Raw genomic sequence first — 144,179 nt, forward strand, 5'->3', positions numbered from 1 at the left:
TAGAGGCTCACTAGGAACAGTGTGTTGTCTATGTATCCACACATGTATTTGAGTTTCCAATCAATACAATTCTAGCATGGATAATAAATGATTATCAGTAAAAAGGAAATATAATAATAGCCAATTTATTATTGCCTCTAGGGCATATTTCCAACACGTAAGCCGGCCGACCAAAAAGCCTATGGTAAGGGCTTTTGATCTTGACCACCACATACATGATAGACTCGCTCCTGTAATTAGGCTCGGTGCCAAAAGCCACATTGAGTTTAATCCGCCCAACAGGATATGCTGACTTACCCGGGACAATGTCGTGGAAGACCGTAGAGGACGACATCAAGTCGCTTTCAGAGAAATTCATTCTTCGGAAAGTGTCGTAGTATACGATGTTGAGGTTCCTGCCTCCATCCATGAGAACTTTGGAGAGGGTATTGCCCCCTACCTGTGGTGCCACGACCAATGCTAAGTCGCCAGGGTTGTCAACCTGGGGCGGGTGACCCTCCCTGCTCCAGATAATAGGCTGATCGGACCAATTGAGATACCTGGGGAGCATCGGATCAGTGACGTTGAAGGTTCTGTGTTTGACCTTTTTGTCCCTTTTGCAAGTACTGGTGGTAAACACATGGTACTGTGCACTTTTCAACTGCTTGGGGTTGTTTTGGAAACCGCCATTGTCACTTTGCTGTTGTGAGCCGCCCTGGTGAAGTGGCTGCTAAAAACCGCCCTACGCATTATATTGCTGGCTGTTCTGGACCGAATACTGTCCATCATTGGAATGTGACCCGCCCTGAGGACCAGGGTTGGGGAAACCGCCAAACGGACTCCTGTGTGAGCCGCCCGATCCGAATTGGTCCGGGTGTCCACCACTACCTCCTCCTTGGTTGCCCTTGAGCGCATCGGCATGGAACTCCTGTATCACATAGCAGTCTTCCCAAGAATGGGTGGGTGGACCTTCCGCCGTGGTATGTTGCGGGAAGGGGCCCTTGAGCATCTCGTGATAGTTGCGTGGCTTCTTTCCGCTGAAACCCCTTTTCTTCGGACGCTCGTTCCGTGTCGCCGTGTTGCTATTGGCAACAAACTCAGTCGCCCCTTCCTGCTGCCTTTTCTTCCCATGGCCCCAGGTATTGTAGTTATTTCGCCCGTGAGATTGTGAGTGGCCTTTGGATAACTCCCCTCTCCTCGCACTACTGTTTTTTTCGTCGTTCTCCCCGGGATCTTTGGTGTCATCAGACTCAGCGTACCTAGTAAGGGTGTCCATTAGTTCTCCAATATCCCGCACTTTGCGCTTGAGTCACCTGAGCTTCAACACTAGAGGCTGGTAGTGACAGTTTTTCTCCAAGATCAGCACGCCCTGAACTGCCAAAATACCATCTGATGAGTGGATTACCTCTGCAACCCGCCGCATCCAATGATGGCCCGACTTGTCTGGGCGCTGGATGCAATGCCGTAAATCGACAATAGTCCTTGGGCGCTTGCAAGTCCCTCGGAAGTTTTTGATAAAACACTCCTTTAACTCGGCCCAGGCGTTGATGGAGTTGGGCAGCAGGTTCTTCAGCCAAGTGTGTGCCGTCCCTTCAAGCATCATTGTAAAGTACTTGGCACATACCGTCTCGTTAACATCAAGCATATCCATCGCAAGCTCGTAAGTTTCAATCCACGCCCCTCGCTTGAGGTCCGGCGTGTAATTGGGAACCTTGCGCGGACCTTTAAAATCTTTTGGCATACGCTCGTTGCGGAGGGCGGGTGACAGATAGGGTATCCCTATGTTCCTGCCACCCGACTCACCCTTCGCGGTGGAAGGTGGCACATAAGCACCTTGATCTGCCCCGGCCGCCATCTCCGTCAGGCGGGCGGCTCGTGCTACATCCACGAGGTCCCGAGCCTAGGTGTCGGACATCCCAGGGAGGTTGATTTGCGGAGGTCGTCGCCGTTCACTTCTGGACACTGCGGGCGGGTCATCATGAAGACTCTTGGTATGACTTCCTTGAGGCGTGGAGTGTAGCCGCTCGCGGCTATATGAATACTGCGCTTGTTGGACCACCGCCATTTTCAACATCTCGATGGCGTTCCTTGCCTCTACCTCAGCCACAGAGTTTCCCTGGATGGGAAGAGACTCTAGGTTGCGGGTAGCCGCTAGTATGTTGTAAATGGGGTTAGAAAAGTGACCCCACGACATTTGAAAGACTGGCGGGTAAGCCGGTGCCAGCTGAGGCGCCTGTGCGTTGGGCGGCGGCTGAGCCGGGTCGACGCGCTAGGTAACTTGCCATGGCTGGTTAGCCTCCATCCCAGGTGTATGTGGGTTGTCCAAGAGTATAGTTGGATTCAGATCGGCCGGCAGACGATTGTGATGCCTCCTCGGGTGAATCACATCGGAAGCACGCTGTTGTCGTTCAAGCCGCCATCCCTGAACACTTAGCCGCTCTGTCTCCACAAAAATCTGGGCCCGTTGGTTCACCATCCTGGCAGCCTCACCTTCAATCTCGTGTTGGATCTTGGCCATGTCCTCCCTCACCTTTGCTAACTCGGCGTTGACCTCTTCCTGGTTCTCCGCCGTCAGGGTAATTGTCGTGAGTTTAGCCATATCTGCTACCAAATCCACCATGGCTTGAGATGGAGTCTTTCCTGATCGGCTAGCCTCGTCGTTGCCAGCTGCGGTCAGCTGAGCCGCCCGTGTTCATGCCATGTAGATGGCATTCTAATGATGGGGCCCTTCAACGTCCTCGGAGATTGCCGCCTCAGGCAATCCGCCAAGCCTCCCTTCATGGAGAGGGTAGATCGAATCCATGTTGCCTATGGACAACTCGTCGTCCGAGTTGACAGGGGTGTTCTCCTGGGTCACCGGTTCATTCGGCATGTTGATCAACTGCATAGAACCAACGAAGGCATGGTTTGTCATGACCTGACGTTTGGTAGGATGGGCTTACCGGGCCGGCTCGACGATGTCGGTGAAGGTGTTCGGCTCAGATACGGAAGCCCCAAACTTTCCAATGAAGAAATGAATCTTGCTGAAGGGGACGCTGTATCTAGAATCGATTGAATCGGCGGCAGGCCCCCACTGAGAGTTGTCGATCTAGTACTTTCCCAAGTGGCTCTTAGTCATGAGGCCGATTGCAAAACTCCCAAACCCTGGAAGGGCTCCCTTTGCGAACTCAACTCCACCATGCGCTAGGCCCACACTAGGCGCCAACTGTCGTGGTTTTGTCACGGAAGATGTCCTCGTGAAAAGACTTAGTGATGGAACCATCGCACCAAGGTGGCGACCCAAAGGGGTTGAGCAGAAGCAAGAGTTGGATTTACCCACGTTCGGCCCCTCCGATGGAGGTAAAAACCTACGTCCTGCTTTGTGTATATTGATGGTGGGATTGATTACAAGGAGGGCGTAACTCCCCCGACCTAGCTCTTGATGGATTGTAACTTGACCCTATCTACCCTAGGGACTCGCCTTTATATACAGGTCGAAGCCCTAGGTTTTACAAGAGTCCAGGCGACATCATAAATCCTGGCCTGCCATATCTCTAAACCGTCGTGTCTCTCAAGCAAGGAAACGACCAAGGCGACTCATCTTCTCCATGAGTACTAAACCGCCATCTAGGCTCATGGGCCCGGCCCGCTCTCCGTTGAGGATCTCCTCGCGCCTTCTGGATCCTGGGCCAAGTCCTATCTTGATCATGAATGTTGAATCGCCATGAACCTGACCCGGCCCAATAGGGCGGGTCATACTGCGGGTAATATCCCCAACACTTTGGGTCGCCACAGAAGTGTAGAGTGGCGTAGAACTGAAAAATTATGTCAGTGTTCCAATCGCCGATGTCATTGCAGAAAGGCAGTAATCCAGCTTCGTGAAGAGCGTTGAGGACTGGAGCAAAGCAAGATATTTCCTCCATATCAAAGTGAGGAATATGGGTATGCTGAAATGTCTTGTTTCTCCCATGGAGCACTGAAGCATAATAGTTAACTTGATTTCTTGTCCAAAACTTCAGGTGCCTGATGCGAAGCTTATCATATGGATTTTTGCCAGTGAAGTACATGCGTTCTTCATAGAATGACTCTTTCTAAAACTTTGGCCTTTTTGAAAAGGGCTGATTCTGCTGCGGTTGAAGATTGTACTGTTGTTCTTGAGGAGTAGGCACTATCATTGTTGTTTCTGTGTTTACCACAATGATAGCGGTTTCAGTGTCGGGCGCAGTAGCATTTTCTACAGTTGGAGCATTTTCCTTAGTTTGATGATTTTCCTCAGCTTGAGGAATTTGCGTGTTGGAGGAGGTAGTTGTAGTATTCGTCGCTAGATTGTCTTCTGCTGATGAAGCTGATTCTTGAGAAGATTCCTCACAAATGCTTTTCCCATCAGAACCTGTGAGGATTTCAGTTGCAGCAGGAGTCTGAGGAATTTGAGTTGACCTTGGTGAATGAGGTTGAGTTTCTTCCCAGAAATCATCATGAATTATTAGACTGTTGCACTCAGTTTCATCATCACCCACTTGTTCTTAAGTGGTCTTTGGAGGAGTGGTGGACTGAGGAATATCATGTATCCGTATTTCCTCATCCATTATTTCATCATCTTTAGCATCATCCATTTATTCAATATCTTCAGGAATGGTCTAGTCGACTCCAAAGGGAATGATCAAGTATGATGGTGCTACATTTAGAGGAGTAGCATCCACCGGGGATGATGAAAGACTCTGACTGAGTAACCTAAGACAAGACCCTCGCGAGGAGGAAAAGCATCGAGACCCGTAGGGGGCCCTCCTCAGGACCCCTCAGGAGCGGCGGATATTCCGAGGCGAGGCTCGGCCTCGGGAGTCAATGATGACACAGAGGAAGGACGGGCGAGCAATAGACAGCAGGGTGGTGCAGTTTCCCCTTTAGTGTAAAGGGGGTAAGGACATACCAGGGTTCCCAAAGCATCTTCCAAAGGATACCCTTCTCGTGTAACAAAGCCGTCGCCGCCCGCGAGTAGGACGGGCGTCATCCCTGGACCCGACCCTGCTGCGCTGACAATCACTTTGTAGGCGAAGATCACCTTTGGGTAGGGGGAGCATGTTCCCCTGTTCCCCTTCAAAATGGGCCATTGTGGGATGCCTTCCCGCTGAAACGATAAGGGAAGAGGACCAGGGCTTCCACTATACACTGCTGAAATTCAGAAATTTAACGTCTGCCATGGCGAACGGCAAAGGCCTTTGTCGTCCGTCAGCAGACGGCAAACTGGAAGACAAACAAAAATCCAGTGAAGGGCCTCTTTGACGTCTGCATTGGGACAGCTGACGGCAAAGGATCTTTGCCGTGAGGGGGCACACGGCAAATAATATGGGACGACACATCTACGGGCACCTCCGTCAAGTGCTAATGGCAGCCTGTTGGGCCTAGATCCTTTGTCGTGTGCCATGGACCCTTTGTCGTCTGCCATCATTATGGACTGAAGGCAAAGGTGCCACCAAAGCCCCTCTAGTTTGCCCCTTTGTCGCTCCCCTTGGACCCTTTGCCGTCTGCCATCCTTGTGGGAAGACGGCAAAGGCTGCACCCAGTTTCCTTTGACAACCCAGTTTAGGCCCTTTGCCGTCTGCTATAACTACTTTGTCGTGGGTGAGCAGACGGCAAAGAGTCCAAACTGCCACTGTTTATTTTATTTTTAATAATATCCATCAATTTTTACACAAATCAAGAATATATATATATATATTTGACAGTTTCATCCATAATATATAATATATATTTGACAGTTTCATCCATAATCCATAATACATAATATATTTCACACAAGTTGCCCCATACTCATAACTATATTAAAATAAGTTTCATCCATAATACATAGATATTATGCTAGTTTTATCCGTACCAAACCATATATTACACTAGTTTCATCCATACATACCAAGTTTCATATCCATTTACTACGATAGTTTCAATCCAAGCTTCCGTGAAGCCATTTTAGAAGAAACCATATTGAAGCACTCCATCAATATAATCCAAGCTTCCGTGAAGTGAATGTAATCTGCAAAATGGGAAATAAGTAAGTTAGAATAAGAAGACTAGATGAAGAGGAGAAGAAATAAGTAAGTTTCATATCCATTTAGCTCCAAAAATACATACTTAGCTAATTTAGCTCCAAGAAGAGGAGAAATGAAAAGAAGGAGGAATAAGAAGAAGAGAAAAATAAGAGAAGGAGAAGGATAAGAAAAAGGAGAAGAAGAAGAAGGAGAAGAACTTCCTCCTTCTTCTCCTTCTTCTTCTCCTCCTTCTTCTTCTCCTTCTTCTTCTCCTTCTCCTTCTCTTCTTCTTCTCTTCTTCTTCTTCTTCTTCTTTTCATTTCTCATCTTCTCCTCTTCTTGGACCTAAATTAGCTAAGTATGTCTTTTTGGAGCTAAATGGGCTAATTATGTCATTTTAGAGGAAAACAAGCTAAGTATATAATATTCAGGAGCTAACCAAGGTTCTTATGCCATTTTGAGCTTATTATATCATTTTCGAGCTAAATTAGTCATTTTAATGAGCTAACAAAGGTTCTTATGATGATTTTTCCTAACTAAGCTAATTATGCATTTTGGAGAATAATTAGACAAGTATATCTTTGTTGGGGAAAATAAGCTACGTAGAAGAAGAGAGAGATGAAGCAAGAGGAGAATCAGAAGGAGAAGAAAAAGAAGAAGGAGGAGGAGGAGGACGAGAAGGAGGAGGAGGAGGAGGAGGAGAAGAAAAAAGAAGAAGAAGAGAAGAAGAAGGAGAAGAAGGTGGAGAGAAGAAGAAGGAGAAGAAGAAGGAGAAGGAATAGGTCAACTTGGAGCTACGTAAGCCTTATTATGTCATTTAGGAGAGAACTTAGCTAAGTATAGGTCATTTTTTATTAAATAGGCCATTTTGGAGCTAACTAATCTAATTATGTCATTTAGATGGTAGCCAAGCTAAGTATAGGTCATTTTGGAGCTAACTTGCGTAAAATGAGTCATTTTGGAGCTAACTATGCTTATTAAGCCATTTTGGAGCTAGCTAAGCTAATTATAGGCCATTTAATAGCTAAGTTAGGGGAATAGGTCATCTTGGAGCTACGTATGCCTTATTATGTCATTTAGGAGAGAACTTCTTTATTAAATAGGCCATTTTGGAGCTAACTAAGCTAATTAAGTCATTTAGGTGGTAGCCAAGCTAATTATAGGTCATTTTTGACCTAACTTGGAATTTTTTTGTCATTTTGGTGCTAACTACGCTTATTAAGCCATTTTGGAGCTAGCTAAGCTAGTATAGCCCATTTAATAACGAAGTTAGGGGGAATAAGTCATCTTGGAGCTACGTAAGCCTTATTATGTCATTTAGGAGAGAACTTAGCTAAGTATAGGTAATTTTTTATTAAATAGGCCATTTAGAAGCTAACTGAGCTAATTATGTTATTTAGGTGTTAGCCAAGCTAACTATAGGTCATTTTGGAGCTAACTTGGGGAAAATATGTCATTTTCGAGCTAACTAAGCTTATTAAGCCATTTTGGAGCTAGCTAAGCTAATTATAGGCCATTTAATAGCTTATTTAGGGGAATAGGTCATCTTGGAGCTATGTAAGCCTTATTTTGTCATTTAGGAGAGAACTTAGCTAAGTATAGGTCTTTTTTATTAAATAGGCCATTTTGGAGCAAACTAAGCTAATTATAGGTCATTTTGGAGCTAACTTGGGTAAAATTTGTCATTTTGGAGCTAACTATGCTTATTAAGACATTTTGGAGCTAGCTAAGCTAATTATAGGCTATTTAATAGCTAAGTTAGGGGGAATATGTCATCTTGGAGCTACGTAAGCCTTATTATGTCATTTAGGAGAGAACTTAGCTAAGTATAGGTCATTTTTTCTTAAATATGCCATTTTGGAGCTAACTAAGCTAATTATGTCATTTAGGTGGTAGCCAAGCTAAGTATAGGTCATTTTGGAGCTTATTTGGGTAAAATATGTTATTTTGGAGCTAACTATGCTTATTAATCCATTTTGGAGCTAGCTAAGGTAATTACTGGCCATTTAATAGCTAAGTTAGGGGGAATAGGTCATCTTGGAGCTATGTTAGCCTTATTATGTCATTTAGGAGAGAACTTAGCTAAGTATATGTTATTTTTTTATCAAATAGGCCATTTTGGAGCTAACTACGCTAATTATGTCATTTAGGTGCAAGCCTAGCTAACTATAGGTCATTTCGGAGCTAACTTGGGTAAAATAGGTCATTTTGAAGCAAATATGCTTATGAAGCCTTTTTGGAGCTAGCTAAGCTAATTATAGGCCATTTAATATCTAAGTTAGGGGAATAGGTCATCTTGGAGCTACGTAAGCCTTATTATGTCATTTAGGATAGAACTTAGCTAAGTATAGGTCATTTTTTATTAAATAGGCCATTTTGGAGCTAACTAAGCTAATTATGTCATTTAGGTGGAAGCGAAGCTAACTATATGTCGTTTTGGAGCTAACTTGGGTTAAATATGTTATTTTGGAGCTAACTATGCCTATTAAGCCATATTGGACCATTATGCGGTTGTTCAACAAAACACTAGAAATAACGTACCATTATCGTCATCATGGCGGTGAAGCATGGTGGCTCTAGTTTGTTTCGCGTGGAGAAGGCTCCATTGTAGAAGGGTCGTGCGATGCATTTCGGGAGATATTGTGCACCAAGCATCGTTTTCAATGTGTTGTTAGCATGATGACACTCTTGAGGTCATTGCATTGAAATGAAACTCACCGTCCCCGCCATGTTAATGACTCGCATCGCCGGAGGGACATGGCCGGTCTTCTCGGACATAGACTGTACATTTGGTTTCGACAAGTCAAACTTTTTAGTTATTAATGAAACGAAAATTAAAATGCAATATTTGAAATAATATGAAGAAGAAACTTACCACGAAGCGCTCGTACATGGCCTTGTTAGACGCATCATTCCGTGCCCTCTCCGCCTCCACCAATGCAGCCGCCTTCTCCTCCAGCTCCTTCATCTCCTTATCCTTCTCCGCCAAAAGCTATTGCATTGCCTCTCTCTCTTTCAGAATAGCAGCCTGCACATTGTTAGCATTGTAATCATATTGGTTCGCACGCACAACATAATGCGGAAAGATAGTCGAGTCCACTAAACTAACCTCGAGCGTGAGCTTGACTGGCCGTGGACGAGGTGTTACCGCAGGAGAGGAGCTTGTTTGGCGTGCCTTTATCTTCCGGAGAGTGCTAGAACAACGTATAAGGCCGTCTCCAATGGAAATCGAGCCATGGGGCCTCCCGTTCCCAGCTATCATCACCAACTCTGGATCAATAGGCCCCTCGCTCGGGTTAAAGTCCTCCCCTTTCCTCTCCTTCCCGTGATCTCTGTACTTCACGAGCTTGTGGTGGGAGGAGATGTTGGTGAAGTTTTCTGGATGATCGAGGTCAGACTGAGAGAATGCCTTGTTCTTTTTGTACGAGGAAGTATGGGCCATCGCAGATAGGTCGTACATCTGTGGCACCTCCGTTTTATTGTGACGTGCCTAAAAGAGAGAGAGGAAAAATGTATTAGTAAAGGGCTCAAGATATCATTAAGAATGAATTGCATGAGGTATGAAGCAAACCACATACCTAGTTCTCGCCAAATTGGATTAAGTTGACGCTCCCTTGATGGTGTGGCACACCAACCATTTTGCCACGCCTCTCCTTGGCGTTCTTGTGGCTGGCCTCCCACATTTCGCAGCACCACTGATCCACAAAGGCCTCCCAACAATCCATCTTATCCACACACCATCTCGGGGGCACCTAAGTTAATAAAGTGAAATTTGAGCGCAACGCGTAACAATCAAATCAAGGAAACTAACTACAAGGCCTTAATAATATGTAATTACCTTCATGTAATGCTCCCTCTCCATCTTAGAGTCGTGGCACTTCGTCTTGTCCTTCCCAATATGCCGCAAGGCATAGTAGTCTCGAACAGCCTGCACCCGAGCCTCGTGCCGAAAGTTTTGAAGTAGGCGGCGACAATCGGTTTCGATAACCTTTGTCGCGTCCTCCTCATATCCCTCCTCAGACCTGTAGTGGGTATGCAAAAGAGACAACACTGATTAGTACAATAACTAGCTATGGTTGATTTATAATTGTGTAAAGGAGAAATTACCCAGAACTGTCGGATCACCATGTTGGCCCTCGTGTGGCACAAAACACCGTCGATCTCTGATACGGCAACAAAAGTCCTTCCCCGGCAACGCCGGGAATTCTTCTTTCTACTTCTCTTGTTTGCGTCGGTTTTTCCCTTGAAGAGGAAAGGGTGATGCAGCACAGGAGCAGTAAGTATTTCCCTCAGTTCGAGAACCAAGGTATCGATCCAGTAGGAGGGTCTTGTCAAGTCCAGAGTACCTGCGCAAACACAAACGAGCTTGCACCCAACGCTTCAAAGGGGTTGTTAATCCCTCCAAGATTGTTTGCAAAGTGAGATCTGAAGGCGGAAAGTGCAACGAAGTAAAAACTGTAAGGCTGAAAATATGGTGTGGAGTAGACCCTGGGGGCCATAGTGTTCACTAGAGGCTTCTCTCAAAATAGCAAATATCATGGTGGGTGAACAAATTACTGTCAAGCAATTGATAGAACCGCGCAAAGTCATGACAATATCTAAGGCAACGATCATACATATAGGCATCACGTCCGAGACAAGTAGCCGATACTTTCTGCATCTACTACTATTACTCCACACATCGATCGCTATCCAGCATGCATCCAGCGTATTGAGTTCATGACAAACCGAGTAACGCCTTAAGCAAGATGACATGATCTAGAGGGATAATCTCAAACTAATGATGAAAACCCCATCTTTTTACCCTTGATGGCAACAACAGGATCCGTGCCTCGCTACCCCTTCTGTCACTGGGTGAGGTCACCGCACGGTATGAACCCAAAACCAAGCACTTCTCCCATTGCAAGAATCATAGATCTAGTTGGCCAAACAAAACCCAGAACTCGAAGAGAATTACAAGGATATGAAATCATGCATAAGAGAGATCAGAAGAAACTCAAATAAGATTCATACATAATCTAATCATAAATCTACAATTCATCGGATCTCGACAAACACACCGCAAAAGAAGATTACATCGGATAGATCTCCATGAAGATCATGGAGAACTTTGTATTGAAGATCCAAGAGAGAGAAGATGCCATCTAGTTACTAGCTACGGACCCGTAGGTCTATGGTGAACTACTCACGCATCATCGGAGAGATCGTGGTGTCGATGAAGAAGCCCTCCGTATCCGAATCCCCCCTTTGGCAAGGCACCAGAACATGCCCCATATGGGATCTTGCAGAGACAGAAGCTTGCGGCGGTGGAAAAGTACTTTCGATGATCTCCTGATTTTTTGTGGAATTTTTGGGGATATATAGGCGCAAAACCTAGGGAAAAGGACGTCCAGGGGGCCCACAAGATTGTGGGCCGCGGCCTCCCCCCTGGCCGCGGGGTGGGGGCTTGTGGGGCCCCTGGGCCCTCCTGCCTTGGCTCTCAAGTCTCCTGATCTTCTTCCTTTACGGAAAAAATCTTTTCGGGAATTTATTCCATTTGGACTCCGTTTCAAAATCTCCTAGAAAAGGGGTAAAAAACATGGAAAAAACAGGAACTGGCACGTGGCACTGAGTTAATAAGTTAGTCCCAAAAAATATATAAAAGGCATGCATAACATGCAAAGTTTGACAAGATAATAGCATGAAACCATCAAAAATTATAAAGACGTTGGAGACGTATCAAGCATCCCCAAGCTTAACTCCTGCTCGTCCTCGAGTAGGGAAGTGATAAAGAATGAATTTTTGATGTGGAAAGCTACCTAGCACAGTTGTCCTTTGCAACTTCTTTCACGTGACATGAATGTTCACATCTGTAAGATTCAAAACAATAGTTTTCTATTGACATGAAAACAATAATACTTCAAGCAAACTAGCATGGTAATCATGAACTTTCAAAATAACAAGGCCAAGGAAAGTTATCCCTACAAAATCATATAGTCTGGCTATGCTCCATCATCCTCACACAACTAATGTAAATCATGCACAACCCCGGTATTGGCCAAGTAATTGTTTTCACACTCTTACTTTCTCAAACTTTTTATAACTATCACAGAATACATGAGCGTGAGCCATGGATATAGCACTATAGGTGGAATAGATTGTGGTGGTGGTTGTTAGAAAAAAAAGGAGGAGATGGTCACATTGAATCGGCGTATCAAAGGGCTATGGAGATGCCCATTGATAGATATCAATGTGAATGAGTAGGGATTGCCATACAAGAGATGCACTAGAGCTATAAGTATGTGAAAGCTCAAAAGGAGAACTAGTGGGTGTGCATCCAACTTGCTTGCTCACGAAGAACTAGGGCAATTTGAGGAAGCCCATCATTGGAATATACAAGCCAAGTTATATAATGAAGATTCCCACTAGCATATGGTAGTGAAAAAGATAGTAGCATTGTCCCTTCTCTCTTTTTCTTTCTTTTCTTTTTTTCATTTGGGTTCTTAGGCCTTTTGTCCCCCCTTTTTTAATTATTTTTGGGCTCTTTGGCCTCTTTTTTTAATTATTTTTGGGCTCTTTGGCCTCTTTTTTTTATTTCCTCACATGGGACAATGCTCTAATAATGATGATCATCACACTTTTATTTACTCACAGCTTCGAAACTCAAAATGATGATGAATCTATAGGAAATGCCTCCGGCCACGTACCGGGATGTGAAACGATCTAGCATGGCGTATGAAGTTGAAACATCTCGCTAGCTATCTTACGATCATGCAATGGCAATATGAGAGTGACGGCACAAGTCATGAGACGGAACAGTGGGAGTTGCATGGCAATATATCTCGGAATGGCTATGAAAATGCCATAGTAGGTTGGTATGCTAGCTGTTTTGAGGAAGGCATATGGTGGGTTTGTGTACCGGTGAGAATTGCGCGGCACTAGAGAGGCTAGCAATGGTGGAAGCTGAAAGTGCATCTATACCATGGACTCACATTAGTCATGAAGAACTCACATACTTGTTGCGGAAGTTTTTATTAGTAATCAATACAAAGTGCTAAACGCATACTCCTAGAGAAAGGGTTGGTAGGTGTTAACCATCGCGCGATCCCGACCTCAACACAAAGGATGAAAATCAATAGATCAATTATGCTCCGACTTCCTAACATAGCGGTTCACCATACGTGCATGCTACGGGAATCACTAACTTTAACACAAGTATTTCTAGATTCACAACACCCTACTAACATAGCTCTTAATATTGCCAAATCCACGTCTCCAAACTAATTGAGAGGAATCAAGACTTCTCTTTCTACTCAATGCACATGAATATGGAGGTTTTTGCATCCTCTTTGGGTACCTATCACCTTTGGGACTACTTTCATAGCATAAGTCAACTACCAAGTCACGCACCGCCGTGCTCTAAAAGATATAAGTGAAGCCCATAGAGCAAAAGTATCTAGCTCAAAAGATATAAGTGAAGCACTATGATCATTCTAGCAAAATCACGATGAGTGCATCTCTCTCTCCCTCAAAAAGGTGTGCAGCAAGGATGATTGTGACACAACAAAAAGTAAAGACTCCTATGATACAAGACGCTCCAAGCAAAACACATATCATGTGGTGAATACAAATATAGCTCCAAGTAAAGTTACCGATGGATTGAAGACGAAAGAGGGGATGCCTTCCTGGGGCATCCCCAAGCTTAGGCTTTTTGGTGTCCGTGAATTTGGATTGGGATGCCTTGGGAATCCCCAAGCTTGAGCTCTTTCCACTCCTTATCTATTTTTCCATGAGAACATCACCCAAAACTTGAAAACTTCACAACACAAAACTTAAACAGAAACTCGTGATAACATTAGCACAAGAAAACAAACTACCACTTCTTTTGGTACTGTAGCAAACTTGAATTCTATCTATATTGCTGTTGGGATACTGTATTCTCACTTTTCCATGGCTATTACCCCCCGATACTAACCATAATTCCATCAAAACAAGCAACAAACTCAACAAAATAGAATCTGTCAAAAACAGACCAATCTGTAGCAATCTGTAAACTTCGTATACTTCTGGTAGCTCAAAAAGTCTGAAAAATTACGACTGCCTGCACAAAAGGCATATCAATCAGCAGCAAAAAGAATCAACTCAAAAGATCTTTCTGAATAAAAATGAAAAATCATCACGTGAGCCAAAATTTTCTGTCTTTTTCCAGCAGGATCAAACAACCATTACCAAGACTAGTCATAAAGGTTTTGCTTAGCTCAAACACAAAAAGAAGCACCAAAAACACAATCACTACAGAATTATGATGGTGTGGACGCAACAAAACAGAAAGAAAAAGATAAATTCATTGGGTTGCCTCCCAACAAGCGCTATTGTTTAACGCCCTTAGCTAGGCATAAAAGCTATAGAATCACGCATCGTCGTCTTTGGTGCTCAAACCATAAGTGACCCTCATCATGGATTCATAAGGCAATCTTATTTTCTTTCTAGGAAAGTGTTCCATGCCCTTCCTTAAAGGAAATTGAAATCTAATATTCCCTTCCTTCATATCGATGATAGCACCGATAGTCCTTAGGAAAGGTCTACCAAGAATAATAGGGCATGTAGGATTGCAATCAATGTCAAGCACAATGAAATCCACGGGTACATAGTTCCTATTTGTAATAATAGGAACATCATTGATCCTTCCCATGGGTTTCTTGACAGTAGAATCAGCAAGATGAAGACTAAGAGAACACTCTTCAATCTCATTAAAACCCAGAGCATCACATAGAGACTTTGGAATCGTAGAAACACTAGCACCCAAATCACACAAAGCATTGCATGCATAGTTTTTGATTTTGATTTTGATGGTAGGTTCCCACTCATCATGAAGCTTTCTAGGGATAGAGACTTCCAATTCAAGTTTCTCTTGAAGAGATTTTATCATAGATTCGATGATATGATCGGTAAAGGCCTTGTTTTGGCTATAAGCGTTTGGAGAGTTTAACATGGATTCCATCAAAGAAATGCATTCAATCAAGTAGCAATTATCATAATTGAATTCCTTGAAATCCACGGTAGTAATTTCATTACTACTCAAAGTTTTAACATCTTCTACTCCACTTTCAATGATTTTAGCATCAAGATAGATGGACTACGAATCATTGGGGCACTTTTCAACCAAAGTGGATTCATATCCAGCCCCATAATCATTAGGTTTGACAAAAGAAAACAAAGATTCAATGGGAGTCACACTAAGCACTTTAAGATCTTCGTGATTCTCATCACGAGTTTCAGGTTTAGCAGCCATTTTATTGACTCAAGTAGCCTGCTTATCAGAAATCAGGCCGACCAACTTTTCAAGATGAGCAAACTGAGAATTTAGCAGAAGGGATTCTTTGGCCATATCATCAACTTCTCTACTCATAAAAGCCAGAAAAGAATTTTGCTCCTTCAGCTCTCTACGGAAGTAACTATTGTATTCAAACTGTGTAGACATGAAGCCTTTAACACTAGTTTCAATCTCTTCTAACTTCGCATAGTAATCATCAAAATCCCTTGGTTCGGTCATTCGGGTTTTAGCAGGCAGGCAAGCGGGCAAAGAGAAAGCCAGAAAAAGGGTGAACGAAAAGGGGAAACGGAAAAGCCAAACGAAAAAGGCAAATTGGTGAAGTGGGGGAGAGGAAAACGAGAGGCAACTGGTAAACAAAGTAAATGCAAGAGATGAGTTTGCGACACCTACTTGGATGAGTTCTTGACTTGATCTTCCTCCCCAGCAACGGCGCCAGAAATCCTTCTGCTACGGCAACAAAAGTCCTTCCCCGGCAACGCGAGGAATTCTTCTTGCTACTTCTCTTGTTTGCGTCGGTTTTTCCCTTCAAGAGGAAAGGGTGATGCAGCATAGGAGCAGTAATTATTTCCCTCAGTTTGAGAACCAAGGTATCGATCCAGTATGTGGGTCTTGTCAAGTCCATAGTACCTGCGCAAACACAAACGAGCTTGCACCCAACGCTTCAAAGGGGTTCTCAATCCCTCCAAGATTGTTTGCAAAGTTAGATCTGAAGGCGGAAAGTGCAACGAAGTAAAAAGTGTAAGGATGAAATATGGTGTGGAGTAGACCGTGGTGTCCATAGTGTTCACTAGAGGGTTCTCTCAAAATAGCAAATATCACGGTGGGTGAAGAAAGTACCGTCGAGCAATTGATAGAATCGCGCAAAGTCATAACGATATCTAAGGCAATGATCATACATATAGGCATCACGTCTGAGATAAGTAGACCGATACTTTGTGCATCTACTACTATAACTCCATACATCGACCGCTATCCAGCATGCATCTAGTGTATTGAGTTCATGACGAACAGAGTAACGCCTTAAGCAAGATGACATGATGTAGAGGGATAATCTCAAACTAATGATGAAAACCCCATCTTTTTACCCTTGATGGCAACAACACGATGCGTGCCTCGCTACCCCTTCTGACACTGGGTGAGGTCACCGCACGGTATGAACCCAAAACCAAGCACTTCTTCCGTTGCAAGAATCATAGATCTAGTTGGCCAAACAAAACCCACAACTCGAAAAGAATTACAAGGATATGAAATCATGCATAAAATAGATCAGGAGAAACTCAAATCAGATTCATAGGTAATCTGATCATAAATCCACAATTCATCGGATCTCAACAAACACAACAAGAAAGAAGATTACATCGGATAGATCTCCATGAAGATCATGGAGAACTTTGTATTGAAGATCCAAGAGAGAGAAGAAGCCATCTAGTTACTAGCTACGGACCCGTAGGTCTATGGTGAACTACTCACGCATCATCGGAGAGGTCATGCTGTTGATGAAGATGCCCTCCGTATCCGAATCCCCTCCGGCAGGGCACCAGAACGTGCCCCAGATGGGATCTTGCGGAGACAGAAGCTTGCGGCGGCGGAAAAGTACTTTCGATGATCTCCTAATTTTTTGTGGAATTTTTAGGAATATATAGGCGGAGAACCTAGGGCAAAGGACGTCCAGGGGGCCCACAAGCCGGTGGGTCGACCTCCCCCCTGTTCGCAGGGTGGGGGCTTGTGGGGACCCTGGGGCCCCCCTGCCTTGGCTCTCAAGTCTCGTGATCTTCTTCCATTACGGAAAAATCTTTTCGGGGATTTTATTCCGTTTGGACTCCGTTTCAAAATCTCCTCTTAAAGGGGTCAAAAACATGGAAAAAACAAGAACTGGCACTTGGCACTGAGTTAAAAAGTTAGTCCCAAAAATATATAAAAGGCATGCAAAACATCCAAAGTTTGACAAGATAATATCATGAAACCATCAAAAATTATAGGTACGTTGGAGACGTATCAATCTCCACCTCCGACAGGGCCGGGGCACCCAAGTAGTGTTCCCAGGTCATTTCTACCTCTCGCTCCCGACCGGGCAATGTGACAAACCCTCGGATGTTTTGACGACAAAAAAAACCAAGGACGTTGTTGGGCTTCTGGACACAGTTGGCAACAATCCAACCCCGGCAGTATGACAAATTAAAGCCAAAACATTAGATATTTGAGAAAAGGTGAAGGTAAAAGGTTAAATAAGAGTAAATTAACTTATTTGTCCCCATTTGGCTTAATCGACCACCTTTACTCACTGGTCGCCGACACGAGCGAGAGCCCCGAACTACCACGCTAGTAGACGGTGGCCCCCTCACCCAACTCCACGTTGCTATCAGCATGGCCACTTGGCTCAGGCTCACCCAGATCAGCCCAGGTATCCCATTGGGTCTCTGGGAACGTACCCTCATCCCTGCTTTGCTCCGGAGTCGCCTGGAACGAATCCTCTGGGGCACGAGTCTCGTGGGTCGAAGGCTCGTCGACCTAAGGCTCATTGACCTGAGGCTCGTGAACCAGAGACTGTGTAGCCTCCACCTTAGACGAATCCACCCTAGAATTCCTTTGCTCAGGTGAATCGGCTTGGGGTGGCGGCGAGGAAGGCGTGGCAGCCACCGCCCTAGCTCTCCCGCGGCCACGGGTACCTTTAGTACAACATAAATACCAACATGAGTAATAAAATGTATATAAATACCAACATGAGTACAACATAAATACCAACATGAGTAATACCTTTAGTACCTCTCGGCTTCGTGGGGGGTCGACCTCCGCTCACGAGGGCCGTGTGAGTTGAAGAAGCGGCCACTCCATGCAGAGTAGAGAGAAACACGCTCCGAAGAGGCGTGGCAGGAATGGATGTACCCATCCCACCACCCGCCGACGAAGAAGGAGCCCCGGAGTGCTTTCGACCCTTTCCCACCATCTTTCAACACCTGTCATGACAAAGATTAAATGAAATTAGTACAACATATATATGAACATGAGTAATAAAATGTATATAATTTAAGTGTATCATCATCATAAATACCAACATGACTAATAAAAAATGAATACCTAACATGAACTCAAAATTTATATATAGTAATAGTTGAATACCTGACATGAACTAATAATAATCGTGCTCGTCTATATATGCTTCGGTGTCAATAAATGCATCATGATCATAGTACAACATATATATGAACATGAGTAATAAAATGTATATAATTTAAGTGTATCATCATCATAAATACCAACATGACTAATAAAAAATGAATACCTAACATGAACTCAAAATTTATATATAGTAATAGTTGAATACCTGACATGAACTAATAATAATCGTGCTCGTCTATATATGCTTCGGTGTCAATAAATGCATCATGATCATACCTATCATCAATAAATGCATCATCATCATCACTATTAGGAAGAACATGTGGAAGGCCACCATTATGTAATCGGTCAAGAAGTGACAGGTCATCCGCAGTAGTAACCTCTTCTTCTTCCGACTCTTCCTGTTCGGGCTCACGGGTTAAGACGGATTCACTGTCGCTGTCTACTTCAATGTTCTGGGGTGAAGTAGAGCGGTACTTGAAACGTTTCTTGGACATACGTGTTTCTTGGAAGAATTCTCCTTCATATGTGTATGGGTTAATGTGAGGTTCGTAATCCTCTTCATTGAGGGTAGGTGGTCTAAAATGTGGTGGCACTTCATAAACGATATCTTAACCTTTCATATTTGGATCAGTTTGTAGGCCCATGGTAGATATAAAACTTGTGTCGCTTGTCGAGCCGTAATATATACACCGGGAACATGTAAGTGGGTGTTTTGGTTGATTTTGACTAGTCCTATATGTTCATCAGTCCTTCTAGTCTCCCTCGACTCAAACCAATAACATTTGAAGACTACGACGGTCGGTGGGTTTTCACCATAAAATAGAAGTTCATAAATTGCTTCAACTCTTTCGTAATACTCGATGCCTCCTTCGTCGATAGCAGAGACATAACAATTTTTAGTCTTTAGGTCAGGCATAGATAGCTCTTTGCCAAAGGTACGAAAGTGATACCCGTTGGTGTTGTATTTGTCAAATGGATGGACCTTATAGTCGAAACCATTACCAACTTGTCTCAACTCGGCATCCATAGACTCTGCATCAGCTTACATGTTTAATACGAAAGAATGTATGCATTAGCCACAAATTAGACCAAGAAATGAAATGGCCCATTAATGGTAATTAATTACCCTTTGTTTGAACGAAGAGATGAAACCGGGATAGTCGCCTCCATGCTTAGCGAGAAGCTCATACTCTTCGACGGAATACTTTTCGATGACCGCTCCATCCGAGAATTCGGCGACCTATCGGCTATAGAAAATATCCGAGAATCACAATATTTCAAATGAATTAGAAGTTGCGGAACAATAATTTACCGAAAACTTACGCGATGTACGGCCGCACTTCTGTTAGGTTGGTGAAGATATACAATGAAATGGCCCGGCATTCTTCCACATCCAACGATTTCCCTTTCGGAGAACCGGATGGTGCGAGCTTCCCTTTGAATAGGTTGAGGTTGGACCGACCTTTTTTAGGATCGCCGTCATTGTACCGAGGCTTCGGGTTATGCAAATGATAATTTTTGGCTTCGTAGTTTGCTGTCACGAAGTTTGCCGCCTCCTTAGTAATGAATGCCTCTGTCATCGATGCTTCAATTCTACGTTTATTTTTACATTTATCTCGAAGCATCTTCTGCATCCTCTCAGTTGAGTAGCACCACCTATTTTGAAAGGGCCCCCCCCCCCAATCTTGCCTAGGTTGGGAAATGCAAAATCAAATGCTGCATTGGATTAAATAAGCCCGGTGGAAAGATCTTTTCTAATTTGCAGATCAACTCCGCCGCCAACTCTTCCATTAAATCTTGCACGCCAGGCGATAGTTCTTTCACAGAAAGAGAACGAAAGAAATAGCTCATCTCTGCGAGTACTAGACATTCATCCTCTGGGATAAAGCCACGCAACATCACCAGCATTACCCGCTCAATTCATATGTGCCAATCATGACTGTTGAGACCAAATATTTTCAATTTCGAAAGACTCGTTCCCCTCTTTAGATTCACAGCATATCCATCGGGGAACATCAACCGCATTTTCACCCACAACAGCATTTCCCTCATAGCTGGCGTTTCAAGATTGAACCATGCCTTTGGCTTCGCTCTATTTGGCTTTCCTTTCCGTTTTTGCAAGTTTTGTAAAGGTCTATCACATAGATCCTCCAGGTCCATTCTAGCCTTAGTATTATTTTTTCACTTCCCCTCTATGCTGAACAATGTGCCAAAAATGGCCTCCGCGATATTCTTTTCAGTGTGCATCACGTCGATGTTGTGTGGGCAAAGGAGGTCTTTGAAGTAAGGCAAATCCCATAAGCATGACTTGTGAGTCGAGGCGTGTTCTGTATTATACCCTTTGAAGTACCCTGGACGCAAAGGATTAGGCTCGAGAGCGTTTAACTAATCAAGGGTCTGTTGGCCAGTCAACGCAGCTGGTGAAGTGTTTTTGACAACTCTACTTTTGATGAAATTCTTCTTGTCTTTTCTGAACTTATGGTCAAGATCCAGGAACAGTCTATGCATGTCAAAGCAAGATAACTTGTGACCAGCCTGCAGCCAACGAAACTGAAGAGCTGCCTTGCATGTGGTGCACGGGAACCTTCCATGCACACACCAACCAGCGAATAGAACAAACGCGGGATAATCACGTGTCGAGTACATGTACCACACATGCATTTTGAAATTTGGTTTGGTAGCGGCGTCGTAGGTCTTGATCCCATTATCTGAGGCTTCTTGCAACTCATCCATAAGCGGATGCATGTACACATTCATATTCTTCCGTGGATAGTTCGGCCCTGGAATTATCAACGTCAGGAAAATGTTCTTTCTTTTCATAATCTCTTCGGGTGGGAGATTGAGTGGAATGACAAATACAGGCCAACAACTGTATTGCGCTACCGTCATACCATACACATTGAACCCATCCATGCTGATGGCAACTCTAGGATGCCCTGGATCTTCCAATTTATCCTTATGTAATGCATCGAAGTGCTTCCACGGAAAACCATCTGAAGTGCGTACCAACATCCTGTTCCCATCCGCATCTACTTCGTTTCTTTTGCCTAATTTATGCCATGTCATCTGTCTAACCGTCTCTTCGACCATGAAAAGACGTTGAAGTCTTGGTATGATTAGCTAATACCGAAGAACACTAATGGGGATTTTGGTCTGATTCATATCACCTATACTGTTGTCTACCAAAATATACCTGGAAGAATAGCAAATGGGGCAATAGTTCAAGGCCGCATACTCAAGCCTAAATAAGGCACATCCATTCTCAAATGCATGTATCTTCTCATAGGGCATCTTAAGTACACGGAGGATTTTCTCTGACTGGTACAGGTTTGCAGGCAGTACATGGCCTTTGGGTAGAAAGCATCCAAATATCGTCATCATCGCGTCGTAGCATTCTATGCCTAACTTGAATTGAGCCTTTGGAGCCATTACTTGCGCGATGGCATCCAGCTGACAAAGGTCAGTCTGCTCGTGGAGAGGACGTTTTGAAGACTCGAACATTTCATAGAAGGCCTTTGCAGATTGCTCCATCTCATCGTCCGAATCCCGAGCATCATCAAAGTCTTGCACCATGTCTTTGATCCCGATACCATGCTTGTCGGTGCAACGACGAATCACCTCAGCTCTGGCACGTTGGTCAGACTCACCATGAAAAGTCCACATCGTATAATTAGGCATAAAACCCAACTTCTGCAGGTGTTTACCCATTTCAAACATTGTCTGCTTTTTCCAGTTGTCGCCGTTGGGACAGGGGCACCATGTTTTTTGCTGGCCATTTGCAAATGCGGCTCTAACAAACCCCCTGGTTTTTGTTAACCATTCATGGGTCATGTCTTTCTGACTAGGGTGACCAGTGTACATCCAAGCACGATCACTCATCTTGCCTAGCTACCTATAGGCACACAAGAATTAAATATATAATTCATCACCTATATTCATCCGCTAATCAAGTTTGTCAGTTTTATTACATCCATGCAACCTACAGGATAATAGGTAACGATCGGTCCTAATCCCACACGAGTATGTGTAGATGTGGTTCGTTTTCCCATGCTCTTCTCGAGATCGGACGCAGAATTTCGGTAGCACCTCCCCGCTGTTCCCCTGATACACATCTCGGCAATAAGCAGAGAGGATATGTACCCAGAGAACAATAGGGAGGCACTAACGAAATTCTGCATTGGATCCGGAGCACAGCATACGTGAAAACGAACGCAATCTACACATACTCAGGCTGTCCATGGATAACATTGGACAATTCAAAAGGATGGCGGTTATAAATATGCAAAGACATGCATATTCCTATATGTCGCCCTTTCGAACAGGAGACGCATACTGGTCACGCATACTCATGATTGAAGAAACCTATAGCTAGATGGTTTCATCGGCACGAAGACCGTAACAGAGCAAATTAAGGGGGTAGGAGGAGAAGTCATTTGTGCTCACCAACAAACGCAGGGGCGGAGCTCGTCCAACACACGTGGAGGTCGTCGAACAACTACACATTGAAATTCACCCGATCAGCACAAATATGATGTTTTTATAATTAACATAATCAGAAAATATGTGACCTAACTCATAATTTACAAAACTATGACCCCGTCGGCCTCTAGACGGCCAAAAAGAACCTTCTCGTTCAACAGTACGCAGAAGAGGTGTCGGGGTGGGGGCTTAGTGGCGTCGGGGGTCGGTGTCTTCGGGGGTCGCGTGTTCTTTGCGCCGGTGGTCGGGGGTCAGTGTATTCGGGGGTCAAGGGACACTGGGGTCAGGGGTCGGGGTCTTTTCGATCAAAAAGAGGCCGAAGAGGTGTCGGGGGTCGGGGGTTGCGGGTCAGTGGCGTCGGGGGTCGGGGGTCGAGGGTCAGTGGCGTCGGGGGTCAGGGGTCGGGGGTCGAGGGTCAGTGGCGTCGGGAGTCGAGGGTCAGTGGTGTCGGGCGTCTGGGGTCAGGGGTCGAGGGTCAGTGGCGTCGAGAGTCGAGGGTCAGTGGCGTCGGGCATCGGGAGTCGGGGGTTGATACGTCTCCGTCATATCTACTTTTCCGAACTCTTTTGCCCTTGTTTTGGACTCTTATTTGCATGATTTGAATGGAACTAACCCGGACTAACGCTGTTTTCTGCAGAATTGCCATGGTGTTGTTTTTGCGCAGAAATCAAAGTTCTCGGAATGACCTGAAAATTTATGGAGAATTTTTCTGGGATTTATGAAAAATACTGGCGCAAGAATCAGCGAAGGGAGTGGAGCCGTGAGCCCACAAGCCCACCAGGCGCGGGCCCCCCTGGCCACGCCTGGCAGGCTTGTGGGGCCCACAAAGCTCCACCGCCTCTCAATCCAGCTCTATATAGTCCGTTTCGTCCGGAAAAAAATCAAGGAGAAAAGTTCATTGCGTTTTACTATACGGAGGCACCACCACCTAGTGTTCTTCCTCTTGAGGGCAGGTCTGGAGTCCGTTCTGTGTTCTGGAGATGGGAGATCGTCGCCATCGTCATCATCAACCTTCCTTCATTGCCAATTCCATGATGCTCTTCACCGTTCGTGAGTAATCTCATCGTAGGCTTGCTAGACGGTGATGGGTTGGATGAGATGTATCATGTAATCGAGTTAGTTTTGATCGGGATTGCTTCCTAGTATCGAGTATGTTCTGAGATTGATGTTGCTACTACTTTGCCATGCTTAATGCTTGTCACTAGGGCCCGAGTGCCATGATTTCAGATCTGAACCTATTTTGATGTCGCCAATATATGTGTGTTTTAGATCCTATCTTGCAAGTTGTAGTCACATACTATGTGTTATGACCCGGCAACCCCGGAGTGACAATAGCCGGAACCACTCCCAGAGATGACCATAGTATGAGGAGTTCATGTATTCACGAAGTGTTAATGTGTTGGTCCGGTTCTTTATTAAAAGGAGAACCTTAATATCCCGTAGTTTCCATTAGGACCCCGCTGCCACGGGAGGGATGGACAATAGATGTCATGCAAGTTCTTTTCCCTAAGCACGTATGACTACATACAAAATACATGCCTACATTAGATTGACGAACCGGAGCTAGTTATATATCTCTCCGTGTTATAACTGTTACATGATGAATCACATCCGGCATAATCATCCATCATCGATCCAATGCCTACGAGTTTTTCCTACTGGTCATTTCTACGTTACTTTGCCGCTACTGCTGTCACTGCTGCTACTGGTTACTGTTGCTACTATTGCTATCATACTACCTTGCTACCGATACTTTGCTGCAGATACTAAATCTTTCAGGTGTGCTTGAATTGACAACTCAACTGCTAATACTTGACAATATTCTTTCGCTTCCCCTTTAGTCGAATCAATAAATTTGGGTTGAATACTCTACCCTCGAAAACTGTTGCGATCCCCTATACTTGTGGGTTATCAAGACCTTTTTCTGGCGTCATTGCCGGGGAAGCACAACTATATTCTCTGAGTCACTTGGGATTTACATTTGTTGATCACTATGAGGAATCCGATAGATCCAAGAACTAAAGTATTGCCCTCAACTACGAGGACAGGTAAGGAACTGCCATCTAGCTCTGCCCTTGATTCACCTTCAGTTATGAGTAAGTTTGCGATACCACCTCCTGCTAGCAATCTTGATATGTCGCTTGTGCTTGATGATGCTACTTCTCCTGCCCATGATGCTTAAGATGATGCTATGCTTGATACTGCTTTGCCTGATGATGCTATGCTTGATACTGCTTTGCCACTAGGTGCATTCCTTGATGCAAAAATTGCTAGAGTTGCTGGTAGATGTGTTGATACTTCTGAAACTGCTGATACTATTGAAGTAGAACCTACTATTTTGCCTACTAGAACTAGCTCGCCTAGAAATGAATTGCCCGATATGCCTGAGCGTTATGTTATGGAGGGAGAGATAGCTGAGGACTTTCTTGCATGTAAGGATAGCTACGATGTTGAGAAACTACTGCTCAAGTGGAAAGAAAAATCTCTGAACGCTAGGATGAAATACGACCTGAAGTTTGCTACTTCGCCTATCTTTGTGACCGATAAGGATTATGAATTCTCTGTCGACCCTGAGTGATCACTCTGGTCGAATCTGATCCTTTTCACGGTTATGAGTCTGAAACGGTTGTATCCCATCTGACCAAACTGCACGATATATCCACCCTATTCACGAGTGAGGAAAAGATCCGCCACTACTATATCCTCAAGCTGTTTCCTTTCTCGCTGAAGGATGATGCTAAGACTTGGTTCACTTCTCTTGCTCCTGGTTGTGTGCCCAGCCCGCAGGATATGGTCTACTACTTCTCTGAAAAATATTTCCCTGCCCATAAGAAGCAAGTTGACTTGCAAGAAATATGCAACTTTGCTCAAGCTGAAGAAGAGAGTCTCCCACAAGCTTGGGGGAGGCTCGTCCAGCAACTGAATGTTTTGCCTGATCACCCTCTTGAGAAGAATGAAATACTTGATATCTTCTATAATGGACTTACTCATGCTTCTAGAGACCATCTAGACAGTTGTGTCGGTTGTGTTTTTAGGGAACGAACTGTAGAACAAGCTGAGATTATATTGAATAACATCTTGTGCAATTAGAATGCTTGGACTATTCCCGAACCACCTCCTAAGCCAACTCCAAAGAAAAGAGGTATTCTATTCCTCAGTCCTGAAGATATGCAAGAAGCTAAGAATCTATGCGAGAGAAAGGCATTAAATCTGAAGATGTCAAAAATCTACCACCTATCGAAGAGATCCATGGTCTTGATAACACGATTCAGGTAGTAAATTCTCTGCGTAGGTTTGATGAGAGTGAGATTCCTTTTGATAAACCTGCTAGCTTATGCCTGGATGAATTTGATAACTTTGTTGCCAAACAACAAAGTTTCAATGATTATGTTAGCAGACAATTTGAACGGAATGCTCGTATGCTTAGTCATTTAAGTGCTTGTGTGGATAGAAATGTCAATGATCCTAAGCTCTTGAGTAAACATGCCTCTATGGTTACTACTTAGGTAGAACAAGTACTTAAGGCTCAGAATGACTTGCTCAATGAGTTGAATGACAATTCTGTCAGAGTCGTCACTAGAGGCGGTAGAATGACTCCAGAACCTTTGTATCCTGAGGGTCATCTTAAGAGAATTGAACAAGATTCTCAAGGAGTTTGCACTGATGCACCTAGTCATCCTAGAAACAAGAAGAAAGATGATAGGAATTTGCACGCTAGCAAGCCTATTGCTGCTACACCTGATAGTACAAACGATGCCTCTGTTTGTGATGCTGCAACACAATCTGCTGATGAACATGAGCCTAATGATAATATCAATAGTGATATTCATAAAGAGGCTCAACCTAGCAATGATAAGGATGTGCAGATTGAACCTGTTGATCTTGATAACCCACAGCCTAAGAATAGAAGATACGATAAGAGTGACTTCACTGCTAGGAAGCATGGTAAAGAAAGGGAACCATGGGTTCAGAAACCTATGCCCTTTCCTCTCAAACCATCCAAGAAAAAGGATGATTAGGATTTTGAGGGATTTGTTGAAATGATTAGACCTGTCTTTATGCAAATGCATTTGACAGATATGCTCAAAATGTCTCCGTATGCTAAGTACATGAAGGATATTGTGACTAATAAGAGGAGGATACCTGAGGTTGAGATTTCCACCATGCTCGCTAATTATACCTTCAAGGGTGGAACTCCTAAGAAACTAGGTGATCCCGGTGTGCCCACTATACCTTGCTCCATTAAAGGAAACTATGTTAGAACGGCGTTACGCGACCTTGGAGCCGGTGTTGTTGTTATGCCTCTCTCTCTTTATCGTAGACTTGAACCGGATAAGTTGACACCCACTGAAATCTCTCTGCAAATGGACGACAAATCAACTGCTTTCCCTATCGGCATTTGCGAGGATGTGCCTGTTGTGGTTGCGAACGTCACTATCTTAACACACTTTGTTATCTTGGATATTCCCGAGGACGATGCCATGGCGGTCATCCTCGGAAGACCCTTTTTAAACACTGCAAGGGCTGTTATAGATTGCAACAATGGCAATGTCACTTTCCATGTCAACGGTAACGAGCATACGGTGCACTTTCCGAAGAAACAATATTGAGTACATTGCATCAATGCTATCGAAAAAACTTCATCAATTCTTATTGGGAGCTTTGAATGCCCTATTCCTCCTGTTAAGATGAAGTATGATTTGCTTGTTGGGGAGATACACATCCCCATTGAGGTGACCTAGTGACTATTCGAAAATTCTCCGTCTTCTTTTGCGATTCGGAAAAGTTTATCAAGGAGACTTGATCAACCTCATTGACGGATTTCTTTTGATGACCATGAGATTAATGAATCGAGGAGGCACAAAACTCTGTTCCAAGCTTTCACCTTCGGTTGCTTAGAAGAAAAATGATAGATTTAGTTTAGTTTTCCCTGTTTTCTGTTTTAGCTCCGGTAGAAAAGTACCCCGAAAATAAAAGTTCTTCGAATGTCCTGAAAATCAAGTATGATTTTTTCTGGAGTTTTTGAAAAATATTGAGACGAAGAGCTAGTCTAGGGGCTGCACCAGTGGGCCACAAGACCTGGAGGCGCGGGCACCCCCCTGGTCGCGCCTACCTGGCTTGTGGGGCTCACCTGCACCCCCTCCACTCATTCTAGCTTCCATCTGCTTCTCCTACCTCTAGAAAAAATCATTTCACAACTCAAACCCGTGTTCTTGCTCCTCTTGCTGGGATTTTCGATCTCCTTGCTCAAAGCACCATTCTCCGAACTGTTTTGGGGAAATTACTCCTTGGTAAGTGACTCCTCCATTGGTCCAATTCGTTTTTGCTCTAGTGCCTTATACTTCGCGTATTTTTGCTGCCTTGGTGACCATGTTCTTGAGCTTTGCAAGCTAATTTTAGCTGGTCCTAAGTGGTTTTGATGCGTAATATGCCTTCTAGGCACTTGTTGGAGTAGTTGCTACGAGTTTCGTAGAGCCTTGTTCACTTTTCCTTAGAATCACTAAAATTTCAGAAATTTTCAGAGATAGAAAATGGAAAAGATGAGGAGGTTCTTAAATGGCTCTTCAAGCCGTGACCCCAAGGATGATGGAAGTGAGAAGAAGCCCAAGTATTTGGTCCCTCGAGTTGCAGAAGTTCGAGCGTGCGAGTGGGCAAGCGATGTGTTCTTACGCGCCGCCGGACTTTATGAGGACTTCTACTACTTGGTGGAGAACGCAGGCCTTACCGCCTTCGTTGAAGATAAGTGTCCACAATACCTCCTCCTCACTAATATCTTCGTACAAAGCTTTAAGTTCTATATGAGGAAGAATCCTCCTATGGTTAAGTTCGAACTTTATGATATCCCCCAGCGCATGTCACTCCAGGATTTTTGCAATGTCTACAAATTACCTTACGTTGGAGATATTCATGAACCTCGTCAACGGGACATGGAGGCTTTCATCGATACAATTGTTGTAGGAGAGGAGAGAGGAGTGTCTTGCGCTAGAGCTGCTAGCATTCATTTTCATGTGCGTCGGTACTTCTCATTATTTGTGGGAAAATGTTTGATTTGCCGTGGGAAAGCTGGGTCACTTAGTTCCCCAGATCTTGCGGTCTTGCGTGAAGCCCTTTATAATAACAAAACTTATAGCTTGGGCGCTATAGTAGCTCAACGGTTGAACACGTACCATTCTAAAGCCATTGTCTACGGAGGTATCTATGCTACTCGTCTTGCTAGACACTTTGAGATACCTATTAGACTCGAGGAGGAAGAAGAGATTCTTTTTCCCGAGAGATATCTAGATTACGATAGCATGGTTCGCCATGACTTTCTTGATAGAGATACAAATAGAAGGATGATTTATAACCTGGTGTTTAGTCAGGGTACTCGCGAGACTACTACTTTCCTGCTCGTTCTTTGTTCAATCTTCATGCAGGAAGGCACATTATTATGCCCGCGGACATCTACGCACATTGGGGCTTGGCCCAACCACAGGTGCCCGTGCCCGAGCCACCAGTCGTGTACTGGACGCCAGTTTATCAGTGGGAGCCAGAGGAGCTCACACATCAGTGGCATCCTCAGTCCACTCCAGAGTACCCCGGAGCTGGTTATTTCCCTCCTTGGGAGTAGACCAACTTAGGCCAAAAGCCTAAGCTTGGGGGAGTACGTGTTTCTCACCGACTTTACATTCTGGCTTATGATTTCACTTTGTTCGTCGGTGTTCACACTTTGCCACTTTATCATCCATGTTAGTTTATTTCTTTTTCTCGTTTTCTTTTCATGTGTTTGTCTAGTTTGAGAAAACCCAAAAATATTTTCTTTTCTTCTTTTTCTTGTTGGGAGCTTTCCCGTGTAAATAGTTTTCTTTTTCTTTGCGTCAAGGTAGAAGACTATGGTTACGATGTTTAGTGGCTCTCGCATGCACATCTGTTTAGCTGTTAAAGAGCCATAGTACTTTGTCTTCTCCTTTTTGTTTGCGTGCAGATTCCAGCTTTAGTCCAATGCACGAGCACGCTTATTATTGTTCACATTGTTCGGTCGTGCAACTGAAAGGCAATAATGACGATATATGATGAAGTGACTGAGCCTGGAAAAGCTGGTATGAGCTCGATCTATTTTGTTTTTGTAAATATGACTAGCTCATCGTGCCTAGTTCAGCTTTGTTGTGAGAGAAACATGTTTGCAATGACAACTTAGAGATCAGAGTTTCTGATGCCATGCTTAATTAGCTAGGAGCTTATAATGGTTTGTCTTGGATGCCCACATGAATGTTGAGATGACTATGATGTAGTATGATAGGATGGTATCCTCCTTTGAATGATTCAAGTGGCTTGACTTGACGCATGTTCATGCATGTAGTTGAAACAAAATGAACATAGACTCTATGATGTTCATATTCATGGTGATTTATGTCCTACTCATGCTTTCACTAAATGTTAGTTAATCTCATTGCATTTTGATGACTGTTGTCGCTCTCTAGTTGGTCGCTTCCCAGTCTTTTGCTAGCCTTCACTTGTACTAAGCAGAAATACTGCTTGTGCATCCACTTCCATAAACCCAAAGTTGTTCCATATGAGTCCACCATACCTACCTATATGCGGTATCTACCTGCCGTTCCAAGTAAATTTGCATGTGCCACTCTCTAAACCTTGAAGAAATAATCTGTTTTGCATGCCCGAACTGCTCATGTGGTGACAAGGGGCTATCAGTATCTTCCATGCTAGGCGTGTTATCCTCCGTATGTGTTTATTCACTATCATTCAAGATAAAGGGAACGATAATTGAAATGGCCAGTTCCATGCTCAAATCGAAAAGATAATTGTAAACAAAACTCCCCCTGGATTGATGTTGGTATGGACGGCACCCGAGGACTCGGCTAGTCGTGGAGTGTGATTGATCGGTGGTGGGGCAGTCAAAACTTTACTTTTCTGTTTGGGAACCGCCTATAGCATGTGTAGCGTGGAAGATGATGAGAACTCTTAGTCACTGCGTTGACAATGAAAGCATGCCACCCAAAATTATTATCTCTGTTTTCAAAGCTTGAGCTCTGGAACCTCTGCAAATCAATGCTTCCCTCTGCGAAGGGCCTGTCTATCTATGTTCCTGTTGAGTCATCCTCCTCTTATAAAAGCACCAATTAGAGAGCATCTCTCTCATTTTTATGCTTTGCTTTTAACTGTGTTGAGTATGACTGTGACTGGATCTTCTTTGCCACGAATTACAATGTTAAGTCAGCCCTTGGTCTTTGAAGGTGCTCTTCATTTATTTTTTGCAGTCTCAGAAAGAGCTAGCGAGATACCATCTGTTCATACTGATTCATGTTGTTTTGATTGAAGTGTTGACGTTTGAGACTTATTATTATTTGTTCGCTAGTTGATTATGCCATTGATATGAGTTTACCATGAGACCTAGATGTCATTTGCTTATGTGGTTTGCTTGTGATCTTGCTGAAATTCTGGTTATGAGTTAGACATAGTTGCAACAACAAGATCGAACAGACTTCGTAAAAGTTCTTCTTTTGTCTCTTTCAGTTTGTCAACTGAACTGCTTGAGGACAAGCAAGGCTTTAAGTTTGGGGGAGTTGATACATCTCCGTCGTATCTACTTTTCCGAACTCTTTTGCACTTGTTTTGGACTATGATTTGCATGATTTGAATGGAACTAACCCGGACTAACGCTGTTTTCAGCAGAATTGCCATGGTGTCGTTTTTGCACAGAAATAAAAGTTCTCGGAATGACCTGAAAATTTACGAAGAATTTTTCTGGGATTTATGAAAAATACTGACCCAAGAATCAGCGGAGGGAGTGGAGCCGTGAGCCCACAAGCCCACCAGGCGCGGCCCCCTGGCCGTGCCTGGCAGGCCTGTGGGGCCCACAAAGGTCCATCGCCTATGAATCCAGCTCTATATAGTCTGTTTCGTCCGGAAAAAAAATCAAGGAGAAGAGTTCATCGTGTTTTACGATACGGAGGCGCCGCCACCTCCTGTTCTTCATCTGGAGGGTATATATGGAGTCCGTTCTAGGCTCCGGAGAGGGGATATCGTCGCCATCGTCATCATCAACCTTCCTTCATTGCCAATTCCATGATGCTCTTCACCGTTCATGAGTAATCTCATCGTAGGCTTGCTGGACGGTGATGGGTTGGATGAGATCTATCATGTAATCGAGTTAGTTTTGACGGGGATTGATCCCTAGTATCCACTATGTTCTGAGATTGATGTTGCTACTACTTTGCCATGCTTAATGCTTGTCACTAGGGCCCGAGTGCCATGATTTCAGATCTGAACCTATTATGTTGTCGCCAATATATGTGTGTTTTAGATCCTATCTTGCAACTTGTAGTCACCTACTATGTGTTATAACCTGGCAACCCCGGAGTGACAATAGCCGGAACCACTCCCGGAGATGACCATAGTATGAGGAGTTCATGTATTCACCAAGTGTTAATGCGTTGGTCCGGTTCTTTATTAAAAGGAGAACCTTAATATCCCGTAGGTTCCATTAGGACCCCACTGCCATGGGAGGGATGGACAATAGATGTCATGCAAGTTCTTTTCCCTAAGCACGTATGACTACATACGGAATACATGGCTACATTAGATTGACGAATGGGAGCTAGTTACATATATCTCCGTGTTATAACTGTTACATGATGAATCACATCTGGCATAATCATCCATCACCGATCCAATGCCTATGAGTTTTTCCTACTGGTCCTTGCTATGTTACTTTGCCGCTACTGCTGTCACTCCTGCTACTGGTTACTATTGCTATTGTTGCTATCATACTACCTTGGTACTGATACTTTGCTGTAGATACTAATTCTTTCAGGTGTGGTTGAATTGACAACTCAACTGCTAATACTTGATAATATTCTTTCGCTTCCCCTTGAGTCGAATCAATAAATTTGGGTTGAATACCCTACCCTCAAAAATGTTGCGATCCCCTATACTTGTGGGTTATCAGGGGTCGGGGTCGGGGGCCGGGGGTTAGTGGTGTCGGGTGTCGGGGGTCGGGAGTCGGGTGTCAGTGGCGTCGGGGGTCGGGGGTCAGTGGTGTCTGACGTCGGGGGTCGGGAGTCGGGTGTCAGTGGTGTTGGATGGATTCTTCTTCTTCTTAATCATCTTATTATTATTATTATTATTATTATTATTATTATTATTCTTTCCCCTCCTCCTCCTCCTCTTCTTCTTCTTCTTCTTCTTCTTTCTTTTCTCTTTGTCCTCCTCTCCTCTTTCTTCTTCTTCTTCTTCTTCTTCTTCATCATCATCTTCTTTTTCTTCAAGTTTATTCTTCTCTTATTTTCTTCTAAGTATTTTTATTTTCTATCTATTTTTTCATTTCTATCTACTTTTTCTACCTAATAAACTAACTATCTAATTTAACATAAAAACAGAAAAAAGTTACTATCCAATTTAGCAGAAAAAACAGAAAATAAACTAACTATCTAAATTAATTATCTAATTTAAAAGAAAAACAGGAAATAAAGCAAAAAGAAAACTCACCTACACGGGCAGTTGTAGGCGGGGGCACTGGGTGCCGGGGCGGTGGGGGCCTGGCCAGTGTGGCGCCGGGGCCGGCAGGGGCGTCGGGCGAGGGCAAGGCGCCTGCTGCGGCAGTGGTGTGGGCAGGGCATCGGGTGGGGGCAGTGTGCGGGCTGCGGCAAGGGCGGGGGCAGGGCGCCGGCTGCGGCAGGGAGGCCGAGGGAGATGGTGCGGGCGGAGGGAGGACGACGAGGAGGGCGAGGGCGAGGGCGCGGGCGGAGGGAGGACTGCGAGGATGGCGAGGGCGGAGGGTGGACGGAGAGGGAGGCGGCGCTCGCAAAGAGACTGGTGAGTGAGACAGAGACAGATCTGTCGGAGAGAGGGGGTGAGAGAGTCAGAGAGAGATCTGTCGGAGAGAGGGGGACGTGGGGTGTGGGAGACGGCCGTTAGGGCGCCCTCTTATTGTTGTCGTGTCACGCCCAAGATGCGACCCTATCCTCAATTTGGCACGAAGGCCTCGTCAGGGATAGAAGCGCATCTCGTCGTGTCACAAGAATGGATATCGTTACAAGTACATGTACTGAAAAGATGAGATATATATAGAATTGGCTTACACTCCCCACAAGCTACATCAGAGTCACATCAGTACATTACATAACATCAAGAGTAAGAGCAGGGTCCGACTACGGACGAAAACAAACGAGAAAAATAAGAACGACGTCCATCCTTGCTATCCGAGGCTGCCGGCCTGGAACCCATCCTAGATCGATGAAGAAGAAGAAGAAGAAGCAACTCCAAATGCACAATCAACGTTCTTGCGTCAAGTAACCTTTACCTGTACCTGCAACTAGTGTTGTAGTAATCTGTGACCCACATGGGACTCAGAAATCTCATTTCCAAAGGTATCAAGACTAGCAAAGCTTAATGGGTGAGGCATGGTTAAGTGGTGAGGTTGCAACAGTGCCAAACCTCGAGTTTCCCCGCGGTGGCCCCGTAGGCAGACCGTTTGGGACCAATACCATCAGCACTGCCCCCCTGTTTATGTAAAATTACTCCTCGGCTAGCGCTAACTCCCTATGCATTTCAATTTAACATAATTATTATGTTGGGAAAATGTAGAACCAATGTTGGGCCTTGCCAGACCAGCTTTAATCTAAAACGAATTATCAAGGGGGTCCCCATAACAACCCCGATCGTGTTAGGAGAGCTAGATTATGGAACATAACACCGGTAGCCGAAACTAAGGGGGCAAAGGTGGAACAAAACACCAGGCTAGAAAGGCCGAGCATTCCACCTTTTACCAAGTATATAGGTGCATTAAATTAAATAGCATTTAATATGGTGATATGACAAGGAACCCATGCTTTCACATGGAAGCAACTACACCTGCAACTAGCAACGCTATGAACATGGATAAGCAAGCGGTAACATAGCCAATCAGTGGTTTGCTAGGTCGAACAGGTTGAAGGCTATCATGACATTGTTGAGAGGCTGGTATATAACATGTGGTAGGCAACGAGACATAATTGATAGAAGCGGTAATACTAGCATGGCAATGATAGTAATGGTATCTGGGGAAATGATCATCTTGCCTGAGATCCCGCTTGGAAGAAGAATGCCTCCGTGAAGCAGAGGAACCGACGTAGTCGAACGGGTCCTCACAATCCGGCACGTTGCGGAACTCTATCGAGACGGGGGAAACCGGAAACGCAAATCAACACACGGAATTCACCACATGATGCAGAACACATATGATGCATGAGCAGTTGAATACATGCAAGTCACGGCATGACAATCCACGCAATCAAACACTACAGATTAAGTGAAGTTCAATATGCAAAGAGTTGCATATTGACGATACTCCACGTCTATTTGTTTAGTTCTATCCCGACTAGATACACGGCAATATTAAATGTGATTAAACATGGCAAGAGGTGAAGCATAATTAAACTACTTATCTAGGCATTTTAAATGAGGTCGGAAATGACATATAGCACCTCCGAGACGACCTCACTTGTTAATTTACAATTCTGTCCAGATCTGATCTAAGGCATCTAATTAGTTGTTAAACAGCAAAACAATTAGGTTCAGGTGATTCTACGCATCAAGGCAAGCAATCTACACATGGAGATCACCTCCAACGGAGCTACGGTTCAAAAGATGCAAGCACCGGAAGATATGATGGCATGAATGCAATATGTGTGCAACGACGGTCACGAGCACTTCTAAACATACAAACAGCAAGAGAAAATGAAACTACACGAGATTCTAAGAAAGTTTCATGTAGGGCACGATCAAAACGGAGCTACGGTTCAAAAACTACGAGCAAAACAAGATATCACTACAATCTGCCAAAATCAGCCACATAGCATTTTCTACGCCCCACAACTACGAGTTACAGAATCCCAATAGGCTCAAGAAAGGCATGACACGAAAGAGGGCAAGACGCACTACTACAAACGACTAACAAGAACTAGCATGGCAGCAAGGAACACTAGGGAAAGAAGTCACAAAAAGTCATCGCACACACTATTTCAGACTTAGTGAAAATAGCACTTCATGAAAGTGCAGTTTTCGATCTGAAGCAATATTGATAGCAGCATAACCAATAGCTATAGGAGTCCAAATGGCATGAAACATCACAGCAAGCTAGAGAAACAAAAGGGCTACAACTAACTCCATTGGACCAACCTCAAAAGAGCTCCCGATCACAAGATGCAAGCAAGACAAGACAGCAACAAAATTTAACAGATTCCGGACTTAGAAATATTTCAGCTCCTCTAAAACAGCACTATTTCTAGCAACTTGAGGGCAATCAAAACACACCTAAACATGCATTTCTATTGCAACCAAAAATACCAGGGGCTAAAAAAACATCTAGGAAGAACTCCCTAGTTGACAACTAATTCAAACGAGGCACCGAATAAATCCTACGAATTAAACAAAAGGGCAACATGGCAAAATATCGCGCGAACTAACTTCCTCAAAAGCTAAAACTAATTGCACAGAGAAATCAAATGGATTTTTCTACCCCAGAAACACATAAAATATGTGGGGTTTGCAACACAAAATAAAGCCATACATAAATGCGAGAAAATAACCTATACACGGGAAAATAAACTACCGGCAATCCCTACATGCAAAAATACAAATGACCGCTCTAAAATACGTGGCAAAGGTGTCCCTAAAACATGCAAAAATACAAATGACCGCTCTAAAATCCCGTGAGGAGCCATGGCGGCACAGGAGGATGCCGCCGGAGGAGCGCCAGCCTCGGCAGCGAGGGGAACCAGAGGGGAATGGCGGCACGGGACAGATCCGGACACCGGGGCTCCATTCCCGGTGGTGCCGGCACGAGGAGGAAGCCGGGCAGGGAGATCGGCCGGCGGGGCGGCGAGCACGGGTTGCAGTCTCACGCGGCGGCGGGACCGAGATTCAGGTGGCACGGCTCGGGGACAACAGTGACCTGGCGCGGCCGGCGGGGACCTCCAGCGAGAGGAGGGGCGCCGGCGAGCGGCGCCGGAGGCCGAGCCGACGGGGCTGACCAGAGGCGCTAGCGGGAGGTACGGGAACACGGGCTCAGGGTTGCTGAGGCGAACGCGGCGGCGCGCAGATGGGCTTGGTGGGCCTCGCGTGGGCTGGCGGGCCCGCCGGCACGAGGAGGAGGTGGGAGGTGAGAGAGAGAGGTGGGAGAGGCAGTTAGGGTTGGCTGTGCGGATCCCGAGGTGGAAGGGGGCTGTCTAAAAAAATACACACGGGGACTATATATAGACAAATGGGGGGGCTAGGTTTAGCGAAATTTCGATATGGATCCAACCGTGCGGTCGGATTCTGACGATTCCGAACGAGGGAACGGGTAAGTGGCCGTGTAGGGTGGTTTACCGGAGACGAGAGGGAAAACGGGCGGCGCGGCAACAATTTTTAAATCACCGAGAGACGTCCGACGGTAGACCGAATACGGTGCCGCTACGGTCGACCGTTCGGGTACCACACTGTCTCCGATCGCGACGAAACTTGACAGGCGACCTACCTATATTAAAATACGACCGCACGTCAAATCTCAACCCGATCAGAGAAAGTTTTACACACAATTTTAAAACAGTGTTCGAACGATGCCGCACGCGCGTGCATGTGCGGTCGGGCTCAGAACGGACAACGACGGGAACCGGCAACTAACAACGGATGCAAGTTTTGAAAACTGGCGGCAACGGAGAAGCCGATGCAATGCAGATGATGTGCATGATGCGATGATGCCACGACAAATAAAAATAGACACACGACGAAAACGGAAAGAGAGGGGAATCTTCTGGAACGTCGGCATCGGGCTGTCACAACTCTCCTACACTACAAGAGGACCTCACCCCGAGATCCAAGAATGAAAGGGGGAGAGGATGAGAAAGAACAAGAGGCAAAACTTAGTCGTTTCTTTGACAAAGGAGTGAAAACAATGATCCTTGAAGGTTGCAAAGCGATGAGGAGTAAAATGAGAAACAAGCAAGAATTCACGGAAAATTTCGGCAGCACTTCGGTAGGAAAATGGGACAAAAAATTCGAAAAGGTAGGATAATTAGACAATATTCACAACAAACAAGTAAATAGAACAAGGGAGCACCATGAACTTGGTAGAACAACATAATAAACCCAAAAGAGCAACATCACAATCCCTCCGGAACAATAGAATATGAACTAGCTCATACGGCAGAAGAGAATGAAGAAAGTATGACAACTACTAACTCCAATGAACTTGGCAAGCATCCTTGCAAGAAGAATTGAACGGAGTTGTTGAAAAAACAACAACGAAAAGAACAAGACAGTAGTGGGCTTATGAAAATCATCTCAACAAATATGGGGTGACAACCAACCACTAAAAGGAACAAGGACAGATGAAAGCAAAGATATGAAAACTTCTTACACCGAGAGGATACATTGAGAACTGGGATTAATGACAAGCACCATGATAGCACAATCCATAGGAAAAGCTTTAATAATCTCATGATCAAAGGATTGGTGGATTTAATTATCTCGTTCTTGAAAGGAAAACTCTTCGAGGCTCCTACACTAACAAGAAGGCTATAATACCACCTCAAGGGATAAAGGAAGAACAAATGCACTTGGGAATGCAAGAGAACGGATACTTGAGAAAAGAATTGATATCATGAGTCCTTCGGAAGAAGAATTCATATTACTATGAACAAGAATAAGAATTATGTTATGCTTATCCTTCATCAAGTTTAATTGATGACAAGCAACGAAATTAGCATACAACTTATTCTTCTAGAAATGATTGAGGAGAGAGATAAGCATCACTTGAGGCTTGATTGAAGGAAGCATCGGTAAGAATTCACAGTTGAATGGAAAACCAAGAATCAATGGAGAAACATGAGAACGAAGAGATCATGAGCCACCTGAGAGAAAAAACTAGAACAAGGCACCGGAATAACCGAGAGACGAACGAAGAGACAACAATGGAGAAGAATTGAGGATGAAAGCTGAAAGCTGAGAACGAAGAATCTTCTAAAATGATGGCCTTCGGAGGAACGAGAAATAAAATAACTCAGAAATGCACCGGATCGCAAGAAAGGGATACTCATGTTTGGCAACAAATGAGAGGATACATGAAGCTGAGATGATGAATCTTCGAGAGAATGAACCAAGATTCGAGAGAAACACTCCTTCGGATAGCAAGCTGAGAATGAGGAGGAGAACACCATCAAGTATAGCTGAGACACTCCGGAATAATGAAGAATGGAAGGTTGAGCCAAATATGAGAATTAATTCAAATAGATCTTGAAGAAGGAATATGACTGATGAAATCATACTTACGTCATAGTTGAAAAGAATTAAGGATCTCCGGAAAAGATTAAAGAGCCAGGTAAGATCCTGGGCAAACCTGTGGGTTATGGGCCCACTCAAAGGAACCACCGTTGAAAAGATTGCTTAGAAGAGAGCACCGGTATGAATAGAACTAGATGAGGTTGAGAACCTCGAAATAATGAAAGACCTGAAAACAAGAGACTACTAGGATATCTTCAATGCTCCGGAGAGAATAGAGAGAAACGACAACAAGAAGATAGACTAATAAAAATTCCAACATAGGAAAGAATTACAAGGATGAAAAGGATATGATAACACGGACAACTGAATTAAAATCACCGGTAAGGATGACAAGATTGAACAAATATGACACGAATCTGCTGAGGATCTTCACAATGAATCGCCGGTGACGAAAGGAAGAAAAGATAGCGGAAGCATCACTAAAATGAAATGCAGTTGGATGAAATCCAATCACTGAAGAAAAAGGGCGGGAGGGCGGGGAAACACAAAGACAACATGGGACAGATGAGATGAACTCCGGATGAAATGAGAGAACGATCTTGCAAAATTAGAGAGGATAGACTACACTTGAACAGGAGCACACCGGTTGAAAAAGAATTAGCATGATGACTCCGGTTAACAAGAATTGACAAGACAACTGATTAAGCAAAAGAATTGGCATTCACATAAAATTTTGAGAACACCTCTTGGAAAAGATCTGACATCACCACTTGACATCGAAGGAACTTGAATTACCATATTTAAACAAAACAAAGGGTGAGGCTTATGAAACAAGCCAGAACAAACTCATGAGAAAAATTTCGTCCGTTATTTCGTGGACAGGATCGCACGGGCTCGATTTACAGAAGCCATCAAGTGCAAGGCAGTGCACCCGACATCCGAAGTATCCCCGGTCGTAGCAAGCTACAAGGACTCTTTAAGACACAACGTGTACCGGTGTAAGTCGACCGTGAACAAACGAATCCACTAGATGTCGAACCCCAACCGAACATCATGCATTTGTTTGAAGATTGTCCTATAAGCAACTACTAGAATTCCCACCTATGAATTCCCGAAATATCTGGTCATGCAATCTGGTACAGGGATACAAGGAGTAATATCACACAACACCTATACTAACCCGTCACTTGTATCACATCCGTCAACACACGACCAGAATCTCGGACCTTCATCTACAACAGACCCTCGTGATCACAACGATACAAAGTGTGGTGGTACTCCCGAACAATCTGCACCAGTACTGGGGACATCGGGGTTATCTCGCCACTACTAGTATTGAAGCAATTACGAACATCCTTCGTTCTGAGATACTAAGAAATCTGAATAATAACGATGTGCTCAAGAATCCCGTGGAGCTCAACTCCCGGGAAGAAAATCAAGTCAGACAGGAGGCACCAAGATAGAACTCCGTCACATCGGCATCATATAGATTCCAAAAATATCTGCGTGATCCTAAAAAATTTTTGAGTGGGAAGAGGAGTAGAGTAAATTATTACGTCAAGATTCCTCACCAGAGCATAGAAGAGGAGAAAAAAAAATCCTACTCTTCGATATATAACTAGACTCGACTCGGCCAAGTTCGATCAATCAAGGGGGCTCCTAGGTCGGTACGGCTCTGATACCAACTTGTCACGCCCAAGATGGGACCCTATCCTCAATTTGGCACGAAGGCCTCGTCAGGGATAGAAGCACATCTCGTCATGTTGCAAGAATGGATATCATTACAAGTACATGTACTGAAAAGATGAGATATATATAGAATTGGCTTACACTCGCCACAAGCTACATTAAGGGAAGTTCAATATGCAAAGAGTTGCATATTGACGATACTCCACGTCTATTTATTTAGTTCTATCCCGATTAGGTACACGGCAATATAAAATGTGATTAAACATGGCAAGAGGTGAAGCGTAATTAAACTACTTATCTAGGCATTTTAAATGAGGTCGGAAATGACATATAGCACCTCCGAGAGGACCTCACATGTTAATTTACAATTCTGTCCAGATCTGAACTAATGCATTTAATTAGTTGTTAAACAGAAAAAAAATTAGGTTCACGTGATTCTACGCGTCAAGGCAAGCAATCTACACATAGAGATCACCTCCAACGGAGCTACGGTTCAAAAGATACAAGCACCGCAAGATATGATGGCATGAATGCAATATGTGTGCAACGACGGTCACGAGAACTTCTAAACATACAAACAAAAAGTGAAAATGAAACTACACGAGATTCTAAGCAAGTTTCATGTAGGGCACGATCAAAACGGAGCTACGGTTCAAAAACTACGAGCAAAACAAGATATCACTACAATCTGCCAAAATCAGCCACATAGCATTTTCTACGCCCCACAACTACGAGTTACAAAATCCCAATAGGCTCAAGCAAGGCATGACACGAAAGAGGGAAAGACTCACTACTAAAAACAACTAACAACAACTAGCATGGCAGCAAGGAACACTAGGGAAAGAAGTCACAAAAAGGCATCGCACACACTATTTCAGACTTGGTGAAAATAGCAGTTCATGAAAGTGCAGTTTTCGATCTGAAGAAATATTGACAGCAGCAAAACCAATAGCTACAGGACTCCAAATGGCATGAAACTTCACAGCAAGCTAGAGAAACATAAGGGCTACAACTAACTCCATTGGACCAACCTCAAAAGAGCTACCGATCACAAGATGCAAGCAAGACAAGACAGCAACAAAATTTAACAGATTCCAGATTTAGAAATATTTCAGCTCCTCTAAAACAGCACTATTTCTAGCAACTTGAGGGAAATCAAAACACACCTAAACGTGCATTTCTATTGCAACGAAAAATACGAGGGGCTAAACAAAACATCTAAGAAGAACTCCCTAGTTGACAACTAATTCAAACGAGGCACGGAATAAATCCTACGAATTAAACAAAAGGGCAACATGGCAAAATATCGCGCGAACTAACTTCCCCAAAAGCTAAAACTAATTGCACAGAAAAATCCAATGGATTTTTCTACCCCGGAAACACGTAAAATATGTGGGGTTTGCAACACAAAATAAAGCCATACATAAATGCGAGAAAATAACCTATACACGGGCAAATAAACTACCGGCAATCCGTACATGCAATAATACAAACGACCGCTCTAAAATACGTGGCAAAGGTGTCCCTAAAACATGGGCATTTTATCTAAGGCACACGAGCAATCCGGACTTGCGCAAAAATTAAATACGGGCACTTTCCTATCTGGACAGCACCTAAACCTAGGCGGTAGTCATGCTAAACAACGTCAAACAATTATCCATGTTTTAAATTCGTATTCTACGCGCAAAACTACCACAAAAGCATATGCTACACGTCGCGAACCGACTTACGGTTAAATTCCTACGGGGGTTTTAAAATCTAGCATAAACCTGAAATTAAATAAAATCTGAAAACTGAAAAAAATTGCTACGGGCCTAAACAAAGGGCGTAGCATAGCAAAAGATAACTAGCGCGAGGATTAGAGGCGGCAGGGGACTCACCACGGGCTGTGGCCCAAGAGGAGGCGGTCTGGAGGAGGCTTGGGCCGGTGCTGGCGGTGGGGAGGCCGAATGAGGCCGAGACGCGAGGCTTCGGTCGTCGTACCCGGGGAGGCCCCCTCGTCCTCCCGTGAGGAGCCATGGCGGCGCAGGAGGGAGCCGCCGGAGGAGATCCAGCCTCGGCAGCGAGGGGAACCAGAGGGGAATTGCGGCACGGGACAGATCCGGCCACCGGGGCTCCATTCCCGGTGGTGCCGGCGCGAGGAGGAAGCCGGGCAGGGAGATCGGCCGGCGGGGCGGCGAGCACGGGTTGCAGTCTCAGGCGGCGGCGGGACCGAGATTCAGGCGGCGCGGCTCGGGGACAGCAGTGACCTGGCGCGGCCGGCGGGGACCTCCGGCGAGGGGAGGGGCGCAGGCGAGCGGTGCCGGAGGCCGGGCCGACGGGGCTGACCAGAGGCGCTAGCGGGAGGCACGAGAACACGGGCTCGGGGTTGCTCAGGCAAACGCGGCGGCGCGCAGATGGGCTTGGCGGGCCTCGCGTGGGCTCGCGGGCACGGCGGCGCGAGGAGGAGGTGGGAGGTGAGAGAGAGAGGTGGGAGAGGCAGTTAGGGTTGGCTGCGCGGTTCCCGAGGTGGAAGGGGGCTGTCTAAAAAAATACACACGGGGACTATATATAGACAAATGGGGGAGCTAGGTTTAGCGAAATTTCGATCCGGATCCAACCGTGCGGTCGGATTCGGATGATTCCGAACGCGGGAACGGGTAAGTGGCCGTGTAGGGTGGTTTACCGGAGACGAGAGGGAAAACGGGCGGCGCGGCAACAATTTTTAAATCCCCGACACACGTCCGACGGTAGACCGAATACGGTGCCGCTACGGTCGACCGTTCGGGTACCAGACGGTCTCCCGACGAAACTTGACAGGTGGCCTACCTATATTAAAATACGACCGCACGTCAAATATCAACCCGATCAGAGAAAGTTTTACACACACTTTTAAAACAGGGTTCGAACGATGCCGCGGGCGCGTGCATGTGCGGTCGGGCTCAAAACGGACAACGACGGGAACGGGCAACTAACAACGGATGCAGGTTTTGAAAACTGGCGGCAACGGAGAAGCCGATTCAATGCAGATGATGTGCATGATGCGATGATGACGCGACAAATAAAAATAGACACACGACGTAAACGGAAAGAGAGGGGAATCTTCTGGAACGTCGGCACCGGGCTGTCATATGTCCGCCCCCCGACGGCAAAGAGGTTTAAGGCAGACGGCAAAGAGAGCAGCCGTTATGGGGAGAGAGGGGGTGTGTGGTGGGCCACCCCGTGCTCTTTGTCGGGTGCCGTCCTGCTCTTTGCCGTCTGCTGGCGCACGGCGAAGACCAGACTAATGGCAAAGAGTGTCTTTGCCATCAGTCTGCTCTTTGACATCTGTTTTTTAGTGATTGACGACAAATAGGGTCTTTGCCATCAGCTAGCATACGACAAAGAGGAGGCTGACTGTAAATTCTCTGATTCCAGTAGTGATATATAGAGGATAGGTTACGTCATAGAGGAGAGGGATTCATTCACTCTCTAGCACCACACAAAGCCACCCAGCCTCTGGAGGCTCTTGAGCACTGTACTAGTTCATGGACCAACCTCCACAAGAGGCAATCCACCAAAGCAGGAGTAGGGTATTACGCTTCTCAGTGGCCCGAACCTGGGTAAATTGCCGTGTTCTGTGTCTTCCTCACCATTGAGTGAGTTCCTAGCCATTCTCAGTGAGTAGCGTGCTAGGTGAGGCGAGCCATTGAGGGATCTTCGTACACGCCCCTGAGTACAAATCTTTAGGGTTTTATGGAGCCCGACATCCTACACGAACCTATATAAAATCCCCTCGCACGTGGCCTTGTCGATTGATGCTCTGTGCTCACCGAGACCCCCCTGCAGAACCATAAAAGGGCCATCCAGGGTCACATAGATTTACGTGGGCCATACTCCCCCGATGTTCTTCATCTTCTTCCTCTGACATTTCTTCAGCATGCTCCCCCAATGATGGCGAGGGGTCGCGACTGGCTCGAGGCTCCATGGGCGCTGGGAGGGCAGCACCCAGACCCCGATGCGCATCGTGGCGACGGCGACGATGGTCATCTGCAGCTCACACAGAAGGAAAACTTCCACGGGCCGTGCGAGGGCGGACAAGCCATCTCGCGGCGATCGTGGCGGCGTTCCTCCCCGTAGCTTCATGCGGGGATCCATGAGGGGGAAGAGGTGCATGAGTTCATCATGGTGCCCCCCCGGCTGCACCGCGGCTTGCTACGACTCGTGGAACCTTTTGCAAGGGACATGGAAGTCAGGAGACCCCGTGGCTTGTGGCTCCTGGCAGACGGTTGTTGCAATGGAACCGTGTGGGCGGAGGTCGACCTCATCCCTGGAAGTGCCATGTTCTTGACGCGGGGGTGGAAGTTGCTCAGCCACTCCCAACAGATTGACCCCAGGCATCTCCTCCACTTCCGTTTCGACGGCTCCATACCCCTCTCCGTGAAGTTTTTTAGATCCACTAGCGCCCGCCTAGAGTGATGTGCCAGAAGCTCGAGCTGAAGCGACATCGACTTCTCGAGTGATAGCGAAAATGATAGTAGCATCTTCAGACTCAAGCTGGAGGGCGACGATTCCGAGTAACGCGGCCGCCGCAATGGAGGAATCCATAAAACGAGGCCTCGCCTCTGGGGCCATTTCCGGATCGATCGCTACATCATACTGGCAGATCTCCTCCTATCATTGGCGGCAGCGTTAGAGAAATTCGTACCCCAACTTAACCTCGTCACCACTGCCGTTGACTCAGAGCAGCTCCTTTTGTTCTTAAATAGCTCCAGATGTAATCCTAAAAGGAAATGAAAGAACAATGTCGGGTACTATTATTATGTCAAGAACGTGGCTTAAGAATCTGGCTTGTCTCCTTTTATTATGCGCCTATGCATGTTAACTTCCTTCCAAATCCCCTTCCGACTTGACGTGTAACAGGAACACTTGACGATGAGTACCTTCTTGTTGTGGGGTGCTTCTATGGATAGATTCGGAGCACCCCCTCGGTGGCACTACACTAGAAAAGACTAGCCTATCACCCTCGCCACGATCACTCGGAGTACTGGGCATGCTTCCAGTTCCCTCGGTGCGCAAAGATTCCAACCAGGGCTCCACCGCGTGCAAGTCTTCTCATACACACGATAACTTAAGTACGAGGGAAGGATTTCACTTATCTTTTCCTTCCTCTACCGATTCGCACGCCATGAAGTGGTCGGCTTGAACGCATCCGCCCGACACTCCTTCTTCCCTCGGGATTACTTGTGAACGGGGAGTGCTCTTGTAGGAGACCCCTGCTTTCCTTTGCGAAAAAGAAAGAAGGGAAAATACGATGCACCGGGGGCTCTTAGTGGTTCGGCAATGATGTTGTACGGCTATGGTCTACCGCAATAATCCGCATGATAGGCATAATGTAAGTATGTAGTTAGGTAGAAAATATTTGCGGGATATCTAGTCTTATTAACTGTGCACAGGGTCATCATGTGGCTTTGTACAAGGGATTAGATGCATTGCTACGGGACTTGCACAAAAGTGCATGCCAGGGGGCCTGACAACCGCTCCTCACGGGTAGAACTTGTGAAGATGCTCGATATTCAATGAGTTATGTAGCGGAGTGCCATCATCGGTGTCTAGGCAGACTGCACTAGGCCTGGTGACTCATACCACTCAATAAGGGCCTTCCCACCTAGGCATCCACTTGTTTGATCCCTTTGTGGAATGGATCGATCTGAGGACAAGGTAACCTTCCTCAACAATCCTGGTAGGAACCTTACACGTATGGTATCGGTGCAAGGCATGCTGGTACCTAGCAGCGTGTAGTGCGGCCTGCAGACGATCTTCCTTGAGGACCATGGCATTGTCATGTCGTAGCCGCTCTTGCTGGTCCTCATCAAAGGCCTTCACTCTCGGTGACCCGTACATGAGTTCCGTCGGGAGAATTGCCTCCGCCCTATAAACCAGGGCGAAGGGTGTCTCGCCACTGGATTGATTTGGTGTCGTTCTGACTGACCAAAGAACCACTCGGTGTTAATCAATCCAGCGCCTTCCATGCTTGTGCAGCTTGTCGAAAGTTCTTATCTTGAGTCCATGCAACACGTCAGCATTTGCCTCTCTATTCTCAAGGACGCGCACCTAGCGCACTACACCTCGGAGATCAACTCAAGGGATAAGAAATGGTAGAGCAATGCCACGGAAGGAGTAACGCCAACAAAAGCCTCGCACAAGAACGCGAAGGCAAACAGGAGGTCCAAAGAACGGGGGTCAAGATGGAGCTCATGGATCTGGTAATGTGAAAGTCCGAGGCCAAGAACCCGGCAAGATCTGGGTGGCCCCCCAATCATTGGAGTCGGCATCAACTACTAGCCGAACCTTCTTCAACCCCTCGAGATTCACCACCGTCGAACGTTCCAGCGCGGGCCAGGGCGCCGACGGGGCGGTTGGGCCCCATGAGCCTCCACATTTCCCCCCTTTCTGGGACATGACGGAGAGAACAAGGCAAAGACGGCGTGACACGCGTGGCTCGGAGGAAGAACTAGCAGTTGAATCGACACAAGGAAGAGCCGACGACGGAACGGATAGGGTGCGGAGACGGTTGGCAAACACACGTAAGGAGATGCTGCGCGAAGAGGACGGGCTTGCTGTTTTAAAGGCCTGGTCCGCAAGCGTTTAGGCCCCGCGACGCTTCGGAACACCCTCAAGCCTCGTCCAAGAAGCCAACACAGGCGCTCCTTGGGCCTGGGGGCTACTGTCGGCGTTCTGGGAATGGGGGTACCCAGACCTGACAGCTTGCGGCCCAGGGCCAACCCACATCACCGACCCAAGATCAAATGGAGTGACATCACCCCAGACGAGGCCCTTGCGAGAGGCCAATCCTCGCGAGGAGGAGCAGCATCAGGACCCATCTGGGACCTCCTCAGGACCCATCCGGAGCGGCGAATATTCCGAGGCAAGGCCAGGCCTCAGGAGTCAAGGATGACGCTAGGAAAGGACATGCGAGCAACAGATGGCAGGACGGGGCAGTTTCCCCTTTGGTGCAAAGGAGGCGGGAGCGTGCAGGAGCTCCAAAGGCATCTTCCAAAGGTTTTCGTTTTGGTGCAATGAAGCCGCCGCCGCCCACCAGTAGGGAAAACGTCATCTTCAGTCTCGTCCCTGCAGCGCGGGTAGTTACTTTCCAGGCGAAGACCACCTTTGGGCAGGGGAGCACGTTCTCCTGTTCCCCTTCAAAATTAGCCGATGTGGGATCCCTTCCTGCCGAAGCTATGAGGGAAGAGGACCCATGCCTCCGCTATAAATAGATATGGTAGAACATTAGGTACAGGGATTCATTTCGACCCAAGGGAAGCAAACCAAGACACTTGGCCTCCGGAGGCTCGAGATCACTTTATTAATTCATCCACCAACCTCCGCGAGCAGAAATCCACCAAAAGCAGGAATAGGGTTTTACGCTTCGCTGTGGCCCAAACCTGGGTAAACTGTTGTGTTCTGTGCGACCCTCACCTTCAAGAGTCCTTTGTCGTTTCCATCGAATAGCGGTAAGGTGAGGAGGAACCAGGAGAGATCGTCGTACACGCCCCTATGTTTGAACCCTTAGGGTTTTGCGGAGCCCGAAATCTGACAATACCCTGTTCATGATGTGGCAGGAAGTATTGATTGCCTCGGGCCAGAAGTGACGATGGGTCTTGTATTCTTCAAGCAAAGTGCAAACCATCTCCACAAGAGTCATGTTCTTGCACTCCACAACGCCATTCTCTTGAGGTGTATGTGGGCAGATAACTCAAGAAAAATATCAATTTCATCAATATTCTCATCAATATCAGTGTTCTTGAACTCGGTCCCATTATCTCTCCTAATGTGCTTGATGTTGACCCCAAATTTCGTCGCAGTCCTTTAGGAAATTGTTTGAAGACTTCATGCACTTTAGTTTTGTACAACATAATGTGCACCCAAGTGTAATGTGAGCAATCATCAAGAAGGACAAAGTCATACAGAGATGCAACATTGGTTAGTGTGGCATAATGAGTGGGGCCAAAGAGTTCCATGTGAACTATTCAAAGGGACGAGTTGTATTCATGATAGTCTTCGAGGGATGCTTGTATCCGGTCATATTTCCACACTCACAAGCCCCACACATATGATCCTTGATGAATTTTACACCCTCAATGCCGATGTCGTGGTTCTTCTTCACGAGTGTGTGCAGATTCCTCATGCCATCATGTCGAAGTCATTGATGCCATAGCCAGCCTTCTGAGTGGATTTGTCAGATACCATAAGCACAATGTAACGATATTTGCAGAAGATGACAACCATATCAAGATCAAAAATCATTGACACAGACATGAGTTTTAATCCGAGGGATTCGACAAGCATGACTTTGTCCATGTGTCGATCCTTTGAGATTGCATCCTTAACTAAACCCAATACCTTGCTTATGTTCCTTTATCGACGTAGGTGATATGCTTGATATGAGATGGAGCTAATGGAATGTCCATCAATATATTCTTGTCACTAGTCATGTGATTAGTGCATCCACTCTCGAGGACCCACACAATAGGTTTTGTTGATTCATCCTGTAGATGAATTAGTACAACTTACAAACTCATATACTTTAGAGTGAAGAATATGACATCAAATTCATCAGACTAAATTTCATGAAACAGTGTAGTAAGTAAAGTAACATGGGGAGGTGTGAAATGAATAATTCATTTCATCATGATTAGCTTGCATCCTTTCAAGCATTTCCTCAGGTCTCTAGCGAATTCCTCGGACATTCAAGTTCGTCTGGAGACCTGACCTGCATAAGTGGTTAGTTCATTTTCTTCACCACCCGCATCTGGAGGGGTGGAAAGGAGTTCATCATTGTACGAGCATCGTATGAAAATTTTGTCATCTAAGCTAAAGCACTTCTTGTCATAGTAGGGGGGTTAGAGTACTCTAATGCACATGTAGGGAAATTCTTCTAGGATTTATGAACATAATGATTTGAAGAACATGCACATATTCTTGACCTTTAGATTTTCCATGCAGAACAGAAGCATTATTGTAAGTGCTTCTAGTGCCCCTTATTGATTTTATTTTATTGAAGACTTATAGATTACGGGACTAATATGATTATGAGTGTACACATACTCAATAAATCACTAAGGATTTTTATATATCCAAACAATGTCGACCCCTAAATATGAATGCCGTCAAATGAAGACTTTGATACTTTCCTAAAGACTTTTAGAGTGAGGAAATTGGTGCGTCCTTGAATATATTGATGCGAGGACTATGAAGACTGAAGACTTTTTGTTTACGTAGTTTCATTTCCTTTCTTTTGAGTCATAGGAACACCATAGTGTTAAATGGGTCGAGGTAATAGTAAGGAAAAATTTCCAAGTGATCCCCATTAAAAGCCTATACATAACAAATCGTTCGAGTGAAGCCTTTGGAAATCCCTTGTAGTCCAGTCAAATTCTTCAGTAATAGAGACGATGTTCTTGTGGTCTCTTAGGAAATTGATCTAACTGAGAAGTTTGGATTTCGCCAGTGCCAATTTCCTACAAGTAAGGAACATGATAGATATGAGGACTTCCATGTTAAAAGTTACCACCATTGTGGTGCTTCATGCCAGCTGTCCCAAACATATTATCCACATAGTGGTCATATCATTGGGGACATTTATGTCTAATCATGTCGGGTGGCACCCTGGCTATAAATAGTCGCCCCTCCATAACCACTAGTTCGTTGGCTGATCTGAGAGAAAACATGACTACTATCATTTGAGAGAACCCATCCTCCAAGAACTTTGATACAAAATAACTAGTGAGGAAAGACCCGAAAACCAAAAACCCAAAACCCAAAACCAAAATTGATTGAGCATCATGGAAGAGATTGTTCTTCTGTGGAACCAACATAGTTACCTTTAAAGAATGTGTCACTATAGGAATTAGCTTCTGTGCCATGTGCCATCATAGACGGAAAAGAGTAAATCTCGGACGGCAAAGAGAATATAACACACGGCAAAGATCTCATGGCCCTCAAAATTTCTGCGTCAGCCTACGACAGCATTGTAGCTTCTTTGCCGTCTGTCTCCCCAAAGCGGACGACAAAGAGCTTTGTCGTCATCTTCTCATAGGAGCAGTCGGCAAAGTGGTCGAGATGGCAGCCGACAGGCGTTGCCTCCGTTAGGGGCTAACGGAGGCTTTGTCGTCTGCCTCCCCCCTCTTCTTTGCCGTCAGCCTCCCCCCTCTTCTTTGTCGTCTGCCTCCCCACTCTTTTGTGTCGTCTGCCTCCCCTCTCATCTTCTTTTCCATCAGCCTCCACCTCCTCCACCCCTCCTCTGTGCCCTCTTCTTTGTCGTCTGCCCCCCTGGAAGCAGACGACAAAGATACTATATGGCCAGCTGCTACTGCCTAGGTTGCACAGCTGGATGCCACGTGGCACCTTTGCCGTCGGCTAGCTGACGGCAAAGGCCTTTGTCATCAGCTGGAAGATGGCAAAGAGCCTATATTGTCACATTTTTGTTTATTTTTTCTATTTCACAGCACATATACATATAATTCATAGCACATATATGATAAATAGGTCACAACACATATATCATATACATATAAAGCTCATCAATGCCATTTGTTCATCAACGTACATCCCATATATCAAAAGAACCAACACATACAAAGTTTCATCCATATATACATACATATAGTTGCACATATATTGTTCATCCATATATACATTTACATATAGTTCCACATTGTTCATCAACTCAAATAAAAACAGAAACTAAAGCACTCCAATGCCAGCTTGCATGCACGTAGTACATCCAATCTGCAAAATGGGAATAAGAAAGTCAGACGAAGAAGAACAACAACATATATATGACAAATAAGCTAAATTGAAAAAGAAAGAGAAGAAGGAATAAGAGAACAAGGAGAAGAAAAACAGGAAGGAGGAGGAGGACGACGAGGAGGGGAAGGGGAAGGAGAAGGAGAAGGAGGAGAAGAAGAAAAAAGAAGAGAAGAAGAAGGAGAAGAAGGACGAGAAGAATGAGGAGAGAAGAAGAAGGAGAAGAAGGAGGGCTCCTTCTCCTTCTTCTCCTCCTTCTCCTTCTTCTTCTCTTCTTCTCCTCCTCCTTCTTCTTGTCCTTCTCCTTCTCCTTCTCTTCTTCTTCTCTTCTTCTTCTTCTTCTTCTTCCTTCTTTTCATTTCTCCTCTTCTCCTCTTCTTGGAGCTAAATTAGCTAACTATGTCTTTTTGGAGCTAAATGGGCTAATTATGTCATTATAGAGGAAAACAAGCTAAGTATAAAATATTAATGAGCTAACCAAGGTTCTTATGCCATTTTGAGCTTATAATGTCTTTTAGGAGCTAAATTGGCTAATTATGTCATTGTTGGGGAAATTAAGGCAAGGAGAATATGAAATAGGAGAAGAAAGAGGAGGAGGAGGAGAATAAGAAGAAATAAAGAAGAAGGAGGAGAAGGAGGAGGAGCAGGAGAAGGACTAGAAGGTCCTTGGCCTTCTCCTCCTTCTCCTCCTCCTCCTCCTCCTCCTCCTTCTTCTTCTCTTCTTCTTCTTCTTCTTCTTTCTTTTCATTTTTCCCATTTCTTCTCCTCTTCTCCTCTTCTTGGAGCTAAATTATCTAACTATGTATTTTTGGAGCTAATGGGCAAATTATCCCATTTTAGAGGAAAACAAGCTAACTATATAATATTAATGAGATAACCAAGGTTCTTATGCCATTTTGAGGTTATTATGGCATTTTGGAGATAAATGGGCTAATTATGTCATGGTTGTGGAAATTAAGGCAAGGAGATTATGGAAGAGGAGAGGAAAGAGGAGGAGGAGGAGAAGAAGAAGAAATAAAGAAGAAGGAGGAGAAGGAGGTGGAGGAGGAGAAGGACTAGAAGGTCCTTGGCCTTCTCCTCCTTCTCCTCCTCGTCCTCCTCCTCCTCCTCCTTCTCTTCTTCTTCTTCTTCTTTCTTTTAGTTTTTCCTATTTCTTCTCCTCTTCTCCTCTCCTTGGAGCTAAATTAGCTAACTATGTCTTTCTGGAGCTAAATGGGCTAATTATCCCATTTTAGAGGAAAACAAGCTAAGTATATAATATTAATGAGCTAACCAAGGTTCTGATTCCATTTTGAGGTTATTATGGCATTTTGGAGCTAAATGGATTAATTATGTCATTGTTGGGGAAATTAAGGCAAGGAGAATATGAAAGAGGAGAAGAGAAACTTACCGTAGTGGTCATCAAGGAGGAGAGACACCTAGAGAAGGGTCGTACGATGCCGCTCGGGAGTTATTCTGCAGAATAGATATTTTGCAATGTCTCACTTAGCATGATGACACTCAATTATTAATACTAGTTTATAATGAAACTCACCATGCCAATCGAAGACGGGACGGGTATCGGTGGAGGGACTTGACCGCTCTTCTTGAACAGACCCTGAAGAGTGGGGCGTATTAGTTAGTAATGAAACAGACATTACACACATGATTTGGCTAATGTGAAAAAAAACTTACCACAAAAAGCTCGTACAGGGCCCGTTAACTCGCCTCATTCCGGGACCTCTCCTCCTCAATCAATCGTGCCGTGGTCTAGTCTCTCTCATCAAGAGCAGCCTGACTTGCCAATCTCTCTTTCTCAAGAGCAGCCTCAAGAGCAGCCTGGCTTCCCAATCTCTCTTTCTCAAGAGCAGCCTGGTTTGCCAATCTCTCTTTCTGAAGAGCAGCCCGAAACACCATTCCTTGTTACCACAGTAATGATTTATGGTGACACACATAATGAAATGGATGAAAGTGTTCTTAGTCCGTACAACTAACCTCGATGGCAAGATCGACTGGCCGTGGACGACGCATTATATCAGGACAGCTGCTCGACTGGCGTGCCTTGATCTCCGGGAGAGTGAGTGGACAACGTATTATCCCATATCTTATGGCTATCGAGCCATGAGGCCTCCCGCCACCAGATATCGTCACCAGCTCTGGATCCAAAGGTTCCTGGCTAGGGTTAAAGTCATCCCCTTTCATAACCTTACCCGCGTCCCTGTATGCCACGAGCTTTTGGTGGGATGATATGTTGGTAAAGTTATTGGCATCATCCAGGTCAGACTCAGAGAATGCCTTCTCCTTCTTGTAGGAGGCAGTATGGGCCATGCCATAAAGGTCGTACAAGTGTGGCATCTCCGTCTTATTGTGATGCGCCTAAAAGAGAGGAACAAAATATTAGCATGAAGAATGAATTGCATGAATCATGAAGCAAATCACATACCCAGTTTCGTCCGAACTGAAGTAAGTTGGCGCTGCCTTGATGGTGTGGCACACCAACCATTTGGCTACAACGATCCTTCACATTCTCGTGGACGGCTCGCCAGCTGCCTGTGTACCACTCATCAACCAACGCCTCCCAACAATCCATCTTATCCACACACCATCTCGGGGGCACCTCCAAGTTATTAGAAAGAACTTTGAGCGCTACGCCTATGAATGAAATCAAGAAAACTACGTAGAAGGACTTAAGAATAGGTAATTACCTTCATGTATTGTTCCTTCTTCAGAATCTTTCCGCGGCAATCCCTCTTCTACTTCTTAATACCACGCGTGGCGTAGTGATCTCGAATAGCCTGCGGCCGAGCCTCGTGGTGTAAGTTATGTAGTAACCGCCTACACTCGGCCTCGAGAACCCTGGCGCCTCCTCCTCATATCCGTCCTCACACCTATAGAAGGTCTGCAATCAAACGTGAAAACACCAATTAGTACAATAATTAGCTATATTGTTAATTTTGGATTGTGTAAAAGGATAATTTACCCAAAAGCTCTTGATCACCATCTCGTCCCTCGTGTGGCACAAGACACCATCTATAATCTCCTTCGGCGGGGCCTGCGCAGCCTGGTAGCGCTCCCAGGAAAATCCTAGTGTAGGAAACTGACCCTCACCAGGCAACGTGACAAACCCCGGGAAATTTGTCCGGCAAAGCACACCAAGGACAAAGTTCGGCCTGCGAACTCCAAGAGGGTGTACCCATCCCCTGCAGTATGATAAGGTCAACGCATTAGATATTTGAACAAACTTGAAGGCAAAAGCTAAAAAAAGAGTAAATGTACTTACCTATCTCCTTCAAGTTTAATCACCGGCCTCTGCTCGCGGGTAGCCGGCATGACCGGGAGACGTGTACTACCACGCTTGTACACGGTGGCCCCGTCCACCTGCACATGGCCCTCACTATCCGTAAACTCATCCCCGCCATCCCCGCCCCCTAAGCCACCCGGACCCTCGGTCCAATCCGGCAACTCGGTCCGATCCGGCCAGGTTTCCCATCCGGGCCTCTCCACGTCGGGTGAAGCCTCCGGAACCGTAGTCTCGTGGGTCGAATGCACCTCGACCCGAGGCTGCTCCTGGACCGGAGTCTCATGGGACGAATGCCCATCAACACCAGGCTCGTGGAACGGAGTCCCCGTAGCCTCCTCCGCAAACGGGTCGACCATAGTAATCATATGCTCGGGTGAATGAGCTGGTGATGGTGGCGAGGACGGCTCAACAGTCCTCCTGGATCTTCCGCGGCCACCACCTCTCCTTGTACCCTTCCCCTTATTCCCTACCGGACCAGCACCTCTCCCAGTGGGCAATGCCGCCGACGAAGAAGAACCCACGGGTGGTGTCGACAGACTATCTGCCAAGGCTCTACGGAGAGATAGAGGTGGAAGGGAAGTACCACCCCTCGTGCGGGGCGCCTGGGAAGAACCCGCGAGTGATCTGGACCAGCGCCCACCATCTTTCAACACCTGGTGACCTGCCATGATAAAGATTAAAAGAAATTAGTACAACCTAAAAAAATTGAATAACTAACATGAATAATAATATGTACATGAATAATAAAGATTAATATATATATAATTTAAGTTGGGAATCTTCAAAACTAATAATCATCATCAATAAATGCATCATCATCATCACTATCACGCATGTATTCATGAATGACGTGCTCGTCGGGTTCAAGGGCGTGAAGTTGTGAAAGGCCTTCCTTTAATCATTGAAGCATTGACAGGTCATCTGCATCCGTAACCTCTACGAGTTCCAGGTCTTCTGGTTCCGTCTCAGGGCTGGAGTCGGATTCATTGTTGCTGTCTACTTCCATGTTCTTGGGTGAAGCACGACGGTTCTTGAAACGTTTCTTAGAAAGACGTGTTTCTTGGAAGAATTCTCCATCATATGTGTCTGGGTTAATGTGAGGTTCATAATCCTGTTCATTTGGGAGAGGTGGTCTCACATGTGGTGGCACTTCATAAACAACATACCAACCTTCCAGATTATTATCTGTTTGGCATGCCCACGGTAGATAGAAAATTGGGTCGCCCGTTGAGCCATAATATAGACATCGGGAACATCTAAATGGGTGTTTGGATTGATTTCGACTAGTCCTATATGTTCATGAGTCCTTCTAGTCTTCTTGGGCTGGAACCAATAACATTTGAAGAATACGACGTTCAGTTCGTTTTCACCATAGAATTGAAGTTCATAAATTGCTTCAACTCTTCCATAATACTCGATAACACCTTCGCTGATAGGAGAGACACCACAATTTGTAGATTTCCGGTCGGGCATAGATAGCTCTTTGCCAAAGGTAGGAAAGAGATACCCGTTGATGTTGTATTTCTCAAATGAACGGACCTTATAGTCAAAACCATTAGCGACTTGTCTCAATTTGGCGTCCATAGACTCCGAATTAGCCTACAAGTTTAATACGAAACGATTGTTGCATTAACCGCAAGTTAGACCAAGAAATGAAATGGTGCATTATTGATAATTACCGTTTGTTTGAACCAAGAGATGAAACCGGGATAGCCGACTCCTGTCTTTGACAGAAGCTCATACTCTTCGACGGAATCATTTTCGATCACAGCTCCATCCGAGAATTTGGCGATGTAACGGCTGTTTGAAATATCCGGGAATAAGAGAAGTTCAAATGAATTAGAAGTTATGGGAAAATGTGCCGAGAACTCACTCGATGTACGGCCGCACTTCTGTTAGGTTTTTGAAGATATACAACGAAATGTTCCGCCATTCTTCGACATCCAACGTTATTGGTTTCGAAGAACCGGCTGGTGCGAGCTTCCCTTTGAATAGGTTGAGGTTGGACCCACCTTTATAGGGTCTGCATCATTGTGCCGAGGCTTCGGATTATGCAAATGATGATTTTTGGCTTCGTAGTGTGCTGTCACAAAGTTTGCCACCTCCTCAGTAATGAATGCCTCAGCCATCGATGCTTCAATTCTACGCTTATTTTTACATTTCGCTCGAAGGGTCTTCTGCATCCTCTCAGTTGCATAGCACCAACGATCTTGCACGGGCCCACCCAATCTTGCCTCGGTCGGTAGATGTAAAATCAAATGCTGCATTGGATTAAAGAAGCCCGGTGGAAAGATCTTCTCTAACTTGCACAACAACTCTGGTGCAAGCTCCTCCATGTCTTCTACCACGCCAGGAGACAATTCTTTCGCACAAAGAACACGGAAGAAATAGCTCAGCTCCGCGAGTACTAGCCATTCATCCTCGGGAATAAAGCCACGTAACATCACCGGCATTACCCGCTCTAGCCATATGTGCCAATCATGACTCTTGAGACCAAAGATTTTTAATTTTTCAAGACTCGCTCTCCTCTTTAGATTCGCTGCATACCCATCGGGGAACATCAAGTGCATTTTGACCCACAAGATAATTTCCCTCATAGCTGGCCTTCTAAGATTGAACCAGGACTTTGGCTTCGACCACTTCTGCTTTCCTTTGCCTTCTCGCATGTTTTGTAACGGTCTATGACATAGTGTCTCTTGATCGACTCTAGACTTAGTATTATCCTTTGTCTTCCCATCTATGTTGAACAATGTACCAAAAATAGCCTCTCCGATGTTCTTTTCATTGTGCATCATGTCGATATTGTGTGGAAGAAGGAGGTCTTCGAAGTAACGCAGATCCCAGAAGCATGGCTTGTGAGTCCAGGCGTGTTTTGAATTATACCCCTTGAAATACCCTGGACGCTCTGGATCAGGCTCGAGGGCGTTTAACTGATCCAGGATCTGTTGGCCAGTGAACGCAGGATGTGCCATGTTTTTGACAACTTTACCTTTGGTAAAGTTCTTCTTGTCTTTTCTGAATTGATGGTCAGGATCCAGGAACTGTCTATCCAAGTCAAAGCAAGAATACTTCCAACCCTCCTGCAACCAATGAAACTGAAGAGCTGCCTTGCATTGGGGGCACGGGAACCTGCCATGCACACACCATCCAGAGAATAGCGCATATGCTGGCAAGTCATGAATAGAGTACATGTACCACACATGCATTTTGAAGTTTTCTTTTCTAGCGGCATCATATGTCTTGACCCCATTATCCCAAGCTTCTTCCAATTCATCCTTAAGCGGTTGCAGGTAAACATTCATATTCTTCCCCGGATAATTGGGCCCTGGAATTATCCACGTCAGAAATATGTTCTTTCTTTGCATAATCTGCCCGGGGAATGACAAATACAGGCCATCAAAAACAGGCCAAGAAATGTATTGGGTTGCCGTCATGCCGAAGGGATTAAAACCATCCGTGGCGGTGCACACTCAAGGATTCCTTGGATCTGCCGCTTTATCCTGATGCAATCCATCGAAATGTTTCCACGCTTCCCCATCCGACGTGTGTACCACCATATTATTCCCATCCGCATCTAGTTCGGTTCTTTTGCCCAGCTTGTGCCTTGTCATCTGGCTGGCTGTCTCTTCGACCATGAAAAGGCGTTGAAGTCTTGGTACGATTGGCATATACCGAAGAACACTAACTGCGATACCGTTGTCTACCACAAGATACCTGCAAGACTTGCAATTGGGACAATAGTCCAGGTGTGCATACTCCTTCCTAAATAAGACACATCCTTTCTCACACGCATCTATCTTCTCATAGGGCATCTTAAGTACATGAAGTATTTTGTCCGACTGGTACAGGTTTCCAGGCATGACATGGCCTTTGGGTAGGAAGCGTCCAAATAGTGTCATCATCGCGTCGTAGCATTCTCTTCCCAAGTTGAACTGAGCCTTGAGAGCAATTACTTGTGCAATTGCATCCAGCTAACAGAGCTCAGTGTGCTCATGGAGAGGACATTTTGAAGACTCCAACATTTCAGAAAAGGCCTTTGCAGATACCTCCATCTCAACTTCCGAATCGCGAGCATCATCAAAGTCTTGCACCATGTCTACGATCCCGGTACCATGCTCGTCCGTGCGACGACGGACCACCCCAGCTCTTGTGCGTTGTATAGACTCACCATGAAATGTCCACACCGTATAATTAGGCTTAAAACCCCTCCTCTGCAGGTGTTTAATCATTACAGCCTCTGTCGTCTTTTTATAGTTATCGCATCCAGGACAGGGGCAATAGTTTCTTTCCTGACCATTTGCGGATGCGGCTTCCACAAATTCCTTTGTTTTTTACAAACCATTCTTTCGTCATCTCTTTCTGACTAGGGTGACCGGCATACATCCACGCACGATCACTCATCTCGCATAGCTACTAAAGAGAGAAGAAATATATTTATATATCATTTAGAGTTTATATTCATCGGTTAATCAGGTTCTCTATTTTTATTACGTCCAGGCAACCTACACGCTAACAGGTAAAGATAGGTCCTAATCCCACCCGAGTATGCGTAGATTGGGTTCGTTTTCCCATGCTCTGCTCCGGATCCAACGCAAAATTTCGGCAGCACCTCCCGGCTGTTCTCCTGATACACGTCTCCGCAATAAACAGAGAGGATGTGCATCCGGAGAACAACAGGGAGGCACTGACGAAATTCCCCATCGGATCCAGAGCACAGCATACGGGAAAACGAACCCAATCTACACATACTCGGGTTGTCCATGGATAATGTTGGACAATTCGAAAGGATGGCGGTTATAAATATGCAAAGACATGCATATTTGTAGATGTCGCCCTTTCGAACAGGAGACGCATACTGGTCACGCATACTGATAAATTAATTTAATTACCTAAATCTATAAAGTTTCATCCGGAAACCGAGCCATAGTAAATGAAGGGGCGGGGAGGAGATGAAATTTGTACTAACCCACGAATGCAGGGGCGGAGCTCGTACAACGCACGGGCAGGTCTTCGCAAAGCAGATCTCACAGCGACGAGACAACTATCACATGTAAATCCACCCGATCAACACAAATATTCTAATTATGTCATTTTTGAGGAAAACAAGTTAAGAATATAATATTCATGAGCTAACCAAAGTTTTTATGCCATTTTGTAGCTAAATGGGCTAATTATCTCATTGTTGGGGAAAATAAGGTCAAGAGAATAAGATAGAGGAGAAGAAAGAGGAGGAGGAGAAGAAGAAGAATAAATCAAGAAGAAGGAGAAGGAGGAGGAGAGGAAGGAGGAGGAGAAGAAGGACGAGGAGAAGGTATTCTTCTTCTCTTCTTCTCTTCTTCTCTTCTTCTTCTCTTCTTCTTTTCTTCTTCTTTTCTTCTTCTCCTTCTTATTTTTGTCTTCTCCTCCTCCTCCTCTTCTTCTTCTTCTTCTTCCTCTTCTTCTCCTCCTCCTCCTCCTCTTCTCCTCTTCTCCTGCTCCTCCTCTTCTTCTTCTTCCTATTCTTTCTATTAAGCTAACTAACTAACTAACCCAACTAACCAAGCTAACTAAACCTATCGCTAAACCTAGATAGCACTAAACAACAAAAAAATAACAAAAACAGAATCTACCACTATAACAAAAACAGAATCTACCACTAAGTAACTAAAAAAGAATCTAGCTACCACTAAATACCAAACAATAAAAAATCAACTTCTTCTTTTTTCTCTTCTTCTCCTTCTTATTTTTTTTCTTATTCTCTTCTTATTCTCTTCTTTTTTACTTCTTCTCCTTCTTATTTTTTTCTCTTCTTCTTCTGCTTCTCCTTCTTATTTTTTTCTTCTCCTCTTCTTCTTCTTCTTCTTTTTCTTCTTTTTCTTCTCCTCCTCCTACTCCTCCTACTCCTCTTCTTCTCCTCCTCTTGTCGTCCTCCTTCTCCTCCTCTTCTCCTCTTCTCCTCCTCCACCTAACTAACCAAGCTAACTAACTAACCTAACTAAAACTACTAACCTAACTAAATCTACCACTAAAACTACTAACAATAACAACTACTAAAACTACTAAAACTACGAAAAAATAATAAAACTACTAAAAGATAATGCGGGTGGGGGGTGGGGGTGGGGGTTTGGGGCTCACCGGGAGGGGCGGCTGTGGAGGGGCCGGGGTGTTGGGGGTGGCGGGGCGGCGTCGGGGGTGCCAGGGGCGGCATCACGATGGTGGTGGGGCAGCTGCAGCGGGGGCGAGGTGGGGAGAGAGAGAGGGGCGGCGACGGGGGCGACAGGGGCGGCGGTGGGGGAGACAGGGCGGCGGCAGGGGCGACAAGGGCGGCGGCGCGATGGTGGTGGCGGCGGCCGTTACAGAGAGAGGGGCGCACGGGGTGGGGAGAGAGAGAGGGGCGCGCGGGGTGACCGTTACAGAGAGAGAGAGAGAGTGGCGGGGTGGGGGGGAAGGAGCCGTTAACGGAGTTAGCGTGTTGCCGTCTGTCGGTGGACAGCAAAGAGTCTAGACTCTTTGCCGTCTGCCTCCGGACTCTTTGTCGTCCACTAGAAGACGGCAAAGGTGTGACTCCAATTTGACCTAGCCACCCCACGGTCAGGTGGGCCCATCTATATCTTTGTCGTGTGCCTCCGTACTCTTTGTCGTCCGCGAGTAGACGACAAAGGTGTGACAGATGGCAAAAACACGTTATGCCATGAGCATGTGCTTTGCCGTCTGTTTTGCTGAAGCTGACGGCAAAGACATTCTTTGCCATCAGCTAGCAGACGGCAAAGACTAGGCAGATGGCAAAAAACTGTTTTCCAGTAGTGTGTATCTTCTAGACGATTAGATGTCATGGTCTAGAGCATCCAATAGGAAATTGTGTATTGCTGGGTGACCGAGTTTGTGAGGGTTTGGTAGTCTCCCCTCAAGACTTACCAAGAGTGTTGAACGAGGTCTGTGTGACCTTAGCTCAAGGAGAATACGGTCAGGATTGTGTGTCCTAGGATTGTGTGTCCTTTGGTTTAAATACCAAGCCGCTCCAAACCAGACGTATGACTATCACAACAGTTGGAATTAGGTCATTAAACCATTGTCTTCACCGAGCTGCTGCTTCTTTTTCCTCAGCCCTTTCATTTCCTCAAGTACTCGTTCATGAAATTGATCGTTACTCTTTAAAGACTTTGACTAAAGACTTTCTTAACTTACTCATCTCAAATTCTTCAATCACATTGTTCTTGTTTTGCTTATCTTGTTTACACGCTACTCTCACTCTGTGTATGGTTTATTTCATCATGACGATTATGCTACTAATATGTTTATGCCTCAGTACTTATTCAGGTGCAAGTAGTTCGTCACTTCAAAAATTCCTCAAATAGAAATTCCTGAGTGACGAATTTGTAAAAATAGCCTATTCAGCTTGTCTAGTGGATATAAAACACATTCAATTGGTATTAGAGCAACGTACTCCCTTGTTTTGTGTAATTTTGGTTTAACCATATGGAGTTTTTTCGACCGCGGGTATGATCAAGGTCTACGGGGGTTATCCTACCTTTGAAGGGACAAACTACCCCTACTGGAGGAACAAGATGCGGACTCATCTTGAAGTCATTGAAAACGAGCTCTGGAATATTGTGGAAAATGGTGTTCCCTCTATCTCTCCATCTATCGACAACGGTGATGTGAAGAGATTCAAGCAACTTGATTCCCAAGCAAAGAATATCATATGTAGCCATATAAGCAAAGGTTAGTAGGGCAGAGTCAGTGGTATAGGATCTCCAAAGCTTATTTGTGACAGGCTGTTCAAAGTCAACATTTGTGACGGGTTGATGTTCTTCACAATCCCTTCAACTACTTCAAAAGACTCGACAATGAAAATGTTCAAAAAACCTTTGATCACCTTACTAATATCTCCAATGAGCTCCAGGCTCTTGGTGCCACTGACATCAACGACCATGAGGTGGAGAAGAAATTGCTGAGATCTCTTGATTCCTTTTTAGAGACATCGGTTTTGATGATTGAGGAGTGTGGATAAAACAAGTTACTAGATCATGCAAATATTCTTGAGAGGATCAATACTCATGACTTCCTGCAATTTTATAAAAGAGATCTATATGGGACAAGCTATGGAAATCTCGTGCGCTAAAGACAAAGGCAATTTCCTCATCTGAAAAACAAGAATCAGATTGCAGTCTTGATGATCCTGAAGAACTTGGTCAGGAGCTTGAAATGCTTGTCAGAAAATTCCAGAAGTTGTCGAGAAGAGGTTAGTTTGGAAAATCTTCAAAAACAGATTTTAAGAAATCAGAATCATCATCTCAGGATTACAAGAAAAGAACTTGTCACAAATGCAAGAAGTTTGGCCACTACATTGCTGATTGCCCTCGCTGGGTAAAGTTGTCAAAGAAGTAAAAAATACAAGGATGATAGTTCAGATGGCTCGAAGAAAATGAAGAAATCTTCAACGTCCTCATCTTCAAAGTCCTCGTCGCAAAAGAAGAATAGTTCTAGAAAGGCTCGGGCACTTAATAGCAAGGAAAATGGATTATGAAGAAATTTTGAGAAATGCGAGGAAGAGGAAGGATCTAGGGAGGAGTCATATTCTAGTGTGGCAAGCCTAGCTCTTGCTAGCGCGCTCGTCAGCAATTCCATCTTAAACATTGAAGAAAATGATATCATCAACAACACTGATGACTACGACAACAACTCTGCTCCCACCAATTGCTTCATGGCAAAATGTGCCAAGGTATTGAAACATGCTTCCTCGTATGACTCAAGTGAGAATGAACCTCATGATTATCAGTAACCTAGTTACTACAAACTTGCTAATATATCCACTATGCAACAAGAAGCTATTGAAAAGCTTCAGAAACTACTAGACAAATGTGATGATGTGTTGACCGAGGAAATTGATCGGACTCAAACTTTGATCGATGACTTTCAACGTCTTTGATCTATGTTTGATAGCCTTCAGAATTGTCATGAAACTCTCTTAGCTGATCATGAGAAGCTTTCTTATAAATTTCTTCAAATAAATCAGGATGTCAAGAAACTAAGAATGTCTCATGATGATCTAGAAAGGGAAAACGATTCTATGCTTGCTCAACCAATCAGTTTCTCTTAGGAAGAATTCATTCCACCTTGCGTGAAATGCATCGAAAGTGAAACTACTAATTCTTCAGCTGAATTTTCAAATGATTCTATTGCTGCAAATTCTTCAACTACATTTGTGGTCACAAATTCCTCAAATGTCACCCTATGAAAATGCAGGGTTGAAGAAATTGTATGTGATAGGCATATACAAAAGTCTCAATGGCCATCAAACCCTTTTCGATGTGCTCAAAAAGCACATTCTGAACAGAAACCCTAGAAAAGAGGGTATCGCGTTCGAGAGGAAATTGAATGCTGATGGATCCTACTAGAAACGTCAGATTTATCCCAAAACATTGTCTGTTGCTGCAAAAGTACCTCCTATAGATCCATCCACACTATGTCGCTTTACTTGTGAATCTTCATATTCCTCTTATGAGTGGTTTGAATCCGACTATAAATTGTTCAAAACTTGGAATCGTGAAATATTTTCTAGCTACTTTGGAACTAACTTCAGGAACGGACCTCCTATGAGAAAATTCTGGATTCTTAGGAGCTGGTTGGAATGTATTGAGGTAAATGTCGTCATGACACTACCCATGAAGAAGAGGAACCCCAGATCAAATTCCTCAAATGGACGAAAGTCTTAACATGGACCAAATTCCTCGTATTGTCAAAGTTCTACTCATGCTCGTGTTAATGCTTCTGTTATGCAGGGAAAATTTAAGGGCCATGAGTATGTGCATTATTCTTGAAATCATTATGTTCATAAATTCTAGAAGAATTTCTGTGCATATGCATTTGAGTACTCTAAACCCCCTATTGTGAAACGAAGTTCTTTAGCTTCAATACCTAAATTTTCATATGGTGCTCATTGAATGATGAACTCCTTGCCACCCCTCTAGATGTGGGTGGCGAAGAAACTGAACTAACCACTTATGCACGCTAGGTCTCCACAAAACTTGAATGTCTCAAGAACTTTCTAGAGACCTAAGGAAATACTTGAAAGGACACAAGCTAATCATGATGAAATGGATTATTCATTTCACACATCCTCATGTTACTTTACTTACTACACTGTTTGATGAAATTTAGACTGATGAATTTGATGTCATATTCTTCACTTCGAAGTATATAAGTTCGTAAGTTGTACTAATTCATTTTTAAGATGAATGACCCAAAGCTACTGAGTGGCTCCTCAATAGTGGATGCACTAATCACATGACTGGTGACAAGAATCTACTGATGGACATTCCATTAGCTCCATCTCATATCAAGCATATCACCTACGCTGATAAAGGAAAAAAGCAAGGCATTGGGTCTAGGTAAGGTTGCAATCTCAAAGGATCGACACATAGACAAAGTCATGCTTTTCGAATCCCTCGAATTCAATCTCATGTTTGTCTCAATGCTTTGTGATCTTAATATGGTTGTCATATTTGGCAAATATTGTTGCATTGCGCTTATGGAATGTGATAAATCCAATGTCTTCGAAGGCTTTAGGAGAGGAGACTTGCATATTGTTTATTTCTCTACAGGTCCTCATCCTGCCACGTGTCTACGTGCAAGAGCTTCAGAAGGCTGGCTATGGCATCAACAACTTAGACATGATGGCAGGAGGAATCTGCACATACTTGTGAAAAAGAATCACATCATAGGCGTTTAGGGTGCCAAATTCCTCAAGGATCATCTATATGGGGCTTGCGAGTGTGGAAACATGACGAGATCCAAGCATTCCTCGAATACAATGATGACTACCACTCATCCATTTCAAATGCTTCACATTGACATCTTTGGCTCCACTCATTATGCTGCACTAACGAATGTTGCATCTCTATGGCTTTGTCATTGTTGATGACTAGTCACGTTACACTTGGGTGCATATTATGTGGTACAAAACCGAAGAGTAGGAAGTCTTGAGACAATTTTCCTCAAGGGCTGCTATGAATTTCGGCGTCAAGATCAAGCACATCAGGAGTGATAATGGGAACGATTTCAAAATCAATAGTCTTGATGCTTATCTTGATGAACTTTGTAATACTCATGAGTTATGTGCCCCATATAATCCTCAACAGAATGACATCGTGGAGCGCAAGAACATGAGTCTTGTTGAGATGGATCACACTATCTTTGAAGAATACAAGACCACTCGTCGCTTCTCACCCGAGGCAATCAATACTGCGTGCCACATCATCAACAAGGTATAGCTTCACAAATTCCTCAAGAAGACTTCATATGAACTCCTAACTGACAAGGAACCCAATGTGAGTTATTTCAAAGTCTTCGGTGCAAAATGTAGGATTAGAGATACTCATTACAATTCAAAATTCGCACCGAAAGCACATGAAACTTTTATGCTTCTATACGGAAAGGAGTCGCACACCTACACAGTCTTCAACACCTACCACAGCAAGGTTGATGAAAACTGTCGATTTGCGCTTCTATGAAACTATGACATCGCAAAGAGAACCTCTACTAACTGATGAAGTCATCCCGAATAGTTAATAAATTCATGTTGGTGCACCTCAAGAAGAAGGTGCTGAAGAAATCGTCAGCCCCAACAAAGTCATCAGCGTGCCCATACAAGAGTGGCGAATGAAGTGCATATTGATAAAATCCTTGATGACATCAATGCACTAGGTCGCCTCACTCTCTCAAATGCTTCACATTTGTCTAACATTTGTGGGCACTTTGCTTTCGTGTTTATCACAGAGCCCACCAAGATTGATGAACCATTTATGGAGCCAGAGTGGATTCAAGCTATGAAAGAGGAATGGCATCAATTCAAGCTCAACAACATGCGGGAACTTGTCAAGCGACCTGATCCTTGCAAGGACAACATGATCGGTACCAAGTGGATCTACCACAACAGGCAAGACGAAAATGGTCAAGTGGTGAGGAATATGGCTTGTCTTGTAGTGCAGGGTTACACACAAGTTGAGGGAATTGAATTTGATGAAACTTTTGCACCTATTGCTAGACATGAAGCTATTTGAATATTGCTTGCCTCACAAAATCATATTATATCAGACGGACGGGAAAGTGCATTCCTCAATGGTAAGCTTGAGGAAGAACTATATGTTGCTCAACACCGAGGTTTTGCAGATCCAAAGCATCCTAACAAAGTCTTCAGACTCAACAAGGCCCTCTATGGCCTCAAGCAGGCCCCTCGGGCATGGTATGATACTTTGAAGAATACCCTCATGAAGAAAGGCTTCAAACCCGGTTCACTCGACCCAACTATTTTCACAAAATCCTATGACCATGAATTATTTGTGTGCCAAATATATGTGGATGACATTATCTTTGGTTGTACTCACAAACATTACAGTAACAAATTTGCATACATGATGAGTGAAGAATATCAAATGTCTATGAGGGGAGAGCTGAAATTCCTCTCAGGTCTTCAAATTCATCAACAACACGACAAGATCTTAATCTCTCAAGAGAAATACCTCAAGGATGTCTTGAAGAAATTCGGCATGCAGGATTGAAAAGGAGTCAAGATTGCTATTACCAGAAATGTCCATCTCTCCACCAACGAAAATGGTAAAGATTTCGATCAGAAGGTATATCGCTCCATGATTAGCTCTTTATTTTATCTATGTGCATCTAGGCCAGATATTATGCTTAGTGTATACATGTGTGCCCATTTCCAAGCATCACCGAAGAAATCACATTACAGGGCTATGAAGCATATTCTTCGATATCTAGCTCTCGCACCAATGCTTCGATTATGGTACCTCAAGGGCTCAAATCTCCATCTCGTTGGATATTGGTACTCTCACTATGCTGGTGATCATGTGGATTCAAGTCAACATCACGCACATGCCATTTCCTCGGACGATCCCTTGTCTGTTGGTCCTCAAAGAAGTAGAACTGCGTGGCACTATCTATTATTGAAGCTGAGTACATTGGTGCTCGCTCTTGCTGTGGTGAATTACTGTGGATGAAGCAAACCCTCAATGACTATGGCATCAACGTGAAGAATGTTCCTCTCTACTGTGAAAACGATAGTGCCATCAAGATTTCTCACAACCCAGTTTATTATTCGACGACAAAGCAAATCCAGATTCGTCATCATTTTCTGCATGATCATATAATCAAGGGGACATCTTCACCAACCACGTCAATATTGACGAACGACTAGCTGATATCTTCACTAAGCCCTTGGATGAAAATGGATTTTGCAAGTTGCAATGTGAGATAAATATCTTAGAATCTTTGAATGTTTTCTAAAAGGACACACAACCTAATACTTATGCAAAATTGATGACTTATATGTGCAACACACTAAGTAATTTTTTTCTTCAATTAATGAAGAATAACCCTCTAAGTGTGAAGAAACTGCTGAAGAATTTGATTCTCTGAACCCTAGGACAATTGTACGTGGTGTCTAAAATCTTCATTCTTATACGATGGATCACGCAACCAACCATAGTTGAAATTCTTCAACATTTAGTTTTCCTCATTTTGAAAGTTCTTCAAATTCCTCAAGTTTGCAAATTCTTCAAAACTTTTCAACTCGTGTTCTAAATTAACTATATATATAGATATGAGAATTTAATGTCCTCTACAACATTCACTTATTGCATATTCTTCAAGTTGATTTTCTTCTAAGTGAATATGACCGGACCTCTTCCTCCTCTATGCAAAGCACAACCGAGTGTGTTCACAAATTCTTCGTATGTGTTCTACTTGGAACCTGTTCAAAGTATTCACTGGGTCTTTGTGAGCTAAATAATTTTCGAAAGAAACTTTAAAATTCTCTAATAAAATTTTGGCTATTGACGCTCAAACCGACACCCTTCCCACGACTGGATAACCAACGATCAACCACTATCAGCACTTCTCAATATGTGGGTGACATATGTCGCTTGGTAAGAAAGGGTCAGGGGTAAAAGAGTCCAAAATCTTCGAACCAAACAATTTTCACACCCACTATAAATAACCCATGACCCTTTTAGTGTCTTATTTTGTCCGCTCGATCTCATCATCATCCCGCTCGAGCTTAGACCTAGCGCCGCCGCTCAACTTCATCGCGGCCGAAGAGGAAGAGCTCTGCTGCGTCAACCTCCTTGTCGTCGTACTCGCACTGGCCATGGAAATTCTCAATCCGCCGCCACTGTAGCTGTCTTCTGCCGCCAAGTTAGGGCGCAGGAGATCTCAACTCATCAACTTCTCCATTTCTACTCCGCGTTTACAGTGTTCTTCATAAAGGGTACCTAAAATCTAATTTCATTGCCCTATTTGATCTTTATGATTCGACAAAATCCTCAAAATGTGTTTATTTCCCTTGATACCACAACAGTTCTATCTGTAAACACCTTAAAAGCATCATTTCCCTTGATTTTTTTCCTAAGCTATGTTTATCTTCAAAGTTTCCTCAATTGTCTAAATTTCCGAATCTACACAACTCTGGAACCTAAATCGTAACACCTAGTGAAATTATTAAGGACATCTATGGTAAAACTCCTCAACTTGATATTCTTTTGGAAAATTTCGGACAACGCATATGACCTCTTCAAATTGTTCACATGTATACTTTGTTCACGGGCACAAATGTGTGCTAATATTTCTTTAGGTTCTCATCGACTTAACTCATTCACATCATTCCTTCAAGAAAATTTACAGACATCTTTAGAATCCTCCAAATTTCAATTTGCTCAAGTGAAGAAAATGGCTGAAGGGAAAAGACCTTAGAAATGAGGAAATAAGGCAGAAACGAATACAACCTTTAAAAATATTGCACTCCTAATGAAGAGATATATGGTAAGGAAACCAAGGAGAAGCGCAAAACACGCAATCAGAAAATTTAGAGATGATGGGATAAGGAGTGGAAGGAGTACACCAAAATACATGATGAAATTCAGTGTAATTCCACGAGCATCAAAAGTTGTGAGTAATTTCCCAAGGAGTGGGCCAAACGCCAAGCCAAGATGAAGAAGCTCTCTAGAGAAGGAGTGAGGAAATTTAATCGTGACACTTCTGCTGCTGCCGCTGCCACCACCTCTTCTACTGCTGAGGCATCTACCGGTGGTACATCTCCAAAAAGAGCTATACATAAGAATCCTACTTTGATGATTAAATCTTCAAGCTCTATTTCCTCACAACAAAATCATCAACCTACTCACATATGGTTTTCACTTCCTTAGTGCTGCCACGAAAGCGTCAACACCACTGCATCTCGCAACATGTCAGCAAACTGTTGGTTTCAGGATCCCCTCAGGGACCTTTGCAAGTTTCTCACGCATCACTTCCTCAAGTGCCACTGCCATGAAAAATAAGATGACATCAGGACATGGCAAAAGGCCAAGTCCTCACAAGGTGGTCTTTTAAGTTCCCACAGAATCTGAGGATGAAGCTCGAGAAGATGAACTTGCTGAAATCATCGGAAACAAGCAACAAAGAGTGGCTCGGGCAAAGGGCATTCAAATTCCTCTTATGATGGACCCAATAACGGTGATGGACTTGATCAATATCTAGTACAAGAATCGACAAACCCCATGTGATGACTTGAAATTTCCCCTGGTCCAAGTCACATGCTAGTTGCTTTGATAGCCGAAGAGAAATGGAAGTATGAAAAGGCCAAAAGGGACAGAAGGGATCACAACAAGAAGGAACACTTCTTTAGGAACAACGTTCTCTCGCTAATTCCTGATCAACTCATTTCTTCTCAGATTGAGATAATAAACCTGAGTGATGAATATGACAGATATCATGCTGATTGGTTCCAAGGTCAGATTCATCAACTTATAAATCGAAGTCATCACGCACCATAAAACAAAGGTTGCAACTACATCGCAACCACAAACTCCTCAGGCTAATTCCTCTGCTCATCCTACTGAAGAAACTACAGTGCCAACTAAAGAAATTCTAGCTGCTCAATAAATTCCCAGGGCTGGTGAAGAAGTTCTAGCTCCTGAAGAACCTGGTGCTCACATTCCTCAGCCCATGGTTGAAGAAGCAATGGCTGAAGAAATCAACACTAAAACCGTTGTTGAAGAAATTGGTGCTCAAATTCCTCAGTCAGCTGTTGAAGAACCCGTGACACAAAATCCTCAGTCTGCTGAAACAACTATTGTGCCAAGGGACAGTGTGAGGCGGTACAAGCTAAATCTTCAACCAAAGCCCTTTAAGCAATTCAAAGGCACCAAGCTGCCCAAATTCAATAAAGAACAACTCTATGATGAACAATGTTTCTTCACGGGTGCAAATATCAATGACTTGGCAAGAGTTAGGTGAAGATGCTTTGGACTTTTACTTATGTAAATTTCTATGGTGTGGTTCTATTTGCTAAGAACCAAATTTTCTAGCACCATTAAATTTCTCACGCGGATATGAAGTCCATTCCATGCTTCTCTCTAGTTCTCAATGTCCTTCATGAAGCTGGGCTCCTACCATTCTCTATTGACATCCGTGGAATGAAGATCTTATTCTTTAGTTCTACGCAACCTTGCACATCTTAGGTGATGCCAATGACATTAAAACACGGATACCTGACTGGATAACTTAAGACACACATTACACTACCCCAACAACAGAAATGCTTCGTGTGGTCCGAGTCAATATTCCACCTAAAGGAGCAAGATGCATCTATGAGTAACCTAAACTTCCAAATCATCTGATGTAAGTGCTGATGAAGCCTTTGGGGCAAGGCCAAGCTCCAAGAACCACCTTCCTTGTAAAGTATCTGTTTTACATGCCAAGAACTGTATATCACATCTTGACAAAAACCATCAATCCTATCAAGGGTTGCAACTCTTAGGAAGAGGATGTGGCTGGAATCATGAAGAATCTGTTGTTCAACATCATTCATGGGATTCCCATAAATATTCACGATTTCTTCATAAAGACTTTGGCCAACATTGCCTTATCACCATTTGAATTTAAGCCATATGCATCCGGATTATGAAATTCATCACAGCAAGATTCTCAATTCCTTGTGAAGCAGACTTTCAGAATCACTTCACCTTTCTGCCCCTAATTATAGTCATCAAGAAGACATTTTCGTCAGTGGACGGGAAGGGAAAAGCTATTATTAATGAAGACACTCGTGCTCCGGAGGGCCAATTTTGTCAAGTGGCTTCATATTCCACAAATGATGATATTGCTTCTTAGGATTCTGCAGCAAAGGCTTCAATACAAAATGCTCGAGCTTTTACCCCACTAGTGAAGACTCATCGTGAGCTTCTTCTAAGTCTTCATGAGAAGGTCGATCATAAGCACAATTTGGTGCAATTCTTCAAAATACGATTGTTATGCAAAACTCGGTGAGGAAGAACCACTATTATGCTGATGAAATCATCGACCGCATGTAGGCCATACTATCCCATCTCAAGACTCCTGAAAAACTTGAAGAGATGGAATTTCAGCACAACTTCGATTGGTCATGGCCACCTTCGAAGAAATTCAAGAAAGTCAAAGTTCCTCAGCTGGTTACAAGCTCATTTTCTTCCTCGCGCTCGACGTATGAAGCTGAGGATCTCGACTACACTGTTTCGGGCCTTGCATCTACAAATGACCCCGACAACGATCTCGCTCCTCCACCACCTTCAAGATGATATTCTTCTGGGGAGTTAGTATTCAATTTCGTCCTTTTTTGTAACTTGATGAAAAAGGGGAATAAATTTGAGTTAGTCTTCAAGTCGGTCTATATATGGGTTGTTCTTTGTTAATTTAGAACTCTTGTTGTATTTAGGTGTTTGATTGTATGAGTTGTAAACATAAGTCTCATAGTAGTTTGACACTTTTGAATTTCTTTTTGCATGCTTATTCCTCATGCTCATTAATGCACGCATGCTGAATTTTGTCGGCCACCATTCTCCATCACGCATTTCAATTTCCTCATGATACATGTTAAATGTGTGTATGGATTACAAGATATAGGGGGGAACTCCATGATTTTAACCTACCATGTTGTCACATCCCAGTTTTGGCTTTCCTGATTAACTAACTTATTTCAAAATTTCGGACCAATTAAAATTTTTGTGAATGCTTGTGATGCTTGGAGTGACTATTGTCTATCTGTTTGTTTTGCATGTGATTCATCCCCATTAATTCTTGCCACTCTCCTAATCATCTTCTCATCCCATGATCTCCTGCCTAATGATCATGCCATGTGTTTAGGAAAAATATCTGTTTTACCAAATATTATTTTCACCAACAAGCTTTTCTTTGAATTAAACCTTCAAACCCCTGAAATGAGGTTTGTACTACAAGTCCTCAAATTAGGGAAATTCTTTTGCACCAACACTTTTATTTAAAACCTATTATCAAAATGTATTCCAAAAATCATCATATTATTATTTTAAAAGTTATTTTATTTAAAAGCCTTCCTATGAGGCCAGAAATGGTCTCCTATGAAGGAAAGTTATTTTTATTGCTTTAAAACTATTTAATAAAATTTAGGGAAACTCAGTGGATATATTTATTCCATATTTTTTAGTTTCAACACATGGTCATGTTCAAAATATTGGTTAAACCCCTCCAAAACCATTCCTGCCTATTTCAAGCTTTAGGAATATTTCTATAAGAAATATTATCAATAAATTCCAGTAAAATTCTAGCATGTCACCTATGATATTCTTGATGATCTTGCCAAGTTTCATTTCAATCCAAGTTGATTTGACTCCCCTAATCACTCTAAAACCCTATCTGTTCAGAATCAAATTTGAGCAACTCTACATTGTGAAGTGTCTCCAATTGTGCTCAAATTTCAAGTACTCCAATGAGGCATCCACACCAAGTGGTACACTAACGAGAATAGAGGAACTTGTCCTAAAACCCTCAAAACCCTCTCTGTTGATTTCTGACTTTGACAAACTTTAGATTATAAAGTTTGTCCAAATGACCTCAAACGTTTTGTGCATGCCTTAATGCTCAAATAATGCCCCTACACCAAATATTGGATTTGTGGGAATTTAATTGAATAGGGTTCTAAGAAGAAACCCATTTCTAGGGTTTTCCAAGTCTACATTGGAAAACTTATCCAGCAAATCCCAAATTTGGTGTGCAAGCCTATTTTCATCTATTATTTGATCATGTTAAGTTTCATAGCCATTGGAATCCATATGGTAGCCTAACCACAGATCAAACACCTTATGTGCACTCACTAATTTGGCTTCTATTGCCCCTTCCACTTTATTCCTTGAACTCCAATTTCTACCACAACCTCACATAGTCATATTTTACCTCAAGTAACTTTCCCATGGCGACTGGTCAATTATTGGGGAAGGTCCCTTTGTATCTCTCTCTCATTTTTACCCTTGGCATCACTGTTTTACCCTTCTTTCCATTATTCTGCTTAAGCTATCACCCCCAATTCTTTCCAGAGCCTCTCTAGTGTCTCAATGCATCATTTCAAATCAATTGATGGCATGCTCATGTAGGAAAAATGAGCAGCACTTCTTCAAATAGATTTTTGGTTGAATCATGGCTTTGAACAGCAAGTAGTAGCTATCCTCCTTTGTTTGATCTGAAACTTTGCAGTCTGGTAGTTCTTCCATGCCTAACACTGCCAGACATAAATTCCCTCCAAGGATCCCCACCTACACCCACTTTTATCAGCTATAAGTTTGCTGTTAGAAACTTAAGAGCAGTCAAAACCCCACCTAGACAGCTCGAACTTGCTCCAGACTTTACCAGTGCATCGTGGCAAGCATGCCTTGCACGGTTGACATCTTGGCCTGGCCAAGGGGCTCCCCAGGACACAGGTGACCATGGTGACCACCACTCCAGCGTGTAGTAATGGTGCTCTGCACCCTCTTCTCCTTCTGCAACTCGGTCCCCTCCTTGGCACCATGTCTCAGAGCGTCAGAGCATCCCCTTTTGAACGTTCAAGCCATTCCCCTCCACCAACAAGCTTCCAAAACCCCTCTGGCACACTGTCTACCCCGTGCCCTCAGAGCTCCAGAGAGCTCCTGAGCTTTCTCCTCTTCCCCCTCTCCATATGGCTCCCCCCGAGCCCTCTAGCTTCTCCAGAACCCTCTCGCTCTCTCCCTGGAACCACCTCAGAGCCCCCATCTCCTCCCCAAGCTCTCCTTCCTCCCTCTTCTTCTGTTGCTGCCATGGCCGATGCGGCCAAGCTCGCGTCTGAGCTTGCGCAGCTTCCCCTTCCCATCTAGCTACCTCCAGGAGGACCCCCTAACCTGCGGCACCAGTCCCCGTTTCCCCTCTCCCCTCCAGGTGGCCAAGGCTCCTCTCCCCACGGTCACCACCGCGGCCCTCCCCTGTGGCCGTGGGCCAACCGCCCCGAGGTTCCCCTGCTGGCGCCAGGCGTTGGCGCTCGCTGCGGTGCGGGCCCCCGAGCCGCCGGTACGCTCACCTAGGCCGGAGCTGGGCGGAGGCACCGAGCCATGCGCGGCTGCCCTCCCTCTCTGCTCCTCCCTGCCCAAGCGGGAGGAAGAACAAAGCCCTCGCGAGTGGGGCCCTCGTGTAAGCGGAACAACGGCTGGGCCCGCGCAGTTAAGTGGCCACGCCCCTGGCCGTTGACGTTTTCCTCGCGTGAAGACCTATTGGAAGGAGTGCGCCTTCGACGTCGGCAGCCTCCCAGGCGGCCTGCGCAACCGGGCCGGCCCATCTCTTTCTCTAGCGCCTTGTGCACAACATAGCTAAGTCTGGAGGCCCCTTTTGTCTTTTTCATTTATCTGTGACTTCAAAAATCCATTGTGAATTCATACTAACTCCAAATTTATTGATTCAAAATTTTGCAGGTTTCTAAAATCCTGTTCTATCCAGATCTGGGCATTGCAACTTTTTCCAAAATACTTTCCTGTGATAATAATATCTAAATGCCCATTTAGACATACTAATCACCACCTTTGCAAATTCCTAGAGGATCCATTTCAACTCCAAATGGAGTGATTCAAACATCCAGAGACTTCTACAATCATTCTTAATTTTCAGAACCATGGTCAACATTTTTGTGTCACTTCCTTCTGTTGCAATAAATAAATATCTCTCTTTGCTATTTATTCCTCATTGTAAAATCTCTAGGATATTCATACCATCTCCAAATCCAGTGAAACCACTTCCCAAATATTTCTAAAATCATCCTCTGTTAAATGGGTGCCTCCACTCATTTTTAACAGACAGATTTCTGTTGGCTTATTCAATGGCCATATTGCTTCTTTCACCTATTCAAAAATACTTGATGATTCAAATCTCTTATGACCAGAGAGGTCCAAGAAAAATAGAACTTCTATTTATAGAACACTTTTATTCAGCTGGATGTGTGGCTTACTATGGTTATTTCCGACGTTAGTTGATGGTAGACGGAGTACTCGGAGTTGGAGCAGAAGACGTCGAGGACCCCGAGGACTTACGTGAGCAAGGCAAGCATCCCTTTGACCATGACTTAAGTATATCAAATGATGCATGCTAGAATAGCAAGTAATTTTCCCGTTGCATGTGATCACAGTGTCGGTTCATCATTGATGTGATGGTACCGAAGGCTTCATCGAAGCACTTGCATGATAGTAATGTTATTCACATGGCTCCTCGGAGCACAAACATGATGAGCTGACCCTACCATCTATGAGGATCATGCTATTGTCATGTTGGCTAGTAGAATTATAGAATCACTAGATTGAGCTTGACCCCACCCCTTGAGGGTCATGTTATTACCATATTGACAAGTAATGTTAAGGCATATTATCTCAAGCATAATGTTGAGTTAAATAAAGAGTTTATGAAAACCCCGTCGGGTGCCACTAATGCCCGAGTGTGATGGGGAGTTGGTGATCACTTTTGGTGAAGTGAAGCACCGGTGTTTTGGTGTGAGTATGGTTTCGGAAATGGGATTAGATTTATGATGTGTCGACCATCCCAACCTTACCAGTACGACCATGATACCCCTTTATGGGATGGGGCTTTGTTGATTACTCTGGTCGGTACTAGCAAAGAGCCACATTACTTGTGGCAGGAGTGATCGGTGTCACTCTCGTGATGGGGTCGTGCCAGGTAGGACGACTATGCCATTATTATGAGTTCTAGGCACACCGTTGGTCCCTGCATGGTTGATACAGTCCAGAGTCGGTGCTCGTAAGACGTACAACATGTGGGCTGGGTACCAATCGAGTGGACCTCTTTGTCTAGTATCGCCAGGGGAAAGATGATGATCGGGTACTTACCTCGGGTATATGTGATATACCGCGAGTCGTGGATGACACGGAAGTTTCCCGTTTCTCGTGGGTCCAGCGTACTACCTCTGTAGAGTGTAAACTATTCGAATAGCCGTGTCCACGGTCAAAGACAGTTGGGTGGTGCTGCTTAAACTACGTCCTGTGTTTCCGCATAAACCAGGTGTGTGTGTGTATGTGTGTGGTGTTAAAAAGGTGTTGTTATGATAATCACAATAATAGGACCAAGTTCGGTGACTTGGCATATAGGGTAAACCCGGAGGGTTTAGCCCTCATTAATACATTGAGATTATGACAAGTCTGATGACTTGGCACATAGGGTGAACCCGGATGGTTCAGCCCTTAGCAGATATGTTGATATCTATAATCTGTTCTTTAAAAGTAATTCTTTAACTTGTTGCATATACCAGATCATGCCACCACATTGCATTCCACTAAAGACAACTGTTACTGTTATTCCTTACCCTATATATTCATATCATGGGCTGTTTGCGAGTACATTCAAAGCACTCATTGGCTTGCCACCGGTTATTTCATTGACCAGGTGTGAAAGACAAGATATGGTGAAGATTAACTCGGTGACGTTCTTGCGAGCTAGGACGCTTCCCACTCAGAATGCTTGTAGGTTAAGGCTGATGGCATGGGTTCACGCTTTCAACCAATAATTCCGCTATTGGTCTAGTTTCGTGCTTTGGTCTTTAAGGCCCTATGTATGTTAGACTCGACTGAAGAGGTCATTTATTGTATCAAACGGTATGTATGGATGTAAGACTCTATTATTCAGTATCGGTGTTCAGTGAGCATTGATCCTTGGGATCACTTGGCACGGCGATCCCGACTTACCAGTTGGGGCCTCCACAGAGCTGGTATCAGAGCCATCCTGACTGTAGGAAGCCCTTAGTTAGCATGGACGTTAGTTAGGATAAAACTGCTTTCCAGATCCTTCAAAATATTTGCAAAACTTATATATTTTCTCAACTCTCCTAAAACTTCATAGAAATTGAAGGTTATGCTCTAGCCTTCCACTCTTATTTTCTTGACACTCCTCGTCTACTTTTTCAAAACTTGCTAATGGTCGCTAGAACCTTATGCCCTTCTGACCACGAGATAAATTGAAATCCTCGTGGGCAGCTTGGAAGGAAGTAACCTTTCCACGCAAACACCTATGCTGAAGGACAGAGAAGACAACTCAACGACCAGACGACACCAACAGTAGTACCTCTAAGAGGAACGAGGACATCGAGGCTTAGAAGATGGTGAAACCCTGGACACTGTTCCAGAGTGATGCCACTCTCGCCTACGATAATCTGGACAAAATATATGCAAACCTTGATCTGCATCACTAATAGAGCGACCGTGCCAATTATAAACAGTTGTGTCTACCACCACCGGTGGATGAGAATCTCGCCATTTGGTCCGCCTCACCCTAGTGAGCAGGAAAACGGTTCTCTTCATCCCCCGCTCTAGGTGTCAATATCGCAATTAGTATGATTGACAAATCAGAACTCTATCATGTCATGCAAATATCGGTGCATGAAGGTGTCCACTTGAGACTCTCGAAGCCTCAGCAGACAAGAAGGCGCTGACAAGATCATGAAGACAACAGAAGACCCTGTCAGTGACAGCTATGAAGAACCACCTTCGTCAGCAATTTCCCAGACGAGGAGACAACCAGAGTTCCTTACAACTCAAGCGAATTGCTTCAGCAAGCGACAACAAGAAGCGTGACAACACCCTGAGAAGGTCTAGAAGCAAGCACGACTCCTCTCCGGAGCAAGAAGCAAGCACGACTGTCGAGTCCCAGAACCTAGGATAGGATGAGTTGTGAATCCCCTATGCGAAGTCGAGTCCGTGAAATGGTTCAGATGGACCATGTTGTGTGTTGTTTGTTTTTGTTGTTTGTGCTTTGATATAAGTCGCACTTTTGCTTAGGCAACAAGCATGCGGTTATATCACTTGTCCTATTTTGATGTTCAAAATAAGTTTTGCACTTGTTTGAGTTGATTTTTCAATGCTTGTTTGATTGCACTGAAACCCTTAGACACTCCCCTCTGTGCTCTCTTCCTCTCACCCCTCTCAGCAACTGAAGACAGCAAGACAAGACGCACCAAGGGTCCACTTCGAAGGAATGCTGACGTTCAAGACACTAATTGTGCCACGCTTAACCACACGCAACCCGTAGGAGTGTGTTTTCCCCTTGAGATTGGAAAACCGTACTAGACCAGACTAACCTCCACAAGCCTTTCCGGCTCAAATTTTCTGGTCACGTGTCTAGTACACAGACATTCCAGAAGTCATGTAGGTCCCCAATAAACACCGCTAAGCACCGGATTCCTTATGGAACAAGTGATCACCGTGAACAAGTATCCTTCCATCTCAAGATAGCACTCTAACCTTGATGCCATAAGAGGACTGATCTCCGATATGAGAGCACTAGACTAAGATTGTGGTGATGATCATATGTGTCTTGAGGATATAGCTAGACTGATTTTGGTGGATCGTGAGACCCTTATAAAGGTAGGTGGATTTGGTGGAACGAGTTGATACAGTAGTATAACCTGCATAATCTGGAGTAAGATTGGATTTAGTAGGATGATTATGATCGTGAACCTTATTCTTGGTGGTATACATGACTTCAGCTAGTAGTTGGCATAATTTGATGCGCTTGCCAAGATAACTTGGAGTATCAAGTAGACTTCTTATTGGATTTGAGTCTTGGATTTAAATAGGTAATCTTAATAGAGTATTGAGGATGACAAGGACCACATGGTTCGGAGTAAATTGGATTTAGCTCGTTAATCTCGATCATGATACCATGACTCTCGGTGGATATAGAATGCGTATACTTGGAGTTTTCAAATTGATTTACAACCTATGTAGTTGGCCTTGGAGATTGGATGGCCATGATGATTGAAGTTGGTGGATATACTACGACGTAATTCTTGTAGTAATATGTGAATTACGAGGACTCTAGGAGACTATGTAGAACCCCATAATTGTTGGATTTGTAGGAGTGACACGTCCAGTGATGATTGATCAGATTGATGGATCACTTGATCGGATTCATAGGAAGGGAGCAAAATATTGGATTGGTCTATTACGTGTTTCCTTAATATAGTAGTGTAGTACCCTGTCCATTGGATGACTTAGGTGGACAATTGGATTTGTTGTGCCTCAGATTCAGTCGTGGTAGCTGTATGTCTCCCCAAGGTCCTTGCATAGTAATGCATGTACAGTTGGGGCTACGCCATACTTGTAAGTGTTTGGGTTTAGTTCTTCCCTCAACCCGGAGTTGACTAGCATGAGCGGTGTGGAGTTGACCCACCTAGGGTGATATCCTTGTTGAGATGAGGTGATGTTGTCTCAAGTTAGCGGTCGAACTATTGGCATCTAAGGAATGTGCTTAGAGATAAGATGAGAACTGTTCGCCCACATCCTAAGATCCTTAAGACCCTAAAGCTTCACTGAGCCACAAGATGGACGGACTACGACCATAGAAGACGACTCTAAGTCGTTAAAATGTGGCCAGTACCCGCCATAGCAAGTCCCAGTTCTCCTCGCCTGACCCATGAGCACTGTGCTTGTGTTGTATTTGGGGAAAGTATGTTGTTATCCTCACTTATGACACACTTACTCACCCAGTAAGAGGAAGAACACCTTAGTCCTGTTTGGACGAGCCCAGGAACACCGGTTGTTATACCTTTTGAGGGTACATTGTCATCTCGAGAAGGTGGGCTTCTCGAAGCAGTCCCAAGACGAGGAAGTCTAACCTACTCCAGCCAAGACAAAGAACCACCGTGACGAGGAAGCCATGACAACGGCAATGAAGCAACAAGAAGCCTCGACGTCACAGAAGAACGATACATTTATTGCAACTCCAACATCGACTACGCCGACCACAACATGCTAGGCAGTAAGGACAGACCCACTGGGAACAACCTCTACCCGGACCACAACTACGCCTACGAGCACACATCACACCAGCGCTTAACCATTTGCCACTATGACACACTTCGGTTCCTTTGTAAGAAGAGACTGCAAGGACACCACTAGCACACTAACACCCCGCTTGCGCTGAGCAGGCGCCTAATCGTCATGAATCCTGCCACCGCGAAGAGCCACCGTGCGGGCGGCAGCATCCTGGCGATCATCGTGGACAATCGCACAGTGCAGCACCAAGACCCCGACAAGTAGCGCCACCATCCCGGACAGGAAGATGATGAGCCATCCCGGAGTCTCGTCCGCCATTGGCATCCTCCCTTGAGCACCTGCAGTAGAAGAAGAAGAGGACGGAACAGCAGCAAGTGGTGAGGCTGGGTGGAGACGAGGGGGACTCCCTGGCCAATTTATAGCCAGGACCGGAGAGCCACTAGCCAGGCCACCAGTCCCGTTTGCCACTCGGCCATCGGTGCTCGCTGGGAATCCCAAGCAGTGCCGACATACCAGGCCCGCGAGGTGGGTGCTTGCTGCGCCGGCAGATGGCTCACCGCACGCCATCGTAGGGCGGCCCCGGACACCGTACACCCTATGCACCGCAAGTGGAGACAACACCCGGGGCTCACCCAAGAAAGAAGAACCAGAGGTAGAAGAAGAGGCTGACAGCGGACACTGGGCCCACATGTCAGCCGGAGCAAGTGACATACCTGGGTCCGCCGTCAGCTGGAGCAAGTGGCAGGCAACAGGTACGGCTAGCCACCAAATATGACAACATCCCCTTTCTCCAGCATCCTCATAGAACGCTGAGGCACCAATAAGTGGTATTCTTGAGGTGACCCCATGAGACCGCATTTGGATTATCGCTGCTAGTAAGTCCTGCAACATAGCAGGAGCAAACCCTTGCTTCCGTCTTAACAAATCTCGGGACAAGATTTTCTTAAGAGGGTAAGGTCTGTCACATCCCAGTTTTGGCTTTCCTGGCTAACTAACTTATTTCAAAATTTAGGACCAATTAAAATTTTTGTGAATGCTTGTGATGCTTGGAGTGACTATTGTCTGTCTGTTTGTTTTGCATGTGATTGATCCCCATTAATTCTTGCCACTCTCCTAATCATCTTCTCATCCCATGATCTCCTGCCTAATGATCATGCCATGTGTTTAGGAAAAATATCTGTTTTACCAAATATTATTTTCACCAAAAAGCTTTTCTTTGAATTAAACCTTCAAACCCCTGAAATGAGGTTTGTACAACAAGTCCTCAAATTATGGAAATTCTTTTGCACCAACACTTTTATTTAAAACCAATTATGAAAATGTATTCCAAAAATCATCATATTATTATTTTAGAAGTTATTTTATTATTTTATTGAAAAGCCTTCCTGTGAGGCCAGAAATTGTCTCCTATGAAGGAAAGTCATTTTTATTGCTTTCAAAATATTTAATAAAATTTAGAGAAATGGGATTAGATTTATGATGTGTCGACCGTCCCAACCTTACCAGTACGACCACGATACCCCTTTATGGGACGGGGCTTTGTTGATTACTCTGGTCGGTACTAGCAAAGAGCCACATTACTAGTGGCAGGAGTGATCGGTGTCACTCTCGTGATGGGGTCGTGCCAGGTAGGACGACTATGCCATTATTATGAGTTCTAGGAACACCGTTGGTCCCTGCATGGTTGATACAATCCAGAGTCGGTGCTCGTAAGACGTACAACATGTGGGCTGGGTACCAATCGAGTGGACCTCTTTGTCTAGTATCGTCAGGGGAAAGATGATGATCGGGTACTTACCTCGGGTATATGTGATATACCGCGAGTCGTGGATGACACGGAAGTTTCCCGTTTCTCGTGCGTCCGGCGTACTACCTCTGCAGAGTGTAAAATATTCGAATAGCCGTGTCCACGGTCAAAGACAGTTGGGTGGTGCTGCTTAAAATACGTCCTGTGTTTCCGCATAAACCAGGTGTGTGTATGTGTGTTGTGCTAAAAAGGTGTTGTTATGATAATCACAATAATAGGACTAAGTTCGGTGACTTGGCATATAGGGTAAACCCGGAGGGTTTAGCCCTCATTAATACATTGAGATTATGACAAGTCCGATGACTTGGCACATAGGGTCAACCTGGATGGTTCAGCCCTTAGCAGATATGTTGATATCTGTAATCTATTCTTTAAAAGTAATTCTTTAACTTGTTGCATATACCAGATGATGCCACCACATTGCATTCCACTAAAGACAACTGTTACTGTTATTCCTTACCATATATATTCATATCAAGGGCTGTTTGCGAGTACATTCAAAGTACTCATTGGCTTGCCACTTGTTATTTCATTAACCAGGTGTGAAAGACATGATATGGTGAAGATTAACTCGGTGACGTTCTTCCCAGTCAGAATGCCTGTAGGTTAAGGCTGATAGCATGGGTTCACGCTTTCAACCAATAATTCCGCTATTGGTCTAGTTTGGTGCTTTGGTCTTTAAGGCCCTATGTATGTAAGACTCGACCGAAGAGGTCATTTATTGTATCAAACGGTATGTATGGATGTAAGACTCTATTATTAAGTATCTGTGTACAGTGAGCATTGATCCTTGGGATCACTAGGCACGGCGATCTCGACTTACCAGTTGGGGTCCCCACACATGTGCATTTGCAATCCAAAGAAAATTCCTCAAAATATGCATATCTTCAGCGGGAGTTTCTCTATATCTTGCAATCAAAGTCCTCAAACTCACTACTTACACTTCCTATGTTTGTCCCCATTGAAAACTTAACCTATTTGTCATCAGTCACCAAATAGGTGGAGATTGTAAGTGCATCTAATGCCCCTTGGTGATTTTGGTGTATTGAATACTTATAGGTTAAGGGACTAATATGTTTGTGAGTGTACAAATGATCTATTAGTCCTTGAGGACTTCTATATATTCGAAGAATGTCGACCCCTAAAAATGAATCTCTTCAACTAAAGAATTTGGTATTTTCCTGAAGACTGTCAATGTGAGGAATTTGATGTGTCCATGAAGATATTCATGCGAGGACTATGAAGCATGAAGACTTTTGTTTTTGTAGATTCATTTCCTTTTTTTGAGTCATAGGAATACCATACTATTAAAGGGGGTCCAGGTAATACTAAGGAAAATCTTCCAAGTGATGCTCATCTCAAAGCGTACACGTAAAAAATCCTTTGAGTGAAGCCTTCGGAAATCCCTTGTAGTTTAGTGAAATTCTTCATTGACCGTGACGATGTTCCTCTGGTCTCTGAGGAAATTGATCTGTCTAAGGAGTTAAGATTTCGCTAGTGTGAGTTTGCTATAAGTGAGGAACATGATAGATATGAGGACTTTCATAGTCTAAAGTTTCAACTGTTGTTATCCTTCGTGCTAGCTGTCCCAAACATCTTATACACATAACGGTCATATTGTTAGGGGCATTTATGTCTTATCATGTTGGGTTGCACCGCGGCTATAAATAGCCGCCCTCATAACCAATAGTTGGTTGGCTGCTCCTAGAGAGAAATTGATGTCATTTGAGAGCAACCCATGTTCTGAGGACTTTGGAGAAAATCATCAGTGAGAAAAATCCAAAACCTAAAACCCGAAACCAAAAACTGAAAGTGATTGAGCATAACTGAAGAGATTGTTCCTATGTGGAACCGATGCTTCCTACCTATGAGGACTGTGTATCTTCCCAACAGGTAGACGTCATGGTCTAGAGCATCCCGTAGGAAATTGTGGATTGCCGGGTGACTGAGTTTGTGAGGGTTTGGAAGTCTCCCGGGAAGATTTACCACGAGTGTTGAGCAAGGTCCGTGTGACCTTAGCTCAAGTATAATACGGTAACGACTGTGTGTCCTGGGACAGTGTGTCCTTTGGTTTAAATACCAAGCCGATCTAAAGCAGACGAATGAGTATCACCACACATGGAAATAGGTCATCAAACAATTGCCTTCCATGAGCTCCTGGTTCTATTTCCTATAACCCTGCATTTCCTCAAATAATTGTTGATGAAATTGATTTTTACCGTTTGAAGACTTTGACTGAAGACTTTCTCAATTTCCTCATCTCAAATTCTTCAATAACCTTGTTCTTCACTTGCTTTTCATGTTTACACGCAACTCGCACTCTGTGTATGTTTCATTTTCTCATGACGACTATGCTACTGCTATGTTATTCTTATGCTAGAGTGCTTATTCTGCTGCAAGTAGTTCGACACTTAGAAAATTCCTCAGGTGGAAATTCCTCATTTACAAATTTGTAAAAAACACCTATTCACCCCCCCTCTAGTCGATATAACGCACTTTCAATTGATATCAAAGCAAAGTACTCCCTTGTTTTGTGTGATTTTGGTTTAACCAGCTGGAGTTTTAGTTATATCGACAACAGGTATGAACAAGTTCTCTGCAGGTTGTCCTACCATTTAAGGGATGGACTACCCCTATTGGAAGAACAAGATGCACATGTATCTTGAATAAATTGACAACGATATCTCGTATATTATGGAAAATCGTGTTCCCTCTGTCTCTCCGTCTATCAACACTGCAGATGTGAAGAGATTGAAGCAACTTGACTCACAAGAAAAGAATATCATATGTGGACATCTAAGCAAAGGTCAGTATGGCAGACTGAGTGCTTTGTGATCTCCATAGGTCATCTAGGACAGGTTGTCCAAAGTCAACGAAGGAATCTCAACTCTACGTGACTCTTGATGTTCTTTGCAATATCTTCGACCGCTTCAAGAGACTCGACAACAAAACTATTTAGCAAACCTTCGATCGCCTCATTGATATCTCCCACGAGCTCTAGGATCTTGGTGCCACTAACATCACCAACCATGAGGTGGTGAAGAAACTGCTGAGATCTCTTGATTCCTCTTTCGATACACTAGTTTTGATGATTCAAGAGCATGGAGACTACAATTCACTAGATCATGCTGATTTTCTCGAGAGGCTCAATACTCACAAATTACGACCTGAGAAAAGAGATCTTTATGGGCCAAGCTAAGGAAGATCTCTCGGTCTGAAGGCAAAAGCAATTTCCTCATGTGAAGAAGAAGAATTGATTGCAATCTTGGTGATCCTGAAGAAATTGGATGGGATCTTGCAATGCTCGTGAGATCAGTTTCGAAAATCTTCAAAAAGAGATGTGAAGAATTCAGAATCTTCATTGCAAGAAAAGAACTTGTCACAAATACAAGAAGTTTGGCCACTACATTGTTGATTGCCCTCGCTGAGAAAAGGAATCAAAGAAGAAGAAATACAAGGAGGATATTTCTAAGGACTCAAATAAAAAGAAGAAATATTCAAAGTCGTATCTTCAAATTCCTCATCACACAAGAAGAACAGTTCCAAAAAGGCGGACGCACTTATTGGCAAGGAAATGGATTCTGAAGAGGAATCTGAGGAATGCGAGGAAGAGAAAGGATCTCAGGAGTAGTCAGACTCTGGTGTGGCAAGCCTAGCTTCATGGACCGCTTTTTTTCACCAAGTCCATCGTCAAAATTGAAGAAAATGATATCGTCAACAACACTCAGGACTACAACGACGACTCTGCTCCCACCTATTTCTTCATGGCAAAAGGTGCCAAGGTACGAAAATATGCTTCCTCGTCTCAATCAAGTGAGAATGAATCTGATGATTATCAGAGAGATAGTTACTACCAACTTGATAATATTGCCACTAAGCAACATGAATCTATTGAAAAGCTTCAGAAACTGCTAGACAAAAGCGATGATTTTTAAATGAGGCAATGGATCGGACTCAAACTCTGACCAACGACTTCCAACGCATTCAATCTAACTTTGATAGCCATCAGAGTCGTCATCAAACTCTCTTAGCTGATCACGAGAAGCTTTGTTATAAATTTCTTCAAAGAAAGCAAGATCTTGAAAAACTAAGAATGTCTCATGATGATCTAGAAAGGGAAACTATTATGTGCTTGCTCAACAGATCAGTTCCGCTAGGGAAGAGTTCATTTCAACTTGCTTGATATGCATTAAACGTGAAACTGCTAATTCTTCACCTGAATGTTCAAATGCTTCGATTGCTGCAATTTTGTTCAACTATATATGTGGTCACAAATAGATATAGTCACAAATTCCTCAACTAAGAAACCACAAATGTCACTCACAAAAATGCATGGTTGAAGGAATTGTATGTGACAGGCATAAAAAAGTCTCAAAGGGCGTAAAAACCTTTGTGATCTGCTCAAAAAGCAGATTCTGAACAGGAACCCTAGAAAAGAGGGTATTTCATTCAAGAGGAAATCCAAGGCTGATGGATCCTACTAGAAACCTGAGTAGTATCTCAAAACCTCATGGGTTGCTGCAGAAGGACCTTGTGTAGATCCAACCAAACTATCTAGCTTTACTTGTGAATTTTCATATTCCTGTGATGAGTAATTTGACTCCGGGTATAAATTGTTCAAAAATTGGAATGGTGAACTATTTGCCAGATACGTTGGAACTAATTGTACGAATGGACCTCCTATGAGAAAAATATAGGTTCCGATGAGCTGTTTGGAAAGTGTTCAGGTGAACGTCGTCATCACACTACCCACGAAGAACAGGAAACCCACATCAAATTCCTCAGATGGACAAAAGTCTGCACATGGACCAAGTATCTCATAGGGTCAAAATTCTACTCATGCTAACTCAAAGTGCGTTATATCGACTAGAGGAGGGTGAATAGGCCATTTTGACATATTTGTGACTAAGGAATTTCTACTTTAGGAATTTACTAAGTGACGAACTACTTGAACTTGAATAAGTACTCAGGCATAAGCGTAACATTGCAGTAACATAATTGTCCTCACGAAATGAAACATACACAGAGTGTGAGTACCGTGGAAACAAGATAAGCAAGTGAAGAACAAGGTGATTGAAGAATTTGAGATGAGGAAATTGATAAAGTCTTCATTCAAAGTCTTCATACAATAGTGATCAATTTCATTAACAAGTACTTGCGGAAATGAAAGGGTTGATGAAATAGAACTAGGATCTTAGTGAAGACAATGGTTTGATGATCCAGTTCCAACTGTTCTGAAAGCCGTACATTTGGTTTGGAGCGGCTTGGCATTTAAACCAAAGGACACACAGTCCTAGTAAACATAGTCCTTATAGTATTCTCTTTGATCTAAGGTCACACAGACCTCGCCCAACACTCGTGGTATGACTTCAGGGGACACTTCCAAACCCTCAATACTCGGTCACCCGGCAATCAAAAATTTCCTCTTGGATGCTCTAGACCATGACGCCTAACCATCTAGAAGATACACATTCTTCAAAGGTAACAAGCTCTTGAGTGATGCTCAATCACTTTGGTTTTTTTTGGTTTTTTTTGGGTTTTGGAGTTTTTCTTAGGATTTTCTCTCAAAGTCCTCGGAGGATGGGTTTCTATCATATGACACTAGTCAAGTTCTCTCTCAGAACAACCAACCAACTAATGGTTATGGGGGTGGCTATTTATAGCTAGGGGGTAAACTGACATGATAATACATAAATGCCCCCAGTGATATGAGCATTATGTGGATAAGATGTTTGAGACATCTCGCGCGATGCACATCAAAAGTGAGAACTTTGAACTATGGAAGTCCTCATAACTACTATAATGTTCCTCACTTGTAGGAAATCCACACTTGGAAAATCCTAACTCCTTAGTCAAATCAATTTCGGCAAACACTAGAAGAACACCGTCTCCTTCACTAAAAAATGTGAGTGAACTACAAGGGGTCAACATTCTTTGGACATATCTGCTGCTAGCAGTCCCCGGCAACGACACTAGAATAATGTTGTTGACGTGTTCTTGACTTGATGCATCCGCGGCAACAGAGCCAGAAAAGAACTGCTCCCAGTTGCTCAACAATTAGCAATTGTCTTGCAATGGCCCACCAGCACGTGGGTTCGCGGCAGTTTTCGAGGGTAGAGTATTCAACCTCAAATTTGTTGGTTCGCCCGACAGGAAGTGAAAGAATACTCTCAAGTATTAGCAGCTGAATGTGTCGGATTCAACCGTACCTGAAAGATTAGTATCTGCAAGCAAAGTATAAGTAGCAAAGTAGTATGATAGCAACGGTGCCAGAAACGATCTATTGACGGCAGACTATTCCTAACTGTTGTATCAATGGCGCCAGAAGTTGCCCGTGGACGGGAAATATTCTTTCCCGGCAACGGCGAGCGAAAAAGTATTGTAGCGGGTAGCAGCAGTGTAACGAGTAACAACAGTGGCAAGGAACAGCAGAAAAGCAAAGCAAGTATCAGCAGCAGCAGCAGCAGTAGTAACAGTAGCAGCATCAGTAGTTACCGCAGCAGCAGCAGTAGTAATAGCAGCAGAGCAAAACAAGTAACAGTAGAAGTGGTACAAACTTGTAGGCAATGGGTCGGTGATTTGTTTGGATGACATTCATCATGCAACAGTTATAACACGGAGAGATATGTGCCTAGCTCCCGTTCGTCAATGTGATGTAGGCATGCATTTCGTGTGTCGTCATACGTGCTTAGGGAAAAGAATTTGCATGAAATCTATTGTCCATCCCTCCCGTGGTAGCAGGGTCCAAAAGGATACTAAGGCATATTAAGGTTCTCCTTTTAATAAAGAACAGGAACAACGCATTAGCACTTGGTGAACACATAAACTACTCAAACTACGGTCATCACCGGGAGTGGTTCCGGTTATTGTCACTCCGGGGTTGCCGGATCATAACACATAGTAGGTAACTACAACTTGCAAGATCGGATCTAAAACACACATATATTGGTGACAACATAATAATTTCATATCTGAAATCATGGAACTCGGGCCCTAGTGACAAGCATTAAGCATGGCAAAGTAGTAGCAACATCAATCTTAGAACATAGTGGATACTAGGGATCAATCCCCGTCAAAACTAACTCAATTACATGATAGATCTCATCCTACTCATCACCGCCCAGCGAGCCTACGAATAGATTACTCACGAACGATGAAGAGCTTCATAGAATTGGAGAGGGAAGAAGGTTGATGATGACGATGGCGACGATTTCCCCTCTCCGAAGCCCGAAACGGACTGCAGATATGCCCTCCAGATGAAGAACAGGATGTGGCGTCGCCTCCGTATCGCAAATGTGATGAAATCTTCTCTTCTGATTTTTTTCCGGACGAAAGTGAATTGATAGAGCTGGAGATGGGGGCAGCAGACCCACATGGGCCCCACAAGCTTGGTTGCCGCGGCTAGGGGGGGGGGGCGCGGCAACAGAGCTTGTGGCCCACTGGCCCATCCCCTCCGGTGGATCTTTGCGCAGGTATTTTTCATATTTGCCAGAAATATTCTCCATAAATTTTCAGGACATTCCGAGAACTTTCATTTCTGCACAAAAAGAACACCATGGCAATTCTGCTGAAAACACCGTCAGTCCGGGTTAGTTCCATTCAAATCATGCAAATTAGAGTCCAAAACAAGGGCAAAAGAGTTCGGAAAAGTAGATACGATGGAGACGTATCAACTTCCCCAAGCTTAAAACCTTGCTTGTCCTCAAGCAACTCAGTTGACAAACTGAAAGAGAAAGAAAAACTTTGACAAACTCTGTTTGATCTTGTTGTTGCAACTATGTCTAACTCATAACCAGAATTTCAGCAAGATCACAAGTAAACCACATAAGCAAGTGACACAAAGGTCTCACGGTAAACTAATATCAATGGCATAATCAGCTAACGAGCAAATAATAATGAGTTTCAGATAACAACAATTCAATCGAAACAAGTATGAAGCACTATGAATAGGTGGTATCTAGCTAGCTCTTTCTGAGACCGCAAAACATAAATGCAGAGCACTTTCAAAGATCAAGGGCTGACTAAACATTGTAATTCATAGCAACGAAGATCCAGTCATAGTCATACTCAATACCAATCAAAAGCAAAGCATAAATATGACAGAGGTGCTCTCTAATTGGAGCTTAAATAAGAAGAGGGTGACTCAACAGGAAAATAAATAGACAGACCCTTCGCAGAGGGAAGCATTGATTTGCAGAGGTGCCAGAGCTCAAGCTTTGAAAACAGAGATACTAATTTTGGGTGGCATGCTTTCGTTGTCAACGCAATGACCAAGAGTTCTCAATATCTTCCATGCTACTCATGCTATAGGCGGCTCCCAAACAGAAAAGTAAAGTTTTAACTCCCCCACCACCAATCAATCACACTCCACGGCTAGCCGAATCCTCGGGTACCGTCCAGACTAACATCAGTCTGGGGGGAGTATTGTTTTACAGTTATGTTTTCGATTTGAGCGTGGAACTGGGCATTCCACTTACCGGCCCCTTTCTCGTGAATGGCAGTGAATAAACACATGTCGAGGCTAACACGCCTAGCATGGAAGATACCAATAGCCCCCTGTCACCACATGAGCGGTTCGGGCATGCAAAATAGATTATTTCTTGAAGTTTTAGAGAATGGCACATGCAAATTTACTTGGAACGGGAGGTAAATACCGCAAAGAGGTAGGTATGGTGGACTCTCATAGAAAAACTTTGGGATTTATGGAAGTGGATGCACAAGCAGTATTCCGCTTAGTACAAGTGAAGGCTAGCAAAAGACTGGGAAGCGACCAACTAGAGAGTGACAACAGTCATCGGGATGCAATGAGTTTGACTAACATGGAGTGCAAGCATGAACATGATATCAATCACCATGAACACGAACATCATAGAGGCTATGTTGATTTTGTTTCAACTACATGCATGAACATGCGCCAAGTCAAGCCACTGGAATCATTCAAAGGAGAATACCATCCTATCATACTACATCATAGTCATCTCAAAATCTATGTTGGCAGTCAAGACAAACTATTATAAGCTCCTAGCTAAATAAGCATGGCATCAGAAACTATGGTCTCTAAGTTGTCATTGTAAACATGGTTCTCTCACAACAAAGCTGAGCTGGGACGACAAGCTAGTCATATTTACAAAAACGAAATAGATAGAGTTCATACCAGCTTTTCCAGTCTCAGCCACTTCATCATATATCATCATAATTGCTTTTAAATTGCACGATCGAACGATGTGAACAATAATAAGAGTGCGCGTGCATTGGACTAAGCTGAAATCTGCAGGCAAACACAAAGGAGAAGACAAAGTAATATGGCTCTTTGAAAGCTAAACATGTATGCATACAAGAGCCACTAATCATTGTAACTAATATCTTCTACCTTGATCCAAAGAAAAAGAAAACTATTTACACGGGAAAGCTCCCAACAAGCAAAAGAAGAAAGGAAAATCTTTTTGGGTTTTCTCAAAAGGACACAAAACAAGAAACAAGAAAACGAAAATAAACTAGCATGGATAATACAGTAGCAAAGTGTGAACACCGGCTAACAAAGTGAAAGCATAAGAGAGAATGTAAAGGCGGTGAGAACACGTACTCCCCCAAGCTTAGGCTTTTGGCCTAACTTGGTCTACTCCCAAGAAGGGAAATAACCAGCTCCGGGATACTCCAGAGCGGACTGTGGATGCCACTGCTGTGTGAGCTCCTCTGGCTCCCACTGATAAACTGGTGTCTCGTACTCGACTGGCGGCTCGGGCACGGGCACCTGTGGTTGGGCTAAGCCCCAATACGCGTAGATGTCCGAGGGCATAATAATGTACCTGTCTGCATAAAGGTTGGACAAAGAAGGAGCAGGCAAAGTAATAGTCTCTCGAGTACCCTGACTAAATGCCAGGTTATAAATCATCCGTCTATTATCATCTCTATCCAGAAAATCATGGTGAACCATGCTGTCATAATCTAGATATTTCTCAGGGAGAAGCATCTCTTCTTCCTTGCGAAGTCTAATAGGTATCTCAAAGTGTCTAGCAAGATCAGTAGCATAGATACCTCCATAGACGACACCTTTGGAACGGTTTGTGTTCAACCGCTGAGCTATTATAGCACCTAGGCTATAAGTATTATTGCTATAAAGGCCTTCGCGCAAAACCGCAAGGTCTTGAGAGCTAAGTGATCCAGCCTTCCACGGCCAATCAAACATTTTCCAAAAAATAATGAGAAGTACCGAAGCTCAGGAAAATGTATGCTAGCAATTCTAGCGCGAGACACTCCTCTCTCCTCTCCAACTTGAATAGTACCTATGAAATCTTCCAAACCCCGTGGACGAGGATCATGAATATCCCCAACATAAGGTAATTTGCATGCATTGCAAAAATCCTGTAGTGTCATGCACTGGGGGATATCATACAACATGAACTCAACCATGGGAGGATTCTTCGTCAGATGAAAGTGGAAGCTTTGAATGAAAATATTGGTGAGGAGGAGGTATTGTGGGCACTTATCTTCAACGAATGTGGTAAGACATGCGTTGTCCACCAAGTAATAAAAGTCTTCATAAAGCCTAGCGGCACAAAAAAATTCATCACTTGGCCACTCGCACACTCGAACTTCCGTGACTCGAGGAACCACGTACTTGGGGTGGTTCTTCTCATCCTCCTTGGGGTTACGGCTTGAAGAGCCTCTCAAGAACCTCCTCATCTTTTTCCTTTTCTAACTCTGAAAAATTCTGAAATTTTTAGAGATTTCGAAAGAAAAGTGAATAGAGATTAACCAAACTCGTAGCAACTACTCCTACTCGTGCCTAGACACCGTATCACGCGCTAAAACTACTTGGGACAAGCTAAAATCAACATTTCAAGCTCAAGAACAGGGTCACCAAGGTAGCAAGAATACGCGAAGGATAAAGCACTAGAGCAAAAACTAATTGGACCAATGGAGGAGTCATTTACCAAGGAGTAATTTCCCCAAAATGGTTCGGAGAATGGTGCTTTGAGCAAGGAGATCGAAAATCACAGCCAAATGAGCAAGAACACGGGTTTGAGGTGCGAAACGATTTTTTCTGGAGGTAGAGGAAGAGAATGGGAGCTAGAATGAGTGGAGGGGGTCCCTGTGGGCCCCACAAGCTTGCTTGCCGTGGCCAGGGGGGTGGCCGCGGTGACAGGGCTTGTGGCCCACCGGTGGCCCCATGCCAGCTCTCAGTCCTAGTATTTTTCAAATATTCCAGAAAAAATCATACTAGATTTTCAGGACCATCGGAGAACTTTTATTTTCGGGGTACTTTTCTCCGGGACGCTAAAACAGAAAACAGGGAAAAATATAAATCTATCATTTTTCTTCTAAGCAACAGAAAGTGAAAGCTTAAAATAGAGGTATGTGACTCTTTGATTCATCCATTTAATGGTTATCGAAAGAAATCCGTCAATGGGGTTGATCAAATCCTCATGACAAAACTTTCTCGAATCGCAAAAGAGAACGGAGAATTTTCGAATAGCAACTAAGTCACCTCAATGGGGATACGTATCTCCTCAACAAGAAAATCATACTTCATCTTGACACGAGGAATAGGGCATTCAAAGCTCCCAAAAAGAATCGATGAAGTTTTTTCGATAGCATTGATGCAATGTACTTGATATCGTTTCTTCGGAAAGTGCACTGTATGCTCATTACCATTGACATGGAAAGTGACATTGCCTTTGTTGCAATCTATAACAGCCCCTGCCGTGTTTAAAAAGGGTCTTCCGAGGATGACAACCATGGCATCGTCCTCAGGAATATCCAAGATAACAAAGTCTGTTAAGATAGTGGCGTTAGCAACAACAACAGGCACATCCTCGCAAATGCCGACAGGGAAAGCAGTTGATTTGTCAGCCATTTGCAGAGAAATTTCAGTGGGTGTCAACTTATCTAGTTCAAGTCTATGATAAAGAGAGAGAGGCATAACACTAACACCCGCTCCAAGGTCACATAAGCCAGTTCTTACGTAGTTTCCATTAATGGAGCAAGGTATAGTGGGCACTCCGGGATCACCAAGTTTCTTAGGAGTTCCACCCTTGAAAGTGTAATTGGCAAGCATGGTGGAGATCTCAAGATCTCGTATCTTCCGTTTATTGGTCAGGATATCTTTCATGTACTTGGCATATGGAGACATTTTGAGCATATCAACTAACCGCATCTGCAGAAAGACGGGTTTATTATTTCAATAAAGCGGTCAAAATCCTCATCATCCTTTTTCTTGGATGGCTTAGGAGGAAAGGGCATGGGTCTCTGAACCCATGGCTCTCTTTCTTTACCATGCTTCCTAGCAGTGAAGTCATTCTTATCGTATCTCTTAGGTTGTGGGTTATCAGGATTAACCGTAGGTTCAATCTCCACATCCTTATCATTGCTAGGTTGAGCATCATTATGAACATCGCTCTCCATACTGTCACCAGGTTCATGTTCATCACCAGATTGTGTTTCTGCATCAGACGCAGAAATATCATTTGCTTCTTCAAGTGTGGGAGTATTTGGTGAACTGACATGTAGGTTTCTATCATCCCTCTTCTTCACCTCACGATGACTGGGTGTGTCAGCATTAATTCCTTGAGAATCTTGATCAATTCTCTTAGGATGGCCTTCAGGATACAAAGGTTCCTGAGTCATTTTGCCTCCTCTAGTAATGATATTGACAGAGTTGTCATTTAATTCATTGAGCAAGTCATTCTGAGCTTTAAGTACTTGTTCTACCTGAGTAGTAATCATAGAGGCATGTTTACTCAGAAGCTTCAGATCATTGACATTTCTGTCTACACAAGCACTTAAATGACTAAGCATATGAGTACTTTGTTCCAAATGTCTGCTACCATAATCATTGAGACTCTGTTGTTTGGAAACAAAGTTGTCAAATTCATGAAAGCATAAGCTAGCAGGTTTATCAAAAGGAATATCACTCTACTACTTGTATCGGGTTATCGAGACCATGGATCTCTTCGATAGGTGGTAGATTTTTGACATCTTCAGATCTAATGCCTTTCTCTTGCATAGATTTCTTGGCTTCTTGCATATCTTCGGGACCGAGGAACAGAATACCCCTTTTCTTAGGAGTTGGCTTAGGAGGTGGTTCGGGAATAGTCCAAGCATTATCGTTGATCAAGATGTTATTCAGTAGAGTCTCAGCTTGTTCTACAGTTCGTTCCCTAAAAACACAACCGACACAACTATCTAGGTAGTCTCTAGAAGCATTGGTAAGTCCGTTATAGAAGATATCAAGTATCTCGTTCTTCTCAAGAGGGTGATCAGGCAAAGCATTCTGTAGCTGGATGAGCCACCCCCAAGCTTGTGGGAGACTCTCTTCTTTGAGTTGAGGAAAGTTGTATATTTCCTGCAAGGCAGCTTGGTTCTTATGGGTAGGGAAATATTTCTCACAGAAGTAGTAGACCATATCTTGGGGACTACTCACACATCCAGGAGCAAGAGAAGTGAACCAGGCTTTAGCGTCATCCTTTAGAGAGAAAGGAAACATCTTAAGAATATAGTAGTGGCGGATTTTCTCCTCACTGGTGAAAAGGATGGCTATATCGTGTAGTTTGGTGAGATGGGTTACGACCGTTTCAGACTCATAACCGTGGAAACGATCAGATTCGACTAGAGAGATTATCTCGGAGTCGACAGAGAATTCATAATCCTTATCAGTGATAAAGATAGGTGATGTGGCAAACTTCGGGTCGTATTTCATCCTAGCTTTGAGAGATTTTTCCTTCCACATGAGAAGTAATTTCTCAGCGTCAAAGGCATCCTTACATGCAAGAACGTCCTCAGCAATCTCTTCCTCCATAACATAACCCTCAGGTATATCAGGCAATTCATATCTAGGAGAGCTAGATCTAGCAGGAGCAAAAGCAGGTTCTATCTCAATAGTATCGGCAGTTTCAGAAGCATCACGAGCATTGGCAGTAACTCTAGCAATACGAGCATCAAGGAATACCCCTAGTGGCACATCAGGAAAAGTAGTATCTCTAGCAGTATCAAGCATGGCATCATCAGGAAAAATAGCATCTCTAGCATCATCAGGCAAAGCAGTATCAGGCAAAGCATCTCTAGCAGTATCCGGCATAGTATCTCTAGCAGTATCAGGCATATCATCCCTAGCCGTATCAGGCAGAGCAGCATCATAAGCATCATCAAGCACAGGCGACATATCAAGATTTCTAGCAGGAGGTGATGTCGCAAACTTACTCATAACTGAAGGTGAATCAAGTGCAGAGCTAGATGGCACTTCCTTACCTCCCCTCATTGTTGAGGGCAAGACTTTGGTTTTTGGATCTTTCAGATTCTTCATAGTGATCAGCACATATAAATCCCGAGTGACTCAGAGAATATAGCAATCCCTTCCCCGGCAACGACGCCAGAAAAAGCTACTGCTAGCAGTCCCCGGCAACGACACTAGAATAATGCTGTTGACGTGTTCTTGACTTGATGCCTCCGCGGCAACGGCGCCAGAAAAGAACTGCTCCCAGTTGCTCAACAATTAGGAATTGTCTTGCAATGGCCCACGAGCGCGTGGGTTCGCGGCAATTTTCGGGGGTAGAGTATTCAACCCAAATTTGTTGGTTCGCCCGAGAGGAAGTGAAAGAATACTCTCAAGTATTAGCACCTGAATGAGTCGGATTCAACCGCGCCTGAAAGATTAGTATCTTCAAGCAAAGTATCAGTAGCAAAGTAGTATGATAGCAACGGTGCCAGAAACGATCTGTTGACGAAAGACTATTCCTAACTGTTGTATCAATGGCGCCAAAAGATGCCCGTGGACGGGAAATATTCTTTCCCGGCAACGGCGAGCGAAAAAGTATTATAGCGGGTAGCAGAAGTGTAACGAGTAACAGCAGTGGCAAGGAACAGCAGTAGAGCAAAGCAAGTTACCGCAGCAGCAGCAGCAGTAGTAACACGAGCAGAGCAAAATAAGTAACAGTAGAAGTGGTACAAACTTGTAGGCAATGGGTCGGTGATTTGGTTGGATGACATTCACCATGCAACAGTTATAACACGGAGAGATATGTGCCTAGCTCCCATTCCTCAATGTGATGTAGGCATGTATTTCGTGTGTCGTCATACGTGCTTAGGGAAAAGAACTTGCATGAAATCTATTGTCCATCCCTCCTGTGGCAGCAGGGTCCAAAAGGATACTAAGGCATATTAAGGTTCTCCTTTTAATAAAGAACCGGAACAACGCATTAGCACTTGGTGAACACATGAACTACTCAAACTACGGTCATCACCGGGAGTGGTTCCGGTTATTGTCACTCCGGGGTTGCCGGATCATAACACATAGTAGGTAACTACAACTTGCAAGATCGGATCTAAAACACACATATATTGGTGACAACATAATAATTTCATATATGAAATCATGGAACTCGGGCCCTAGTGACAAGCATTAAGCATGGCAAAGTAGTAGCAACATCAATCTCCGAACATAGTGGATACTAGGGATCAATCCTCGTCAAAACTAACTCGATTACATGATAGATCTCATCCTACTCATCGCCGCCCAGCGAGCCTATGAATAGATTACTCACGAACGATGAAGAGCTTCATGGAATTGGAGAGGGAAGAAGGTTGATCATGACTATGATGAGGATTTCCCCTCTCCGGAGCCCGAAACGGACTGCAGATCTGCCCTCCATATGAAGAACAGGAGGTGGCGTCGGCTCCGTATCGCAAACGTGATGAAATCTTCTCTTCTGATTTTTTTAGGATGAAAGTGAATTTATAGAGCTAGAGTTGGGGGCGGCAGACCCACGTGGGCCCCACAAGCTTGGTTGCCGCGGCCAGGGGAGCCGCGGCAACAGGGCTTGTGGCCCACTGTCCCATACCCTCCGGTGGATCATTGCGTAGGTATTTTTCATATTTTCCAAAAATATTCTCCGTAAATTTTCAGGACGTTCCGAGAACTTTCATTTCTGCACAAAAACAACACCATGGTAATTCTGCTGAAAACAGCGTCAGTCCGGGTTAGTTCCATTCAAATCATGCAAATTATAGTCCAAAACAAGGGCAAAAGAGTTTGAAAAAGTAGATACGATGGAGACGTATCAATATCAAACTCCTCAGCGACTTACAGAGCATGTGTACACTCACAAACATTGTCGGCGTTCTTTGAATTGGGGTACCCAGACCTACCTGCCTGTGGACCAGGGCTGGCCCACTTTATCAAGCAAGCAAAATTGGGCACGAGACCAATCAAGGCAAGGTCCTCGCGAGGGGACAAGCCTCGCGAGGGGGAGCAATATCAAGACCCGCAGGGGGCCTCATCAGGACCCCTCCGAAGCGGTGGATATTCCGAGGCGAGATCCGGCCTCAGTAGTCAAGGATGACGCGGAGGAAGGACAGGCGAGTAGCAGACAGCAGGCCGGAGCAGTTTCCCCTTTAGTGCAAAGCGGGCAAGGACGAACCGGGGTTCCCAAGGCATGATCCAAAGGTTTCCCTTCTTGTGCAACAAGGCCATCGCTACCCGTCAGCAGGACAAACGTCATCCCTGGACCCGTCCCTACTGCACTGATAGCCACTTTGCAGGCGAAGACTACTTTCACACAGGGGAAGCATGTTCCCGTGTTCCAATTCAAAATTAGCCGTTGTGGGATCCCTTCCCGCTGAAACGATAAGGGAAGAGGATCGGGGCCGCCACTATACATATGAAGAGTAGGTTACTTCATAGGAGGATTCATTCACTCGTCCACTGACACCACATAAAGACCACACACACTACTGGAATTTATAATTTTGTTGTCTGCCATTGCTGACGGCAAAGGGGGGAACCACGGACGGCAAAGGCTTTGTCGTCGGTCAGCAGACGGCAAAGTAGACGGCAAAAAATCCGATGAAGAGGTTATTTGCCGTCTGCTTTCTTAAAGCGGACGGCAAAGAATCTTTGCCAAGAGGGGGCATACGGCAAATTAAATGGGACGGCAGATACAACAACGGTCCCGTTAAGTGTTAACGGCAGGCCTCCTCTCTTTGCCGTCTGCCCTCCCCCCTTTTCCATGAGTGGGCTGACGGCAAAGGGGGGGAAGTAAGCCCCTCTCTCTCCCCTGTTTGCCACCTGCCATCCCCCCTTTTCCATGTGGGGGCAGACGGCAAAGGGGGGAACTAAGCCCCTCGCTCTCCCCTCTTTACCGTCTGCCATCCCCCCTTTGCCATGTGGGGGCAGACGACAAAGGGGGGAACCAGCCCCTTTTTATTTTATTTCTTATTATATCCAGCATTTTTCACAATAATCAGGATATATATATATATATTTGACAAAAATAAATTTGTTTCCGTACTCATAACCATATTAAAATAACTTTCATCCATAGTACATAGATATTATGCAAGTTCCATCCGTACCAAACCATATATTACACCAGTTTCATCCACATGCATACAAAGTTTCATATATATCCATATACTACAATAGTTTCAATACAATCTTCCATGAAGCCATGGTACAACAAATCATCTTCAAGCAGTCCATCAATATAATCCAAGCTTCCCGTGAAGTGAATGTAATTTGCAAAATGACAAATAAGAAAGTTAGAAGAATAATACTAGATGAAGAAGTATATACGTTATTTCGGATAGAAATTAGCTAAGTATAGGCCATTTAATAGCTAAGTTAGGTGGAATAGGTCATCTTGGAGCTACATAGGATTATTACGTCATTTAGGAGAGAACTTAGCTAAGTATAGGTCATTCTAGAGCTAACATGGATAAATTATGTCATTTTGTAGCCAACTATGATTATTAATCCATTTGGACCTTATTATGTCATTTTGGAGCTAAATTAGTCATTTTAATGAGATAACCAAGGTTCTTATGATGTTTTTACCTAACTATGCTAATTATGTCATTTTGGAGGATAATTAGCTAAGTATGTCTTTGTTGGGGAAAATAACCTACGTAGAAGAAGAAAGAGAAGAAGCAAAAAGATAAGAAGCAATAAGAGAACAAGAAGGAGAACAAAAAGAATAAGAAGAAGAAGGAGGAGGAGAAGGAGAAGGAAGAGGAGAAGAAGAAGAAAAGAAGAAGGACAAGAAGAAGGACAAGAAGGAGAATGAGCTTCTCTCCTCCTTCTCCTTCTCCTTCTTCTTCTCTTCTTCTTCTCTTCTTCTTCTTCTTCCTTCTTTTCATTTTTCCTCTTTCTTCTCCTCTTGTCCCCTTCTTCGGGCTAAATTAGCTAAGAATGCCTTTTTGGAGCTAATTATGTCATTTCGAGGATAATTAGCTGGTCATGTTTTATTAAATAGACCATTTTGGATCTAACTAAGCTAATTATGTCATTTAGGTGGAAGCCTAGCTAACTAGAGGTCATTTTGGAGCTACTTGGGTAAAATATGTCATTCCGGAGCAAACTATGCTTATTAAGCCATTTTAGATCTAGCTAAGCTAATTATAGGCCATTTAATACCTAATTTAGGGGGAATAGGTCATCTTGCAGCTACGTAAGCCTTATTATGTCATTTAGGAGAGAACTTAGCTAACTATAGGTCATTTTTTGTCAAATAGGTTATCTTGGAGCTAACTAAGCTAATTATGTCATTTAGGTGGAAGCCTAGCTAACCATAGGTCATTTCGGAGCTCACTTGGTTTAAATATGTCATCTTGGAGCTAAATGTGCTTATTAAGCCATATTGGAGCTAAATTGGCTAATTATATCATTTAGGTGGAAGCCAAGCTAAGTATATAATATTCATGAGCTAACCAAGGTTCTTATGCCATTTTGAGCTTATTATTATTTTTTTAGCTAAATTGGTCATTTTAATGAGCTAACCAAGGTTCTTATGATGTTTTCACCAAACTAAGCTAATTATGTCATTTTGTAGGATAATTAGCCAATTTGGTCTTTGTTGGATGAGTCTAAGCTACATACAAGAAGAAAAAGAGAAGAAGCAAGAAGAGAAGAAGAAGTGAAAGAAGAAGGAGGAGGAGAAGGACAAGGAAGAGGAGAAGAAGAAGAAAAGAAGAAGGAGAAGGAGAAGGTGGAAGAAGGAGGAAGAAGAAGGAGAAGGAGGAGCTCCTTCTCCTTCTTCTCCTCCTTCTTCTCCTTGTTCTTGTCCTTCTTATTCTCTTCTTCTTCTTCTCTTCTTCTTCTTCTTCCTTGTTTTCATTTTTCCTCTTTCTTCTCCTCTTGACCCTTTCTTCGGGCTAAATTAGCTAAGAATGCCTTTTTCGAGCTAATTATGTCATTTCGAGGATAATTAGCTAAGTATAGGTCATGTTTTATTAAGTAGACAATTTTGGAGCTAACTAAGCTAATTATGTCATTTAGGTGGAAGCCTAGCTAACTATAGGTCATTTCGGAGCTACTTGGGTAAAATATGTCATTCCGGAGCAAACTATGCTTATTAAGCCATTTTGGATCTAGCTAAGCTAATTATAGGCCATTTAATACTTAAGTTAGGGGGAATAGGTCATCTTGTAGCTACCTAAGCCTTATTATGTCATTTAGGAGAGAACTTAGCTAACTATAGGTCGTTTTTTATTAAATATGTCATTTTGGAGCTAAATAAGCTAATTAGGTCATTTAGGTGGAAGCCTAGCTAACTATAGGTTGTTTTGGAGCTCAGTTGGGTTAAATATGTCATTTTGGAGCTAACTATGCTTATTAAGCCATATTGGAGCTAAATTGGCTAATTATATCATTTAGGTGGAAGCCAAGCTAAGTATATAATATTCATGAGCTACCCAAGGTTGTTATGCCATTTTGATCTTATTATTTCATTTTCAGCTAAATTGGTCATTTTAATGAGCTAACCAAGGTTCTTATGTTGTTTTCACCTAACTAAGCTAATTATGTCATTTTGTAGGATAATTAGCCAATTTAGTCTTTATTGGATGTGTCTAAGCTACATACAAGAAGAGAAAGAGAAGAAGCAAGAAGAGAAGAAGAAGTAAAAGAAGAAGGAGGAGGAGGAGGAGGAGAAGGACAAGGACGAGGAAAAGAAGAAGAACAGAAGAAGGAGAAGGAGAAGGAGGAAGAAGGAGGAAGAAGAAGGAGAAGGAGGAGCTCCTTCTCCTTCTTCTCCTCCTTCTTCTCCTTCTTCTTGTCCTTCTTCTTCTCTTCTTATTCTTCTCTTCTTCTTCTTCTTCCTTCTTTTCATTTTTCCTCTTTCTTCTCCTCTTGACCCCTTTTTCGGGCTAAATTAGCTAAGAATGCCTTTTTGGAGCTAATTATGTCATTTCGAGGATAATTAGCTAAGTATAGGTCATGTTTTATTAAGTAGACCATTTTGGAGCTAACTAAGCTAATTATGTCATTTAGGTGGAAGCCAAGCTAACTATAGGTCATTTCGGAGCTACTTGGGTAAAATATGTCATTCCGGAGCAAATTATGCTTATTAACCATGTTGGATCTAGCTAAGCTAATTATTGGCCATTTAATACCTAAGTTAGGTGGAATAGGTCATCTTGCAGCTAGCTAAGCCTTATTATCTCATTTAGGAGAGAACTTAGCTAACTATAGGTCGTTTTTTATTAAATAAGTCATTTTGGAGCTAAATAAGCTAATTAGGTCATTTAGGTGGAAGCCTAGCTAACTATAGGTCGTTTCGGAGCTCACTTGGGTTAAATATGTCATTTTGGAGCTAACTATGCTTATTAAGCCATATTGGAGCTAAATAGGCTAATTATATCATTTAGGTGGAAGCCAAGCTAAGTATATAATATTCATGAGCTACCCAAGGTTGTTATGCCATTTTGAGCTTATTATTTCATTTTTAGCTAAATTGGTCATTTTAATGAGCTAACCAAGGTTCTTATGTTGTTTTCACCTAACTAAGCTAATTATGTCATTTTGTAGGATAATTAGCCAACTTAGTCTTTGTTGGATGAGTCTAAGATTCGTAGAAGAAGAGAAAGAGAAGAAGCAAGAAGAGAAGAAGAAGTAGGAGAAGAAGAAGGAGGAGGAGGAGGAGGAGGAGGAGAAGGAGAAGTAAGAGGAGAAGAAGAAGAAAATAAGGAGAAGGAGAAGGAGGAGAGGGAGAGGGATGGGGAGGGGGGGAGGGGGGGGAGGGGTGGAGGTGTAGAGAGATGGAGGGGGAGAGAGAGGGAGAGAGAGAGGGAGAGGGAGAGAGAGAGGGAGAGGCGGAGGGAGAGGGGGAGGGGTAGGGAGAGGGAGAGGGAGGGAGAGGGAGAGGGGGAGGGGGAGGGAGAGGGGGAGGGGAGGGAGAGGGAGGGAGAGGGAGAGAGAGAGGGAGAGGGAGAGAGAGACGGAGAGGGAGCGAGAGCGAGAGGGAGAGGGAGGGATAGGGAGAGGGAGAGGGAGGAAGAGGGAGAGGGAGGGGGACGGAGAGGGGGAGGGAGGGACAGGGAGGGGAGGGAGAGTCCTTCTCCTTCTTCTCCCTCCTTCTCCTTCTTCTTGCCCTTCTTCTTCTCTTCTTTTACTTCTTCCTTCTTTTAATTGTTCCTCTTTCTTCTCCTCTTGTCCCCTTCTTCGGGGTAAATTAGCTAAGAATGCCTTTTTGGAGCTAATTATGTCATTTTGAGGATAATTAGCTAAGTATAGGTCATGTTTTATTAAATATACCATTTTGGAGCTAACTAAGCTAATTATGTCATTTAGGTGGAAGCCAAGCTAAGTATAGGTCATTTTGGAGCTACTTGGGTAAAATATGTCATTCCGGAGCGAACTATGCTTATTAAGCCATTTTGGATCTAGCTAAGCTAACTATAGGCCATTTAATACCAAAGTTAGGGGGAATAGGTCATCTTGGAGCGACCTAAGCCTTATTATGTCATTTAGGAGAGAACTTAGCTAACTATAGGTCCTTTTTTATTAAATAGGTCATTTTGGAGCCAACTAAGCTAATTATGTCATTTAGGTGGAAGCCTAGCTAACTATACGTCGTTTCGAAGCTCACTTGGGTTAAATTTGTCATTTTGGAGCTAACTATGCTTATTAAGCCATATTGGAGCTAAATTGGGTAATTATATCATTTAGGTGGAAGCCAAGCTAAGTATATAATATTCATGAGCTAACCAAGGTTCTTATGCCATTTTGAGCTTATTATTTCATTTTTAGCTAAATTGGTAATTTTCATGAGCTAACCAAGGTTCTTATGATGTTTTCACCTATCTAAGCTAATTATGTCATTTTGTAGGATAATTAGCCAATTTAGTCTTTGTTGGATGACTCTAAGCTACCCAGAAGAAGAGAAAGAGAAAAAGCAAGGAGAGAAGAAGCAGTAAAAGAAGAAGGAGGAGGAGGAGGAGGAGGAGGAGAAGGAAGAGGTGAAGAAGAAGAAAAGAAGAAGGAGAAGGAGAAGGAGGAAGAAGAAGGAGGAGCTCCTTCTCCTTCTTCTTGTCCTTCTTCTTCTCTTCTTCTTCTTCTCTTCTTCTTCTTCTTCTTCCTTCTTTTAATTTTTCCTCTTTCTTCTCCTCTTGTCCCCTTCTTCGGGCTAAATTAGCTAAGAATGCCTTTTTGGAGTTAATTATATCATTTCGAGGATAATTAGGTAAGTATAGGTTATGTTTTATTAAATAGACCATTTTGGAGCTAACTGAGCTAATTATGTCATTTTGGTGGAAGCCTAGCTAACTATAGGTCATTTCGGAGCTAATTGGGTAAAATATGTCATTTGGAGGAAACTATGCTTATTAAGCCATTTTGGATCTAGCTAAGCTAATTATAGGCCATTTAATACCTAAGTTAGAGGGAATAGGTCATCTTGGAGCTACCTAAGCCTTATTATGTCATTTAGGAGAGAACTTAGCTAACTATAGGTCATTTTTTATTAAATAGGTCATTTTGGAGCTAACTAAGCTAATTATGTCATTTAGGTGGAAGCCTAGCTAACTATAGGTCGTTTCGGAGCTCACTTGGGTTAAATATGTCTTTTTTGAGCTAACGATGCTTATTAAGCCATATTGGAGCTAAATTGGCTAATTATATCATTTAGGTGGAAGCCAAGCTACGTATATAATATTCATGAGTTAACCAAGGTTCTTATGCCGTTTTTAGCTTATTATTTCATTTTTTTAACTAAATTGGTCATTTTAATGAGCTAACCAAGGTTCTTATGACGTTTTTACCTAACTAAGATAATTATGTCATTTTGTAGGATAATTAGCCAATTTAGTCTTTTTTGGATGAGTCTAAGCTACGTAGAAGAAGAGAAAGCGAAGAAGAAAGAAGAGAAGAAGAAGTAAAAGAAGAAGGAGGAGGAGGAGGAGGAGAAGGAGAAGGAAGAAGAAAAGAAGAAGAAAAGAATAAGGAGAATGAGGAAGAAGGAGGAAGAAGAAAGAGAAGGAGGAGCTCCTTCTCCTTCTTCTCCTCCTTCTTCTCCTCCTTCTTCTCCGTCTTCTTGTCCTTCTTATTCTCTTCTTCGTCTTCTCTTCTTCTTCTTGTCCTTCTTCTTCTATTCTTCGTCTTCTCTTCTTCTTCTGTTTCCTTCTTTTCATTTTCCCCTTTCTTCTCCTCTTGTCCCCTTCTTCGGGCTAAATTAGCTAAGTATGCCTTTTTGGAGCTAAATATGTCATTTCGAGGATAAGAAGCAAGAAGAGAAGAAGAAGGAGAACAAAAAGAATAAGAAGAAGAAGGAGGAGGAGAAGGAGAAGGAAGAGGAGAAGAAGAAGAAAAGAAGAAGGACAAGAAGAAGGACAAGAAGGAGAATGAGCTTCTCTCCTCCTTCTCCTTCTCCTTCTTCTTCCTCCTTCTCCTTCTTCTTCTCTTCTTCTTCTCTTCTTCTTCTTCTTCCTTCTTTTCATTTTTCCTCTTTCTTCTCCTCTTGTCCCCTTCTTCGGGCTAAATTAGCTAAGAATGCCTTTTTGGAGCTAATTATGTCATTTCGAGGATAATTAGCTGGTCATGTTTTATTAAATAGACCATTTTGGATCTAACTAAGCTAATTATGTCATTTAGGTGGAAGCCTAGCTAACTAGAGGTCATTTTGGAGCTACTTGGGTAAAATATGTCATTCCGGAGCAAACTATGCTTATTAAGCCATTTTAGATCTAGCTAAGCTAATTATAGGCCATTTAATACCTAATTTAGGGGGAATAGGTCATCTTGCAGCTACGTAAGCCTTATTATGTCATTTAGGAGAGAACTTAGCTAACTATAGGTCATTTTTTGTCAAATAGGTTATCTTGGAGCTAACTAAGCTAATTATGTCATTTAGGTGGAAGCCTAGCTAACCATAGGTCATTTCGGAGCTCACTTGGTTTAAATATGTCATCTTGGAGCTAAATGTGCTTATTAAGCCATATTGGAGCTAAATTGGCTAATTATATCATTTAGGTGGAAGCCAAGCTAAGTATATAATATTCATGAGCTAACCAAGGTTCTTATGCCATTTTGAGCTTATTATTATTTTTTTAGCTAAATTGGTCATTTTAATGAGCTAACCAAGGTTCTTATGATGTTTTCACCAAACTAAGCTAATTATGTCATTTTGTAGGATAATTAGCCAATTTAGTCTTTGTTGGATGAGTCTAAGCTACATACAAGAAGAAAAAGAGCAGAAGCAAGAAGAGAAGAAGAAGTGAAAGAAGAAGGAGGAGGAGAAGGACAAGGAAGAGGAGAAGAAGAAGAAAAGAAGAAGGAGAAGGAGAAGGTGGAACAAGGAGGAAGAAGAAGGAGAAGGAGAAGTAAGAGGAGAAGAAGAAGAAAATAAGGAGAAGGAGAAGGAGGAGAGGGAGAGGGATGGGGAGGGGGGGAGGGGGAGGGGTGGAGGTGTAGAGAGATGGAGGGGGAGAGAGAGGGAGAGAGAGAGGGAGAGGGAGAGAGAGAGGGAGAGGCGGAGAGAGAGGGGGAGGGGGAGGGAGAGGGAGAGGGAGGGAGAGGGAGAGGGGGAGGGGGAGGGAGAGGGGGAGGGGAGGGAGAGGGAGGGAGAGGGAGAGAGAGAGGGAGAGGGAGAGAGAGACGGAGAGGGAGCGAGAGCGAGAGGGAGAGGGAGGGATAGGGAGAGGGAGAGGGAGGAAGAGGGAGAGGGAGGGGGACGGAGAGGGGGAGGGAGGGACAGGGAGGGGAGGGAGAGTCCTTCTCCTTCTTCTCCCTCCTTCTCCTTCTTCTTGCCCTTCTTCTTCTCTTCTTTTACTTCTTCCTTCTTTTAATTTTTCCTCTTTCTTCTCCTCTTGTCCCCTTCTTCGGGGTAAATTAGCTAAGAATGCCTTTTTGGAGCTAATTATGTCATTTTGAGGATAATTAGCTAAGTATAGGTCATGTTTTATTAAATATACCATTTTGGAGCTAACTAAGCTAATTATGTCATTTAGGTGGAAGCCAAGCTAAGTATAGGTCATTTTGGAGCTACTTGGGTAAAATATGTCATTCCGGAGCAAACTATGCTTATTAAGCCATTTTGGATCTAGCTAAGCTAACTATAGGCCATTTAATACCAAAGTTAGGGGGAATAGGTCATCTTGGAGCGACCTAAGCCTTATTATGTCATTTAGGAGAGAACTTAGCTAACTATAGGTCCTTTTTTATTAAATAGGTCATTTTGAAGCCAACTAAGCTAATTATGTCATTTAGGTGGAAACCTAGCTAACTATAGGTCGTTTCGAAGCTCACTTGGGTTAAATTTGTCATTTTGGAGCTAACTATGCTTATTAAGCCATATTGGAGCTAAATTGGGTAATTATATCATTTAGGTGGAAGCCAAGCTAAGTATATAATATTCATGAGCTAACCAAGGTTCTTATGCCATTTTGAGCTTATTATTTCATTTTTAGCTAAATTGGTAATTTTAATGAGCTAACCAAGGTTCTTATGATGTTTTCACCTAACTAAGCTAATTATGTCATTTTGTAGGATAATTAGCCAATTTAGTCTTTGTTGGATGACTCTAAGCTACGTAGAAGAAGAGAAAGAGAAAAAGCAAGAAGAGAAGAAGCAGTAAAAGAAGAAGGAGGAGGAGGAGGAGGAGGAGGAGGAGAAGGAAGAGGTGAAGAAGAAGAAAAGAAGAAGGAGAAGGAGAAGGAGGAAGAAGAAGGAGGAGCTCCTTCTCCTTCTTCTTGTCCTTCTTCTTCTCTTCTTCTTCTTCTCTTCTTCTTCTTCTTCTTCTTCTTCTTCTTCCTTCTTTTAATTTTTCCTCTTTCTTCTCCTCTTGTCCCCTTCTTCGGGCTAAATTAGCTAAGAATGCCTTTTTGGAGTTAATTATATCATTTCGAGGATAATTAGCTAAGTATAGGTTATGTTTTATTAAATAGACCATTTTGGAGCAAACTAAGCTAATTAAGTCATTTTGGTGGAAGCCTAGCTAACTATAGGTCATTTCGGAGCTAATTGGGTAAAATATGTCATTTGGAGCAAACTATGCTTATTAAGCCATTTTGGATCTAGCTAAGCTAATTATAGGCCATTTAATACCTAAGTTAGAGGGAATAGGTCATCTTGGAGCTACCTAAGCCTTATTATGTCATTTAGGAGAGAACTTAGCTAACTATAGGTCATTTTTTATTAAATAGGTCATTTTGGAGCTAACTAAGCTAATTATGTCATTTAGGTGGAAGCCTAGCTAACTATAGGTCGTTTCGGAGCTCACTTGGGTTAAATATGTCTTTTTTGAGCTAACGATGCTTATTAAGCCATATTGGAGCTAAATTGGCTAATTATATCATTTAGGTGGAAGCCAAGCTACGTATATAATATTCATGAGTTAACCAAGGTTCTTATGTCGTTTTTAGCTTATTATTTCATTTTTTTAACTAAATTGGTCATTTTAATGAGCTAACCAAGGTTCTTATGACGTTTTTACCTAACTAAGATAATTATGTCATTTTGTAGGATAATTAGCCAATTTAGTCTTTTTTGGATGAGTCTAAGCTACGTAGAAGAAGAGAAATTGAAGAAGAAAGAAGAGAAGAAGTTAAAGAAGAAGGAGGAGGAGGAGGAGGAGAAGGAGAAGGAAGAAGAAAAGAAGAAGAAAAGAATAAGGAGAATGAGGAAGAAGGAGGAAGAAGAAAGAGAAGGAGGAGCTCCTTCTCCTTCTTCTCCTCCTTCTTCTCCTCCTTCTTCTCCGTCTTCTTGTCCTTATTCTCTTCTTCGTCTTCTCTTCTTCTTCTTGTCCTTCTTCTTCTCTTCTTCGTCTTCTCTTCTTCTTCTGCTTCCTTCTTTTCATTTTCCCCTTTCTTCTCCTCTTGTCCCCTTCTTCGGGCTAAATTAGCTAAGTATGCCTTTTCGGAGCTAAATATGTCATTTCGAGGATAATGAGCTATGTATAGGTCATGTTTTATTAAATACACCATTTTGAAGCTAACTAAGCTAATTATGTCATTTAGGTGGAAGCCTAGCTAACTATAGGTCATTTCAGAGCTACTTGGGTAAAATATGTCAATCTGGAGCAAACTATGCTTATTAAGCCATTTTGGATCTAGCTAAGCTAATTATAGGCCATTTAATACCTAAGTTAGGGGGAATAGGTAATCCTGGAGCTACCTAAGCCTTATTATGTCATTTAGGAAAGAACTTAGCTAACTATAGGTCGTTTTTTATTAAATAGGTCATTCTGGAGCTAACAAAGCTAATTATGTCATTTAGGTGGAAGCCTAGCTAAATATAGGTCATTTCGGAGCACACTTGCGTTAAATATGTCATTTTGGACCTAACTATACTTATTAAGCCATATTGGAGCTAAATTGGCTAATTATATCATTTAGGTGGAAGCCAGGCTAAGTATATAATATTCATGAGCTAATCAAGGTTCTAATGCCATTTCGAGCTTATTATTTCATTTTTAGCTAAATTGGTCATTTTAATGAGCTAACCAAGGTTCTTATGATGTTTTCACCTAACTAAGCTAATTATGTCATTTTGTAGGATAATTAGCCAATTTAGTCTTTGTTGGATGAGTCTAAGCTACGTAGAAGAAGAGAAAGAGAAGAAGCAAGAAGAGAACAAGAAGTAAAAGAAGAAGGAGGAGGAGGAGGAGGAGGAGGAGGGGAAGGAGAAGGAAGAGGAGAAGAAGAAGAAAAGAAGGAGAAGGAGAAGGAGGAAGAAGAAGGAGTAGGAGGAGCTCCTTCTCCTTCTTCTCCTTCTTCTTGTCCTTCTTCTTCTCTTCTTCTTCTTCTCTTCTTCTTGTTCTTCCTTCTTTTCATTTTTCCTCTTTCTTCTCCTCTTGTCCCCTTCTTCGGGCTAAATTAGCTAAGAATACCTTTTTGGAGCTAATTATGTCATTTCGAGGATAATTAGCTAAGTATAGGTCATGTTTTATTAAATAGACCATTTTGGAGCTAACTAAGCTAATTATGTCATTTAGGTGGAAGCCTAGCTAACTATAGGTTATTTCGGAGCTACTTGGGTAAAGTATGTCATTCGGAGCAAACTATGCTTATTAAGCCATTTTGGATCTAGCTAAGCTAATTATAGGCCATTTAATACCTAAGGGGGAATAGGTCATCTTGGAGCTACCTAAGCCTTATTATGTCATTTAGGAGAGAACTTAGCTAAGTATATGTAATTTTTATTAAAACACTACAAATAACATACCATTATTGTCATCACGGCGGTGAAGCACGGTGGCTGTGGCTTGTTTCACCTGGAGAAGGATCCACTGTAGAAGGGTCGTGCGATGCGTTTCGGGAGATATTCTGCACCAAACATCGTTTGCAATGTGTCGTTAGCATGAGGACACTCTTAAGATCACTTCACTGAAATGAAACTCAACGTCCCAGCCATGTTAATGACTGGCATCGCCGGAGGGACTTGGCCGGTCTTCTCGCACATAGACTGTACATTTGGTTTCGACAAGTCAAAATTTTGACTTATTAATGAAACAAACATTAAAATGCAAGATTTGAAATAATATGAAGAAGAAACTTACCACGAAGAGCTCGTATATGGCCCTGTTAGACGCATCATTCTCTGCCCTCTCCGCCTCCACCAATGCAGTCATCCTCTCCTCGAGCTCCCACATCTCCTTATCCTTCTCCACCATAACCGGCTGTATTGCCTCTCTCTCTCTTTCAGAATAGCAGCCTGCAACACAACTCATTGTTAGCATTGTAATCATATTGGTTCCGACGCACAACATAATGCACTACAGGAATTAGCTTCTTTACCGTCTGCCATCACAGAAGGCAAAGAGTATATCACGGACGGCAAAGACAATATCACAGACGGCAAATAATCTCACTGTCCGCAAAATTTCTGCGTCAGCCTACGACTGCACTGCAGCTTCTTTGTCGTCTGTCTCACCGAAGCGGACGGCAAAGAGCTTTGCCGTCAGCTTTTCATAAGAGTAGTCGGCAATGTGGTCGAGATGGCAGCCGACAGGCGTTGCCTCCGTTAGGGGCTAACGGAGGCTTTGTCGTCTTCCTCCCCTCTTCTGTGTCGTCTGCCTCCCCCCTCTTCTTTCCCGTCTGCCTCCCCCTCCTCCTCCCCCCTCCTGTGTGTCGTCTTCCTCCCGCTCTTCTTTGCTGTCAGCCTCCACCTCCTCCCCCCTCCTCTATGCCCTCTTCTTTGTCGTCTGCCCCCCTGGAAGCAGACGGCAACGATACTATATGGCCAGCTGCTACTGCCCAGGTTGCACAACTGGGCGCCACGTGGCACCTTTGTCGTCGGTCAGCTGATGGCAAAGGCCTTTGCCATCAGCTGGCAGATGGGAAAGAGCCTATATTGTCACATTTTTGTTTATTTTTTCTATTTCACATCACATATACATATAATTCATAGCACATATATGATAAATAGGTCACAACACATATAAGATATACATATAAAGCTCATCAATGCCATTTGTTCATCAATGTACATCCCATATATCAAAAGAACCAACACATACAAAGTTTCATCCATATATACATACATATAGTTGCACATATATTGTTCATCCATATATACATATACATATAGTTCCATATTGTTCATCATCTCAAATAAAAACGGAAACTAAAGCACTCCAATGCCAACTTCCATGCATGTAGTACATCCAATCTGCAAAATGGGAATAAGAAAGTCAGAACAAGAACAAGAACAACATATATATGACACATAAGCTAAATGGAAGAAGAAAGAGAAGAAGCAAGAAGAGAACAGGAGAAGAAAACAAGAAGGAGGAGGAGGCGGTGGAGGAGGAGGGGAAGGAGAAGGAGAATGAGGAGGAGAAGAAGAAAAAAGAAGAAGAGAAGAAGGAGAAGGAGGAGAAGGAGGAGAGAAGAAGAAGGAGAAGAAGGAGGGCTCCTTCTCCTCCTTCTCCTTCTTCTTCTCTTCTGCTTCTCCTCCTCCTTCTTCTTCTCCTTCTCCTTCTCCTTCTCTTCTCTTCTTCTTCTTGTTCTTCCTTCTTTTCATTTCTCCTCTTCTCCTCTTCTTGGAGCTAAATTAGCTAACTATGTATTTTTGGAGCTAAATGGGCTAATTATGTCATTATAGAGGAAAACAAGCTAAGTATATCATATTAATGAGCTAACCAAGGTTCTTATGCCATTTTGAGGTTATTATGGCATTTTGGAGCTAAATGTGCTAATTATGTCATTGTTGGGGAAATTAAGGCAAGGAGAATATGAAAGAGGAGAAGAAAGAGGAGGAGGAGAAGAAGAAGAAATAAAGAAGAAGGAGGAGAAGAAGGAGAAGAAGAAGAAATAAAGAAGAAGGAGGAGAAGGAGGAGGAGGAGGAGAAGGACTAGAAGGTCCTCGGCCTTCTCCTACTTCTCCTCCTCATCCTCCTCCTCCTTCTCCTTCTTCTCCTCCTCATTCTCCTTCTCCTTCTGTTCTCTTTCTCTTCTTCTTTTTGTTCTTCCTTTTCATTTCTCCTCTTCTCCTCTTCTTGGAGCTAAATTAGCTAACTATGTCTTTGTGGAGCTAAATGGGCTAATTATCCCATTTTAGAGGAAAACAAGCTAAGTATATAATATTAATGAGCTAACCAAGGTCCTTGTGCCATTTTGAGCTTATTATGGCATTTTGGAGCTAAATGGGCTAATTATGTCATTGTTGGGGAAATTAAGGCAAGGAGAATATGAAATAGGAGAAGAAAGAGGAGGAGGAGAAGAAGAAGAAGAAATAAAGAAGAAGTAGGAGAAGGAGGTGGAGGAGGAGAAGGACTAGAAGGTCCTTGGCCTTCTCCTCCTTCTCCTCCTCCTCATCCTCCTCCTCCTTCTTCTCTTCTTTTTCTTCTTCTTTCTTTTCATTTTTCCTATTTCTTCTCCTCTTCTCCTCTTCTTGGAGCTAAATTAGCTAACTATTTCTTTTTGGAGCTAAATGGGCTGATTATCCCATTTTAGAGGAAAACAAGCTAAGTATATAATATTAATGAGCTAACCAAGGTTCTTATGCCATTTTGAGCTTATTATTGCATTTTGGAGCTAAATGGGCTAATTATGTCATTGTTGGGGAAATTAAGGCAAGGAGAATATGAAAGAGGAGAAGAAAGAGGAGGAGGAGGAGAAGAAGAAGAAATAAAGAAGAAGGAGGAGAAGGAGGAGGAGGAGGAGAAGTACTAGAAGGTCCTTGGCCTTCTCCTCCTTCTCCTCCTCCTCCACCTCCTCCTCCTTCTCCTTCTTCTCTTCTTCTTCTTCTTCTTCTTCTTTCTGTTCATTTTTCCTATTTCTTCTCCTCTTCTCCTCTTCTTGGAGCTAAATTATCTAACTATGTCTTTTTGGAGCTAAATGGGCTAATTATCCCATTTTAGAGGGAAACAAGCTAAGTATATAATATTAATGAGCTAACCAAGGTTCTTATGCCATTTTGAGCTTATTATGGAATTTTGGAGCTAAATGGGCTAATTATATCATTGTTGGAGAAATTTAGGCAAGGAGAATATGAAAGAGGAGAAGAAAGAGGAGGAGGAGGAGAAGAAGAAGAAATAAACAAGAAGGAGGAGAATGAGGAGGAGGAGGAGAAGGACTATAAGGTCCTTGGCCTTCTCCTCCTTCTCCTCCTCCTCCTCCTCCTCCTCCTTCTCCTTCTCCTCTTCTTCTTCTTCTTTCTTTTCATTTTTCCTATTTCTTCTCCTCTTCTACTCTTCTTGGAGCTAAATTAGCAAACTATGTATTTTTTGGAGCTAAATGGGCTAATCATGTCATTGTTGGGGAAATTAAGGCAAGGAGAATATGAAAGAGGAGAAGAGAAACTTACCGTAGTGGTCATCAAGGAGGAGAAACACCTGGAGAAGGTTCGTGCGATGCCACTCGGGAGTTATTCTGCAGAATAGATATTTTGCCATGTCTCAGTTAGCATGATGACACTCAATTATTAATACTAGTTTATAATGAAACTCACCATGCCAATCAAAGAGAAGACGGGCATCGGCGAAGGGACTTGACCGCTCTTCTCGCACACACCGTGAAGAGTGGGTCGTATTAGTTAGTAATGAAATAGACATTCCACACATGACTTGGCTAATGTGAAAAAAAACTTACCACAAAAAGCTCGTACAGAGCCCGTTGACCCGCCTCATTCCGGGACCTCTCCTCCTTAATCAATCGTGCCGTGGTCTGGTCCCTCTCATCAAGAACAGCCTGACTTGCCAATCTCTCTTTCTCAAGAGCAGCCTGAAGAACAGCCTGGCTTGCCAATCTCTCTTCCTCAAGAGCAGCCTGGTTTGCCAATCTCTCTTTCTGAAGAGCAGCCTGAAACACCATTCCTCGTTACCACAGTAATGATCTATGGTGACACATATAATGAAATGGATGAAAGTGTTCTTAGTCCGTACAACTAACCTCGATGGCAAGATCGACTGACCGTGGACGACGCGTTATCTCAGGACAGCTGCTCGACTGGCGCGCCTTGATCTCCGGGAGAGTGAGTGGACAACGTATTATCCCATCTCCAATGGCTATCGAGCCATGGGGCCTCCCGCCACCAGATATCATCACCAGCTCTGGATCCAAAGGTTCCTGGCTAGGGTTAAAGTCATCCCCTTTCGTAGCCTTCCCCGCGTCCCTGTATGCCCCGAGCTTGTGGTGGGATGATATGTTGGTGAAGTTATTGGGATCATCCAGGTCAGACTCAGAGAATGCCTACGCCTTCTTGTACGAGGCAGTATGGGCATGCCATCAAGGTCGTACAAGTGTGGCATCTCCGTCTTATTGTGATGCGCCTAAAAGAAAGGAACACAATATTAGCATGAAGAATGAATTGCATGAATCATGAAGCAAATCACATACCTAGTTTCGTCCGAACTGAAGTAAGTTGGCGCTGCCTTGATGGTGTGGCACACCAACCATTTGGCTACGCCGATCCTTCGCATTCTCGTGGACGGCTCGCCAGCTGCCTGTGCACCACTCATCAACCAACGCCTCCCAACAATCCATCTTATCCGCACACCATCTCGGGGGCACCTGTAAGTTATTAGAAATAATTTTGAGTGCTACGCCTATGAATGAAATCAAGAAAACTACGTTGAAGGACTTAAGAATAGGTAATCACCTTCATGTATTGCTCCTTATTCACAAACTTTTCGCGGCAATCCTTCTTCTGCTTCTTAATACCATGTGTGGCGTAGTAGTCTCGCATAGCCTGCGGCCGAGCCTCGTGGCGTAAGTTCTGTAGTAACCGCCTACACTCGGCCTCGAGAACCCTGGCCGCCTCCTCCTCATATCCATCCGCAAACCTATAGAAGGTGTGCAATCAAACGTGAAAACACCGATTAGTACAATAATTAGCTATATTGTTAATTTTAGATTGTGTAAAAGGATAATTTACCCAAAATCTCTTGATCACCATCTCGGCCCTCGTGTGGCACAAGACACCATCTAGAATCTCCTCCGGCGGGGCCTGCGCAGCCTTGTAGTGCTCCGAGGAAAATCCTAGTGTAGGAACCTCACCCTCACCAGGCAATGGACAAACCCCGGGAAATTTGTGCGGCAAAGCACACCAAGGACGGAGTTCGGCCTGCGAACTCCAAGAGGGTATACCCATCCCCTGCAGTATGATAAGGTCAATGCATTAGATATTTGAACAAACTTGAAGGCAAAAGCTAAAAAAGAGTAAATGTACTTACCTATCTCCTTCAGGTTTAATCACCGGCCTCTGCTCGCGGGTAGCCGGCACGACCGGGAGACGTGTACTACCATGCTTGTACATGGTGGCTCCGTCCACCTGCACATCGCCCTCACTATCCGTAAGCTCATCCCCACCATCCCTGCCCCCTGAGCCACCCGGACCCTCAGTCCAATCCGGCAACTCGGTCCGATCCGGCCAGGTCTCCCATCCGGGCCTCTCCACGTCGGGTGAAGCCTCCAGAACCATAGTATCATGGGCCGAATGCACCTCAACCCCAGGCTGATCCTGGACCGGAGTCTCATGGGAAGAATGCCCGTCAACACCAGGATCCTGGACCGGAGTCCCCGTAGCCTCCTCCGCAAATGGGTCGACCATAGTAGTCCTATGCTCGGGTGAATGAGCTGGTGGTGGTGGCAAGGATGGCTCAACAGTCCTCTTGGATCTTCCGCGGCCACCACCTCTCCTTGTACCCTTCCCCTTCTTTCCTACCTGACCAGCACCTCTCCCAGTGGGCAATGCCGCCGACGAAGAAGAACCCACGGGTGGTGTCGACAGACTGTCTGCCAAGGCTCTACGGAGACATAGGGGTGGAAGGGAAGTACCACCCCTCGTGCGGGGTGACTAGGAAGAACCCGTCGAGCGCTGTGGACCAGCGCCCACCATCTTTCAACACCTGGTGACCTGCCATGATAAAGATTAAAATAAATTAGTACAACATAATGAAATTGAATAACTGACATGAATAATAATATGTACATGAATAGTAAATATTAAAATATATAAAATTTAAGTTGTGAATCTTAAAAACTAATAGTCATCATCAATAAATGCATCATCATCATCACTATCACGCATGCCTTCATGAATGACGTGCTCGTCGGGTTCAACGGCATGAAGTTGTGAAAGGCCTTTCTTTAATCGTTGAAGCATAGACAGGTCATCCGCATCAGTAACCTCTACGCGTTCCAGGTCTTCTGGTTCCGGGTCAGGGGTGGAGTCGGATTCATTGTCATTATCTACTTCCATGTTCTTGGGTGAAGCACGGCGGTTCTTGAAACGTTTCTTGGAAAGACGTGTTTCTTGGAAGAATTCTCCATCATATGTGTCTGGGTTAATGTGAGGTTCATAATCCTGTTCATTTGGGAGAGGTGGTCTGACATGTGGCGGCACTTCATAAACAACATACTAGCCTTCCAGATTCTTATCCGTTTGGCATGCCCACGGTAGATAGAAAACTTGGGTCGCCTATTGAGCCGTAATATAGACATCGGGAACATCTAAATGGGTGTTTCGATTGATTTCGACTAGTCCTATATGTTCGTGAGTCCTTCTAGTCTCCTTTGGCTGGAACCAATAATATTTGAAGACTACGACGTTCGGTGGGTTTTCACCATAGAATTGAAGTTCATAAATTGCTTCAACTCTTCCATAATACTCGATAACACCTTCGGCGATAGCAGAGACACCACAATTTGTAGATTTCTAGTCGAGCATAGATAGCTCTTTGCCAAAGGTATGAAAGAGATACCCGTTGATGTTGTATTTCTCAAATATACGAACCTTATAGTCAAAACCATTAGCGACTTGTCTCAATTCGGCGTCCATAGACTCTAAATTAGCCTACAAGTTTAATACGAAACGATTGTTGCATTAGCCGCAAGTTAGACCAAGAAATGAAATGGTCCATTATTGATAATTACCGTTTGTTTGAACCAAGAGATGAAACCGGGATAGCCACCTCCTGTCTTTGACAAAAGCTCATACTCTTCGACGAAATCATTTTCGATCACCGCTCCATCCGAGAATTTGGCGACGTAACGGCTGTTTGAAATATCCGGGAATAAGAGCAGTTCAAATGAATTAGAAGTTACGGGAAAATGTGCCGAGAACTCACTCGATGTACGGCCGAACTTCTGTTAGGTTGTTGAATATATACAACGAAATGTTCTACCATTCTTCAACATCCAACGTTATTGGTTTCGAAGCACCGGCTGGTGCGAGCTTCCCTTTGAATAGGCTGAGGTTGGACCCACCTTTTTTAGGGTCTGCATCATTGTGCTGAGGCTTCGGATTATGCAAATAATGATTTTTGGCTTCGTAGTGTGCTATCACAAAGTTTGCCATCTCCTCAGTAATGAATGCCTCAACCATCGATGCTTCAATTCTACGCTTATTTTTACATTTAGCTCGAAGGGTCTTCTGCATCCTCTGAGTTGCATAGCACCAACGATCTTGCACGGGCCCACCGAATCTTGCCTCGGTCGGTAGATGTAAAATCAAATGCTGCATTGGATTAAAGAAGCCCGGTGGAAAGATCTTTTCTAACTTGCACAACAACTCCGGTGCAAACTCCTCCATGTCTTCTACCACGCCAGGCGACAATTCGTTCGCACAAAGAACACGGAAGAAACATCTTAGCTCCGCGAGCACTAGCCATTCATCCTCAGGAATAAATCCACGTAACATCACCGGCATTACCCTCTCTAGCGATATGTGCCAATCATGACTCTTGAGACCAAAAATTTTTAATTTTTCAAGACTCGCTCCCCTCTTTAGATTCGCTGCATACCCATCGGGGAACATCAAGTGCATTTTGACCCACAAGATAATTTGCTTCATAGCTGGCCTTCCAAGATTGAACCAGACCTTTGGCTTCGACCAGTTCTGCTTTCCTTTGCCTTCTCGCATGTTTTGTAACGGTTCATGACATAGTGTCTCTTGATCGACTCTAGCCTTAGTATTATCCTTTGTCTTCCCATCTATGTCGAACAATGTACCAAAAATAGCCTCGCCGATATTCTTTTCAGTGTGCATCATGTTGATATTGTGTGGAAGAAGGAGGTCTTTGAAGTAAGGCAGATCCCAGAAGCATGGCTTGTGAGTCCAGGCGTGTTTTCAATTATACCCCTTGAAATACCCTGGACGCTCTGGATCAGGCTCGAGGGTGTTTAACTGATCCAAGATCTGTTGGCCAGTCAACGCAGGTGGTGCCATGTTTTTGACAACTTTACCTTTGGTAAAGTTCTTCTTGTCTTTTCTGAACTGATGGTCAGGATCCAGGAACTGTCTATGCAAGTCAAAGCAAGAATACTTCCGACCCTCTTGCAACCAATGAAACTGAAGAGCTACCTTGCATTGGGGGCACGAGAACTTTCCATGCACACACCCTCCAGAGAATAGCGCATACGCTGGCAAGTCATGCATAGGGTACATGTACCACGCATGCATTTTGAAGTTTTCTTTTCTAGCGGCATCGTATGTCTTGACCCCGTTATCCGAAGCTTCTTCCAATTCATCCTTAAGTGGTTGCAGGTACACATTCATATTCTTCCCCGGATAATTGGGCCCCAGAATTATCAACGTCAAAAATATGTTCTTTCTTTGCATAATCTACCCGGGGGGGAGATTGTGTGGAATGACAAATACAGGCCAACAACTGTATTGGGTTGCCGTCATGCCGAAGGGATTAAAACCATCCGTGGCGGCGCAGACTCGAGGATTCCTTGGATCTGTCGTTTTATCCTGATGCAATCCATCGAAATGTTTCCACGCTTCCCCATCCGATGTGTGTACCACCATCTTATTCCCATACGCATCTAGTTCAGTTCTTTTGCCCAATTTGTGCCATGTCATCTATCTGGCTGTCTCTTCGACCATGAAAAGACGTTGAAGTCTTGGTACGATTGGCATATACCGAAGAACACTAACTGCGATTTTGGTCTGCTTCTTCTCACCCATACCGTTGTCTACCACAAGATACATGCAAGACTCGCAATTAGGACAATAGTCCTAGTGTGCATACTCCTTCCTAAATAAGACACATCATTTCTCACATGCATCTATCTTCTCATAGGGCATCTTAAGTACATGAAGTATTTTGTCCGACTGGTACAGGTTTGCAGGCATGACATGGCCTTTGGGTAGGAAGCGTCCAAATAGTGTCATCATCGCGTCGTAGCATTCTCTTCCCAAGTTGAACTGAGCCTTCAGAGCCATTACTTGTGCGATTGCATCCAGCTGATAGAGCTCAGTGTGCTCATGGAGAGGATGTTTTGAAGACTCCAACATTTCATAACAGGCCTTTGCAGATTCCTCCATCTCATCTTCTGAATCCCGAGCATCATCAAAGTCTTGCACCATGTCTTCGATCTCAGTACCATGCTCGTCCGTGCGACGACGGACCACCTCAGCTCTTGTGCGTTGTATAGACTCACCATGAAATGTCCACACCATATAATTAGGCTTAAAAACCCTCCTCTGCAGGTGTTTAATCATTACAGCCTCTGTCGTCTTTTTCTAGTTGTTGCATCCAGGACAGGGGCGATAGTTTCTTTCCTGGCCATTTGCGAATGCGGCTTTCACAAATTCCTTTGTTTTTACAAACCATTCTTTCGTCATCTCTTTCTGACTAGGGTGACTGGTATACATCCACGCATGATCACTCATCTTGCCTAGCTACTAAAGACAGAAGAAATATATTTATATATAATTTAGCATTTATATTCAATGGTTAATCAGGTTCGCCATTTTTATAACATCCAGGAAACCTACACGCTAATAGGTTAAGATAGGTCCTAATCCTACCCGAGTATGTGTAGATTGGGTTCGTTTTCCCATGCTCTGCTCCGGATCCAACGCAAAATTTCGGCAGCACCTCCCCGATGTTCTCCTGATACACGTCTCCGCAATAAACAGAGATGATGTGCATCCGGAGAACAATAGGGAGGCAGTGACGAAATTCCGCATCGGATCCAGAGCACAACATACGGGAAAACGAACCCAATCTACACATACTCGGGCTGTCCATGGATAATGTTGGACAATTCGAAAGGATGGCGGTTATAAATATGCAAAGACATGGATATTTATAGATGTCTCCCTTTCGAACGGGAGACACATACTGGTCACGCATACTGATTAATTAATTTAATTACCTAAATCTAGAAATTTTCATCCGGAAACCAAGCCACAATAAATGAAGGTGCGGGGAGGAGATGAAATTTGTACTGACCCACGAATGCAGGGGCGGAGCTCGTACAACGCACGGGGAGGTCTTCGCACAGCAGACGTCACAGCGATGAGACAACTATCACATGTAAATCCACCCGATCAACACAAATATTCTAATTATGTCATTTTAGAGGAAAACAAGTTAATAATATAATATTCATGAGCTAACCAAGGTTTTTATGCCATTTTGTAGCTAAATGGGCTAATTATCTCATTGTTGGGGAAAATAAGGTAAGGAGAATAAGATAGAGGAGAAGAAACAGGAGGAGGAGAAGAAGAAGAAGAAATCAAGAAGAAGGAGGAGGAGAAGAAGGAGGAGAAGAAGGAGGAGGAGAAGGTATTCTTCTTCTCTTCTTCTCTTCTTCTTCTCTTCTTCTTTTCTTCTTCTCCTTCTTATTTTTGTCTTCTCCTCCTCGTCTTCTTCTTCTTCTTCTTCTTCTCCTCCTCCTCTTCTCCTCTTCTCCTCGTCCTCCTCCTCTTCTTCTTCCTATTGTTTCTATTAAGCTACCTAACTAACCAAGCTAACTAAACCTATCGCTAAAACTAGATAGCAATAAACAGCAAAGAAATCAAAAACATAATCTACCACTAAGTAACTAAAAAAGAATCTAGCTACCACTAAATACCAAGGGACGGGGACAGGGACGGCGGCGTGACGGTGGTGGCGGCGGCTGGTGGGCGTCGGGGATTGGGAGAGAGAGAGGAGTGCGCAGGGTGAGCCGTTACAGGGAGAGAGAGGGCGGGGTGGGGGAAGGAGCCGTTAGCAGAGTTAGCGCTTTGCCGTGTGCCGACGGACGGCAAAGAGTCTAGACTCTTTGACATCTGCCTCCGGAATATTTGCCGTCCGCTAGCAGACGACAAAGAAGGGACTCCAGTTGACCTACCCACCCCGCGGTCAGGTGGGCCCATCTACATCTTAGCCGTCTGTTGTGCGACTCTTTGCCGTCTGCTAGCTGACAAAAAAGATGTGACTGATGGCAAAAACACTATATGCCATCAGCAAGTGCTTTGCTATCTGCTTTGTTGAAGCTGACGGCAAAGACACTCTTTGCCATCAGCTAGCAGACGGCAAATACTAGGCAGATGGCAAAAAACTATTTTCCAGTAGTGATGTGGAAAGATAGTTGAGTCCATCAAACTAACCTCGATGGCGAGCTCGACTGGCCGTGGACGAGGTGTTATCTCCGGACAGGAGCTCGTTTGGCGTGCCTTTATCTGTCGGAGAGTGCCAGGACAACGTATAAGGCCGTCTCCAATGGCGATCGAGCCATGGGGCCTCCCGTTGCTAACTATCATCACCAGCTCTGGATCAATAGGCCCCTCGCTCGGGTTAAAGTCCTCCCCTTTCCTCGCCTTCCCGTGATCACTATACTTCACGAGCTTGTGGTGGGAGGAGATGTCGGTGAAGTTTTCTGGATGCTCGAGGTCAGACTCAGAGAATGCCTTGACCTTCTTGTACGACGCAGTACGGTCCATCGCATACAGGTCGTACATCTGTGGCACCTCCGTCTTATTGTGACGCGCCTAAAAGAGAGAGAGAGGAAAATTGTATTAGTAAAGGGCTCAAGATAGCATTAAGAATGAATTGCATGACGCATGAAGCAAACCACATACCCAGTTCTCGCCAAATTGGATTAAGTTGACGCCCCCTTGATGGTGTGGCACCCCAACCATTTTGCCACGCCTCTCCTTGGCGTTGTTGTGGCTGGCCTCCCACGTTTCGAAGCACCACTGATCCACTAAAGCCTCCCAACAATCCATCTTATCCACACACCATCTCGGGGGCACCTAAGTTAATAAAGTGAAATTTGAGCGCGTGAGAACGAAATCAAGGAAACTAACTACAAAGCCTTAATAATATGTAATTACCTTCGTGTAATTCTCCTTCTCCATCTTAGAATCACGGCACTTCGCCTTGTCCTTCCTAATACGCTGCGTGGCATAGTAGTCTCGAACAGCCTCCACCCGAGCCTCGTGCCGAAAGTTTTGAAGTAGGCGGCGTCATTCGGTTTCGATAACCTTTGCCGCGTCCTCCTCGTCTCCCTCCTCACACGTGTAGTAGGTCTGCAAACGAGAGAACATCGATTAATCCAAATACTAGCTATGGTAGATTTATAATTGTGTGAAGGAGAAATTACCCAGAACTATCGAATCACCATGTCGGCCCTCGTGTGGCACAAAACACCGTCGATCTCCACCTCCGGCGGGGTCGGGGTGTTGGAATTATGCCCTAGAGGCAATAATAAATATAGTTATTATTATAATTCCTGTATCAAGATAATCGTTTATTATCTGTGCTATAATTGTATTGAATGAAGACTTATATACATGTGTGGATACATAGACAAAACACTGTCCCTAGCAAGCCTCTAGTTGGCTAGCTAGTTGATCAAAGATAGTGAGGGTCTTCTGACTATGTACAAGGTGTTGTTGCTTGATAACTGGATCACGTCATTAGGAGAATCACGTGATGGACTAGACCCAAACTAATAGACGTAGCATGTTGATCATGTCATTTTGTTGCTACTATTTTCTGCGTGTCAAGTATTTGTTCCTATGACCATGAGATCATATAACTCACTTGGTAATACAACATCACACACAAGCCTTGCAAGCAATGTAACTTAGTGTAAGTTGCAGGATCTTGTATTACGGAATGAGTAAAGATACTTGCCGGTAAACGAGATTGAAATAGGTATGCGGATACTGACGATCAAATCTCAGGCAAGTAACATACCGAAGGACAAAGGGAATGACATACGGGATTATATGAATCCTTGTCACTGAGGTTCAAACGATAAGATCTTCGTAGAATATGTAGGATCCAATATGGGCATCCAGGTCCTGCTGTTGGATATTGACCGAGGAGTCACTCGGGTCATGTCTACATAGTTTTCGAACCCGCAGGGTCTGCACACTTGAGGTTCGACGTTGTTTTATGCGTATTTGAGTTATATGGTTGGTTATTGAATGTTGTTCGGAGTCCCGGACGGGATCACGGATGTCACGAGGATTTCCGGAATGGTCCGGAAATGAAGATTGATATATAGGATGACCTCATTTGATTACCGGAAGGTTTTTGGAGTTACCGGGAATGTACCGGGAATGAAGAATGGGTTCCGGATGTTCACCGAGGGTCAGCCCACCCCGGGGAAGCCCATAGGCCTTGGGGGTTGCGCACCAGCCCTTGGTGGGCTGGTGGGACATCCCAAGAAGGCCCTATGCGCCATAGATAGAAAATCAAAGAGAAAAGAAAAAAAGAGGTGGGAAGGAAGAGAAGGACTCCACCTTCCAATCCTAGTTGGACTAGGATTGGAGGAGGACTCCTCCTCCCCTTGGTGCGCAGCCCTTGGAGCTCCTTGAGCCTCAAGGCAAGCCTCCCCTCCCTCCTCCTATATATATGGAGCTATTAGGGCTGATTTGAGACAACTTTTTCAAGGCAGCCCGACCACATACCTCCACGGTTTTACCTCTAGATCGCGTTTCTGTGGAGCTCGGGCGGAGCCCTGCTAAGATTAGATCACCACCAACCTCCGGAGCGCCGTCATGCTGCCGGAGAACTCATCTACCTCTCCGTCTCTCTTGCTGGATAAAGAAGGCCGAGATCATCGTCGAGCTGTACATGTGCTGAACACGGAGGTGCCGTCCGTTCGGCACTAGATCGTGGGACGGATCGAGGGACGGTTCGTGGGACGTTTCGCGGGGCGGCTCGAGGGACATGAGGATGTTCCACTACATCAACCGCATTCACTAATGCTTCTGCTGTGCGATCTACAAGAGTACGTAGATCGGAAATCCCCTCTCATAGATGGACATCACCATGATAGGTCTTCGTGCACGTAGGAAATTTTTTGTTTCCCATGCGACGTTCCCCAACACGGGGCACCCAAGTAGTGCTCCCAGGTCATTCCTACCTCTCGCTCCTGACCGGGCAACGTAACAAACCCTGGGAAGTTTTTACGACAAAGAACACCAAGGGCGCTGTTGGGCTTGCAGACACCCTTGGCAACAATCCAACCCCTACGGTATGACAAATTAAAGCCAAAACATTAGATATTTGCGAAAAGGTGAAGGCAAAAGGTTGCCTCTACTCGGGGGTGGTCGGCACGAGCGGGAGCCCCGAACTACCACGCTGGTAGACGGTAGCCCCCTCACCCAGCTCCTCGTCGCTACCAGCATGGCCACTTGGCTCAGCCCAGGTATCCCACTCGGCCGCATGGGACGTACCCTCATCCTCCCAGGTGAATCAGGTGCTCCATGTAGCCTCCACCTCAAAGGAATCCACCCTAGAAGTCTTGTGCTCAGGTGAACCAGCTTGGGGTGGTGGCGGAGACCGTGTAGCCTCCACCTTAGAAGGCGTGGCAGCCACCGCCCTACCTCTCCCGCGGCCACGTGTACCTTTAGTACAACATAAATACCAACATGAGTAATAAAATGTATATAAATACCAATATGCATACAACAAGAGTACAACATAAATACCAACATGAATACAACGTGTACCTTTGGTACCTCTCGCCTTCGCGGGGGGTCGACCTCCTCTCACGGGGGGTGCTCCTTGCAGAGTAGAGAACAACGCTCTCCAAAGAGGCGAGGCACGAATGGAAGTACCCATCCCACCACCCGCTGACGAAGAAGGAGCCGCGGAGTGCTTTCGACCCTTTCCCACCATCTTTCAACACCTATCATGACAAAGAGTAAATGAAATTAGTACAACATAAATACCAACATGACTAATAAAAATTGAATACCTAACATGAACTCAAAATTAATATATAGTATAATAGTTGAATACCTAACATGAACTAATAACAATTGTGCTTGTCTATATATGCTTCGGGGTCAATAAATGCATCATGATCATCACTATCATCAATAAATGCATCATTATCATCACTATCAGGAAGAACGTGTGGAAGGCCACCATTATGTAATCGGTCAAGAAGTGACAGGTCATCCGCAGCAGTAACCTCTTCTTCTTCCAGCTCTTCCTGTTCGGGCTCAGGGGTTAAGATGGATTCACTTTCGCTGTCTACTTCAATGTTCTGGGGTGAAGTAGAGCGGTTCTTGAAACGTTTCTTGGACATACGTGTTTCATGGAAGAATTCTCCTTCATATGTGTCTGGGTTAATGTGAGGATCGTAATCCTCTTCATTCAGGGTAGGTGGTCTAAAATGTGGTGGCACTTCATAAACGACATCCCAACCTTTGAGATTTGGATCAGTTTGGTAGGCCCACGGTAGATAGAAAACTCGTGTCACCTGTTGAGTCGTAATATAGACATCGGGAATATCTAAGTGGGTGTTTTGGTTGAGTTCGACTAGTCCTATATGTTCATGAGTCCTTCTAGTATCCCTCGGCTCAAACCAATAACATTTGAAGACTATGACGGTTGGTGGGTTTTCACCGTAGAATAGAAGTTCATAAATTGCTCCAACTCTTCCATAATACTCGGTGCCTCCTTCCCGATAGCAGAGACAGAACAATTTGTACTCTTTAGGTCGGGCATAGATAGCTCTTTGCCAAAGGTACGAAAGTGATACCCGTTGATGTAGTATTTGTCAAATGAACGGACCTTATAGTCAAAACCATTAGCGACTTGTCTCAACTCGGCGTCAATAGACTGTGAATGAGCCTACAAGTTTAATATGAAAGAATGGATGCATTACCCGCAAATTAGACCAAGAAATCAAATGGCCCTTAATTGTAATTAATTACCCGTTGTTTGAACCAAGAGATGAAACCGGGATAGTCGCCTCCATGCTTTGCGAGAAGCTCATACTCTTCGACACAATCCTTTTCGATCACCGCTCCATCCAAGAATTCGGCGACGTATCGACTATATCAAATATCCGGGAATAAGAGTAGTTCAAAGCAATTAGAAGTTACGGAACAATAATTTGCCGAGAACTTACTCGATGTACGACCGCACTTCTATTAGGTTGGTGAAGATATACAATGAAATGGTCCGCCATTCTTAGCCATCCAACGATTTCCCTTTCGAAGCACCGGATGGTGCGAGCTTACCTTTGAATAGGCTGAGGTTGGATCGAACTTTTTTTGGATCACCATCATTGTACCGAGGCTTCGGGTTATGCAAATGATGATTTTTGGCTTCGTAGTGTGTTGGCACAAAGTTTGCTGCCTCCTCAGTAATGAATGCCTCGGCCATCGATGCTTCAATTCTATGTTTCTTTTTACACTTAGCTCGAAGCGTCTTCTGCATCCTCTCAGTTGAGTAGCACCATCGATTTTGAACGGGCCCCCCATTCTTGCCTCGGTCGGGAGATGCAAAATCAAATGTTGCATTGGATTAAAGAAGCCCGATGGAAAGATCTTTTCTAATTTGCAGATCAACTCCGCCGCCAACTCTTCCATTTCATCTAGCATGCCAGACGATAGTTCTTTCGCACAAAGAGAACGGAAGAAATAGCTCAGCTCTGCCAGTACTAGCCATTCATCCTCAGGGATAAAGCCACGCAACATCTAGATATTTTGTGCTAGAGTAGAAGGGTCAGGTCTTGGTGTAGCTTCTCATTGACGGGGAAGGCCTTGACTCCCTTAAGGCAGGTGAGCTTCAGTCGTAGGTGGTATTCATCCTTGAGAGTGCTGAAGCGTGTCAATGTGGGCTTCTTGTTGAGGTCTTCCGCTTGGCAAAGCCATCGAGACACGTTCTTCGACCATCTGTGGTCACTTGTCTTTGTAGTCATGGACGCACAACCTTAGTATGTCTTTCATGGTTTGGTTTACTTTCCCCTTCATATCCATTGGTAGCAAGGTTTGGGTTGAGTATCATCCCTAAGACCAAGCTTAGTGTATTCGTGGCAATATGTGGATCCTTCATGTGAGCAGGTCCCAGCGGGGTTTTTAAGGAAGCTGACTATCCAAAGTATAGATCAGCCATGCAACCCCCAAGGTTTGAGGTTTGGACAAGAGGGAAGGACTTCCTTTGGCAGGTGGTTCACCATGATCATGTCCGGGTCATGCCGACGATTGGACCAAAAAGGGGCTAGTAATAGAGTCATGATAGATGTCCCACTCCATTCTAGGATCTGTAAAGAGTAGGGAAGTCATGCTCATCCTACTCCATCAAAGTGGTGGAGTGAGGTGTGCTATCGACCTTTCAGTTCCTTGCTAATCGGGAGCCATTTTATACAAGTGTTTTAATTTCTCTTGACGTCCATGGGCTTCATCATGCTTGAATGTCGGTGCTTCCTCACATAGTCTAGATGATGTGGCTCACAAAGGAGTGGTAGTTGGATTTTCTTGCTTCTTATTCTTATTCATGGTTTTCCAACGGTAGTGGCTCTTCATCTTGCTTGGTAAGAGTGTCTTCTACTAAAGGGAGGGTTCTTTGAGGAGTCCAACTTAATGAAGGTAAAACCTTACACTTGAGAAACTTGGAAAATGGTGCCAGTGGGGCTTATCCAAATAGGACTAAGGTGTTTCTTTCTGTCATTGGGTAAACAAGTATGTCGTCCATGAGGATATCAACACATTTCTCTAAGTATCACATAAACACGTTATTCATGGGATAAGTGAGAGAAGGGGGCATTTGTTCTGGATGGTCACTTGCCGAGGTGTTTGTGGTCCCACGTAATCTAGTCCTTTGTATCCACCTAAACACATAGAACCAAGACTTATGGTCATAATACGACTATGTTATGGCTTGTTAAGGCTTCGGGGTTTCAAGGAGCTTAGGATGTGAGTGAATGTGTGTCATCTTATCCATGAGCACAGTTCTTAGATGCCAATAGCCCTACCTATTTCTATAAACAAAACCGTCCTACGTCATCGATGGTATCATTACATATATGTTAATACCAACATCGCTCATGCTATTCATATTCCCATGGTTTTGAGAGAAGTACTAAACCAAATTATAACATGTCACCGACAACCACCTCACATGTGTCCCTATACATGAACCGTCGGGTGGAGCATACAAGCTTTTAAGCTTGAATTAAAACACTTCCAATATAAGTGATCTACTAACCTATTCAAGGTCTAAGGTACTGCATTTGTATGCTAAGGAAACACGTATTATATCAATCCAAGATCTTTTTCCTTCCTACAAATCTGATCAAGTGGTTCATCAATCCAAACAATCATTACATGACCCATTACTCCTACAAATCAAATATTGATGGAGTACTACACAATCTCCTATAGTTCCTACACTTCATGAATCATAGAAAGCACTATGGTCACATTATATGCTCCAATCTCCATTATCATGATCAAGTAAACCCCAAGGCCAAGCTCATGTAGATCCTTAAATCAATTCTAACAACATTCATTTTTCCTATCTTATGATCCACCGAGAAACATGGTATGAAGATAAACACCATCAGACTAAATCCAAATTACTCTAAACCATGTAATCTTACTTTTCATCTATACTTTGTTAGACCACCTATTTAAATCCAAATCTCATGTCTTGCGAGAATTCCTACTAGTTCTTCTGAGTTACTATTATAACATCATCAATCCATGACTATTACTTGAGAGAGTCAAAGTATTACACCTCCAAAAGTTTGTTGCTTGAAATCATTATTCTCCTACTAAATCCAATTTACTCAAAGGAGAAGCAAGCCATATTATACTATCAACTTGATCCAGCAAGTTCTTCTATCAACATGAAGATCTCGTGATCCAGCAAATGATCTGAGTTGTTCCCTCAAGATATTTATGGTAGCCACATCAAATCATTTTCCTACTAACCATATATCCTTAGAACAATATTCCTATGGCACCAATGTTCTGGTGCTATCTTAAGAATGAAAGGTGTTTGTTCACTATCGTCGCTAGTTCCATAACGAACCAAGTGGTAAACAAGGGTGATTGAAGCTCAACTTGAGTCCTTCTGAACCCGTATGCTAAGTATCTGGTCAGGGGTCGAGCTAGGTAAATCTTGAGGTCTAGGGTAGTCTAGGAGAGGATTCCCTTTCTTGAGGAAAATGTATAGCTCTAAGGGGTTATACTTGGTTGAGTAGGTTGTCGCAAAAGTCTTCATTGATAGTTGTTTGTTGAGGTGGATCATTGGTTCATCTTGTTATTCTAGTCTTCAGTTGACAAGAACGAGGAGAGGAAAAAGTAGCATAGAGGTGATGCTGAAAAGGGGTGGCATAGTGCAAGGTGCAATCAAACAAGTGCCAAAAAGGCCAAACACAATCATTGAGATAAGTTAGGCGATATAATCACATACTTGTTGCCTAAGGTAAAATATGGACTTATACCAAGGCACAAACAAGCAAAAGCAAGCGACACACAACATGGTTCCATTCGAGCCAACACACGGACCCGATTTCGCATAGGGGATACACGACTAATCCTACCCTGGAGGTTCTCGGACTCAGTAGTCATGCTTGCTTTGTGTCTTAGAGAGAAGGACTTTCAGTCTTCTGGGTCTTCCTCACGTGTTGCTATGTATCTTTTAGTTGTTCATTGAAACGATGCGGGTTGACCATGAAGGGTCCTTGACAACTTCTCACCTGTCGAGCTGCTAGTTGAAGGTGGTTCCTCATGGCTGTCGTTGATAGGGTCTTCTGTTGTCTTCGTAATCGTGCCAATTGCTGCCTCTTGAGATTGCGTTGGTTTTTCCCTTGAAGAGGACAGGGTGATGCATCACAGGAGCAGTAAGTATTTGATACGTCTATTTTGCATCATGTTTTCATGTTGATATTTATTGCTTCTTGGGCTGTTATTTCACTTCACGGTACAATTCTTATGCCTTTTCTCTCTTATTTTGCAAGGTTTACATGAAGAGGGAGAATACCGGCAACTGGAATTCTGGCCTGAAAGTGGAGCAAGTTTGAGATACCTATTCTGCGCAACTCCAAACGCCGTAAAAATCAACGAGGATTTTTTCCCGATTTATCAAAAATACTGGGCCGAAGAAGTGCCAGAGGGGAGCGTGCAGGTGGCCACAAGCCTGCACGGCGCGACCACCCCCCCAGGGCACGCCATGAGGGCTTGTGGGCACCCTGCAGGCCCACTTGCCCCCCTCTTTTGCTATATGAAGGGTTTCGTCGAGGAAAAAATCGGGGAGGAGCTTTTTCGTGGATTCGCTGCCGCCACAAGGTGGAACTTGAGCAGAACCAATCTAGAGCTGCGGCAGGACGATCCTGCCGGGCAAACTTCCCTCTCGGAGGGGGAAATCGTCGCCATCGTCATCACCAACACTCCTCGCATCGGAGGGGACTGGTCACCATCAACATCTTCATCAGCACCATCTCATATCCAAACCCTAGTTCATCTCTTGTAACCAATGTCCGTCTCGCGACTCCGATTGGTACTTGTAAGGTTGCTAGTAGTGTTGATTACTCTTTGTTGTTGATGCTAGTTGGATTGTTTGGTGGAAGAGTTTATGTTCATATCCTTGATGCTACTTGCCGTGGGTATAAGCCTGACAGTAGATGTGTAGGGTATGAAAAGGATGGGCAGAGTCCTAACTACGGCGAGGTTGGATGAGTTCAGGCCCCTCTACGGTGGAGGTAATAGCCCTACGTCTGAGTGCTCTGGGAGCTTGTTGTCGAGTGGAATATGGAATACAATGATTTGCTAACCCCTGCACCAGCGGGGGATGGTGGCTTATATAGAGTGTGCTGCCCTCCACAACGGTTCTGATACAGGGGTGGAGTAGTGGCGATTGAATGGCTACGTTACAGGTAACGCACGTCCTAAATGCTAATAAAAGCACCTGGAAGCGTACAACCGTTTCCCTCTAGGGGGGTTACGATGTACGGAGTGGAATCCAGTCGGTTAGTTTGATATTCTCCGAATGCTAGTCTCCGACTGGGTGGTCGAGGGCCTGTAACCGACTCGATGATGGAAACTCCTTAGTTCAGTCGTAACTGACTAAGGGCCTTGTCCTTTCTGGGGGGTAGTCCTTGGGTAGGACTTACAGGGCACGTATATGACCCTACCCTAGGACTATAACCCCATCATTAGTCCCCGAATGGATTGGGTTTGGAACGATGAAGCGATGCTTGACGTTTGGATCCGACTGGAACGGATGTGACTTTGGCGTTGCTTGCCTCGATCCATTTTATCTTCTCTGACCAACGATCCGAGTGGAAATCTGTGTGGAACAAACTGTCGGAAACCGAGTGGTTCCAGGGTATCTCTTGACGTGACCAGTCAGCTCACAGCGGCGGATTTTCCGGGATCCTCAAATTTCGGTTTCCACGCGCTCAGCGGGGATGACGCCAGCGCGCTCGAGTAGCGCCTGACGCCTCGATTCTCGCGCCTTCATCCTCTCCACTGATATCGCCGCGGTCGGTCGGGGGATAAGGTTTCGGGGCCACCTGCCAGTGGCCCAGTCGGAACCTTACTTAAATCCCAGCGGTAAGGGTTTTTCGTTACGCCCGCCGGATCTTTTGCCTTTGCTTCGTCCTCCTCGCCGCCTCCAGCGCACCTAACCTCTCCACTCCTCCTTCCCCTCCGCGGATTCGCAGCTTCCGCCATGACCAAGGGTCAGACCAGCAAGATGGAGGCGAGGAAGAAGAAGGGGAAGGCGGCGGCTCCTGCTCAGCGGCGGTAGTGGCCGTTGCCAGCGGGGTGGATCCAAGGCGACTTCCTCCCCTCCACGGTGACGGAGGGGGATCTGCTGCAGCTGATGGAGCACGGGATGATCGTGCACAAGTCTTGGAGGCTGCCGACGGAGAATGAGGTCGAGCCGGCGCCCCAGGAGGGGGAGCGCGTCTTGCTGCTCAGCCATGTCTATCGAGGTTTCTCTCAGCCCCCGCATCCTTTCTTCAAGCGCATTATGAACCACTTCGGGGCATAGCTTCACCACTTTCCCCCGAATGCTATTGCCCATCTCTCCGCTTTCATAGTTATGTGCGAGTGCTTCATCGACTGCCCTCCCCATTGGGGGCTGTTGAAACATATATTCTGTGCTAGATCTCAAACTATCAAACGACTCAGCCAGTCGGATGATAGAACACATCTTCTCCAACTCTGCGGAGGCTTAGGTTTCCAGAAAAAGAGTCGGAGTAATTATCCTGCTCTTCAGCTGAGTGAGTCGGTTAGGAACTGGCAGTCGACGTGGTTCTACTGCCAAGACGTTGTCTGCCCGAATAACTCGACAGGGTTGCCTCCCTTTAGCTTAGATCGTCCTGCTCCACCAAAGCAGCTTTCGCTCACGAAGGCGGAGAAGATCGACATCCAGCCCCTGGTCGACGCACTCGTAGACGTTGTCAGAAGGGGAGTCACCGGCATAGATTTGCTGGAGATTTTCCTTGGTCAACACATACAACCACTGCAGGCTCGCGACCCCGCCATGTGGCACTACACGGGGCCCGAAGACTCCACTCGGACCAATGTCTTGAGCATGACCGAGGAGACGGTGGCATCGTGGGTGCTCCAGATCACACGCGCCTGTGAGAACCCCAGAGGGTCTCGGCGAGTGAGGGCTTTCAGCGCGGACAATCCTCCTCCAAACCAGGTGAGTACTATTTGTCGAGTGCACGTATCTGGCTTAGTTTTATCGCTTTCTTGAATATGTGCCTGTCGTCTGATGTCGCCGACTGTATTTTACGCAGAAGTGGACCAACTGGTTTTCTCCTGTCTCGAACGGGGACCCGACCGAGGAGGAGGAAGAAGGCAGCCAGGAGGGCAGTGTGGAGAGCGGCGAGTATGTCTCTGATAGTGGGGAGACGGAGGAGGAGTCTGGTGAAGAAGAGGAGGAAGGCGAAGTGCAGGACTCACCGCCTCTGCTGCCAGAGCACCGGACCAAGCGCCGACATGAACCTGCGGTTCCCTCGGCCCCTCCGGCATCCTCGAGTGCTCCGCCTGCTGCTCCCGTGGTTCCGAGTGCTCGGAGCACCAAGAGGGTCAGGGACGTTGCTGTCGAGCCCGTGGGTCAACCTTCCAAGGTGGCCAAACCGAGTGGGTCTAAACCTCGGAAGGCTTTGCCACGGATAAGGGCGTCGTTCCCGTCACCTCGACGTAAGTGTACTGTTCCTCTAACTTCCTCTGATATCCGATTGGACTGCTGTTTTATTGGTCGAATGAATTTCACTCGACAGGGTTGCCACCTCTGCCACCTCTCCGGCGCGCCAGGAGGATGATCCCACGGACGCGGACAACGTCGTCTCGTCCCAGCCAGGTGCGTTGTAGCGATTCCGAGAGTTTTATACTATCGCATCGCGGATTCTGTCTTTGGTCTCGTCCCTTTCTTTTTCTGAGATCCCGCGCCGTTCGGTCCAGCAGGGGCGATTTATGCGGATGAGGGCGACCAGGGGAGACCTGAGCAAGCTGCAGAGCCTGTCCTTGAGGCTGCCCCGCCAGTTACTGCTCTCGCCGCGGTCGTGCCGCCGACCAAGGAGATGCCGCCGACTGAGGAGGCGCTGGTGGCTGCTGAACCGACTGGAATGGGCCTTGGGATGCCCAAGGAGCTTCCAACGATGCCAGGCCCGTCAAATGTCGAGTTCAACATCGAAAACCTCCCGGTGGATCAGGTGGGAGCGGCCAAGGGAGCCAAGGTGCAGGCAGAGCTGATGGCGGGAGAAGCCAAGAAGGCGTACGACTCCATCGCCTCTCTATACCAGCGAAGCTTGGAGCTGCGGGACGATATCCGAGTAAGTAGTCTAGTAAGTATTTGCTTTTCTCTTGTTTCTCTTGTAACCCACTGGTTGTGCTCGGATACCGTATGATGTTTGCAATGGGTTCACTCTGAGTGAACCCAGTGGGTGTAGTCCCCGAGACTTCTGTCGAGTGCTTGCACCGGCAGTTGTCTTTATGCATATTGTCTCTAAATTCATAAATAATATGGTCGACTGCTAACAGTTGGGGCACTCGGAGTGCACGTACTGCAAGAGTCTCCGAGAGTAATTTTACTCAGGTCGGGTGGTATTAGCCTTGTAGGCGTAAGTGTTTTCATGAATCTCAATAGGGCGGACCTGTTTGAGTTGCATGCCAGTGGGGTCACTCTCAGTGAACCCACTGGGTGTAGTCCCCGAGACCGCTGTCGACTGCTTGCGTCGGCACGGGTCTGAAGAACTTAGACTTGGTATTGTTGGATTTGTCTGATCGTCTCTTGGCGCTCACTGGCAGAAAACTTGTGAGATGGGGACAACATATGAGACTCTCAGGGCAGAAAAGGTGCAATTTGCTGGTGAGCTGGATGCGGAACTGATTGCAATGGTTGGAATGAAGGAAGTGCTGGCGGAACGAGAGAAGTCGTTGGAGCAGGCTCATGAAGTGAACAAAGCGCTTACTGCTGAAGTTGAGAAGATGGGGAAGCAAAGGTCGACGCTGATGGGTCAAATGGATGTGCTGAACAAACGGTGTATAGCGCAGGAGAAATACGTCAGTGACTGGGCTCGGCAGATGATGACGCGTCTGGGTGGTAAGTCCTGTTTTTCTGAGTGCTTGTGGTACGTGCGTTACACTCGGTGCTGATTGTTTGCTTGCCCTGTGTTTGCAGATTTTTGCGTGGGCGCTGAAGCTGAAGCAGCTGACGTGGAGCGGTCGATTCACGAGAACATTCCACTCGGCGAGAATGCCAATCGAGACCTGCTCGCAGCGCACATTCGCGTGGGTAAAGTTGGCCCTTTCGTCGGTCGACTGAGAGAAGTCATCGGCCGGATCGACAAGGAGCTTTGGCCGGAAGATGAGTCGCGGCAGGAGATGGAAAACTTGATGAGTCGACTGGAGGAGGTCCCCAACCGAGTGCAGTCATGGAAGAAATCTGCGGCTCGCTGTGGTGCAGATGTTGCTCTGTCCTTGGTCCGAGTGCATTGCAAGGAGGTGCGCGAGGAGAAGCTGAAAGCTTTGAAGGTCGCCAACACGAAGAAACTTCAATTCGAAGACTTCATGGAAACCTTCCTTGAAAGTGCCACCCGCATCGCCAACGGAATCGACCTGGACACCTTCGTGCAGCCCTCTAGTCCTGGCGCCAATCCAGACGACGCGTAAGAAAACTTTATCCTCGGTATGCCGAGTGTTGATTTGTAAGAAACTTTGGCCACTGCTGTTGGCCATCACATTCTTGTTTCGGTGTGGGTAAGCTTGATCCACACTGAGTCACTATCTTTGTGTGGACTTTGAATCGAATCCTTTGCTCTTGTGTTGCAATGTTGACTCGAGTTTTTGTTTGGCGTTTCTTGGTGAAGCCAAAGGCAAACATTCGGAACATGTCAGTTGTCTTGACATCTACATGAGCCTCATTGAGGGTCCGTGGAATTTCCGATTGGATCTGTATTATCACCGAGTGGATCGGTAGGACGTACTCGGAGGTCAAAGAGTACTTGGGCGATCCGGGATCGCAGCTAGGTTGTCGAGTGCGACTATCAGGTCGCACTCGGGGCGAGTTGGTACTGATGTAGTTGTCAGTTGTTTTGACATCCACATGAGCCTTAATGGGGGTCGGCAACTCATGTAGTTGTCAGTTGTTTTGACATCCACATGAGCCTCAATGAGAGTCGGCAACTCATGTAGTTGTCATTGGTTTTGACATCCACCTGAGCCTCAATGAGGGTCTGCAACTCATATAGTTGTCAGTTGTTTTGACATCCACATGAGCCTCAATGAGGGTCTGTAACTCATGTAGTTGTCAGTTGTTTTGACATCCACATGAGCCTCAATGAGGGTCTGCAACTCATGTAGTTGTCAGTTGTTTTGACATCCACATGAGCCTCAATGAGGGTCCATTGAGTTCCCGAGTGTACCTGTAGGATACAGTCGAAGGCATGTATGTGCTTAGGCGATTCTGCATCGAATCTAAGTCCCCGAGTGTGGCGTTAAGTGCACACTCGAAGAAAGTTAATACTTAGGCAATTCGTGTTCGCAGCTAAGTCCCCGAGTGTGACGTTAAGTGCAAACTCGGAGAAAGTTAATACTTAGGTGATTCGGGATCGCATCTAAGTCCCCGAGTGTGACGTTAAGTGCACACTCGTAGAAAGTTAATACTTAGGCGATTCTGGATCGCAGCTAAGTCCCCGAGTCTGACGTTAAGTGCACACTCGGAGAAAGTTAATACTTAGGCGATTCTGGATCGCAGCTAAGTCCCCGAGTGTGACGTTAAGTGCACACTCGGAGAAAGTTAATACTTAGGCGATTCTGGATCGCAGCTAAGTCCCCAAGTGTGACGTTAAGTGCACACTCGGAGAAAGTTAATACTTAGGCGATTCTGGATCGCAGCTAAGTTTTTTTTTTTGAGACCGGAGTCTACGACCACGGAAGAACTTTGAACCTGCAAAAAACTCAATCTGATTTATATTATTTCACCAATACTTGTTCTTTACATTGCTTCAATCGATGGTCACGTGTAGAAGCGCTTCCGGAGATCTCCGTTCCATGCTCGCGGCTCGTCAATCTCCCTGTCGACGTTGTAGAGTCTGTATGCTCCATTGTTCAGCACCTTTGAGATGATGAAGGGTCCTTCCCAAGCAGGAGCCAACTTGTGAGGTCTTTGCTGATCCACTCGGAGCACCAGGTCGCCTGCTTGGAACGTATGACTCCTGACATGTCGCGCGTGAAAACGCCGCAGATCTTGTTGATAAATGGTTGAACGAGTCAGTGCCATCTCGCGCTCCTCCTCTAGAAGGTCCACTCCGTCTTGCCTTGCTTGTTCTGCTTCAGCTTCGGAGAAGAGTTCGACTCGTGGAGCATTGTGAAGCAAGTCACTCGGAAGGACCGCTTCTGCTCCATAAACGAGGAAGAACGGTGATCGTCCTGTAGATATGTTCGGGGTTGTGCGGAGACCCCAAAGCACTGAAGGTAACTCGGTGACCCATGCGCCAGCGGCATGTCCCACCTCTCACAGGAGTCGGGGTTTCAAACCTTGCAGAATAAGTCCATTCGCCCGCTCTGCTTGTCCATTGGATTGAGGATGTGCTACGGAAGCAAAATCCACTCGAATACCTTGGCTTGCACAGAAACCTTTGAATCTGTCCGAGTCGAAGTTTGTTCCGTTGTCCGTGATTATGGTGTGAGGCACACCGAATCTGGAGATGATGTCCCTGACAAACTTGATGGCTGTTAGGGCGTCGAGCTTCTTGATGGGCTTGGCTTCAATCCATTTTGTGAACTTGTCGACTGCCACCAACAGATGTGTGTATCCTTCTTAGCCTGTCTTTAATGGACCGACTGTATCTAGTCCCCATACTACAGACGCCCAAACAAGAGGGATTGTCTTCAACGCAGATGTCGGCTTGTGGGACTTGTTGGAATAGAACTGACAGCCCTCACGTCGGTCGACCATATCTTTAGCCATCTCGTTTGCCTGCAACCAGAAGAAACCAGCCCTGAATGCCTTGGCGACGATTGCTCTCGAAGAGGCGTGATGACCGCAGGTTCCTGAGTGAATATCTTCCAGGATTAGCTGCCCCTCCTCTGGGGAGATGCATCGTTGAAGAACGCCTGAAACGCTTTCCTTGTACAATTGGCCAGCAATGACAGTGAATGACTTCGACCTGCGGACTATCTGCCTCGCCTGGACTTCGTCTTCTGGTAGTTCCTGCCTCAGGATATATGCAATGATCGGCACAGTCCAATCGGGGATGACAGCAAGAATCTCCATGACCAGATCAACCACAGCAGGTACATCGACTTCAATCGGATCTGTTGAACTCTTTGGTTGTACTGGTTCCTCTATAAAAGGATCTTCTTTGACTGAGGGAAGGTGAAGGTGCTCGAGGCAGACGTCACTCGGGACTGGTCTCCGACTGGATCCGAGTTTTGCCAACTCATAAGCTGCTTGGTTCTTCAGTCTCGGAACATGGTGAAGTTCTAGACCTTCAAACTTCTTCTCAAGCTTCCTCACTGCATTGCAGTATGTGGTCATGGTGGGGTTCCTGACGTCCCACTCTTTCATCACTTGATTGACCACCAAATCCGAATCGCCGTAGACCATCAGGCGACGGACGCCGAGTGAGATGGCCATGCGCAATCCGTAGAGGAGAGCTTCATACTCTGCCTCGTTGTTGGAGGAATCGAAGTGTATCTGTAGTACGTACTTGAGTTTGTCGCCCTTTGGCGATATGATCACAACGCCAGCGCCGGAGCCATTCAACATCTTGGACCCATCGAAGAACATTGTCCAATGGGCCGAGAAGATGTGGGTCGGTTGCTGTTGTTCTACCCATTCTGCTATGAAGTCAGCCAGAGCTTGAGACTTAATAGCTTTCTTGGCCTCGAACTTGATATCGCAGTACAGCATCTCCATCGCCCACTTGGCCACTCGGCCTGACGCATCTCGAGTGTGGAGAATTTCCGACAACGGAGCATCAGAAACGATGGACACCGAGTGGTCCTGGAAATAATGGGCCACCTTCTTCGCAGTCATGTAGATCCCGTAGATAAGTTTTTGATAGTGGGCATACCTCTGCTTGGAAGGAGTCAGGACTTCGGAGACGTAGTACACTGGCCGCTGAACTTTGTATGCTTTGCCTTCTTCTTCTCGTTCGACTGTAAGAACAGTACCGACGACTTGATTTGTAGCCACGATATACGGAAGAAGGGGCTCTTTACTGAGCGGAGCAGTAAGAACCGGCTGGGTGGAAAGTAGGACTTTGAGGTCGTCGAATGCGACTTGGGCTTCGTCTGTCCACTCGAAAGTATCTGATTTCTTCATGAGTCGTTACAGAGGAAGCGCTTTCTTGGCAAGTCGACTGATGAACCTGCTCAAAGCCGCTAGGCAACTGTGAGCTGTTGAACATCGTGTATTCTGACCGGCCTCTCCATTCGGACGATGGTCCCGATCTTTTCGGGGTTGACATCGATCCCTCGTTCAGAAACGAAAAAACTGAGTAACTTCCCGCTGGGAACGCCGAATGAACATTTGGCGGGGTTGAGCTTGATATCGTACCTACGAAGGTTGGCGAATGTTTCTGCCAAGTCAGTCAGCAGGTCGGAACCTTCGCGCGACTTGACTACGATATCGTCCATATATGCCTCCACATTCCGACCGATCTGGTCGAGAAGGCATTTTTGGATCATGCGCATAAAGGTAGCTCCTGCATTCTTCAAACCGAATGGCATAGTGATGTAGCAGAAGCACCCGAATGGGGTGATGAAGGCAGTTTTTAATTCATCGGGGCCATACAGACGGATCTGATGATAGCCCGAATAGGCATCAAGAAATGTCAGACGCTCGCAACCCGCAGTCGAATCGACGATTTGATCGATGCGGGGAGCGGAAAATGATCTTTCGGGCAGACCTTATTGAGGTGCTTGAAGTCGATGGACATTCGAGGCGACTTGTCGTTCTTGGGCACCATGACAACATTGGCGAGCCACTCGGAGTGGTGAACCTCGCGAATGAAGTTGGCTGCCAACAGCTTGGCCACCTCTTCTCCGATTGCCTTCCTCTTATGCGGCGGACCGACACAGGCGTTCTCGGACAGGCCGAGCGGTCGGATCCACATGCAGTCGGTACACCTGGGTACACCTGGCATGTCAAAGAGTTTCCATGCGAAGATGTCCCAGTTCTCACGGGGGAATTGGGTGAGCTCGGCTTCCTATTTAGGATCGAGGGTGGTGGAGATGTTCGTCGGGGCAGCAGTGGCGTCCGTCGGGTGGATGCTGACCTTCTTCGTTTCTCCCGCCGACTTCAATGCAGACTCTGAAGCTGGCTACTTCGAGCGCATCAGGTCGGTGGGGTCGACTGTTTTCTTGTACTCGTCGAGCTTGAGGACGGCCATCTGCTGGTCGGCGATTCTTGATCCCTGTTGCAGACAGTCTTCGACCCGCTGCCGATTGCCTGTGATGGTGATCACACCCTTCGGGCCTGGCATCTTCAGCTTCAGGTATACGTAACAGGGATGGGCCATGAAACGTGCATACGCTCGGCGGCCCAGAATGGCGTGATAAGCGCTCTGGAAGTCGACCACTTCGAACGTCAGCTTTTCCTTGCGGAAGTTCTTGTCGGAGCCGAAAACGACGTCCAACGCGATCTGGCCGAGTGACTTAGCCTTTCGTCCAGGGACGACTCCATGGAACTGCATGCTGCTCTCGCTGAGTTTGGACATCGGAATGCCCATCCCCTTGAGAGTGTCGGCATACATGATGTTCAAGCCACTACCGCCGTCCATGAGGACTTTGCGCAGTCGGACTCCTTCCACCACCGGGTCAACGACCAGAGCCTGTCTCCCTGGGGTAGGCACGTGTGCTGGATGATCTCACTGGTCAAAGGTGATCGCAGTCTGAGACCATTTGAGGAACTTGGGGTTGGTAGGGGTGGCCATGTTCACCTCTCTGTTCACCAACTTCAGTCGACTCTTGCTCTCAACGTCAGCAAAAATCATCAGGGTTGCATGGACTTGGGGGAACGGATCCTCCTTATCCTCCTCATCCTGTTCATGGTCCTTCTCACTCAGTTGCCCTTCGTTGAACCCCTGGATCAGGAGGCGATACTGTCGAGTGGTATGCTTCGCATATATGGGGTTGCCCTCTTCATCCATCTACGTATGAACCGGACATTGCTGGTCCAGGATGGGGTTATTGAACTGCTTCTTCTTGGGGGTGAACTGAGCCTTCCCTTTGCCCTTGAACTTGGCATTGGTTACGGCTGCAGCTTCTGCTTGCGGAGCGGTCAGAGCTTTCTGCTTCTGCTTCCGAGTGTTGCCCCCATCTCCATCAACGACTGTTTTGTGCTTGCCTCTTCGGATGTGGTCCTCTTCTTCACCATTTGCATAGCGTGTTGCTGTCTCCATCATCTTGCTCATGGAGATGTCGCCTGTTCGGCCGAACTTCAGGTACAGATCCCTGTACCGCACGCCTGGCTTGAAGGCGCAGACTGCTTGATGCTCGGTGACGTTCTCCACCGTGTGGTAGAGAGTTGTCCAACGCTGAGTGATGTCACGCAGGGGCTCATTCTGCTTCTGGACGTAGTGCTGGAGCTCCACGAGGCCAGCAGGGCGCTTGCACGTCCCTTCGAAGGTCCTGATGAACACTCGGGCCAGATCTACCCAGCTGTAGATGCTTGAGGGGGCCAACTGGTTCAGCCACGCTCGCACCGAGCCGTCGAGCATCAGAGGGAGGTGCTTCATGGCGACATGGTCCTCTCCTCCTCCGATCTGGACTGCTACTCGGTAATCGTCCAGCCACGTTTCTCGCTTGGACTCCCGTGTAAAATTGCTAATTCCCATCGCCAATCGGAAGTTGGGAGGGATGTCAGCCGAACGGATGGCTCGACTGAAACACTCGGGACCAGAAACGACGGTGCTGCTTCCACTCGGACGGTCAATATCGTGACCATCGCGGTGGGCTCGGCCCCTGTCGACCCTCCGCTGGGTGATATGCCCTCTTGCGTGAGGCCTTGGGTCGTAAGTGCCACCGACTGAACGCCGATCATCATGATGTCGGGGCCCGTAGGGCCCACCCCGCGGAGTGGTGCGTGAACGGCGACGATCTTAGGGATTTATGGAACGACTGCCTCCTCTGTATCGCTGATGAGAACCAGGGCTATGAACTGACCGATGCGTATTCGCATGAACAGAACTATTGTAGATCCTGTTGTGTGACTGGGAGACCGCCGAATTTTGTTGTTGTGCCGTGTGCAACAGGGCGCGGATTTGTTTGATTCCCCTGCCAGCCTCTGAATCAGTCGGCTGAAGGGAATCGGCTATCTTGGCAGCCGCGGCCAAGTTGACGAGAGGTGTACGGAACAACTCCACGTTGCTCCACCGAGTGTGTCGACTGGCAGAACGGCGAGGCGGACGACACGCGCCAGACGTTTCGTCGATCTCGTTCTCGTTCCGGCCAGCTTGACGGGGATCTACATGGGAATTGGCCATGTGTACTTCTTCTGCAGGCCCGCGACCCGCATACTCGGAAGGAAACTCAGTCGGAACCGAGCCCGAGCGCTGGGACGGTGGGCCAACCACAACTGACTCTAGAACCGCCACTTGTGAAGACGCGTTCTGGCGCGCCTGGGCGTGTTGCACCCAACGTTGGAGCCGCGGACGGCAGGACCGCTTGTTGCGGCGCGTGACGGCAGTGTAGGTCGACACCGGAGCCGACTGCTGGAGAAGAAGAATGCCGCGGGCGCCGGCATGGAAGTGCGTAGCCCCGCGACGGGGAAGCGCATCGACGTCGAGAGGAGCATCCCGAAGCCACGCCGAATCATCGACGATGAAGGAGAGAGCGCCGAAGAAGATCTGATGACCCATGCTCGAATCTCCACCAGACGACATGAAGAAAGGAAGTAGACGCAAGCTCGCCGGAAGTCGCTTAGACGCCTCCCCCAAGGTGGGCGCCAACTGTCGTGGGTATAAGCCTGACAGTAGATGTGTAGGGTACGAAAAGGATGGGCAGAATCCTAGCTACGGCGAGGTTGTATGAGTTCAGGCCCCTCTACGGTGGAGGTAATAGCCCTACGTCTCAGTGCTTTGGGAGCTTGTTGTCGAGTGGAATATGGAATACAATGATTTGCTAACCCCTGCACCAGCAGGGGAGGGTGGCTTATATAGAGTGCGCTGCCCTCCACAACGGTTCTGATACAGGGGTGGAGTAGTGGCGATTGAATGCATACATTACATGTAA

The sequence above is a fragment of the Hordeum vulgare genome, chromosome 2H (assembly GCF_904849725.1).
Source record: "Hordeum vulgare subsp. vulgare chromosome 2H, MorexV3_pseudomolecules_assembly, whole genome shotgun sequence".
In the NCBI taxonomy this organism is placed as follows: domain Eukaryota; kingdom Viridiplantae; phylum Streptophyta; class Magnoliopsida; order Poales; family Poaceae; genus Hordeum; species Hordeum vulgare.